General features: G+C 39.6%; 1 protein-coding gene across 4 annotated transcripts; it reads left to right on the top strand.

Annotated features, from left to right (window-relative positions):
• The first annotated feature begins 40,103 nt into the window (after positions 1-40,103).
• Positions 40,104-142,252, top strand: NOX4 (NADPH oxidase 4). 4 transcript variants are annotated; one of them, XM_009102739.4, is made up of 18 exons: positions 40,104-40,172; positions 41,386-41,481; positions 50,617-50,727; positions 51,628-51,712; positions 52,368-52,465; positions 54,370-54,397; positions 56,624-56,696; positions 61,232-61,312; positions 65,121-65,349; positions 67,378-67,542; positions 67,674-67,736; positions 83,011-83,071; positions 104,981-105,062; positions 129,021-129,140; positions 132,578-132,686; positions 133,241-133,309; positions 135,380-135,480; positions 140,215-142,252. In XM_009102739.4, exons 2-18 carry the CDS (start codon positions 41,473-41,475, stop codon positions 140,333-140,335), a joined length of 1,605 nt encoding a protein of 534 aa, XP_009100987.2. In that variant the 5' UTR covers positions 40,104-40,172; positions 41,386-41,472; the 3' UTR covers positions 140,336-142,252. The 4 variants fall into 4 exon arrangements, with proteins under 4 accessions (XP_009100987.2, XP_050835928.1, XP_050835934.1 ...); XM_050979971.1 differs by lacking the exon at positions 40,104-40,172 and adding an exon at positions 40,476-40,593; XM_050979977.1 differs by lacking the exon at positions 40,104-40,172 and adding an exon at positions 40,480-40,658.
• The last annotated feature ends 1,927 nt before the right edge of the window (positions 142,253-144,179 follow it).

Genomic DNA, 144,179 nt, shown 5'->3' with positions numbered 1-144,179 from the left:
GCTCCTGAAGCCCAGATTTTCTCTTTTGGAGTTATTTGAGATATTTAGACTCCTATTCTTCTTGGTTGGGTGATATTCTTGGAAAAATGATACAAGAAACCATCTGTGTGTGACAAAGGACAAGACATGGCAAAGTTCCCTGCTTCCTCCTCTAGCAGCCACACTTCCATTGCTAGATGTGCTTCTGTTGGCTGAGGTTTTGCATGAAGCACCTCCTCACCTTTAGAGCTGTCACTTCTTCAGAGGGTAACAGATGCCAGGGGTGACTGAGCTTAGGACAGAGCCTAAGTGGAAGTAAAGTTAGGTTAATGAGGAGCTAAAGGCAAGGATGAACTTTCTTTTCCTTTTAAGACAGCTAAACTGGAGACTCTGAGGGATTACTGGTTTGCAATGAATGCTCGTTAAAAGAAATGGAGTCATAGCTTTCCTCCAACTTTCTGGTTTCTGAAGATACCTATGGATTACTCTTATAAAATATTGGAATGTGAAGTCGACGAACTAGGGGAAAACAAACTAACAACTTTGTACTTGAAAGCAGCTGAGATGGTGGAGCTTAGACACTTGGAAGGCATTCACTGAATCTCCCTCCCTTGCATTAAGGGAGCCCAGCAATAAGAATAACATCTTATTGAACAACATGTCTTGGTATTTGCCTTCATTGTAGTTATTTCAGCTCCATGTTATGGACACGCAAACAGTTCCAAAGTGAATTATTATAATAAAAAGTAATATTTACCAAATTATAATTTTAAGAAAGCTAAGCACAATAGAGATAGCTGAGTGATTATTCAATTTAAAGACAATAGATGCAACTACATGAACTTGGCAATGCTGACTGTAGGTGATGTCCCTTGATCTTACATCTGGGTCTTGTAATACAAGACATCTGCTTTCTATTATGTTGAGTGTATTTTAGCTACCTAACTCATTCTACTGTTTTCAGTGGTAAAAGTGTTGCTTTTACAAACAAACCAGTTTCGATAGGCATGTCTCTACTGAGCAATGAATATTGATCTCCAGGGAACTGGAAACGAGCTGTACCAACACTGTAACAGTGCTTTGTCTGTCTGCTGAGTGCTGAAGATAATTGCCTCCTTTCTCTGGACAAAGGACAGCTTTCTTTAGACAGCTTTTTTGTTGTCTTCTGCACCTGCTGTGTTTTCCTCCGACTTACCCCTCACACTGTGCCCTTGATTTAGGGCAGTGTAACACAGTGATCCTTCTGCAAAGGCCAGGGGAGTTCAGTCATTATTATACTTCATAATGAGAAGTTATTTGTCAGGAAGTCAAATCAGGACCACATCATGTTTATGGATAAATTTATAGAGTTATTGCACATTCAGCCCAATTACTACACTGGGTATTGATGGTATCTTTTCATGCTATCCTGTCTCGTGTCCTCAGGTGAGTTCTTGATCCAGCAGTGACAGTTTTCTTATTTTTATGATTTTTCGACACAATGTTTTTATGAAGAGATGGAGCCTTTTAAAATGCCTAACACATCCCATGTGTGATATTAATTTTTGTACCATGTGTACAAAGCAAACAGGCAAGCTTCCCAGTAATTCTAGTGGTTTCTAAACTGCCTATGTATGGGTAAACATTGTAGAAATTATCTGTCTGTATAAATGTATTTGTATATAGGGAGAGAAGAATAAGGTTCTTGAGAAAACTTAGATAAGGTAATAGAAATCCATTTAAATAAGAAGGTACCTTCTGTTGCCAGTAGTCTGCTGAACAGTCTGGTGTCATTCCTCAATCATTAAGACATATTTAAGCAAGGTGCTGAGCAACTTTGATGTCACTACTTTTTTTTTGGCAGCTTAACTAACTGAGAAAACCAAATAAGTTAATTGTAAGTTCCTCCACAGTAGAGATGGAATAAAATTAAACATCACAAACCTCATAACTCTTTCCAGTGTCCCTTGTGCCTTCACACTGTAATTGCTGAGCTAAGGTTCTGTGTCCCAAAGAAATATCAGAAAGAGATTTTATGAGATCAGTCTAACACATTCCTACTTATTTTTAAATGAAAAGCCTTAAAGTATGTTTGTTTAGAATCTCTATTTGTCCACTGTGAAGAGGCCTGAACTCTGCACATCCCACACAGTACTCAACATAAATTCTATCCATTTAAAACTCATAATAAAGAAAAAAAGCTTACAACTGCTGACCAAAATACTTATAGTTGCCTTGAAAATTCCTGTTTTTACCCCACTCTACCATCTTGGGGTTACAGAGGAGGGAAGGCAGATGTGAACAGTTTATCTGCCACAGATTGCTTTAACACTGTGGGTTCTTTCCAGCAGAGAGCTGTTTGCCATGCGAATGGCACATACTACAATGGAAAACCTGCTCTGTTTGAGGGCTCTCAGAACCTTCACAATTCACTTAAATTCTAACATCCCCTCCAGGGCCTTCTAGACTGAAGGGCTGGCCTCCTCTGTTTGATTCAAGCTGGGCATCACCCTTTTTCCCATGGCATGCAGAGTGAGTTTCTCACTTGCAAGAGTGCAAGGGATTCAAGGATGAGAGAGAGACCACTTCTGCTGGGTTTGACCCTTGTCTGTTCTGAGTGCTGAGCATCTTTTATTTTAAAGCAGCAGAGAAGAGTGCCAGAGCAGAAACAAGAGAAACTGGCTGAAAGGAGGTGAGGAGGTGATGCAGCTAAGTATGTGTGTCTTAATCTGTGTTTTATTTTGCTATAGAATTCACATCTGTGACGGAACATAGTGGAATGCAACTATTGGACTGGCTTGTTTTCTTTATGTCTCATAACACACGGCCTGAGGCAGTATTGCTGTTACTTGCTATGCAAGAATCACAGCCATAAATCACTGTCAAAACAAAAATGAATAAGCAGACCTGCTTTGAGAGGTTAGCTGTTTACACATGGGTCCTTCTTAACTTGTTTTCTCTGAGTTAATTAAACAGCTACTACAGGAATATTCTCTTTGGCCCTAACTTCATTTTCCATGACACTGATTGCCATGATACGCATTGACATTCCCAGGGACTGAACCAGGAATATTCTATTCAAAAACATTAAATGATTGCAGCTAGAACTAAGGAACCAGTGTTTCCAAGTTTCTGCTAGAAATAATGTCTGTTTGGTGATTCTGGTCCCACACAGAATGATCTGCAGTATGCTCAAGAGGTGAAATTAGAATTCTCTACAGATTTAAGGGAAAGCATGGATATTTGCAGGCTAAATACTTCCATGAATTAAGCTGTACTACTTAGTTCCTATTTGGTTTTAGATCTTAGATATTTGGTTTGGATCTATCTTATTTTAACTGGAACTGTATCAGCAACTATCCTTTTTTTTTCATATTTGAGTAGTTAAAAAAGATTGTTTCACTAGGTCTTGCCCAGCAGAGTTTATGAAAACCTCATGAATCAAAATTTTTGTTGTGAACCTGTCAAAACTCCGTGGTGCTCTGAGTTCCAACAAAGAATGACTTTGATCAATTAAAAATAAAAACACAAATAGATAATTGATCATTATTTTTGTATACAGTCTTTTTCATTAATTCATGGTTCAGTGCCAATACCAAGTCTCCAAGGAAGCTGAAATTACTTATATGATTATATGTTGGATTTATTCCTTCTGATATGCTTAGAAGGAATAAATCCAACATATATCATATGTTGATTTATGTTCTATTTCAGAACATTTATTTTGTTCTGAAATTAAAGACATTTTCAGAACAAAAAGTTTAAAAGGCTAAGTGACTGCCTGGCCACTAAATATTATCACACCCTCTTATTATACTTATAGTACTTTTGTATGGACATACTTTTTATATGGACTATATTTTTAGTCCATATAAAAACATTTTTTACTTATATATATAAATACATATTTATATTTTATATCCCAAGTTTTATATATATATATATTTGACATATATAAATTTTATGTAATATATTAAATATACTATGATATATAATATAATATAATATATATTATATTATATTATATTATATATTTATATATTTGACATTTATATATTAAATTTCTAACATTTTATTTATCCAAAGCTGATACCCTAACAAAAGCAGCAAGGTAGTCTGTGTGTCTTAAATTCTACTTCTTTGTAATAATTCTATCTTTTTTATGAAACAGCCCAGAAAAGACTGGAGAAATCTGAAGAGCTCGTGTCATCGGTCACACAGATGGGCTAAGAATATTATGCAGAAAAATTACATGCTGTCTGCTTAGGTCAGGCACCAGATTGCACATTAAGGATAGACAATCTGATAATGATTTAGGATGCATTTATGGGCAGATAGGAGCAGAAGTTCTTGCCAAAGTTGTTCACACTGAGTTGAAATAGTACCAGTGGATGGTAATTTATCACCTAAAACCCACAGAACTGAGCTGCAGCTGGACAGGCTACCCAGCCTACCATGCCAGAACTGGGCAGCTGTATAAAAGCCATATAAAAATGCTGAAATATACTCTGAGGATGCTTTGTGTTGGCTCTTCTCCGTAGTGAGAAGAGGCATGCATTTGTGAAGGGCATGCAGTAAGTGTGCCACATCACCCTAAAGTTTATATTTGTACTTCTTGTCACTTTTCACTTTTAGCTCTTTTTCTTTTTCTGTAAAATAAACACTAGCATTGATGCTGATGAATGCATTCTGAGCCAGGGGGACAATTTTTTTGTTATTTATTTTATATCCAAAGAAAATACTGCCTCTTAAACACAGATGGCAAAAAATGGGAGAGCATACCACTATCAAGCCTTAAAATACAGCTCTAATTCTTACTCCAACTCTAGAGCACTCAATATATAGCATTTGAGAAGGCTTGCAGTGCAGGTTGCAATGAAATAAATAATTAAGTTGAGCAAGAACTGTTCTTCAGCTCACTTACTTTATATTAGTAAATACCCTTATTTCTGTTTTTTCTAGTTATTTCATTTTTATACCAACTAAGAAACAAAGATATGGTATTTTATGTTGAGTATTTCTAAAGCTTATAAGACCTTCACACTATGTGTCCTGATTTATGCATCACTATTAAATATGAATAGTTATTAAAGTCCTTTTCTCTGTTGAAACCAAAGTATTTAATTAAGTCATTATCTCAGAATGCTTCACACTGCTAATTTTGCTACCATCATGGTATTAGCTTTTGCTGGCAGCATGCATTTAAAAAGACTGCTCAAAATGACATCTGAAGGTGTTTCCCAAGCATGCACTCTCTACTGGGGACAGAAGACAGCTTTGGAAGTGCATTTCCTTTTAAAAATTCTCTTCAAAAAGAAACATGAAACTGCTAGAAATATTTTGATTTATGTACTCTGACAGAAATGGGAGGCCTTTGAACAGTTGTGACCTGCAGTAGGAATGCTGAGGCACTGAACTGTGCGAGGGTCGGTAATGGATCCATGGTTGTGTTCTATTTACTAATGACACCAAAATAAATGAGTTTTGTTCGTTTGGTCTTCTAAGACTTTTACTATACAAAATAAGTAATAGTCAGCAAGTCCAGAATTTCAAAGAGATTCAGACATTATTTATAAAGCAGTAATGCACACACAAACATCTGAGTAATTCAGGATCCCAATGGTAATATCCTTCCTTCTTCCCTGTTCAGCTCACAACCTAAATAAGCATAAACATAATTTTTCCCCCTTTTCTACTGTTCCATTGATATAATTGGAAATATTTTAAAACACTTTATATGCAAGGACATTTAAAAATCGCTACACATTAAACAGGCATTGATATCATAGTCAGGCTGAGAGAATTAAAACAATGAAATAATGAAGGTTAAAAAAAAAACCAAAAACTTGTTGACATCCTGGGGAATTGTAACTATCCTATGTAAAGATTCACTTTTCTAGAGCTATTCTGTCTGTCTGAATTCTCAAAACATCTTATGTTGTTTAGATAAGAATTTTGAACTAACACTGCTTCTGTTGTTTCTAAGGCTGTAATCAGATTCTCCACTGGAGAAGTCACCCCATGTCAAGCTCTGAGTTACTGTGGTGAGGCTGCCTCTTTCAGGCAAGCTGAGTTGTTTTCTATACAACCAGTGGAAGAGTGCAATGTAGGTATGATGCTGATACCACAGGAATTCTTGCCTCTAGATTCTTGAATGTTTGGTCATATGATTAAAAATGATTTGTTCTGTTGTGGTTTCTACCTGCCTGCTGAAGAGTGGTGATAACCAGTGTTAGATGTCTTCAACTGAGAAGTAAATTGCCTCAGTTTCATGACTATCAAGCAATAAGCTGTTACACTGTCAAAAAAAATCACATTTGTTTCTATAGCCTTACCCAAGCTCTTCTTTTTCCACTTTGTATTTTTTTCATTAGGCACAATATGTTTAAGCAGAGCACAATGCAACTGCTTCTTTTTCAAAATAGCACATCCTTCTCAGGTTTTTTTAAAGAAGTATTGATGGATTTATTTTTAAATATTACAGGTAACAATTGATGAGTTCCTTCTAATGCATAATATGAACCAGAAAACCTGTAAGAAAGCCAGGAGACACTCTTGGTAATTTTGGGACTAGGAATTTAGAACACAAAGTGTCATATGAATTGCTTCTCTAAACAAATCCTGTCTTTATGGATAAGGCAAACAGGAGGCGACATTTAGGCTGAGCTTCCAAGAAAAGAAATTTTGGTTTTATTAGTTTAACAAGAGCTATAGATGTTTATCAGAGCATCTGCTAAATTTACCCTACTTTTGAAGTTTGATACAACAAATTAATGCTCTGTCCATGAACGTAAATTATTAATAGGTTTTTAAAAATAAAAAAGGAAATTTTTACCTGTCATGGGTGGGTAAAGGCTGTAAAGCTCTGACCTATGCTTCATCATACTCTGTATCCAAGAAAGTATTGTTGTAAGTCTAACAGCATTAACTCAGTTTAGAGTTAGTGATCTGGTTACTTTCTTTCATACTGGTGTAAAATTTGCAAATTATGACAGCTCTCAAAGCTTCATAAAAATTAATCAGTGCTCTGGAGATTCACACAGTTACTTGTACACTTCTGAGTCATAGTAACTAAGCCTGTTAATAAATGAATGGCAAGCATTTTTTTCCAAAATGTGTCTGTTTAGAAAGGAAGAAGCCCTTCTAATGGCAATAATAACATCCTAGTCACCTTATAAACAAAAACACAGTCTATAACACTGTAAAGCTTCCCATATTTTATATAGAGCCACGTGTGACCTAAATGCACTTAGTTCTGCAACCCTGTGAATTGTTTTATTTACAGCAAGTGTATTCATGAGATTCAAGTGTCTGAAACATTTCTCTGTGTGCATTCTCTTGGTTGTCTGTGGACCTACTGAAAATCACATGAATCCTAAAGAGAGTGAGTGAGTATAGTAAAATAGTTTTGGCTGGAAGGGACTGTAAAGATCATCTTGTTCTAACCTCTAACCCCCTGCCATGGGCAGGGACACCTTCCACCAGACCAGGTTGCTCAGAGGCCCCTCCAGCCTGGCCTTCAACACTTCCAGGGATGGGGTATCCACAGCTTCTCTGACCTATATGTGCCAGTGCCTCACCACCCTCACAGCTAAGAGTTTCTTTCTAATATCAAATATAAACCTACCCTCTTTCAGATCAAAGCCATTCCCCTCTGTCCTGTTATTACACACCCTCTCCAGCTTTCTTGTAGGACACTTTAAATACTGGAAGGATCCTAGAATGTCTCCTTGGAACATTCCCTTCTCCAGGCTGAACAACTCCAGCTCTCTCAGCCTTTCTTCACAGGAGAGATACTCCAGACCTCTCAGCATCTTTGTGGCCTCCTCTGGACTTGCTCAAACAGGTCCATGTCCTTCTTATGATGGAGACCCCAGAGCTGAATGCAGCATGGGAAAGCTTGAGACAGCTAAATAAGTTACTGACTGGAGTTTTCCTGTCCCTTCTGCACTGAGGATGGAGCTGTTCATAAATTATTTGACACTCCAAGTACATTAGAGGTAAATTACCTTCTTAATGCATGAGGCTAATGAGTCAATGGGCCACCTCACTGATGGAAGGGGCAATGCAGCTGGAAGCACTGATCTGGTCATGCAGTTCTGTTCTTCCTGCTTTCACTTATTAAGTTAGAACAAAAAGAGTAATTTACCAGGGTAGTATAGGGTTTATCATTTTACAAGCACACAGCCTCAGTCTTTGTCCTGTTTCATCCTTGGGACTGCAGCCTTACTGATTTCACAATCATCATAGCTCAGTGATTCTGATAACCTGAGTGAATAAAATCTGAAAAATAATTCTCACATCTTTTAGAAAATTTACTCATCCTGTGTTGAAAACTGCATCCTAATAGGGTCAATGTTGATTTTATGTTTGTTTGTTGGGTTTTTTTAAACTTTTTACCACTGTAGGTTTAGACATTCTATAAGGAAAAAAAAATAAAAAAAGAAAAAGGGGGCAGGAAGGGAAGGGGGAAGAAAAAAATACACATATTTCTAAAAATTCTGTAGTTTACACAGAAATGAACTGGAGTTCAAGGCTGCAATCATTATTGCTGCATGATTTATTCATTAAGGGTAACAGCCTTTTCCTTCATTGTGTCCTGAGTGAATTCTACCTTGAAACATCTCAGGATTCCAGAAGCATCTGCAATTAGCAGAAAAGACCATGACAAGAATGGGGAAAATAATGAGGACAGTTGATTAGTTGATTTATTTCTGCTGAGACTCTGCTGCAGAAAATGATCAACACCTACTCCCTTTTCCTCTGAGAAAGGCCTCTGCTGATTCCTATGTGAACAGTAGCTCTTACAGTACTTTTCCTGGGTAAGGACTGCTTAGCTTTGCTCCTGGTTTTCCTCAGTTCAGAGCAAGGACTTTACAGCAGCTGAAAAATGGTAGAGAACCATCTTGGTTGGGGTGGATGCACAGCATGGAGAGAAAGCACACCTGCTGCACCAGAAACATATCCTTATGCTCCCTGGAGGGCAGCTGGTCAGCTTCCAGCAGACCCAAGCCACTGCACCCCTCATGGGATAACACACTGCCTTTGTTACTGAAGCAACACAGTTATTCATATGGGTCAGAAAGCGTCTGCCCTGACTCTCTCTGCTAAAATTCCAAAGCACCTAGTCTGGGATATTTTTGTTAGCTTCTCCTTTGCAAGAGGTTCATGATGGATTTAGTGGAGTGCTAAATGTTTCCATTTATCCTTTGGGATGAACTGAAATTTATCTCAAACATAAAAAGTCTGAAGATAACAGGCCAGATCTCTGAAGGACACATGCCTTCTGTTACCCCAATTAATATGAATGCATGCTAATCAATGTTTTGGTAGTATGCCCTAGTTCTCCTTTTTTAAGGTGAAGCACAGAATTATCTTTGCAATGCTGCTTGACAGACTCTTTCAGCTGATCAACTCAATGTGTCTATTCTGGAGTGAGAGCATTGTGGTGTTGGTTTTTCTGTTTTTTGGTTTGGTTTTTTTTTTTTTTTAATGGCCCTTAGTGGCTGAATCTTAAAAATAAGGACTACGGGTGGTAAAAATGGAAGATTGTGCAATTATTATATAACAAATATGACAAGTTCCAACTTCAGAGGACTTCAAAAGAGGGCAGGAGCAAGCAGAACAAAAATAAAGAATTTCTAGGAAATGCAGTTTGGTTCTCATCAGTCTTCTAAAAGCAAGGAAGATTCTAAGAGCAATTTCTGATTTTTAACTACCACAGGATAACTAATAATAACTCTTAATTTAGAGCCAAAACAAAGGGAATCATGTGTTAGTATGCCTGTGCACTGTAGGTATATTATTCTGATTCATCTGTAGTTGTAGGAGCTAGTTTGAATTTCATGGAACAAGTAAGCATGAGGAAGATTTTTTTTCTCCTTTACTGGTAAATTTTTACTTTAAAAACACTAAAACAGAGTATGAATATGCCTTGGACTAAAACCACTGCTGACGCAACTTTTCTTTCTAGGCCCTTCTACCAGAGGCAATAGTACTGATTTTGCAATATCAGTACTACATCCAGCTTTCACTGAAATACTTAACTTCAAAAAAATAAATCCAGCTTTTGAAATCATGTTCTTCCACTAGGCCAAACAAAAGCTTAATGACCAGGAGATGGATGATTGTTTTAGAGTGAACTGGAAATTTTTTCTTCCCTTTACTTTGTCCTCTCTTGTTTGTTGCAAAAAGATTGAACAGTATTGAAAAAAATGGGAAAATGATCAGTCAAGAAAACTTGCCAGATAAAATTCTATCCTGAAAGAGAAAGCAATTTTTTGCTCCACTTTATATTTTCTTTAACAGTCATCACTGGGAAGAAACGCAAAGAGTTGAAAATGTGAACATTTTTCCCTCTGAAACTTTTCACTGCATTCCTCCCTTCTCTTTTGCCCTTCATCTGCTGCAATTAACACGCAAGCTTTCTTGATGCTGTAGTATGATTATAACTAAATAGTCTAAATATTTATTGGAGACTTTAAATTTATTCTTATAGTTTCCTGAGCTACAACTCCAGGTTCACTTATCAGCTGTCTATCTCTCTGGAAAGAAGTAAACAAAGGAAAGGAGGAGAATTGACTTCCAGGACCACGGGGTGCCAAGCAGGCATAAGTAGGCCTGTTTTTAAAACTGTATTTTATTTTTAAGGCCTCTTACCATCTAAAGGTTCCCCCTGGCTTGTTGAGGAGAGTCATATTTACTTGGGCTCCTTATCCAAAAAATTAATAGTTTGTGGGGGTGTCTGCTTGGACAGAGGGGAAGTTTCATGGGTAAGACTTAGATAGGACATGGGGAGCTCACAGCTACCAGGATGGAGCTGCCATTCCCTGTTCACCTCACAGAAGCTCCTTGGGACGGTGTTCCTGCTGTACCCTGTCTCAAGACCTCAGCTAACCTGACTGAAACAAATCTGCTCTCTGAATCCATGTTTTATTGTGGGGAGATGCATTTTTTCCCTGCCTTTAGTGAGTGCTATCAGCTCATTAAGCGCTCAGGAAAGCAAAAGCACAAGGCAGCACTGGCACAGAGGAGGTGGGAGTCCTCACTGCTTCTTTCAGTAAGCTCCTAGACTTGACTTGATTCCCTGCAGCATAACTCTTACCTTATAAATTAGCATATTAAAACACCAGCTTTTTTTTCTTTAAATCTGAGGCAGTTTTGGAACCTGATCAATAGGAGCAAGAGATGTGTCAACCAGTCCAAATGGGAACGTAATAATGACAAAATTCTGCTTTTCCTACAGTCCCCTTCATGTTTCTCCCATGTTAATTAAGACTTCAACACTCTTGCCAGCTAACTGTGGCATGAGAATATGACGAATCTTGCCCAAGGTCACATAGGAAGTAACTAGCAGCTCCCAGGAGTCTCTGCCTTGCAACAATGAACTTCCCTGCTGGAGTCAGAGGAAACAGTGCTGCTTAATTGAATTGGCATTCTGTGCCCCATTCCGTTCACTGGAAACTGCAGAAGTCTTGTATCAGTAAAGAAAAAATATTCCTGCTCTCCGATCCACTATTTGATTTGAACCAGATGCCCTTTTTGTTCCCTAATAAAGGCTCATTCCCTTTGGGAATAACTCTTTGGCTTATAAAAAAAATCTTCTGGAGGAAATGCTACTGGGCTTGGCAGATCTCAAGGGAAAGCTAAATAAAGATTGAGTGAGTGAGAGGTGACATTTCAGAGCAGGGCAAGATTGTCTTGGAAACCTTTTCTACCCTGCAGCTGAAGCCTCTGCCATCTGGAATTTGGAATCTTTGGGTGCTGCTGGTGGTGCTTATTTATTTTTGAGTCAGATTTTATGCTTTAAGTTTCAGAAATGGGCATAAATTTGCACATCACCTGTGAGAAATTGTCTCTTTTCCCAGGCACTGCCCAAAAACCAGGGTTGTTGTTTTGTTTTCTTTTTTCAATGTGACTGTTGGTTGTCACTGTTTATCTTTCAGTGGCAACCCTTCAGTCCCAGTACTCCCTCCAATCTGCAGTTAGTTAGCTGTGAATATATTTAATTAACACTGCCTCTTACAGCAGGGGAAGTATGAGCAGTCTCTATATCACTGGGGTGTTTTTTGTTTTTATTAGTCTTACAGTGTTTTAGGACCCTCACTATGAAAATATCATGACATCCCCATCTGCTTTCTCTTGACAGAGGCTGTAGCCAGCTACAAAATGTAGACTGTGCCATCTGCAAGATGAGAGAAAACAGCTCCCTCATCAACCTTGTCTTAATTGTAAAGCACTATGACTGCAGTTGTGCTTTAGGTTTGTGTTACCAGATTTTGTACTTCCTCATGTAAAATACTTCAGTGATAAAAGTTAACAGCAACACACCTGTCATTGACTTGTGTCAATGCAGTCAACAGAAAATGGGAAAGAGGGAATACGAAACAGAAAAAAAACCCCACGTATAGATTTGGAGGCTCCATCCAAAATCATCCATCCACCAGTCCACCATCCATCAATCTTACTGTATAAGGAAATAAGGGGAGAAATTTTTTTTTTTTGGAGATGTAATTTTGTGCTGGTTCCAGCCAGGCTAGTGTTAACTTTTGTAGTGGCCAGGAGGAGTTATGTCCAGGATCTGGAGATTATTCTGTACCACCTCATGTCATTGCTGACGGCAGAGAGAAGGGCAGGGAGAAGGGCAGGGAGAAGGGCAGGGAGAAGGAGTCCCTTCCAAGGAGGAGGGGTTCCTTCCAGTCCAGAGAGAGTGTTTGTGTGGCCCTGCTTCTGAGCTGGAGGGACCAGTCAGGGTGGTGTGGCTGTAGGGGGTTGGGTAGGGCAAGCTTCACAGTGAGCATTTTTGCACATGAATCACTGTCTCTATTGCACACTTTTGTTATTAATATTATCACTGTTACTGTTTGTTTTATCTCATTGCTGTTTCTGATAAATTGTTCTTATTCCAACCCCGTTCCTTTGGTGCCTCCAATTCTCCTCTCCAGCCCATCTCAGGGGACCGAGCTCAGTGTGGATTGGAGAGTCTCAGCAGGAGCACCAAACTGGGGACTACCATTCCTAAACCATGACAAATTACCTGAAAGAAGTTTATTTATTTCCTGTTTCTCTGCCCCACTCTCAAACAAGCTGAAGCAGTTGCCATTTGTGTTCCCTAGCTAGGGGTTGAACTCCTTTTTGCTGCTTCAGGCCATGCTATTCCACCTGTAAATCCCAGAATCTTTCAAAATCCAAATATGCATTGCCTGTCATTACAGCCTCAGTCTATCTTCTTCAGCATTGTAGCAATATTTTCCCCTTTTACTACCTTTGGTGAGATTCTTTTGACAGTAAAAACCAAATCCAGCCTTTACAATTACTGGGGATCTATAAATTACATAAAATGTGCCTTCAGCTTTAAAAAGAGAAAGGGGCAGAAGACTGAGGTGAATGCTAGAAATTGTTATTGATTTTGATGGTTTAAGACTTTCATTTTTTTTCTAGATAAATTGTTAAGCAGAAGGTCTCTACTAGGAGATCACTATTAATATAATGAGACAAGTAGGCTTCTTCACAGGTTTTATCTAGGCATAATGAAAAGTCAAAGTGCTGCAAAGATGAAATAAATCTTTCACAAATCACTGCTTTGCTTTGTTTAGTGGGAGGGGAGTCATATCCAAACGAATATAATAAACTCTGGTCCATGACTGTCGGTTTGGCATCATAATTTTATAAATTATTGTCATAATATTTCCACAGTGAGAGTCCTAAAATGCTCTAAAATTAAAAAAATAGTGAAGGGGTTCTATTGCCTGCTGGATGCCTGAAGAAGTGGGTGGCTATGAAGGGGTCAAGCAAGAGGACTTATTCACTTGAATATGCGATTTCTAGGTTCTTGCTCAGGTTTATATAGTTCATTCTTTCCCTTTCTAGGTCTGCTTTTTGTCAAATCTATGCAGTAATTGGGAATAGGGTAGTACACAGCAGGCCCTAATGTGCTGGCTGACCTTCCACTGGGACCTCCACTCCCTGTCCTCTGTCCTTTTCTCCTGGAGCTCTGCTGGAGTTGTTTTTGTGCCTTGCCTGGATAAGCTGGGGCGGTTTTGTGCCTTGCCTAGGCTATACTGTACGCTATTTTAGTCCTGTCTCTTATCTTGTTGGTCTTGCCTCCAGCCCATCTTTTGCCTCTCTGGACCCCTTAGATACAGGTTGGACTGGATTCATCACCTTCCTTTGTCTGCGATTGCCAACAAAACAGCTGTTATCAATATCCTGGTGTGCTCAGATATCTGGGTCTTGCAGCAAGCCTCTGCTGCGATCATCTGCAACTCCCAGCTCATCTTCCCCTGTGCAACAGCCTAGCTCTTGCTTCTCCCTAACACAAGAAACATTTGTTTTCCTTTTTGCAGAAATTCCAAGTAGCAGCTTAGGTATTATCTTGCAAACGGCAAGATCTGAATTTCCGTTCAATTAATATCTTGATTAAAAATGACCAAAACTGAAGTGGAAGCTGATCTCAAGATTCTTATCATCCAAGGGAGAAAGTGTGTATATGGTGATAGTAAGATATAGTTCATTCCAGAATTCTGATATTCTGATAGCTTTAAACATGAGTGCATTAGTGAGATTTATAGCCAAATGGTGGGGGAAGAAGGGCAGTTAAATGCAACTTGTAGAGAGGATAAAACAGAATTTGATTATGTTAGACTGAGTTGATTGTATGAAAGACTTTACAATGTAATTTGAAGAAGAAAATCCTTTATCCATGAACTGTGTTTGAGAAATGGAGAAAAGGCAACATGCACTTCCCAAGAACAAACAACCAGTAACCCAAACATTTTCTCTGATAAGAGTTCTGGGTTTTGCTAAAAAAAGAGACACAGTAAATTTCCCTTATCTTGGTTTCAGTAAAGAATTTCAAAACAACAAACAAAATGCTGTGATATATTGAACAACATGTTTCTATCAGAGAGAAGGAACTATCAATGTTATTGACCAAGGCTCTGGAAACTTGTCTGTGATTGCAGTCTCTTTCCAGGAAAGAGTCATAACTCAGCCTTGGTAAGCATGTGGAATGCAATGTTTCAGACCACCCCAGAAAATATCCTTGTTCTATATTTGGCTTATCAAAGCAGAGTTCGAGTGGACAGGTCATAGAGTTGAAAAAGAAGAACGAGAAAAACAGAAATTAAACTGAAACAGAATATTGGGAAAATTCAGGATAGATTTCTGGGAGTGTAAACACATTTCAGCTGGGTAGCAGAAGAAAGTATCTAGGTTCTGAAGAATTAGGCTGTATGGTGATCACTCAATAGTAACAAGAAGTGCAGAACTGAAATTAGAATGAATTTTTATAAATAATCAATTTATGAGAGGTTCCTCAAAGGTCTGAATACACTGATTGAAGAGGTTCCTTCCAATCAGGTTGTTTTTTTCAGTGGACTGAGAATGGATTGATTTTGACAGAGCACAAGACTATTTGGCAACTCTGACAATTGTCATTTCCCCTTTATACTGGTACATGGTCTATTCTTAATTACTGCATTGTTCAATTTCTCACACATTTCAGACTGTTTTATCTTCACATGAATAATGAGAAATATTTATGTTCTGCTGAACGAGCTGGGCCTGTGTTGTTGGTTAATGGATGACTTATGGAGATAATTTTCCATTATTGGGCAGTGGCAAGACTGTGTCCACTATAATATAAAGTGCAAAATTAGGTTTTCTGCTCTGAATAGTTGATTGTGACTTTTTTCACAGATATCTATCTTAAAAATTTTGTCTCCCAGCCTTCTAGAAAGTTACAATTTTCCTCCCATAGTTGAGAAAGTTCAGCTTCAGCTCCCCTTTTCAGAACAACTTAGAGTTAATGATATGTTTCAGGAAGAAGAGTTCTATTCGGGTCAGTGTAAAAAGCTCCTTTGGTTTGTGTGTGGGAGTATCAGAGATTTAAAACAAGAGCTTTACTGGACACAGGATCTGCCTGGTGGCAGAGGAGCAGTGAGGGGAAAGCAAATTAACATCCTGCCCTGAGCACTGAAATACCTCAATACAGCACTGCAGCCACTACACTGAGACATGATTCCTGCTCCTGTGAGACGAAGAGAGGTGGAAATGATTCCATACCCACTCTTAACACCTTTGCAAGATTAAGGGGAGAGGAAAGCATCTCTGTGAAGAACTGAACTGCCTATAGTACAGAAATACCTGTGATTGTGTATCAAGGTGCCTGGTACTCTACTGCTCAGGAGTGTTTAGGAAGCAACAATCTCCCTCCCATTATATAATTAATTATGCTTCTCAATAAAATAATTATCTATAAAACTCTTTCATTCATATTCATAATTTTTGTGTCATTACATGGTAGCTCTGATTTTCCTCTGTTACAGTTTGAATTAAAGCAGCCTAAATCTGCTCATTTTTTAACTTCTGAACACTTCTCGTCCATCCCTTCATGTCTTTGGCACTGATGCTATTTCTGAAGCAAAAACAAAAAGAAAATAAAACATTTCCCTTCCTACTAAGAGTTCTCAGACCTGTTCTATTGCCCTACTGGGAAAAAACATTTTAACAAGGCTGCACATTTTGTATAAGTTTTTCTCTGCTTTCTTTGGAGGAAACCATTGTGCTTTCTACAGCCTAGTAGGTGATTCATGTGTTATGAACTGTCAGGAAAAAATAATTTATAGGCCATGCAATGTTGTCTTGATTGAAAAAAAATCCCACAACCCCAGATAAATGCCTCCATGAATAGAAGTAATTTTAATTTGTTCCTTTAAATGAAAATATGAATTGCAAAAAGCTATGTAGTTTGGGAAAATAAGTTTCATTGCTGTGTTCTTTCAAAACATTGGAGAGAGGTTATCTCTGTGTCTATGTGCACACACACGTCTCTGCAATGAGGAGGAAGACAGAGACTTGTTGCAGTTTGGAGCCCCAGTGTTTCCAATTTCCTTCAGAAAAGGAGAAAATTGATGTCCAAGCTTGATGGGGAAATAAATTTGTGTTCTGGAGTCAATGTGTGTAAGTGGATGACATAATTCTGGATGTGCCTAACCACAACTAAGAAGTTTGCTTCCTCTAGTGCCACATATCATCTTCGCCCAGTTTGCTAGAAATGTAGTTCTGGTTATTCTGAGAAGGTTTTTGTTGGTAAGCATGTCAGGAACACAGATTGTTTCCTGGAGCTTAAGAAACAGCTAAGAAAAAAACAGACCGAGATGTTCAGATTTTGACTAATGTGACAAGCTTTATTTTACAGAGAGAGAAAAAATAACTGAATAATGTGTTCAGCTTTGTGGGTTTGGAAAACTCATTGAAGCATGCTGGAGGACAGAAAACAGGAATATGATCTGCATAAGACAAACTTGCCGAGATAGTCTCACTAGAAAATAGCTTTTAGATTAGATAAGTTTCATTTCAGTTTCAGTTTTTATGTGAAAGCAGCTTTTTCCTTAGCTTTTCTTAGAATAGAGATTAAAAGCCACAGTCTTGTTAAATGGTGTCATAACAAGAGTACAAGCATCCAGGAGTGAATTTATTTGCTCTAATTTGTTCAGGATTTTCCCTACTGCAAAACAATATCATGAATAATTTCTCTTACTGCTTACAGTGCATGTTGTAATATATTATTTTATGATGTTAATCATAATTCCTCCTTAGTATTTCTTTGGGAGAGCTAACCTTTTAGTTTCCTTTAATTTTCTTTTATTTTTGCATTTCAAACTTTCAAAATATCCACTGTATTACTGTGGCTGAAGAGGAATGGGATTATGCCTCTTAATGTTGAACTTCAGTTCCCCAAAGAATTGCTGGAACCCATTAATGGCGAGCTCACTTCTTACAGCCAGTCAACTCAGGCAAAATAGGATGAGGTCATTCCCATCCAGTGTCTGAACATTTTATGCTCTGCTACTGTTTTGAGTACATCTCCTTTTCCCTTAGGTTCATGTGCAGTACTCTCCAGACAGGCAAATATGAAAAAAAAATTAAAAAATCAACAAGTTGGTCAAGCAAATTAAAAACAGAATAGCTTGCCAGGAAAAAAAAAAGTGAACTTCACAGAAGTGAAGTTATTCAGTCTCTGTTTATCTCAGTTGGAATGACTGATGGCTGTTTTTCTTCTGCTCTTTGGCTGTTTCCTCTTCTCCAATTTGAGTTTAAAATCTTCATAACAACATTTAGACTTCAAGTAATTGTAATGTCTAAACACCCTAAATCTTGAGGCATGAATACTCAAGATACTTAGTCCTCAAAATTACTCTGTGGGCAAGTTTATTAGCTAAAACTGTCTCCAGGAAAGCAATGATACCAGTATATATTTATAAATTTTAATTTCTTGAAACTACACTCATGCTTCTAAGGGCAGCATATATGTGATTTGTATTTTCCTTAAACAAATCAGCAAGAATCTTACTTTTCTTTGTGTTAGTGTTGGCCATTGTTTCTGAGCCGGCTAATATGCCTCAAAAGAAAACAAAAATCAACATATGTAGTTTTCAAATAACATGAAAGTCAATTGTGTCAATGGATTTCTACTGCTTCATTTGGAATGCACCTATGAATAATTTTTTTCTTGATGAAGTTATATGGAAACTCAAAGAAAAAGGCCGTATACATATGGCTGTCTCTTGGAAATGATTCTGAGATAGGAGCTGGGACATGATCTACAGCAAACCAAGTGCAAACTTATGTGTAGTGTGGTGCTGTAGATGAAGATAAACAGAGTACTTGGTCTACCATCACAGGAACTTTAGCTAGAAAAAAGAAGTGATGTAACAGTCATGTGCAGAACAGAGAGGATTTCACTACTGGAATATTTTTACTAGATCTGTTTAATTTCTTCAAAAAGAAGTATCAAGTAATTCCTAAGCATTCTGAAAAGAAGTGAGAGATTTGAAGTTTGGTTTCAGATGTGATAACTAAGTCTAATTTGTTTGCAAATAGAAATATTACAATGCTGTGCCTTTTGAATATACTGACAGAAGACAATAAATCTGTCAGTCCCTGCCCTTTGACCTAAGAGTACAAGGTGTGTGTGCTAATCCCTAGAAACTGATGACAAATCAATTCAGATTGAAAAATTTGAACAGTTAATAAACTACTAAGAACTATGGCAGTGGAAGATTTTGACATATAATTGGAGTGTTTAAATGAGAGCAGATATATATAAGAAACACCATCAAGCATAAAGTACTTCTTCTACAATGTAGGAATTGCTGGATAAAGTCCTTTGACATGTGATACTCCAAAAGTTAGGCAGGATGACCTTAATTGTACATTGCTTCTAAAGGACTGACTGCTTTTTTGAGAAGTAGTTGCTGTTGAAATCCCCAACCTGTTGTTCTCAGGTTTGACAGGACTTCTAAATTGGATCTCTGTAAATTACGATTAATCATCTTTGGAAGGTGTGATTTAAGCACTCTTTCCTTCCAATCAAAAGCAAATAATTCCAGTACTTCATGGTAAGTCAAAAAATAATGGAGCTAGCTGTGGAAACAGCGTGGGAAAAGATCACTGAGACCCATCTTTTTGAAAAATGTGAAGATATAAATAATGATAGAAAAGGTGTTTCCTGAGAAGCCTGTCTTGGGAAAAAAATATGCATAATGATTTGTAGGAATCTCTGTTGACACTAAGGGTACTGATAGGTAGCCACTATTAATACCTGCCAAGTTTTCTGAATGTAAACTGCTTTACAACACCTTAAGGGTAGCATCAGAGGCACAGTAAATTATGATTCCTTCATGGGGAGTGAAGAAGGGAACAACTTGCTTTCTTCTCCCTGCTCAGTCTCCCTTGATACATTCTGTTTTTAAAAGAGCTGTCACTTGCCTTCTGCCACATCATGGCATGCTCCTGCCACTTGCACCATGATAATTTCCTCTGACACTGCAATAAAGATTTGGCATGCAGTGGGGATTACATGAAGCAGAAGGACACACCTACAGCAATATTTTACTGCAATTGAATGCCCCCCAAAAAGTAAAATGTCTTTTACACGTGAGCTTCACCTAAGTTCGCTTTAAATAGAGATCAAAATGCAAACAGTAAGTTTGATTTGTAGAAAAGCAAGAAATCCAGTTCTTGGCTATGAGATTAGAAATATCTTTTTGAAAAAAAAAAAAAAAAAACAACCCAGAAGTAAGAAAACACAGGTCACAGAAAGATTTTGCTGATGTCTTGTCCCAGATGACGCTTGGTGCAGACTCAGACTTGCAGGTTTCCATCTCCAAGCCTCTGAGGGCTGCTCTCACTCCTTTTTCCACCTGCGCATACGGATTAGGAGATGATACTGAATGCAAATGAGATTCAGAGCAGTTCCAAGGAACCCTCAGTTCTTCCTTCATAACAATAGAGATTTTTTATACAATGACTTCTATTAATTTTATTCTTTCTGAGGACAAACCCACTCTTTATTTTGGATCTGAACTGCATTTTGAAATTCAATGAGACTTCGTTGAGTTGCTTTTTTCCCCTAAGGTGACCTCCCTGTTCTGAAGTTAATTGCATTACAGTCTGATCTAAATTTTTTCCCAGTGTGATTTGCCCTGTGAAACTTTTTATGGCTGCACAGCAAATGATAGTAGCATAAATATTATTTGTGGACTTTCAAAGTCTTAAAATCCTTGACAAATTTCTGGCTTTGCACGAGGAACTCCCATGCCAGGGGACTGATAGAGAAGTCCAAGGAAGTCCTTAAGCCAGCTTCACTGAAGCTTTTTAAAGTTTTCTTCTCCTGCCTGCAGCTTTTGGTCAGTTTTAGGGGTCAGGCCTGATGAATGACTCCACAAACTTCTGCAGCAGCCTGATCCTTGTTTTTATGCTTTTGGTGGATTGTTTGTTATGTTTGAATGTTTTACAGAATTAAACTCAACAAAATTCTGTTTAATAAGGATAAGGACTGGGAGTTCTTCCTCTCCTTATTCCCATTTCTCATTATTTGAAAAGTTGCTTTCCATTTCCCTTTGTTTCTTAGCAGCTTCACATTCTTTCAGATGACCTTTCTGATTTGTGTTCAAATGTGCCTAAAACCAGCTCTGTTGAGGCAATTACAGCTTATCCATTTTCCTCTCTTTGCCAGTCTGTGTAGTTATTTTTCTTCTATGCAGCTGTGATTGGAGGCTATCACACTGCAGCTTCTTCCCAGCTGATAGTTTCTCGTCTCACTATCTTCTCACAAATTCATTCCTCAACTTCTTACAGGAGATCCCCAAGACCACCCTTATTTAATAATGACTCTTCGCACAGTTTGTTTCTACTTTGAAATGCCTTAGGACGTTGATCATTATTTCTAGGCTTTCCTTTTCTTTCTACTTTTTTTGTTTTCTTCTCCTGTTAGGCCACACTGTACCATCACTTAGTAAGCAGGATTCTTGAAGGGATTTAGCTAAGTGGCTTATTACCATCCAAAATGTCAACTTAGGTCACTGCGCCTTTTAACAATTCCAAATCAACTTTGTTTTGTCACTTGCAGATTTAATATTACTTAAATATTGATGCATATCTTCTTAGTCTACTCAACACTAGAAAACAAACAAAAAACCCCTAGCAAAACACAAATCCCTAAGCTATTATTTTATTTTTATTCATATTGTTAATTTTGTTTCATAATTTTTATCTATAGTGTGGCAATTTTTCTCTGCCTCTTCAGTGCTGCCTTTACACACATTACAGTATTTTTTTGGGGATTATTCATCAAGCTGTTTATTTTTCTGGTTAAGTCTGACTAAAACTGACAATTGTCAGATGATTATAAAAATATGGTTCACTTAGTTCTAAAATTCTCAGTTTCTTTTATGTAAAACTTTGTTCCATACATATATTTGAGTTACGGAGTCTAGAAGCAATGTCAGGGCTCTTTTGAACCAGTGCTAACCAGCATCCATCCTGTGACAAAAGGTTGTAGTATACCTGGAAGAGGAACAGAGAAGACAACCAGTATGAGTCAGAGCTTATGGCAGAACTGGGGGGTATCACTCAGGAAGAAACATACCTGTAGTGAGAAGGGTACATACAGGTCTTCAAAATTCCAAGTGCTTTGGTGAAAATTAGTACATAACAATTGTACATTTAAAACAATAAGTAAGAGATTCCAGATGAAACTGGTGAGTGATCTTATGTGGGTGAAGACAATATTTGTTAATCTCTAGTTCAGCTGTACAGTTTCTTACCTGTGGAGAGAGTAGACACTGAAAGCCTACGTGGTTGTTACAGTGATGGACAATCCATGGAAGGAAAAACCCCTTAAGTATTAAAAAAATCCTGACCAATTCTCAAGGACTCTCTGAACCACAAACAGTGAGATGCTGGAAGATGATTAAGCAGAGGCATCCCTAAGACTCTGGCTGTTTTCTCATGTTTTTTTGCTGTCTGCCCTAAGACACAGGACAATGTACGAGGCCATTTGTCCAACACTGGAATGGATATTGCACACTAAAGCATTTTTTCAGCCTTTTATAATATGAACTTGCATGCTTGGAATTCAATAAATAATAACATAAATTGCATGTTGTCTTCTGGCATTTTGGGTCACTTAACATTGCACAGAGGCTGGAGCCTCTGGGACAGTCAACTTTGGAAACTGCAAAGGCTCTGCAAGCGCTAGGGAGACATATCTGGTATGTTTAGTCTAGAGGAGTACATGCACTTCTGGGCTGGAGAGAACACATATTCCCTAAAGCAATTCCCTTGTAAATGGAATCTGCCTGTATGTTGCATAAGCTAGAGAACTAATTTGAAAAAGTGGAGGTAAAGAAAATGTACTTGGAGCCCAAATTTTTTCTCTTCCACAAACAGTTGTTTAACTAACCAATACTTGACATGTGCCTGGCAAGATGGCCAAAACCTCAAATTCTTTCTCTATCTGTGTGGGAAAAAGATATCTTCTATCATCCCACATTGTTTATTCAGCACTGACAAGGCAAAAAGATGAGCAGGGCTATTGATCTTGTAAAGCTTGTAATGTAACAAGTGGAAAGCCAGCACAATTGGAGAGCAGAAAAAGGAGAAATTGAAGGATTTAGAACTGAAGAACTTCATCCATTCTGAATCAGGAATCATTTCAGGGACAAATTGCTCTACTGTAGTTTCTTATCTGTAAAATAAGGATATCTCACTAGGTTGCATGCAAATTTGTGAAAGTTACAGGTGTTTATTTTTTGCAGTAATGCACACAATATAAAAAAGCTCCTAAGGAAACCGAGTGTTCTGTGTGCAATGCAATACACAAAAGTGTGAGGCCACACACTGGATAAATAGGAAAAGAGAAAAAGAAACAAAGAAATACTAGATAAATAAAAAATAGAAACAAAGACAATTCTAAACAGCAAGATGGTTCACTTGCTGAGAACTCTCCATCAGAGGATCTAATAAAAAAAAAGAAAAAAAATCAAGTCACAAGATTTGTTAAGAGTACAAAGACAGTCTTCTGAGGAAAAAAGAAAAAGTCTGAGCAACACTTTTTGTCCCTCAGCAGGTCTGGGTTAATATATGAAAGGATGGCATGTCATGTTTTATATTTTATTTTTCCTCTGAGAGGTGAGGATTTTTCTCCTCATTATTCCCTTTTGAAACTTTCCTAACTAGTCAATCTCCTACGTGTGCTACCAAAGTTTTACTGAATATCTATCTTCTCACAGCCTTGTGAGGTTTCTGAAGTTTTTCTGGACCTTGTCCTACAAGCATCTGTTCCTTGGAGCTGTCCCCAGACCAGTCATTTTGTTTGTACCATGTCAGTTTGCTCAGTCTTTGTGATTATGGTTCTGGATGCCAAAGTTATGCTCATGATCTTAATAACCATAGTTCTAACTCTCCTTCCCTGCACAGCGAGATGATATCTCCATTTTATCCAGACCCAGGCATTACTTTATTCTCTTTGAGATGCATCATTTAACTCTGGCAGTTCTCAAGCATCTTAGAGGTAGTGTTTCCTCTCAGGCCCTAAGCATCTCTTCCCAGAAGGTAACAGGCTGCCCATGACTTGCTTTCATGCAAGTCATGTTCTCATCTGAAAATTTTAATGAAACCTGAGCTACATCAAACAGGTCTTCTCAAAACCCTTATCAAACTGGAACTTTGCTAAGTAAAACTGGATTATTTTTCTTCCAACTAGAGAATAAGATAACTGGTCTGATTCGGTATCCTGACAGTGAGAGCATACAGGCAAGATGCTGGAAGATTCATGATAAGATATTTTTCAAGCTCAGGGACTAAAACTCACCCTAGGTGCTTTGTGGGAGGGTGTCTTTACCACCAGACTGTCAGACAGGCTGGGCTGGAAGCAGTGTCTTCCCTCTGGTAATGGTACGACACTGCTCTTTTTCACAGTGACTGTAGCATTCTGTAGGGCAGAAGACAGTTCTCTGAGCAGAGGAGGAAAACCCAGAAACCTCATTTTCAGTCTCTGATCTAATGTCTTTCATGTCTAAAACATCTGACTCTAAACACTGTGTTAAAGATTGGGGGAAAAAAAAAAAGAAAGACAAAAAATGTCTTACCGTCAAAATAGTTTTGAACTTTATTTCACTGCCACATTAGTAAGAAAAAGTACTGGAGTATTAATCTTCCAGAAACAAACAAACAATCACAAAACCCCCTTGCTTATTTATCAAGTTTTCTATGGATTTGATTACATTAGAGTTACTAAAACCAGCAATACTTCTCTGCATTGCCTGAATATTGAAAGATTAGAGCCCTATTACTGTTCTTTTACAAATGGGATGTGAAGATACTGAAGCTTCTCCCTGCCACCAATTTGACACTAATTTGTGATTTATGAATTGCCCTTCTCCATGTGGAAAATTCCTTAGTGTTTTTATCAATCTCTACGGTGAATTGCTCCTTTTAACTGACATATCAAACATAAAATACTTTGATTATGAAGTACCTTGATGGGTATTACCTCTCATTTACTATCACAATAACAATCACCAACCTCTGTCAGCCAGGACTGCTGACATTCTTGGTCCACTTACCAAATCCATCAGTTAACACAAACTGGGCTTTTTCCCATCTTGGCACTCTGGCTAAAAGGAACCTGCTGTGAAAATATTGAAAGCCACTTAAATGGCCTGCTTCAAATCTTTCATGCTTACAAAAACTTTGGCCATGCTGGTGGGCTTGCACTACTTATTCTAATTATTAATATCCTTGATATCCATTGCTTTGACTTTAGTTCATCTTCTTGTGCCCCTTATCTTTGGAAAATATGGAAAATCACAGTGAAGGGTGTTAGCCAGTGGTGAAGGGTGTTAGCCAGTTCCTAACATGAGTTGATACTTTGATGTATAAAATGGACTTCTGCTATTCTATGAGAATGCTTCCTATAAGTGTGTCTTTTAAACATCAGCACAAGACCCTTGGTCTTGTCACTAGTGTAAACCAGTGATGCATTTTAGATAGGATATTGCCATACTGTTTCTGAATTAGGTTGGCTTTATTTCTTCTGGAATGAAACCAGTGCAAAAGCAAACTTTCCAGCCCGTAGGCTAGGCTACCCCAAGGAACTGACATTTCTAGGAAGACTGTTGTATTGTTCATTATCACTTCAATTTAGTTCATTGAAATAACAAGTAGACAATGTTCAATGTAATAACCAACTCTTAAAGTTATATTACAAAATGATTTTTGTTTTTTTTTTTTAATATAGCATGATAAAGGTCCTTGTTATACATCAGTTTATGACCCTCTTTTGTTTCTTTAATGTATATAGTTTGATAATCAAAGCATGAGAAAAGTCCAGCTAAATTAGAATTGCACTGATCACACTTCAGTACATGTCTGAAACTCATTTGAAATATCATTGTTTGGGCCAGCTTAAAATAATGAAAATGACAGAGGGTAACAGCTGTGATTGGAAAAATAACACCAATATTTTGTCAATCATTCTTGCTTTCAGAAAGTAATTTGCCTTATAAGTTGTCTAAGCTAATAAGGAACAGTGTTGAAAATCTCCAAATGTTCTTTTTATTGTTTTGGTTTTATTTAATTAGTGCAACTCTGCCCAGGTAAGTCATTCTTGCTGCCTTTGTTCCTGCTGCAGGAAGGTCATGAGAGCAACCCTTTCCTTAAAATACATGGCTATTTACTTTTTTTGAACAATAGGGATTTTAAATACCAATTCTTAACTTCTACAGAAGTTAAGACAATGACAAAGAATAAGGGTCAATGAGCAACCTTAAGTCAAATGTTATCTTGGCATTCAGTAGAAAAATGTGAATTCTAGAATTAGAAATTACATGCAACAACAGGTAAACCATCAAAACATTCTTCAGCAAGAACATCTGTTTCTCTGTGGTAGGTTCAGATTCTTTGTTGAATTAGAACAATTTTATGCCAAACAACAGGGAGTTCTTTATTTAAAAAGATAAAGTTTATAAATAAACTGTAAAAATGCTACAGCAATCATAGCAAAGGAAATGGATGCAAAAAGTTTTCCTATTGGCATTTACATTTGCAAATAATTATACTTAGAAATATTGTGGGACATAAACAAATGAATAAAACTATAAAATGCTATCAGGATCTTGAAGATGCATTTTCATATTTTGAATCACAGTGGTTTCTCTTGTTGTGCCTACAACAAAAAGATGTCACTCTGAGTAAATATATGTCTTTATAGATACATAAGCACATGTATTGTGGATTTTTGCTAAAAGAGATTAAGTTTAGTGTTGTGTCTACAGACAAACAGCACTCATGTGATGCACAGATTTGCCTGGAAGATGTGATAAACTGTTGCAGCACTTCTCAGGGAATGATGTTTATTTTTATGACCTGAGGAATGTGGTGACCATCCAGGTGCTCAGGCATGACTGTTGCCCTTGTAGTGTATCATCTTCCCTCACACCTGTCTGATTGGTGAATAGAAGATGATGACTGCAAAATGGTACAGGAATTACTTTCTGCTGAAAGGGTAAATATTTATATTAGTGCAACAGATCATACTGCTCAGATTCCTATGAAATACCCACATATTTATATTTTTACTAATCCTACTAAACCTCTTAGTTACAGTTCAGTAGGTTCTAAAGTGATTCCAGCTGCGGGCATCATTCCCCTTCTCCCTCCTTTCTTCCTTCCCTGCCCAATCTTGCTGAGACACCAAAGCCTTTCTTGAGAACTTTATCTCAAAGCAAGGGCTGCAAAACCTGTTTCTCAGGTTACACTCTCTTATGCAAGAGTATCAAGAGGTGCAAGCCCCTACCTTCTCCACTCACCTGAGACAGCTAACCTCAAATGCTCAAAAGCACTGTCCTAAGAAATGTTATCCCCCAGGGAGAGGAGAAGGCATGCGTGTTTTGCTCTTAGTGCCATCTCTTTCCAGCATCAGGGTAAGGAAGCACATGCAGATGCCAGAGAGGATGGGGAGGAGACACAGATGTAGCAAGAGCAGTTGGTACAGTAGTAGAACAAGCTGGAAGTCGTGGATTCGGCAGTAGACTTGAAACAGAGCTATGTTGGTAACACATCTACTACGGTAGCAGGATGCTCTGCCTAAGTGGAGGTAGAACAGCTTGAGCAATACCCTGTTTAAAAAAGTTATCACTGGTGGAAGGAGAACGGGAGTCACTGTAATTTTGGTGCTGGAGGATGCTGAGTCTCATCAGCCAAAGTTAAACACAGAGGAAGTGCAGTATTTCCTGACAGATACTGGCACAGGTGATGATGTGACAGACAAAGTTCCTGATAAAGCAATCAACAAGTGATAGTACTGATAACTTATCTAAGGCTGCTGAGCTGACACTGGTGGTGACAGTGAGGTGACACTGCTGGCCTGTAGAAACATGACTGACTGCCCAGTCCCACTTTTTAATGGCAGGATCTTCTAACATACCCCTTCTCAGAGAGTGTGGAATTTCCTTCCTTGAAGGGGACACTCCTAAAGGTTTCCCCTTGAGCCTGAACAAAATTTGCCCACAACTAGGTATGGGTGAATAAAATCAACCCCTACTCAATAATTATCTTGCTACCTTTAACACCATTGCTGCAACATTGCTTCCATTAAGAGGGTACTACACTAGTAGTTGTACCTATCTGTACAGTAAATAATTTTTATTAAGGTTCTTTAGTCTAGTCATCACCACCATCCATTTAGACAGATAATTTATTTAGTCATATATTATTTAGTCATATAAATACATTTGGTTTGCTATTCTTAATCCTGTGGGCAAAATCTTATAAAGGATCAATCACACGTATTGCAATCCTTTAGACATAAGCCTTTGACCAAATCTGGGGCTAAGAGCGGATCCAGCTGCACCAAGGCTTCTTTCTGAGAACGAGTTTAGAAAGCAGGGGGGATCTTTTCTGCACCTTGTGACACAAGAGGAGGATCTCCCAGATAAACCTTGTCTGAAGCTTTTCTGCCCATGGCAACTTCCACTACTCCAGTATTCTTTTACTGCCCATCACTGAGTTTCTTGAGAAGCTGGTAAAGGAAAGGAAAGGTCTTTTTCACAGAAGACACTGGTATTTTGAATCACAATGCAAACCATCTACCAAAGCCTTGTTTGAGAAAAACATAAAAGTGCCTTTAATTTTCATTGTTGCATTTTTTAATGCCTTGAAAATGTTTATCACATCATCTTGAAATGTATCACATTATGCCAGAAGATACACTGTGGAATTCTGTATCTCAAATTAAAACATTCATCAAATACTAATAAAAATACATGATTTTCTGAATCTGCTGGCTTCTACTGGAATAGTGGGACACAAAGGAAGAAGGTTAAGCATCTGGTGAACTAATTTAAGAAGCATCTGGTTTTGACAAGTTGTGTTAGCTTGTTAATGTTCTATTCAGCAGCAATGTGAGGAGCTGGGACTGCAGGTGCAAAATTCATACTTTTTATTTATGCTTTTCCATTGTAACAGAGTAAAAACCTTACTTGTGATTGTCTTCCTTTTTGCTGCCTGAATTTTGCATCATTTAGTGCACTGGATGAGAGTTCCAGTGGCATGTCTGCAATCCAGCCTATCCTGGAAACTGGTGGCAGGGAATAAAATACAGGACTAAATCTTCTCCGCCTAAGGACTACAAACATTGGTTCAATATTGGATGCCACTCAATGATCAGCCTTAGATCCAATGGCCATCCTCAGTGAGCTGGGATTCATTCTGTGGTTTTCTTATTTGCTCCACTACCACCACTGACTATGTTTTGGTTTCTTGTAGTGAAATGAACATGTTCCAAAAAACCCTAAAAAACACCAATAACCCCACAAAAAATAGCACCAAAACCCCAACAAAACACCCAAAAAATAAACAATTCCCCCCCAAAAAAAACCCCTCCGTGCTGGGACTAGCTCCAAAAAAGAGTTTAAAACTCACCATTATAAATTGATCAATTTTCTGTATGTCTGGAAATTTTAGATAGGTAGCTAAGGTCCTCAGGTTACTCAAGAAAGCATGTCTTGGTGGAAGGACAGTCTAGGTGACATGTAGCTCTACCTTCAGAGAAATATGATGAGAATGTGTCTGTGAATTCCTTCACCAATGGGTAGCAAGGCAAGGAAAGGAGAAACAAAGTGAACAGCAACCAGCTCATACAAACAAGTTTATGCTGAAGTAGCTTTTTCCTAATAAAGCATTAATTTCAGTCAAATAAAACTTATAGATTTACATACTTAAAAAAGGCTGGTATCTTAGTGTTTCAGAACTCTCCTTGTAGATGCTGGGGTATGTTAGCTGATGAAAGACTGTGGCACTGAACTGAAAAATTTATTTCCTCTGGGAAGCAATTTAATTACAGAAAAATGTTTTTCATTTTCACAGAAAATTGACTATATCTTGTTTGTTTATTTCTTTTTGCTTCTGATGTCAGTCCATTACCATAACTGGAAGGAAAATGTAAATGCATTTCATTCCTGGCAAGTGCATTTCACTTTCCCCTTGTGTTTCTTAATCAAACAGCAAAATTAGCTTGGTATTAAAATATTGAAAAATTGTGCTGTTTATTGACCTTTCGATTTTAAATATCTTTGTAAATATTTCCACTCTAACTTCTTGAAAAATAATTAATATTAACTGTTTATTTGATACCATAATTCACATTTTAGCCTTCCAAAGCAGGCAATAACAGATAAAATTCCACTGAGGGTACAGGGCAATAAAAGAACATCCAAAAAATCTGCTCAAGAATACTCAAGCATATAATTCATTATTTAAATGATTTAATGTACTTCAAATTGAATTCGTAAGAGAAAAAAACTTTTGCTTTTTAATAACACTTAAATAGTGAAACTGCTTTCAGGCAATAAATGACCAAGTAAGGAGGAATTGCTGATGTAATTCCAAAAGCCCAGCATAACTGGAAAGAAAATGTTATTCATCTATTCTAGTTTATAAAGTGTTCATAATAATTCACACAAAAATAAATGAAGAATGATAAGAAAAATTCTTATTTGGCAGAATGAGAGCATTTCTTTCAAGTTAGATATTTTCCTTAAGATGGAAATTGGCATTACTAAACTATTAATTTTGTATATAAATGAATTGAAGAAAACATTTAATTTATATCTATACTATTCTTTTATTTTTTTAATCAGTGGAGCTAGACTTGCAGAAAGCAAAAATGTTCAAAGAAAAAATGCATGAAGAAACCAAGCACTTCCTCCTAGAGTATTTGCAAAAAGTGTTTGTTCATAAAGAATATATATTTATTTTTTCCTAGCAAGGCATCCAGGAACAAAAAATATTATCTTCATATGCATTCAATGCTTTTTTTCATCAACTACAAATCTTGACACTCTTATTGAAGGTCTCACACATTTTCTATTTCTTCCATTTGGTTTTTTTTTTTTTTTTCATCCTGCAACACATTCACATGCAAATCTAAATTTTCCTCTTCTTAATATGTATCAAACTCTGTCCTGTAACAAATTCAGCTTCGTCATCCTTGCCTTTTAGAGCATTAATTTGCCTCATATCTGGGGATATTTATTTTCAACAAGTTTTTCACTGCTGGATCCTGGTGACTTCCTATGCTTCTCTCAGTGGAGGAAATGGAAGCTGGGTACAGCCCTTAGTTTCAGGGAGGCTTAACATAATCCCTAGTGCCATAGTGGCACTCTTCCCAGGGGAAGCCTTTGGCCAACATATTTTGGACCTTCAATACAGCAAGGTGACTGCAGCAAAGATTTCAGAGGCACCACATAAACAAGGGAAAAGACAACAGTGCTGTCATATAATGTGGTCAGGGGATACTAAATGGTCATGGAAATAGGCTATTCTCTGCATAGCTGAGGGGTGCAACTACCACACAAGAATTTTAATTTCTCAGTTGTGGAATTGGTCTCAGACAAACTCCAGACCCACCTTCCATTAGCTTGTTGGTAGGTTCAGTTCAAGTAGCCTTACCAGAAACAATATGTTTCATTAATTTGCAAGGGGTTGCATAGTGCTTGTGACTCCAGAGGAACAAGGAACATTAACCCTAATATTATACATAGAAGAGACTTTCAGCTTCTCCCAGAAGACTACTACAAAAGCACAAAAAAGGTAAGTAAGACTTGTCCCAGTTTTCTACCTAGATACTTATCAAAGGAAAGACATATTCTGACAAAAAAAAAAATTGTATCAATAGCAAACCATAAGCCTCTAGATATTCAATATCTCTTAAATGTATTATTAAACTTGAGATGCATTTAAAATTAAACATCTTGGTTTGAGGCAAATTTGGGAGTCACCCCAGGACACTCATAAAGGTTCTCAAGCCAGCAGCATTTTGTGTCAAAGTTTTTCATAACGGCTTTCTCTAATAAAACTGGCCCTGTTATTCAGAATACTGAGAACCAGGAGAAATACAAGCCACATTATGTTCCCAGCCTAACTGACATAATTCCATGCACCTCAGCAATGGTGCTTCCCATTAATTCCTGTGCAAGACTTTGGTTCAACAAAGAGGTTACATATGTGCTGAAAACCCTCACTGAGCAAAGAAATCCCCTTACTTAACTGTAGGCAAAATTAGACTGGATCTAACTGTACTTGTTTTGGGATTTTTTTTTTTTTTGCCTTTTTTTTTTTTTAAGTTAAATGTGTGCCTAAGACCTTTACTGGATGAGAGCCTAATTGAATAAAACAGCATATTTGAGTGTATCCCCTATAATCTTCTCCATAATATCCACAATCTTTCTTCTCTAAACTATCTTTCCTGATACTGTTTACCTTGTCTTAGCACTAAATGCAACATGATCCCCTGAAATTTCCACATGGCACTGGGCTCCATAAAACTGAGCAAGGCGTGGGGATCCTCTAACATTATGAGATTGCCTTTGCTGGTCATACTAAGCAAGAAATATGAGTTAAATTTGCAGTGCAATTAATTACCAAGCAGGAAAATTGAGTGTTGCTTTTACAAAGATAGTTGAACTCTGATGTAAGGCCACTAATTCAGAAAATAAGAAGCCCATTCTCAAAAAAAATCATGAGAATTTTAATTTAAAGAAAGAGAAATGTTGGTTTCAATATTAAATAAAAAATAAAACATCAGAGTGAAATTAGCAATTCTGACCCAGAAACCTGCTACTGAAACTGGAAGGAGTAGTGAAGTCAGCAGTTTGCCTGGCTGGTGAGAGTCCTGGGTGGCAGTTCCTGATCATTGATCACAACTTCTGGAAGATGTGTTTGGAGTGGGAGGCCTTTTCTGAAACTGGATCATTTAACAGTCTTTCTTTTCCTCTGAAAGGTATTACACAATCATTTTCATAAAACAACAGAGCACTAACACCTAACAAGTTCTTTTTTCTTTCCTCACTACTCTCACTGGAAAGCTGTTCCAGCACACTGCTGCACTTTGTCTAATTTCCGGACTAAATTTAACCCTGACCAGGGTATAAATATTTATTCACATACTGGTGTTCCCCTGTATTTAAAGGCTGGTAGAGAGCTTTGTCTCGTTGGTGTTTACACTTTTACCTCCAAGCACAGCTGCTTTGCCTGACTGAATCCCATATTGCTCTCCAAGCCAAGCAGATCTTGCTCTTCCACTGCATCTGCATTAGCTCTCAGCTGCCCAGCAAGTGCAGATATATGGCATAGTCAACTTTTCTGCCTGAAGTCTGCACTGTTGTCATGAAAGGTTCCAGTCTTTGCTTATGTGCTTTTGGGTTGGTCTTTTGGTTGGATGGTTTGCTTTTGGTTTTGTTTTCTTTTTTTTTCCTCTTTTGTTTGCTTGTTTTTGTGTTGTTTTGGTTTTGGTTTTTTTCTGGTGCTGTTTCAGGCCTTCACCTTCTTGTGGGCATTTAGAGATTTTTGTATCTCTGGCCATGGCATGAACTGTCCTTCAGATTGCCTATCTGTACTGGCAGCAAGACACATCTTGAAGGAAACCAAGAAGCATCTGTCAAAAAGCAAATTTTAAAGGCAGAGTAATTAGGAGAGATATAGCTGAGCAACTATTCCATGTGAACTTCTTTCTCAAATATTCAGACAGCAGTGAACTTCCACAGAATTAATCTACAGGACTCATTCAAGCAGCTTTTATGAAGACAAATGCAATCCCAAAGTAAATAAGAGTAATAAAGTCGAGCATGGAAACTAATTATAGAGGATTGTGATGTGTGACAATGTGAAGAGACAAACAATGAACTCTCCCTCAGGTAGGAATTTGTAATATCGGGAATATCTGACTAAAATTTGGTTACTCTCCATCTTGCTATGTCAAAACTGCTTTTCTGATTTTACTTTTTATTGTCATCATAGATAGAAATCAACTTTATTTCTCAAACATCCTTTGTTAGCTTCATGCCCTATTTTGCCTTACTGTTCTGATTTCTTTTTTTCCTGCTGCACTAACTCTGCAGTAAAAGTGCAAACACCAGTTTGGCAGAGCTAATGCAGAGTAACGTGCTAGCCTCTCAGATCTGCAGTCCTGACACTTTTAACTTTAGACTCTTCCAAAGAAAAATGTTTTTTCTAAGACTTGGGGAAGTATGAGTGTTTACACTCAGTGCTGATGTTTGCATAAGCAAGTTTCTGGATGTTGTGCTGTAGACTTTAAGAGTTTCTGTAAACTATGGTCTATAAACTATGAGAGTTGCAGTTTGTACTATAATTGTTTAAATTTTTTTCAGTTAACTGAGACTGAGGTTTTCTTGATGAGTGCCCTGGGAAACTTGGATACTGCAGATTATTTGGCATTGACTTAATCCTGGCATTGAATGATCCCCCTTGACATAATGTTAGCATGCACTGCGTCACCTTGGGATGGAGCTAGGAGAAATGTTTTATTTCTTGTTTGAAGTTACTGCTGCACTCTCTTAACCAGTTCTCCCTTTCCACCTGAGCCATGACTATGCTGATATGAAGCCTTTCTTGACCAGTTTTTTTCTTAGTTCATGGATTGTTCAAAGACTATTAATGATTCCACTAAAGCTGTGGTCTCTCTTTGAGGGATTATCACCTGTTTATTAAATACTGAAAAGGGATTAATATTCAGTGGTAGTGTGTTAATGCAATTGCTCAGTGACCTTTTTTTCCCCACACCAGCTCTGTTCAATAACTTTTATTCATGGTCTGGAAGCATTAATAATATTCAGTTCAGTGCTGTAGTTAAAATGGCTAACACAATACCTTTGCCTCAGTCTTCACCAAGAAGTGCTTCAGACACACCATCTAAGTCAAGGAAGACAAAGGCAGGGACTGGGAGAATGCAGGACCACCTGACTGTAGGGGAAGATCAAGTTCAAGATCACCTGAGGAACATAAATGTGCACAAGCCCATGGGACAGGGTGAGATGCATCCACAGATCCTGAGATAACTGGTGAATGAAGCGACTAAGCCTCTTTCCATCCTATCTGAGAAGTTGTGCAGGCCAGTGAGGGTCCCACTGACTGGAAGAGGGGACACATAATCCCCATTTTTAAAAAGGGAAATAAGGAAGACACAGGGAATTACAGGCCAGTCAGTGGCATCTCTGTTCCCACCAAAAAGATCATGGAGCAGATCCCCCTGCAAACTATGCTAAGGGACATGGAAAACAAGGAGGTGATTGTTGACAGCCCTTGACTAAGGGCAAATTTTGCCTGACAAATCTGTTTGCCTTCTATGACAGGGTTACAGTGCTGGTGCATAAGGGAAGAGCAACTCATGTCATCTGCCTGGACTTGCACAAAGCATTTGACACTGCCTCACATAACATCCTTGTTTCTAAACTGGGGAGGCATGGATTTGATGGATGGACCACTTGGTGGATAAGGAATGGGATGGATGGTCCCACTCCAAGAGTTGCAGTTAACAGCTTGGTGACTTTTTTTCAGAGAAATTCCAAACAGAGTAGATTGGCCAAATACAGGAATAATTGGCTGAAAACCTCTGGAATGCCATCTTGAAGGACTTTAATGGCCTCTAAAATAAGTGCAATAGACATTTTAATCCCTGTAGTATTCTCAGACCTGGTTTCCACCAAAAAAAAATAAGGAAAAGACCCATAAATTCAGTAGAAGGTAGGCACGACCTAAAGGCTTTTACAAGGAACAAGATGCAGTGTGTTAATGATCCGTAGATCTGTGGTTCAATTTTAAAACAAGTGTTCAAGAAAATTTTGCAAATAGTTGGAAAAATAAACATAACTGACATTTCTCTCAAATTGTCATGGAATGCACTCCAGCTGTGTTATACACATTTTCCCCATGTGCCATGTGCTTGCATTCTTTTGTGATGAATGATGTTGCCGTGTGTTGGAGTCTTCGTGCTATCTTTCTTTGAATCAGGAATGTGGAGGAGGTTATTTGAGAACAAAATACTGGAGGACCTCCCCTCATATTTTTGAATTTGTAGAATGGAGCTGAGCAGTGGCTGAATGGCTTGGTTTAGGAGAGTTTACTGGAAGCAGAACACAGCCTGCTAACGCTACCAGAGGACTCACGCCTTGCTGCCCATTTTGCCATGTCTACAAGAAGTGAGGATCAGAAATCCATCTGCTGTTGTTGTTTGGTTTTTCATTGGAAGTCTTGGGACATAAATGTTACCTTTCTGATAAGGTAAATTGTGGGCCTGGGCCATGCCTATTACTCCTAGACATCACGGCAGCAGTAAATAATGCATTACCATGAATCACTTCAGCTTCATGGAAATTAATAAACTTGGCTGCCACCCAAACCTGGAGAAGTATTTCACCCTCGGGAGGCCTCCAGCTCCATCACGGAGCATACTAGAAAGCAAGCTGATCTAGTGGTATGCAGCAAATGTAAAGATCCAGTTTCAAAAAGGGAAAGAAATGATACAACATGTAATGCCATAAAAGCCATATGCCATTGCACAGGACATTACTCACATGGCACAGATCCTCACAGTGACATACACTTTGATTGCTATTTTACCCTTAGGTTGTGACTGAATGCTAGAGTTAAAGGAAAAATGATAAAGGTAAACAGCATGTAGCTTAAGTTTAAAGAGAAAGCTTCCAAGAAACACAAGTTCATTTGTGGGAAAAGCTTTCTATTTCTGGTTTCTCTTCTGATTGCAGTTTTCTCATAAACATGTTGAATTTTGATATTGGTTCTGCATGTTTTCTTCCAATTGAAACAATAAATGAACTGGCATCTCAAGTCTCCTCCCTCCTAGATGATCTTCTCTCTTCCTTAGTGTGCTGTTACCACTTGGCCAGCATCGCTTTCTGATTTTCTCTCTGACATCTTTCTCTTGCCTTCCTGGCAGCACAGTGGCTCACTTGGGGATTGTTTCCTTCTCTGACCCCAGTGAAAAGCAGTGGTTGGAAAACTTTCCTAGGATGGGAATGCAATGGCTTCAGCTCTTTGAGAAAGATCCAGCTCTCCCACTACTGGGCAAACACTGCAATCACTCAGCTGTTATGCAGAAACTGCACTTTTCCTGTTCTCTGTAATGAAGTCAGTGCCAACATTTTCTTCTCCTCCCATGTTCTCAGTGCTAAGAATAAATATTCTGAGAAGGTGTAGGGGACAAATCCCCTTAGGGATGCATGTAGAATTTAAGGGCCCATCTGCCTAAATCCAGACTGCAACAGAGCAGAAGATGAGGTGCCTGGATTGCTCCCCAGACTGGAAGGACAGAGTGTTGTGCTCATAACAACACATGCCATCACTGCAGGAACTTGCAGGACGGTCATGACATGCTGACAGACGGAGACACCTAGGAGTTTAGGTGATTTGACTCTGGATCACTCTCAGTTACACAAGCAGAATTCCAGCACAAGAAAACTTATCAGCTATGTCTGTAACATTGACTACAAAATACAGCAAAGTGTTTGTTGTAAAGTACCCAAATACACTTCAGGAGAGTAGATTTGAGTGTAGAGGATGTTGATGGGAAGTAGGCCTGGAAGTTGACTTTGCTGATGCAGTAGAAGAAACATTATCAGAGACACTGTATGTTCAGTGTCTGAGATGGTGTAGTGGGTCATCCTTGGCTGGATCCCAGGCACCCACCAAACCTCTCTATCACTCCTCTCTGCAGCTGGACAGGGGAGAGAAAATAAAACAAAGGGTTCATGGGTAGAGATAAGGACTGGGAGAGATCACTCACCAAACCCAGCTCCATCTCCAGTGGTGCAGGGAGATGGGGAAAGGGAGTTATTATGGTCATTATGTCTCTGCTCAGGGAGAGGAGTCCTTCACCTGCTCCAGCACGGGGTCCCTCCCATGGCAGACAGTTCTCCATGAAATTTTCCAATGAGAAGCAGCCATCCCATGAGCAGTTCTCCACAAACTGCTACAATGTGTGTCACTCTCTCATGTTGTGCACTCCTTCAAGGACAGGCTGCTCCAGCATGGGTCCCCCTTGAAGTCGCCAGCCCTGCCAGGAAACCTTCTCCAGAATGGGCTCCTCTCTCCATGGGTACACCTCTCTCCCTGCCAGGAGCCTGCTCCATCACAGGTCTTCCATGAATTCACAGCCTCCTCTCCAGCATCCACCTTCTCCAGCAGGGGTCTCCTCCCTGGGCTGCAGGTGGATCTCTCCATCCCTTTGGGCCTCCATGGGCTCCAGGGGCACAGCTGCCTCACCATGGTCTGCACCAGGGGCTGCAGGGGGATCCTAGCTCCAGTGCCTGGAACACCTCCTCCCCTCCTTCAGCACTGACCTCGGGGTCTACAGGGCTGCTCCTCTCACTTATTCTCACCTTGCTCTTTCTCTGGCCCCAATTACAGCTGCACAATAACTTTTTGTTTTCTTCTTCTTCAATATGTTATCACAGAGTCTGATTGATTATCACAATTTCTGATTGGCCCAGCCTTGGCCAGTGGCACATCTGCCTTGTAGCCTCTTGGGATGTGAAGGAAGCTTCCAGCAGCTTCTCACAGAACACACCCCTGTAGGCCCCCTCCCTACCAACACCTGGCCACACAAACCCACTACAGAGGGCTGCCTACCTTGGCACTGCTCTGTCCAGCTGGTAGGACAAAGCCCTAACAGAGACCATCATAATCAGAGGTTGAATGCCCACAAAGCAGAGATGAGCTCAAATGGTTTGAAAGTCATAGTGTAACTTTTCTAATGATTTGGATTGTAACTAGTGTCTATGGTCATTTCTGAGTGCTCTTAAGTTTAAAATACACACTCATCTACATCTGGGAAGGCTTAAAACTGAAAATGGACTCAGCCTTTTCTGTGGAGGAAGAACATACATGTATTAGTGAGGCACGGGTCTTTGCCAGACTCTTTTTGGGCTAATGATTCAAAGCCCTTGGCTGTTTCCAGGGAGAAGGAGAATTGGGGTGTTTTCTACAAAAACACATTCCTTGCTCTGTACCTAGATATGATGTAGGATCCAATGTGGACGAGCATGAGTCATGTGCTCCACATGCCTTATGGCACTTTGTAAGTAGGCAGTGAAGTGCTGCCTCATGAGTCATCAGCTTCAAGTGAGTGGGCAGTCAGATCCTGCATAAGCTGATTTTTCAGAGCCATTTCTAATGTGCAAATATAGCATGGGCAAATTATTTTGGTTTTGTTTTTGTCTCCTCGGCTTCTGTTTCGGCCAAGACCCCATGTTATTAGGCCTGACATATCCTTCAAGTTTTATTTTGTGCCATCCCATCTTTGACATGCTTGTCCAGAGAAGATTCATCATCTGCTTCTCTGTAAGCAGTTTCCATTTTCCTTAGCATTACAACAGAAGCAAAGAAGTGAATGGAAACAACAAACAAGATAAATAAACTATGCTATTTCTTCTGCTGTTAGGGCTGCTTTGGCATCAAAGTATGGTTCTGTTGAGTCTTAAATTCAAAATATGTATTTTTCCTTTCATTAGTTCTCCTTTTAGCGTTGTTAGATGTTATAAAATTGATGTAATCCTGCTACTTCAGAACTTCACCTAAAACTTCATACAGTCACAGAAATCGTGCCACTTGTTGAGACAGAGCTCCTGCTGCAGCAAAACCACCCTCAACTGAGTTTCAAAGGTGCCATGCCCTGCTTGTACTCTTTATTCCCAGCACCACACATGGGTCAGACATGCCCCTCCACCTTGATATAAGATGCACAAAGATGGCACTTTGTCCCCTTCCATTCTTCTCTGGACCCTTGGCGTGTGGCTCATAAGGAACTCAACAAATGGCAACTTGCCACATAATAAGAGAAAGACAGCTCAAACTGGACTGGATGAGACGACTCAGCACTGCTCCTCGGACTTGGCATGTCCCAGAACATCCTTACTCTGCTGCCAGCTGCCATTGCTGCTGCTATCTCGAGGAGTAATATGTGCACCACAATGCCTGGTGGAACTTTTCTGCTGTCTCACACGGCTGTCCTGTTTGAAAGCTGCTAGCAACAAGCATTTTTTTCCAAAGGTTTTTCTTAATATAAAAATCAGTATCAGATGCAACTTTCCCTCAAACCCCACCCTCCCCAAACTCAAACTAAAGACGAAGGCCACCAGTAAAAGCAGACTGCCGGCAAAGCACAGCAACCCAGACTCCGGACACTGGATGTGGAATTGCCCATAGGCCCTTTTTCTTGGTTCTGTTCGCCTGCACACTCGCTGTGCCGGCACACAGGAGACGGCCTCTTCCAGTGTCTTCCAGGGACACCTGATGGAGCAGGATCAGATTTCAAATCAGTAACAGAGCCTCTCCCTTCCCGGCTTTCGAGGGCCTCGCGTGCTGCCCGAACAGTAGTTTCTCGGGCAGCCTCTTTGTTTCACCCGAACTGCAGAGCAGTTGCATGCACGGCTGCTCCCCCGCTCCCTCCTGCTTTCTGTATCACATTTCAGCTCGGCCGGGGATGGGGGAGTGGGTCGGGCAAGCGGGATCCCCATGGACGGGGTTCTCTGCGGGGAAACGCTCTTCCCAAGGTGGGGAACGCGAGGCAGCGGCCGCACGGCACCGCAGCGCGGCGGAGCAGGACAGGACAGGGCAGGGCAGGGCAGGGCAGGGCAGGGCAGGGCAGGGCAGGTTGCCCTCCGGAGTTGCCCTCTGTGCCGGGCGGCTGCGCTGCGGGTCCCGGGGCGCTGGGCCGCGGACAAAGGGGCAGCGCCGGCGGGAGGGAGCCGGGGGCCGGCCGGCGGCGCGGCGGGGCCGGAGCGATACGCCCCGGCGGCCGGAAGACAGGGCGGGGGGTGAGGGGTGGGGAGAGGGGAGGGCGGCTCGGCCCGGCTGAAAAGGAGGGCTCGCCCAGCGCCCCCCACCCTCCGTCCTGCCCCGCGGGCGTCCCGCACCATGGCGCTGTCCTGGAGGAGCTGGCTGGCCAACGAGGGAAGCAAGCACCTCTTCCTGGTAGGGGCGGCCCCGGGGGGGTCCCCTCGGCGGGGCTGACCCGCGGAGGAGCTCAGGAGGGGCCGGTGGGTGCTGGCAGGCGGCGGGGGCCGCCCGGGGAGTGCCCCGCGGGTCGGGGAGCCGGGGCACCTGGTGCCGCCGTGCGGGGCAGGGGTCCCAGCGTGCGGGGCAGGGGTCCCAGCGTGCGGGGCAGGGGTCCCAGCGTGCCCGCCCTGCGGGGCAGGAGCCGTGCGGGTGCCGCGGCTCGGACGGATGGGCGGGATGTGCTCCGTGCGCGTCCCGGTGCGCGGCTGGCAGGGATGGATGCAGGTGGGTGCCATGGTCCGGGACAGTGCCCGCCTCCGTGCCCTGCCCGGCTGGCACACGCTGTGCGTGTGTTTGCTCTTTGTTAGGCTCTGTTTGGGAAAGTTTGGGGGAGAAGGTGCAGTTTCTTGGAGGTCAAGTTCTTTACTTTCCTTTGTCTCTTTGTTGTTGTTTTTGATTCTTTGATCCTCTTAAATACAAGGTACAGCTAAAGATCTGGGATAGTGTCCTGTATGGGAGTGCTTTGCCCGCTCTCGGTTGTCGTAAGACACAAACGTTTTGTGAAGTTCAATGAAAGCGAAAATTTCCCACACAGGGGCACTTCCTTTTAATACTTCATAGCATACTATGTGCATGAAGTTTGCTTTTCCATTCCATTTATGTATGTTTATGAAACTACAGACCTATGAGTTTTATGAATGAAATGAACGCTGAAAAGTTTGCACATGTAACTTTCACTTACAGTCTCTTATTTCTGTTTCATTTCAGTTTTTCTGGCTCTCCCTCAATGTATGGCTCTTCGGGAAAACCTTCCTGCTTTATAATCAAGGGCTACAGTATTATTATTTGCATCAGATGTTAGGGGTGAGTGACCTGGACATTACTTTTTGCCCTGGAAATTGGGATGCTCGAGGATGGGGTAAGGGGCAGAATGCATTTGTTAATCAAAGATGATACAAACTACCTGTTAACTTTTCAAAGTGGGGAATGATCGGGTAAGAATTTACTGGGATACTTCTGACATAGAGTCGTTTAGGAGTAGAAAGTGAACACTGTTGAGAAGAAAAAGAGCCAGTCAAGTGTGGGACAGCTATTCTTTTCCCTCTTCTCGACCCTCCCGGTGTTCCCAGCAGCAGACAAGCTCAGAGGAACACAGACATGCTCAACAAATGACTGGAGCTCCACTTTTCGTCATCAGCACATTTAGCAAGCTATGGACTCTTGTTGGCAAATTCTTTCCAATCCAGTTATTGTAATATACGTGGTTGCTGAGGGACTTCTTTTAATAAGTCTTTGTTCTTTATAGTTTTTGTCATTCTCATGGATCCTCTGTTCTGTGTAAATTTGCTGTAATGCATGTAACTTCAGTTTTGTTTTCTAATAGTAAGTTCTTTGATTCTGGGTGGTTTAATGAAGTTTCAGATGTTTTGGTTTAGCAAGGGCAGCACCACCAGCAGATGAACAAAAAAGCACCACCAGCAGATGAACAGCAAAAGATACTTTGGAGACGTGAGATACCAGGCTGCCTTAGGAAATTACCCATTGTAGTAATTTCAGAAAAACCTTTCCTCTAAAAATGCATAAAATAAGGGTTAACATCTTTGTGGGAAATGCCCACGAGTTACTCAGAATTTGACAATCCAGGAAAAAGTGTCTGAATAACATGATTCTTTGTAACACTATGTCATACTCAGGAATGGATTTCAGCTGAAGGTTGACATGGGATTAAACACAGATGATGTACAGGCTAATCTGCTGTAGAGCCTTTGGCGTTTATTTTTGGTAAATTCAGGGTATATAGTCATATATGGCTAATGTTGTCATAACTAACCAGTACCATAAAGTTTTGTGATCTTGCTTGGAAATAAGTTGACTTGATACAATTTTCTCCTTTTTTTTTCCTTATGGTTGATTCAGATGTGTTCAAGAATGAATCTTAGCAAAGATAGTGCAAAAAAGAAGGAAATGACAATAATTAAATCCTTCATGGTGGTGACCTTCTTGACAGAAAAAGCATGAAAACATGTTTAATTTTACCTTGGTTTCTAGTGGCTTTGCAGCCCAGTGTATCCATTTGAAAACTGCATTTGCTCCTGGCGGAGCAAATGGGTTGTTTGTAAAGCAAATGTTCTTGGGTAATATGTTGGACCAGATTTTCAGCTGGTATCAATCAGCAAGTTTCTCTCAATTCAGATTACTTGTATGCCTCATACCAGCTCATCATCTGGTTGGTTTTTTTTTTTTGTTTTTTTTTTGGTTTTTTTTGTTGTTGTTTTCTTATGGCTTAAAGTCGAAGACACTTGCAAATTAACTTAATGTGTGTTCAGAACATGTGAGATGACTCAGACAACAGATTGGTCAGGAGATGAGGACTAGGAGGTCATGCTTTTAAGTTTGTATAATTGTGTCTGCCACTGTGGGAAAAAGTACTACAGAATTTAGGGACTTGTAAAATGAAATTAAAAATTAAGAGCTAAGCCTAAAAGATACTTTTGGTCAAAGTTATCAAACTAATTTCAACATTTTGAAAATGCTAAAGACTAAAATATACTTGCAATTCACTTTTTACAGCTCATCTAAATATATTCAGTAGATACCAAAGTTAGGGTTTGGACTCTAAAATTTGTGTTGGACTCAATGATCTTTAAGGTCTCTTCCAACCTAGTAATTCTGTGAATTAAGCTTTCTCTCTTCTCTCCATTATATCTGTGTATGCATATTAATCTTAGAGATTGTTTTGCAAGGGCTGGGAAAACTGAACCCAATTTGGTTTCTTCAGGAGATGGCATTAGCAATACTACAGCTGCACAGGGATTTTTGCCCCTCTTCTTTTTCTCTATTGGTTTGTATAGCCACTGACCCATGGCCCATCTGTATAACCAGTCTCCTCTCTGTTCTGTGCTTGTGTGAGTTGTTTGCAGAGCCTCTGTGCAATTTCTTGTATCTGACGATTTTGAGATTTAGATTCAATTCTTCGTTTATAATTCAACAGTTGATATTTTTTGTATTTACAGATTGAACTCTTTAATGGATACTTCCATGAGAACTGGTTCCTTTTTCCAGACAGCTAACAAAGTTGCCCAAAAGGAGTGGCACCTTTTGAGTTAAAAAAAGTTTCTGTTTTTTTCAGTGAGGTTTCCTAAGGAGTTGGCTTTTTTTCTTTCTTATGCTACAATAGGCTGTAATTGCCTTAAGAACTTGTGCACTTGCAGCATGGAAAGATTTACCACAGGTAATTTTGTTCTTTGCCAAGTAACAAATTGGAGAACAAGAAGAGTTGCTGGAGGAAATCAGTGTGACACGATGAGACCTTGGACTGAATATTCTGAGTATATTCAACTGTGCCATGTTTTTATGCCATCTCTGATGTGAAGGAAGAGAAAGAATGGGGTTGGTCTTTTGTTCAGTGGTCACTGAAGTGATTTACTTCCCTTTGTCTGTCTACAGAAGAGCGAGGCTCAGAATTATTCTTTTCCAGTTGCACTCTCTGTGATGTTCAACACGATACTTCAGGACAGGATTTAAAATTAGTTTAGGTACCTAACTCTCACTCAGTCTTTCAATAACAATCTTCCTGATCTTTAATTCTACACCTGTGAAAAGGCACTAAGATCGTGGTGGTGTCCTGGAAATGCCAAGAGAACAGACATGTAGAAGGCAGTAATGTGGTAGGAGGAGGCTGATCAATCTTTTATGTACCAGGAAACTTAGTGTTATTTTGTGTCAGACATCTCGGCTTGGCTCAGTTTGACTTCTGTTGATGAGACTATGAACTCTTCGCGGTGCAGTCTCTATCCCTGGGAGTTTTCAAAACCTATTTGGGCGAAAAACTCTGAGCAAACTTAACCTGAGTTTGGTGTTGAGCATGCTTAGAACAGGGGGTTTGAGCAGAGACATCCTGAGGTCCCTTCCAACCAGAATAATTCTGTGGTTGCATAACACTTGCAGTGAAAGTTCAGCAGAACCTAGTGGATGTAAATCCCTTTCCAGTTCTTTGCTTTGATGAACCATCCCTTTGGATACTGAATTGCTTGTAACACTGCAGGTCATAGTCTTACTGTATGAATGCATTCATTCACACTGGTTGGAAAACACCAGTATTCAGATAAATTTCAGATAAAGCACCTCATTTTTTTAATGATTTCATAGGTGTTAACTTGTGGTCTTACATTGCTTCAGGAAGAGAAGCCCGGGAACAAATCCCCAACAGACATGAATTTCTTATCAAAGAGTTTGGCAAAGGGGAAGGGAATATTCTCATTTTTATGTTCTTGATAGGTGCTATAATGTGTAGTAGGCATGAGTTACAGAAGGGGAGAGTCTTAAATTACTTGACTCCAAAATCTTTGTTGTTGGGGATTTTGGTCTGCTCAGTCAGTGAAATTGACCAGACTGATTTCTTCACAGACTTCAGGATTTCTCTCTTCAGTCTAGCTTGGCTGTATTTTTGTCCAACAAGTTTGATTGTGCCTGGTCAAAAGACAATCAGCCATAAATTTGGTACTGGCCTTAGAGAACTCAAGTCTTGCTTTAACAGCATTGAATGAAATGCTTGTTTCCTGTTGCTTGAGTTCCCTGTGAGCAGAAAGAGCTTTGAGCTCATTTTGTCATGGCATGAAGGGTCTCTCTTTCCCTACTCCCTCTCTTGTCCCTGCTCAAATAGCTGTAATGTAGTCAAATGTTAATGCAAGAGATAAGCTTCTGGGTTTCAGACCAAAGTGAAGAAAATGCATTGTCAGAAGGATCTCTTTGGGAAAAGGCTGAATAACTGAAAATGGGGCTGAAAAGTGCTACCTCGCTTCTTTAGCTTCTTTATCTGTACAGCTGCTGACTTGTATTGTGCATAGCATTTGTCACCTTTATTCACTGCTTGGAATACGTTCCATTCCAGTAACTTTTATGTCTCTCCCTGCTAGTTCATCCTAACAACAGAGATTTCACTAATTGAGACAAAATTCCACTTTCATTGGTCGTTATGCAACCGCACTGGAATCTGCTTACCCCCCACATCTTAGCATTGGGGGGAGCTGTGTATCTTGATCCTTTGCTTGGAGATTATCAGAGAAGTTGGAAGCTCTTACTGCACTCAAGATTAAGTTAGTTGTTTTCTTCAGTTTGAATGACTGATTTAAGCAGAAGAAGGAGTACATCCTACACAAAGGCACTGTGTATAAAATGAGAACATGACCTAAACTTGTAGACAAGAAGAGATGGAAAACCTTCAGAGAATGCCTGTGTGATGAGTTACAAGTGAACAGGGAGAATACTGATTCACAGCAGTGCAGGGAAGATACCCCGTACATATTAAAAAATATTGCACCACCTAAAATGATTTTTAAAGGGTTGCAGTACATAAGATTAGGATTTAGAGAGTCCTTCTTTGAAACCTTCTTCAGGGGCAAAACCAAGTCAAACTTTCGCAGACATTTTCACATGTTCTGGATGTTCTGGTAGGTTTCCCCTACCTTCACATTTTCCTTCTTTTCAACTGCTTCGTGTTTTTATTGAAAGATCTCCAGACAGATTTGACAGGCCTAAGGGGAATAATTGCTGTGCATAGAGTTCAGTTCTGTCCTTCATCTGAGGTTATCAGTGCTCTGTTGCTCAAGAGAATGAGTACTCTATGAAGAAAAGGAAGCTGGGTCAAAAAGAGTCACATTGTGTAGCACTGTTTGTTCCCCCTAGGGAAATAACAACTTTAGGTGCTCTAGTACTGATCTGGGGAGGTGGTCTGTCACCCGTGTCTGCAGAGCAGCATGTGGCTTGTGAGTTGTGCCCTTACCTTTCAAGGTGCCCTCAACCAAAGAAGATTGAAAAATTTTAAAGAAAGGCTCTAAGAGACAGCATCAAGTGTGGTTTCTCTATTGCACCATGAGCTGTTTAGGGTTGTTGCTTGTAGGTGGTGAAGTCTTGAGAAACAATCACATCACTCTCAGGTGTGGAAGAGTTTGCATTATTCTAATATTTCTTTTGATACAAGATTGATTTAAAATATGAGATAGGACAGTGTTTGTTGAAATCTTCATTTTGCAACCCTGTATAAAATATCAGATTTCTGTGCCACAGCAGTTGCATGTAACATTCATCTCTGTTTTTATAAATGATGAACTTTGGGGAATTCTGGGGTAGCAGTAGGGTCTTTCAGCCCTCAATCTAATACTGAAATCATTGGCCTAACAGAGAAAGCTCATTTTCTCACTTTCAGTCTTGCTGGCAGCAGGATGCAACAAGAACTGACTCTTCACTTTTCTGTCCTACTTTGTATGTTGTATGAGCACAGCCAGGAGTCCATCTGGATTTCTGTGGACTGTACATCATACAGGGATAACTGGAGAATTTACATTCTGGAGCTCTTTTATGCTGTTTTGGAGAAGGTGGCAATTCCTTAATACTTGTCTGGAGGAAAAATCTAACCTAGTTTTAAGGATTTGAGTTTTGTGGATGGTCCAGTTCCCTACTATTTTTGCCACAGATTTAGTCTGTAAATTGGAGTAATCATTAGTTTTTTTTATGATTTGTTGCCCCTCCATGAAATCAGATACCAGTATATGTTGTATCAGAGACTTTGTGTGTGCGGGTTTTTTTTTTTCTTTTTGATCCTGCAGAAATTTCACGTGCCAGTCACATGCGATAACATTTTTTTTAAGACAGTAAAAACTTCAGAAATAAAATAGGGTTATATTTTTCTCATTTCTTAACTACTTAATAAGGGTATATATTCCCTTCTAGACCCAGTGATTTGCCTTGGAGCAAAAATCATTCTTTATTCTACTATTGTTTAAAAATCCAACAATGTACTGTGTTAATTTGTTACTATGCCTCCCAGGCAATGCAAAGGAAGTTAAGAAAGAGATCTCTTGGAAACCATTTGGAAAGAATTAGTTTCATGGTAATATTTTTAGCTTTTGGCTATATATCAAGAGCAAACTTAAACTCTTTTTCTTCTTGCCTGAATTTTGATTTTAAGAATTTCTGAATGCATTTCCCATTGTTTGCAAATCAGTCATGGGCTTGTTGTAGGAAATATTGCTGAACTTTATTTCTTCAGAATAAAACCTTACATGAACCATTGGTGACAATATTTTAATATTTGAATCATACTTTCTTGAAAATGCAGTGAGTAGTTGTTTGCTGGTCCCTCCTTTTGTTTCTTTTCTTTTTTTTTTTTTTTTTCATGTATGTACAGTTGCTGATAGCATTGGATTATAATGAATGTAAGGACATTCTTCCATAGCAATTGCATTATGAGTGAATATTTGCTCTTTATTTAAATGGTGGAGAAAAACAAAGGATGGTTAGCAGAACAGCCTTTTCTGCCCGTCATTTGTGATTCATACTTTTTTAATTGTTTGGCATTTTACTTATAATCACAGACTATGCTGAGCTGGAAGGGACCCATCAGTCCAACTCCTGGCCCTGAGCAGGACATCCCAGGAATCACACCATGTGCCTGAGAGTGTTGTCCAAATGCTTCTCGAGCTCCGACAGGAGTTATTCATTTATTTAACACTATTCAGTGTAGAATTGATTCTCTTTTAGACCAAACTATTGTTTTCTTGAAGTTTTGTAAGAAAAAATTGTAAATTCAACAAGTTACTTGGTAAAGGAAGTTTTGGATAACTGATGTCGTGCCTAGTTTATATTTAAACTCAAAGGCAACATAAATTTCTTGAGAAAATAGTGATGTATCATATAGGTCATACAACAGAAGTTATTAAAATATTCAAACTGCTCATTAATGGTATTGAAACTTTTGCAGATTTTGGGTTTTAATCAACAGCTACAAAAAAGATTCAGTCTGCTTCTGGAGTTTGCATTACATTATTTCTAACATAATTCTTAAGGTTTTCAAGTCATTCCCATTTAATCACTGCAATACTGTAGCATGTCAGTAAGCCCCAATAAAAAATCTTTATATGTTTTAATGACCATGTTTCTAAAGTGAATGCTTCAGTGAGGTGTATAGCTCATTTTTAGCTTCTCTTTAGAGGATTTAATGAAAATAGAGGCAGTGATGTATATACAAACAGTGCATTATAGAGATATTTTCCTTTTTATTAAGTCCAGTCTGTTCAAGGGTCATTTCTAGCTGGGAGAGTCCAGAGTAGGGAGGAGAGGATGGCCTAAGGTCTGAGAACATGGCTTATGAGGTAGGAGTAGCAAGAAAAAATTCTCATTGTGCAGGTGATCAGAGAGTGAAGCAACAGATGAAATAGAAGCAAGGGAGGTTTTATGTAAGGAAAAAGAGGACTAACAGTACATTGGAAGAAATAGTGGAGGACATCTGGAGAGTGGGAAAGAACTAAGTGACATGGCTCATTTTAGTCTTATTTTCTATCATTCAGTAGGTTGGAGATGATGTGTTCCTGGGATTTTTTTTCTGGAGATCCCACATTTAGGTGGTAGAGAACAAGGTAGAGCACATTTTGTGGGGTAATTTCTCCTGCTTCTCATGGGCAGCTTTTGAGAGAGGGTGCCCTGGTGACTGCTCTGTTCCGTGGAAGCTGGTAGGGTCTGATGAGGAGGTCCCTAGCACTCAGGTCTAACTAAACAATGTAAAGTAGCTGGAAGAGAAAAAGGATTTAGGTGCAGAGCTTGGTTCTTCAGGTAGATTGAACATCTTTACCTTCTGTTTGCCTCCTGGTGCTGTGCCCAGGTGTGCTGCAGAGCAGGTGAGGTACATGGATGTTGCTCACAGGAAGTTGCAATGCTTTATGGTACCTGGTATTTAAAAGCACTTTCATGCTGCTGTACTTGAGATCTTGTGAAGTATTCTGAAATGTTCTGTTTGTTTTTACTAGCTTATATAATCGTCCATTTTCTTTGACACAAACATAAGTCTGTAAGTTTTGTTTCTTCTTGATAACAAAGATAAGAATATAATAGATGTTGCACAGATTAATTTTTGTTGGAGAAAGTAAAACATGCTCATTTTTTTATGTAGAGTTTAATTTTGAAAAGGTAATAGACCTTAAGTAATTTTTATCAGATAATTTGTACCTGTTCAACTCATTCACATGCTCCTGCAGCATTTGAGTTATCTTTAATATTATAATATTTTTTTACTAATTTATTCAGGAGTTGAAATACTTGGAGTTTTGAGAACAGTATAAGAAATATCCTTCCAGAAATCTGTTGACAGTCTAAAAGCATCTTTTATATAAGCTAGTAAAATTGTAATTTAACCTAATAACTAGAGAACAATGGCATTTTGCTAACTTTTTAAAATCATAAATGAATGAGATAATATAATAAGATTAAAAATACAGGTTTATGACATGAATGTGTGCTTTGTTCATTTATTTGACAAGTGTTTTTGTTCTAATTATGTAAGTTCCAAATATATCAGTGAAAGCATTAGTGAAATTAGATTTCATTACAGTTCCCAGCTATTGAGCAGCTAAACTGAAGAAAGCCTACTTTCTTTATGTCCAAATACGGCATTGCATAATGTGAATGGATGAGGAGTTTTATGGCAATTCTGTAACAGTCCTTGAAGCACTATGACCATTTCAGTTTGACTGAATCAATATTTTTTCACAACTTTTGGTGGCTTAATAGAAAATCATTACACTCTAGTGGCTCTCTAGTGTCATCATAGTATTTATCACTCTTTTTTGTTTAGTTATGTCTGTTGAAGCTTTCATGTCATTTCTCAGTGGACACTTACTGTCATCTCACATGCTTTGTTGCATGTGCCTTTGAGCACTGATGAGGATATTGAAACTTCCAGTAGAAAGTTGTCATTTATTGTTGACAAAATTAATTTTTAATAACTTTTTGATGCAAAGATGAGAGCTGTTTCCTTCCCTGTGAGGACAGGATAGCATGCTGCCTGTGCTGTGGTTTCTCCAGCACATCATGAAACTCCCCTCTTCTGATGGATGAGTCAGAGAGCATGGGAACCATTTGGTTTCACAGCAGAGTAAAAGAGAGACAGGGCTGACGCACATACCGTTCCTTTCTCCCCATAATCTAACTCTTGCAATGTTTGTTCAGCTAGGATTGTGTGTTAGCAGAGCTTCGGCGTCTGTCCTCAACCTCAACTGCTGCCTGGTCCTGCTCCCGATGTGCCGTGTTCTCTTGGCCTTCCTGCGGGGATCCCAGAAGGTGAGTGCTGTCCTTGGAATGAAGCGCCTGAGAGAAGGGCCCTGGTCTCTGTCTGGTATAAAAAACAATAGAATCTCTTAAATCCTGTTTGTTCTACACTATGTGCTTGCATGGTGCGAGGATCAGACATTTAGCCGAGATTCATGAGTCCTTTGAAGACAGGCTTTTCTGGTTGGATTTGACCTCTTTGGAGGGTGGTTTCTTCAGTGCATTTTTGAAGGATGGGGAGTTGCTGTGGAGCTGTAACCAGATGAATTCCCCTCTGTCTTTCCAAACTCTTTTGTTAGAGATATATGTGTCCTCTCAAGTGCTTCCTGATAGAATTCAACAGAGTAAACCCAACTTTGTCTCTGCATGACCACAAGTGTCCTACTGGAGGTGATGGAATGTTCTATAAAAATACCCAACCTGATACATTTGTTATCATGGGAGAAACAATGTTTAGCTTCTTTGTGATTTGCCAGTTGCTTCTACAGAACTATAAATAGTGCTTTTGAGGAACATTTGTGTTTGCTAGATGGTTGCAGATTGAACCTGTGATTTCTGTTAATCACGTGAGAATACCTGTACGATTTGATGGCTGTAGATGCACGTGTGTGTGTGTGCAAATACACCATTCCTTTTGATCTTGGTTATATAAGAATCAGTGATGCCTTCACAAGTAATGCTGGAGTTCCTAAATATTAAGGCCAGGAGGTACATTATGTACTCTTGATATCTGTGTAGTTTCTTCATTAAGTCCTCAAAATTGGCATAATCCAGTAGTTTTTAAATTTAGGTACTAAGCTTGCAGAGGTGGTAAACCTAACCTGAAGTTGCTATTATATCACCACAGTTGCTGCTGGTATTTTTTTCTTTGCTTTGTTTTGGAAGAGGTTACTTGAATTCTTCTCTTACTAGGTTGCCAGCAAGAAAACCAGAAGGCTGCTAGATAAAAGCAAAACTTTCCATGTGACATGTGGTGTTACGATATGCATCTTTTCAGGTGAGTTCTTACCGTGCTGAGCAGCAGCATGTTTTGGAAGCAGGTTGATGCAGCACTTCGTGGTTTTTCTGCTGCAGTACATTTGGGGGTAGTCTTGCTCTGTGCTTGCTTGTCTTAAATTGTAAATGCTTTCTCGAATGTGTGCGGGGGTTTGGTTCACTTTTTGCTTTAAACACGTGGGCATGCATTCTAATGTCAAGCCTTTCCCTAAAATGCCAGTTTCCTAGAAGACAGGTATGTGAGACCAGGTCAAAATCTGCCCTTCCAAATGAACCCTCATTGTGCCTAAGGAATTTGAGTGAAAAAACAGGGTACTACAGGCTTACCTGCAGAGGAGGGAGCAGTGGAGATAGCTACCCAGTTTGGTGAAGAGGAAATATTCTTGGCTGGACACCTTTGAATGTTGTGTCTCAGCTGAAGCATTGCAGTACAGAAATCATTGCTGTAGTGTTAAAAAAAATCCTAAAATACATACAGCCTTCTGTCATTAATATTTATAAGCTGATTTACTCTTGAAGAATAATTAAGAATTCCTTGGTCCCTGGTGTGTCTCATGCAGGTGATGTGATTATATCTTGGCATCTGGGTGGCCACAGGGAACATCCAGCACTTGTTTACAGGTTTACTCTGTTTTTTGTTTTTTTTTTTTTTTTAGTCTTACATGTTGCTGCTCATCTGGTGAATGCTCTTAACTTTTCTGAGAACTACAATGAAGAATTTGTGACCCTAAATGCAGCAAACTATCGTGGTGAGGTGAGCCAGCTTTCCTTTCATATTTTGGTTTTAAGCATATCATTTAAATAAATGAATATTTGCATATTCAGTGCCACTGTGTGATCTGTATAGTGCTCCTGTTTCATGCACTGGAAACTCACCATTGTGTGGACTCCTGTGGATTTTATTTCTTTGTCTGGACCTAGGATGTGTTAAAGCCAGCAAGGTTCAGTCCTGTTTGATTATTAGATGGAGAATGCAATCATCTAAACTTTTCTTGTTCTCTTGCTTCTCTTCTGCTTCTCTCTGTTCCTTGGGTGGGCCTGGTTACAACATTTCTGCTGCTTTTTGGGCAAATTTTTTCTGCAGATTTTTTCCACTCTTTAGAATACAGTCAGATTTGAAACTGATTTTGCATTTTTTAGCTGCAGTGAATGCATGTATGCATATATATGCTAAGCATGGAGTTAGTTGTTTACATAAACTGATTTCTGCTTGTGAAATACTTGATTTGTGTTGCCTTGTCTGACTGTGGTGCAGATGTCTTGCAGGAATATCAGATTTGTAGTCCCTTGGTCAGGTGCTTACTTGTGTGTTTGGCAATGGAGAGGCATTTGCAGATTTTTGAAGCAAGACCAGAGTCCAGCACCCTTTCTTCTTACGCTGCAGTCAAGTTCTCTCTTGTTTGTGTTCATTCTAGTCTCTGGTCTGCATTTCTTTTTATCCAGTTTCATTAGGAAGCACTTAGAATGACCCTATCCCAGCTGCATCATTTCCTGGAAAAAGAGAGCTTGACTCAGTCCAGGCTCCTAAGGACCAGCAACCAAGGTCTTCCACTCCCTGGGTGAATGATCTAATCACCCAGCTATTCAATGGCAGACAGACATGCCAACACCAACTCTTGTGCTGAGCTTCTGGATAGACTGTGTGTCTGCTTGTGTTAGAAGTGGTCTGATAGGCTTCCCTTCATCAGGAACATCAACAGAAGTTTACCTCAGGCAAGAACATGCCAGGATTCTAAGCCTCTACTAAGCAGCCTTGTGAATTCTGCAATAGAAAAAGGAGAAAATAGCAAGTTTTTTAGGAACTCAAGGATCAAAACTCCTGAATTTTAGGTACTTAAGTAGCTCTTTCACCTTTGTATTTGAATCCCACTTCTATCCCTTTTTAAATTCTGGTGGACAGTCTGGATGGTACTCTCATCTTCTCTACCTGGGTACACACGTCTGGATGCAGACAAGGTCAGAAAGATGGTCACTTCATTTCTCCTGTCCTGTATGACAACATCTTACCTCCCCTCACTACATTTAACTGCAAGTTTAAATAAAAAAGTTTTCCAAGCAGTGAAGACAAAACCTCTTGAAGTAGAGGTTTTGTCTTCACTGCTTGGATCAGGGGAAGTGAGGCAGTTTCCCTGATGCTGAAATATTCCCTCTTCCTTTCACATGTGGTGAAGGACACAGGAACATCTGTCAGATCCTTTGTGTTCAGTCTTGCTTCACTAGGGTCTCTGCAAATGTCTGGGTGATATAGCTGGCAGTAAAATGCTTGCCTCTTGTCTTACATTTAAATTCAAAACATCTCCCTCTTCTGTTTCACTCTGTCCTCCCAAAGGGATGAGGTAACTGAGTAAAGTTAAGCTTTCAAAAAACTTACAGTTTTTTGAAATTTTACAGTTATCCGTAAAATTTCCTAAATCCAGATTATAGATCAGAATTATCATTGCTGGGGGAAGGCAAAGGCTGAAGGTTTAGTTTTTGTTGAATTGCAGTCAATGTAAACTGTCACCAAATACCAAATCCATTCCTGCTTCCAGATTAGGGACTGCATATGTCTTAATATGTGTGAGCTTCATGGGCTGCTTATTATTTTAAAATTATTCGTATTATAAATATAAAATACCATATGTTGATTTTATTTGGTTTTGCTTGTCTGTTTTTCAGGACCCGAGGAAACTACTTTTTGCAACTGGTAAGACCTCCAAAACTGAGTGAGAAAACTTTGTTGCTCTGCAGACCAAATTTCTTTTCGTCCTGTATTGGCATGCTCCATTTGTTGTATCTCAGCTATCTGGGGTTGTGTGATTTGTGTTAATATAACCTGAGTTTGCTTATGCAGTAGTCAGGAGGCAGGAGTTACATAAGTACAGTAGTAGGATGAGCAGCATTTTCAAATCTGTTGTTGTACAGATGAGTCAGAAGAAATCCATTGGTTTCAAACAGAGATTCTCCCTAATACTGAAACCAAATTCCTAAATGATCCAATTTCTAGAAAAAGAAGCATAGTGGAAAACCAGTCTTTTTACTTCAGCTGCTTTACTTAAGGGCTGGTTGGGTTTCTGAGCAATCTAAACTGTTACATGGGAATCAGGCTCATACAAAATAAATAGATGAAGACATTTTTGGTGCAGGAATTTAGAAGTGAGCAATGTTTGGGTATGGAGGGGCAGGCACCAGTCTGAGCTGTAGCGCTTCATAAGCAGATCAAGTTCCTTCCTGATGCCGTCGCACTTTCTCCCTTATTTGGATCAAACACAAAATCCTGACTTGGTAGCATTTAGGGCACAGTCAAATCAAATCTGTGAGCAGACAGCAGTGGTTTAGGTTTGTCAATCCCAATAGGTGTGCTGGAGTTAGTGGCTGACGTGCCAGTGTTTCCCAAAAACCCTAGGAAAGGTTTAGATCAGTTAAAAGAAGAGGAAAGGAGAACCTGGACTGACAGAAACTGAGGTCAGAGTTATCCTAAATTTAAAATTACGCTGTTCACTCCCTGTCCTAACGACTGATAATTAACCTGTACTGTTTGTGCTGAAGGAGTGCTCAGGAAGGGACCAAGACTTTGCTGCACTGGGAGCTGTGCAAACAAGCAAAAAAAACCCTGGTTTCTTCCCAGACAGTTCAGAACAGCAAACAGAAGGAATAAGGAATCAAAAGGATTTATAGGGAGATGATGGCTTTTCAGATTAGCCCAGGAAAGAAGCTCCTTTTATAATGGTGTGAGGCAGACTGTGGGAGGAACAAGTATTAAAGATTATACTTAATAGAGGAAAGGAGAGTCAGGGACAGGGCAGAAGGTAACACTAAAAATGAACTGATAAACTGGGGCAAGACTGAGTGATTTCAGTCTGATGGAGAAGATAATTGAAAAACTGGACATAAAGGGTGACCTCTGGCTTGTGTGACAGTGTAGGAAGCTAAATCAGGTGCTGTACTGCAATTGCATTGGAGGTATTAGTTCAGAGTTGAGATTCATTGCACGCTACACATCAAATCAGATTGAGAAAAAAGAAATTAGGAAGGAAGCAGGAATTAGGAGAGAATACATATTTTTTATTGCAGCTGCTTTTAACTGCAATCTTTCCACGAAGGAGGGAAATCCAGTTTTTTATGCAGTCCATGACAAAACTTCCATTGATTGTAGGTCTGTAAAAACTGGGGAGTTGTGGTATGTCAGATTTTGGATATCAGATTTTCAATGAATGGGTATTGAGTAGTTTATAGAAAGGTAAGATTTGAGATTATCTCTCCTTTGATTTAAGAAAGACCTGAGAATAAACTAATTCTGATACAAGTCTTCATTTGAGCAGATGAGTTAAATTGTTAATATTTTTAACCTTTCCTTCCCGACTGCTGGCTGCAGATCATTGTCACAGACCTTGCTCTATGGGCAACAATTTCAAGCATGATACAATGCCATGGAGAGTAATTTCAGGATCTTCCCCGTTCCAGAATGAAATAGGCTGGCAAAAAATTGTAGTGACAGCTTGCATAGAAATTGATTTGCTTGAAATTCTGTCCCTGAACAGGTTTTTAATTGTCATGATCAACAGAGTGCAGTGTTTGGAATAAAAAAGAGACAGAAGCTTGTGCAGTTAGTCTTGCACATAAACAGTGTTTGGTCTTAGTTATCTTCTTAGACACAGATGTCACAAGCAAAAGATGACAGGAGCAAAGACAAATAGGAAATTGTGATGCATGGTAAAATGCAAGGAAAAGGGTATTTTTCTTTGGGAAGGTGGGAAATTACGCAAGAACTCTTCTTTCCTGTCTGGTTTGTTACATGAGTTGTGCTCAAGAGATAAGAATATTCAAGAGTTTGATTGAATCATGATTTTTGTGTCTAATTCTACTTTCTTAAAAGGTCGTAGTAGACAAGTATAGCTCTTCACAGTTTAATTGTAAGTTCTGTCCATTTTAGTTCCAGGTCTGACTGGAGTCATTATGGTGTTAGTGTTATTCCTAATGTGTACAGCTTCCACATATGCCATCAGGTAAGATGCAATATGATTGTTATGCTAAAAAATGCAATTTCTGTAAGCATATTCTCCTACTGACTAGAGGGCTAAAAATACCAGTTTTCTTGTCTGTTTTTTTTTTTCCCTAGCTTGCAGTAAATTAGCACAGTGAATTTTGTATGAAAACAATTACAAGACCTGATTGAATTGCCTTCTGAAAAAGTACTGTTTAATGAGTGTGCTGAGTTAAAAGTGTGGACCTTTAAATTTTTAAATAGTTCTTTTATTCCTGGTTGTAGGGAAGGCAGTAAACTCAGCAAATGGGAAGTTCTGTGCAGTGCATAAATTAAGTTCAGTGGAAGAAAAATAAGATGTTATTGTTATCTTTTTTTTTTTTTGCCAATTATAACAACAAAAGTAACAAAAAACCCAACCCAAACCAAAAAAAACCCAAAAAGAACCCAAACCCCAAACTATCAGCAATGACACAAACTGACACAAAACTCTGCTACTGAAGTTGAACATTGCTTTTAAGGGCTCTTCTGGTTGTCAGATATATTCTTTTTAATGTGAATTGTAATATACCATGCAGCAATGCAGTATTGGCTCAGAGCAGCTGCTGGGTTTTCTAGGGGTTTGGTCCTCTGGTGGGTTGACATTCTGTACCAATATTGATGAGCACATATGATAATACCTGTGAGTGAGTGGCACCTGAGGGGACTAGCCCAATGCTGTAGTCTTTTTAAGGCTTGGATTCTGCAATTGAATGTGTAAAAATAACCCCTTCATCTTTACAGAGGTTGAATTCCCTATGTAAGTGCATCACCTCAGTTCAGCAAACATGGAAGGAAATATTAATTATGTATCTTCAAACACTAATGGTGCTCCACTGATGTGAGTTAGATACGTGGTTATGAACTTTGTTGAACTAATCTGTCTTTCCTGAGTAGCTGGAGTGTTACCTGGCAGTGTTATCCTGTGATTTGAAAAAGTAGTTCAGCAAATACTTGTGCATCTTCAGTAGACAAGGCTTCTTCCAGGGCTGAGACTTTTGTGAGGCACTGCAGGCTACAGACGTGCAGGATTAGGCTGCTGCACCGGATATAGCATGGCTGCACGTTACATGGTCCACACAGATGGCTCTGCTCGCAAAGGAAAGACAGTTTTGGGGAGATGGAAAAATAAAACTATTACTTTAATCCGCAACATTGAGCCAGAACAAAGTCCTGTCTTCTTCAAGGCCAAATTAAATTAGAAAAACATCATGTATTAGTGATTGGGAAACTTAGAAGAATATATGGAGTTGTAAGCACTCTTGGAAATAGTTTTGGGGTTCATGCAACATCTTTTGAGGTTACATGCCTTTTAGTTCCTTCCACAGTTACTGTAAGTGCAAATACTTTCCCAGCTTTCTGCTGTCTAGCCAGCAGAATCAAAGCCCCAAAAGAGATAATCTCTATCTCCTGTTACCTTAGCAATAATTCTTACTTGGAAATTTTATCCTGGCTTCTCCCTCCGGCATAGAGCTCAAGCTTGTCTTTATTATAGTGTTTTATCCTAAGGAAACAAGTTGCTGCATGTATTTTTATGTCCCTTTACAAGTTCTTTCCCTGTGGATTCTCATGTGCCTTAGGATGGCTGAGCATACAGTACAGGAAAGTTAATTGTAAATGTTCACTGTTTATCAGAAACTGAGCTTTTTAAAAAGTATTTCAGAGGCTGTTGTAGTCTTGGATTTCAGTCCTAATCTGCTCTTGCAAATTAGTGATTTCTTCCTTTGTATGTTCTTCCTGAAATTGTTCCATGCATGAGTATGCCTCTGTTTTCCTGCCTTTTCAGTAAACTGTGAAGATAAGTATTAGAAGGACTGAATTAGCTGCTAATGCTTTAAGAGGATAAAGTAATTATTAGTTGAAAAGTTTCCTAAATTTTTGCAATGTTATACCTGAGAATTAGACCAACATTTTTTGTTCAGTAGTTGTTTTCAGTAGGGTTATGAAGTTATCGGAAAACTTCGCAATTTATCGGCAATAAATCCTGTCAATAAATGTTGACATTTCTGACTACTTTAAAATTATTGATTTTTAAGATTTGCAAATTATGTATTTAAAATAACATTAAAAAATAAGGTGCTGCAGTGCCATCTATTTTTGTAACCAAATATTCTAGTCTTCAATTTCATCTTCTAAATTACCACATATATCTTTCTTTTCAAAACTGTCTGTAACAGGATTAAAAATATTTTTCTAGAACCGTGCTGCTTAATGTATCCCTTTAAAGCATGATAAATTCCTCTTACATTTCTCAGTAAACTAACTCTTTCAGGTCTTCATCTGCAAAATTCTAAAGTAGGTTAACCAAAATTAAATATTCAAGTTACCTCAAAGTAAGTTCAGGACTTTGCATTCCTGAGAAATGCATCCTTTCTGTGAATAATGTCTATTTTAAGCCTTAAGAAGGTAAAAAAAGTAAATACTCTTAGGAGCTGTAAAAATTCATGTGTCTCTATAGGAAGATTATTGACTAGATAGAATACTAATGTATGTATCTGCAGTTTAAGGACACAAGTAAGAAATACATAATTATTAAAGTGTTGGAAAATATGCTTTGTGATAAGAGGTTCAAGGACTTACATACCCATATAATTTAAGGAGGTGAAGTTCAGAGGGCCTGCTCACATTTAGGGCAACTTGATACATGTGAGGAAGCAGGATTTTATAGTAGAGATATCTGTAGGAGTGCTGAAAGAAGAATAAAATGCTCAACGAGTTGGAAGCTGACATTTAGACGTATTCAAGAAAGAAGTGTACAGTAGTTTTAATCAATAGAAATAATTAGCTGTTGAAAGCAACATGTCAGAAGCAGTCCACGGATTGACTTTTCATCACTGAAATTTTGAAAAATTGGTAAATTCTGAAAAAGATGCTCAAGAGCCAATAAAACATTCAGTGTGCAGCTTTTGGTATTATAGCATGGAACCAAATTAAACCAGAGCTCTAAGACGTGTCCTTATCCCTTCTTATGGTATGGGGTTTAACCTAGACCATCTTTAAGGTCCCATCCTTGGATTCTATGACCTGTTTTGAGACAGAGGGTCTGTTTTACCCTCTTTGTGCTTTCCAATTGTGCATCCACTCTGCACACCATTGTAATTTTTTTCCTCTTACTGATGATTACTCCCACAACTCCTCACAGATACTGATGAGTGACTGCATGAAAATGCCTCCCAGGGTGTGGGGAGTTAGAAAAGGCTTGAGCAGCTTCAAGGGGGAAAAAGTGTTAACATAGTGCTGACTGGGGGAAGAAGGGCAGGGTGGAGGGGGGATTTCAGAGCCCCTTGCTGTTGCTGTATTCCTTCCTTTGTTTCCTTTTTTTCCTCCTTTGCTTACTTCCTTGTTATTTTGCTGGCTTGGATTTTATTTTGGTAGCCCTGGGATTGTCAGAGTTATTTTTCCTCTTTTGAGAAAACAAATTAGTCCTGTAACAACAGAACCAAATGCAGTATGTGTTTCAGTTGTACTGAAGGAAGAACAGTTAGCTGGTTGTGTAGAAGACCATAGGAGGGGAAAAGCTCTGGAAAAAAAAAGAAGTTAGCTGTGTCAGAGGAATAACTTCTCAAATCATGTTCTCAGAGCTAAAGATGTTTTTTATTTAATAATTGTTTCAGTTTATGAATGGGGGTAGGTTCTTTGGGTTTAGAAGGGACTCTCCCACCATGCTGTGTAGTATGAGAGGTGTGTTTGTGTGCTGTGAAGTAGTGTATTTTCTTAGCCATTGGTTGTTGTTTGTTGGTAACTATTTTACTCAAAAAAACCCCTAAACAAAATTAACAGAAAACAGTTCCAGATGGGTATTTTCTTTGGTCTGGGTTCTTTTTATATTGCCTAACAAATTACTGCTAAAAGGAAGTCACCTTCACCTTTCCTGATCTCATAGTGGTAATGTTCTTCTTATTCTTCCCAAGACCATCAGTCCTGGACCAGTAATGTATGTGGCTTCCTGCCCTGAAAATTTTCCTACTGTGCTCTTGTTCTCTCCTTGCTGTGGGTCCTATTCTTCCTGTATCTCCTTCCACTCCATACCCTCACAAGGTTTTTACCCTTCCCACTGGCCCTTCTGCTGCTGTCCACGCTACCTGTTTGTGTGCTGCAGCCTTAGTGGCATGTTAACTATTGGGGCAGGGAGAATGTAAGGTGACACTCACTGTAAGGAGGTTGAGTTTTGAGACTGGAGGTGGAAGAGCTATTCCAGCTGTAAGGATCTTGTGGAGACTAACTAGGACCTGTGAAAGCAGTCAGGTCTCCCAGTTTCAGAAGAGTTCTCCATCTGGCTCTGTACTTCTACATCTTTACCTCTCCTTCTCAGCTTGTTACTCCTGTGCCAGTCACTTGTTCTTCTCAACACTTAATTGTGTGCAAGTACAGTGTGCCTGTGGGAAAACATTCTGGGCTTTGACCATTTTGCATAACTGTGCAGTGTATAATGATGTCCTGTGTGCACAGGTCTGCTTTTAATTGGCAGAGATTCCATCTGAGTTGAAACAGCATTGAACCATGGTTTATTCTTTTCAGGGTTTCAAACTATGACATCTTCTGGTATACACACAACCTTTTCTTTGTCTTCTATATGCTGCTGATGCTGCATGTTTCTGGGTAAGTAAATGGAAAATACTCTTCCTTTTCCTGAAGCACAACCAGAAAAAGGAGTTTCCTTGATTACTGCCTTTCCTGAGCTTGCTTGAGCACAGTGGGCCAACTTTGGGACAAGACACTGTCCGCTGGTGTGTGTTTAAATAAAGATCAGGCTGTAGCTTGGAGATTTGTGTGTGCTAGAGCCAACTAGCACAAACTTCTTCACTTTTAAGATTATTCCTTTTCCATTCAGTGTCTAGTGAGAAATCAAGGAAACATAGTTTCTTTTTGTGCCCTCTCTTACCTGTTTCCTGAGTCAAGAATATGAAGCAAAGTTGCTCATCCCTTACATTTTCCTTTCTGCCTTCTTTTTTGACTCCAAAGGAGAGGGAAGGAATGGTGTCTTCCTGATTACCTCGTTCTCTTTGCTTACAAAATTTCCTAGTTTTTCTTCTTTTCACAAACATCAGTTTATGTGCCATGAAGCTGAGGGTCAGATCTGTATCAGACAAACTGAGCTCTGTTGCAAGGTAAAGCATCTTCCAGAAGTTACGACATATGTCTGCGTGGGTTGGGAGTTGGACAAGGTGACTTTTAAAGGGTTGGAATCCTTCCAACCCAAACTATTCTATGGTTCTGTGAAAATCTGTTCCGTTAACATCTCTGGAGTTTGCTTTGTGGATGTAGATGGAGAGTGTAGAGAAGGGAAGGTGTATTTGAATGAGGTTTATTTCTTCATGGCATCAAACATCTACTGAAACACGGGGTGCTTGAGTGTGTGACAGTGAGCCCTTCTGCTTAAAGTAAACTTGGAAAGGCAGTTGGCCTAGCAAGATCATTGTAGGAATATGCTGTTGAATAAAATATGCTCTTAAAAAAAAAGAGTTCAAAACAATTGAAACTTATAGACACAATTCTAGTACTCAGTGAGTTTTTTGGGTTTTTTTGGGATTATTGTTTGTTTGGGGGGGGTCATTTGAGGTTTTTTTTGGCTTTGTTATTGTTTTTTTTTCTAATGGCATAGTACTTGTTTGTAGATGGGAAAATGAATCTAACCTGTTCTCCCTATCCTAGGCCAGGATGAATTTTTTCAAAATTATTCTTGACAGGTGTTTGTCAAATTCTTTAAAACATCTGGTGACTGAGATCCTCTAACCTCCCTAGGCAGTCTGTTCCAGTGATTGCCTTAGGGGTATTTTTCATGTCCAGTCTAATTAATCTCCTTCACAATGTTATCCTTTGCCCATTGTTTTCCAAACCATGTTCCATTTACCAAGTTTACAAACCAAGGCTGCAGTAATACAGCGAGCATTGAATAGGCATATTTCTGGTACACAGCCTCCTTAATATACTGAATTATAAAGGTATTCAGTGCAAATCTGAAATAACTGAGTGTCAGAAGTGGGAGAGGAATGAGTCATGGAGAGTGGGAGTCAGTTCAACTTTAAGATGCCTAAATGTAGGTCTCTACATGCTTTCTTAGTGTCTTTCCTATTATGGTCTAATGAGTTCTGATAAATACATCCAATGGAATCTGAAGGATGCTTCATGTAATTTGCTGTTTCAGAGATCTACCTTCAGGTGAGCTGGACTGATTCCTAGCTCCATTAGTGATATTGATAAGATCAATAGGACGTGGCCACAAGTTGCACGAGGGGTGATTTAGATTTGACATTAGGAAAAATTTCTTCACCAAAGGGTTGTCAGGCACTGGAACAAGCTGTCCAGGAAAGCAATAAAGTCACCATCCCTGGGGATATTTAGGAGATGTGTAGATGTGGTGCTTAGGGGACAGGGTTTAGTGGTGAACATGGTAGTGCTGGGTTAATGGTTGGGCTTTACAATCTTACAGGTCTTTTCCAACCTAAACAATTTTATAATCTCTTTTGAGAATAAAGAAAGCTTAGATATCCATGCTTAGGTGCCCAAATTACTCCCGTGTGGGATGTTTTAGAGATTTGCAAATGCATGGCCACTTACTGTACAGAGCAAGGCTTTTCCCATGGCTGAACTGCACAGGCAGGTTGACTGAGGTTTTGCCTCTTAGGATCAAAGTATTTCCACAGTATTTCTGGATTCTTGTTTTGTTTCAAACTGTTGTAGGTATGTTCTTACAGTATCCTTCAGGCAGCCAACCACTTCTCAGCAATATACAAAGTGATGTGATTCATCTGTCATGTGTTAGTGATTTGTTTGTTCAGTGTAGAACTCAACCTTTCTGGGCACTGATCTTGGGTGTGTAAGACTTACTTTTCCTTGGCAGCTTCAGGATTGGGAGTTATTGAGCTGCTGTTAACAGGCAGCTTTTTGATCCCTATCTGCCTCTCAGCTAACATGTTTATAATAGGTTGAATAAACATCTCTGGAGGGGATGCTCATGTTTGCAGCTACTCTCAAGGCAATCCTCTCTGGGGGTGTGCTGAGAAGACAGAAGCTGTGGGAGTTGCTGGCAGGCATGCATGCAAGATTCACTGGAAAAATACTGCATGGGCTTTGACTTCCAGCTAAATCCATGAAGCACCATAATATTTATGGAGCAGGGAACTAGCATAATGCTGGGTGTATCTGTCACTTTGCCAATATGTGGTGACCAGCCGTGATACCAGATGCAGCTGACAGGCATGATTGAGCAATAAATGCAGGCAGAAGCAAGTGTGTAGGTGCAAGGACACTTCCCAAATGATTCTCCCAGGGTTAGATGGAATTTAAGAGGGAGCAGGCTTAACTTCCAACTTGACATGATTCACTAGACCATGTAGGAAGCTTGTTACTAGCTGTCAGGACTGCATTTTTGTAGGGAAGATTGCCAGCAGCCTGTCAGAGCCCATTTAGGTTGGGAATATTGCAGATGTCCTAGTTCTCTTTCTTCTGAGTTAAACTCTGTTGCTGCTGCTGCTGTGTGTATATTGAGGAGAGGAGGGGGGAGCACCTATCCTTATGTTTGATTGTATGCTTGAGCTGAGCCTTCATAACAAAGCTTAGCACTCAGAGAGCATTGTCTCAGTATGCCTCATTTCCCACCCAGCACCATCCTCTGCAGGTGTCATTTAGCTTTTTTTTATATGTTCTTCCTTGTGGTTTTATTGCAATCAAATCTAGATTTGGACACAAGTAGTTCTTCTGAGGAGTTTTATTACAACTGTTATCTGTTCTTCCCTGTTTTCAGTGATTCATTCATGTGCTGAGATATTCTGGAGTGTCTGAGGTTCCCAATTCTTTCTTCTGCAGCTTCAAAGTTCTCACTTCATTTTACTGTAAATTTAACTTAGCTTGAGAAAAAATAAAATAAGGATGGACCTCATAAAACAATTTGCAAGGAAGGTTCCTTGGCTACCATGCAGGACTTTTTTTCCCTTCTATTTGTATGCAGACGTGATAAACACCAAGTAGTGGGAACATTCCTGCAGTTTAAGATTTGGCAACTTAGTCCACTTCTGCTACAAGACTGCCTTAAAAACAGGGCTTGCTGACTGTAGGGAGGATGAGTGAAAACAGCCTGTGTGTGATTGAATTGGAAATGCGATTATTTAATTTTATTTTTTTTTTCAAGGCCCCCACAATATTTTCTTCATTTCAAGCAATATTAAGCTTGAGGCTGTTCAGTGGGGGAGTGCCAAGTGAGCTGGAAAAGTTAAACCTTGACTCAAGTGACAGAAGGCTCTATTGTTGTAAAGTTTCAATCTCATTGAAAGTCCTAAAGGCAAACAGAATAAAATTTCTAACAGAAGATGAGGCTTGTGACTGCTTTCTGAAGTCCTCTCTGAATGAAGATAAGTTGTTTGTTATTTTCTGTTACTTCAGTGACTTTACTTTTTTTATTTTCCTGTAGGGGAGTGCTCAAGTACCAGACCAACTTAGAGGATCACCCTCCTGGTTGCTTTAATCCTAACAAAACTCTCCGACAGAATCTGACTGTGCCAAAGGCTTTTGAAGAGCTGTTTCCTGACTCTACTACTGAGCCTTTCCCAGAGGACCTACCAGTACCAGAACCCTTTGTACAAAACAGCTTTATGAGAGTTTGTTCCGAGGAACCCAAGTTCCAGTCGCACTTCCCAGAGGTCTGTATGAGCCGACATTTCAGGTATTAAAAGTCATGCCAAGCCTTTCAGTCAGCCATAACCACTAATTATTGCTTTTCCAGACCAGATGTTTTAATACTGGAAAATATTATTAAAACCTTTTTAGGCATTCAAAGATTTGGTGGGGAAAAAACAATCTGTATTTAACCCCGAAGTGCATTACAATGTGCTGCATGGAGCAGGGAGGGTGGAAAAATGTCAAGAGATTGGCTGTAATGTTCTTTTTTGAACAACACCGTAAGGGATGTATTGATCCTGCTAAAAATGTGATTTTACAGCATAGCATTTCAGAGCAAACATTTATATGACATTTCGTAAGGTCCTTTTGTAAGCATTGTGTGGCAGTGGTTAATTGAAATAATCAAGCTCCATTTGTTCTCTTTTGTACCATGCGGATGCTAGTCCTAATACTCATTGCTGGGTTGCACTTGGTTGTGGTTTGGCTTTTAAAGTCTGTTATTTGCAGACAGGCTTGTTTTATGTGTGGCATGGATAAATAAGTATGATGAGAGTGGGGACAGAAAAGCCTTTTCTTTTTCAGTTTTCCATTTTCCTTTTGTTTCTTTGTGTTTTGTGGCAGCAGCTTTTTCTTTATAGAATTTTTTTTCTTTTCTTTTGAGAAAAGATGAGCTGGGTTGTATTGGCAAGTAGCCTGAGGAAGCTTGCAAATATGGAGTTCATGAGTCCAAGGCACACCATTCAAAATGGTCCCATAACAAGCCCCACAGGAGTTTCTCTTTGTTATTATCACTGTTGTTTTCTGTTGAACATGTGTCCCCCTTACTAGCTGTGCTGGGAGCCAATTTTTCTATAGAGTATGTAATCCTAATGAGAAGCAGTTATTTCTACATTGAATTCATCCAACAAAGCTCTTTGGATTGGTATCTTGTTGTGGTAATACTCCTGAATTATAACCATCAGTGTGTATCTGGCTCCACATGACCCACAGGGCAGCAAGGAGTTTTCTTAGGGGCTTAGGATGCCAGCTTTAGAGCCACTAATGGGAAAGGAGTCATGGAAAGAAATGGCCACTCAGTGTTCTCCTGACAGCTTTGAAACACTATTTAGGACTTTTTTGGGCTTGGAAATATTGTAATAGCAAGTTGACAAAACCCCCAAAACTGTGAGCTGCTAAAACTTGTGAGGCTTTTTTTTTTTTTTTTTTTTTTTTTTTTTTGTTGTTGAAAATAAATGATCTGCTAGTTGCAAGAGATGTTGATGTGTAATTTCAGAAATTGGGAAGGGAGGGAAGATGGATGAGGGTTGAGGGACACTTCAATGCCACAGCTTGAATGACTGAGCAGATGTGGAATTAGTAGATAAGTCTGCCATAAGCTATTGATAATTGACTCTTAGGATGGGGTGTAGCTGAGCAGCTGCAAATGTCTCCATCTGGAGCAGTCACCCAGGACTCCCCATTTAATCAGTGCAGAGAAATGGGTATTTCCAGAGCATTTTCTGTCTAGCATACACGTCTTCCATGGGAGCAAATGGATTGCTGTTCAGAAGTGCCCATTTCTCTCTGTCTATGATTTTACACCAGCTTAATATCAACATAATTTCTATAGCACAAGAAGGCAGCTCTCTTTGTTTTTACTTGAACCTGAGATAACTGTAAGAAGGTAATAGTTAAATAATACTAGAAGTCAGACAGCATTTTTCCAGAAATGTTAACCAATTGTAAAGTATTCTGGTCTGTGTAGGTACTGCTTCTTTCGTTGCTGAAACCAGCTGCAATCTAACTACATCCAACCAGAATAACATGGTAGCAAATTAGGTCATTAGATTTTTTTTCCTGATGAGTTTTATCATTGAAATTGCTGGTGCTTGTGGGTGATGCTGCTGGTTAGACTGATTAAGGCTTTGGAACATTCCTGGGCTTCTCCATGTAGAGAGAGGTGTGGATGTTAGATGTGAAGTGAGATCCTGAAAGTGCTCATATAGCTGTGGAAATAGAAGACAGCAAGTTAAAAGTCTGTGAGATAAGATATTTTTGTCCTCCCTTAGACCTGGTTCTGGATTTCCGGGCCGCTGTGCCTGTACTGTGTGGAGCGGCTGTACCGCTACATCCGCAGCAACAAACCAGTCACCATCACCTCAGTCATAAGCCACCCCTCCAACGTCCTTGAAGTCAGGATGGTGAAGGATGACTTTGAAGCAAGGCCTGGTCAGGTGAGTTAATGTGGCCCTAAAAAAACCACTTTGCTTTCATGAACCATTACCTGTAGGGATGACTATCACTTTATAAGTGCTAGCCCATCATCGAGTGTTTTGAATGCATCCTTTCTACCATTTTATTTCAGTATGTTATTCTCCACTGTCCAAGAGTGTCTGCCCTGGAAAGCCATCCGTTCACTCTTACAATGGTAAGAAATAGTGTTCTTTTCTGTACTTTCTCTTTTATTTATGTTTGGTAAGCAAATGGTCTTTGTTTCTCTCAAGGTGACAATTCTCTCCAGCAGAGCTCATGTTTCATTTATGAGGGTACCAGTGAATATGAAATGGCATGATTATTATGTGTGACAGTTTTTATACATATTTGATTTTCTCCACTGTTGAGAAAAAGATAATGGAATTTTTTCCAAAGTCTTCAGTAAGTGAAAACCAATAATAAATAAATCCATTAAAAAATCCATAAATAAATCAATAAATCCATGTGATTTTGGAAAATCTTTTATAAAAGAGGTTGCAGCCATATTTCTAGACCTTAATACAGAAAGGGCACAAATTGTAAAGAACTTTTGTCACCTCCCCTTTTCAATGAGAACACATTTCTGTGACTGCCATTTTAAAAGTTTGAAAAAAAATCAAGTTTAAAAAAAAAAAGCTTCTAAAATTGTCTTCTACTTTATTTTTATATTAAGAGCTATATTGATGACATGATATACCAATGAGGTGATACAATGTTAGGATTGCTATTTAAGTTGGTCTAGAATGGGAGCTGAAACCTGTGGAGACAGACTGGAATAACATGCAGTTGTGTTCTGTGGGAATACATGGTGCAGAGACCTGGTAGATTCTGCTAAAAAATCACTGTACTGGCTGGCTATATTGTTACAAAAGCAGAGTACGAGGTTGAATATTAGTGGCAGCCTTTTTCTTCCAATGGGAGTAAATGCTTTTGGATTGCCTGAATTGGGCATTCTTCTTCAAGAAGACTCAGGAGATAAGTGTTCACGTTTGATTGCTTTCTTTGGACTGATAACTGATACTTTATTCCTACTGAGCAATGGCTAGTGCTGTGGAGCAATTGAGGTGTTTTTATGCTGGCCAATATTCTGAGGGCACAGTCAGGTCCTGTTCTTTGGGTTTGTGGGGTGTTTTATTTTGATTTTTAATTTACTTATATGTATGCTGAGCTAGGAGTCACAGGGGAACTTGTGGGGTGTTTTATTTTGATTTTTAATTTACTTATATGTATGCTGAGCTAGGAGTCACAGGGGAACTGACACTAAATTCCATCCAAAATCAATTTTGTGCTGTAAATCTAGGAATGAATCTCACTCAAGGGAAGCTGCCTCTGTGTAGCTTGATGAAGCATTCATTGCACTTTTGCAAGGTTTTCATGGGTATTCACTTTACCTGTACAAACCAGAGAAATGTGTTATGTGTTATTTATAACACATTATTTATATTTAATGTGTTAATGGAAGTAGTACTTTTAAGACTGTCCTCTCTATAGTGCACAAAGATAACTTGATATGGAATGCTGAAAAATTGCATGCATATATGAATTTATGCAGAATGATTTAGTCAGAATTTATTTACATTTTTTTATTACGTTAGTAGTCGGACCATAAATTTCAAGAACTCTTTTAAGTCTTGGGTAGCTCTCTCCAGTCCTTTTGCCCTAGTATAGCTATAGAGCTGGTCTGTACCAGTGGGCACATCTTATTTAAACATTAATCTTAAAACATCATGTTCCTAATTTCTCACTGTCCATCTCAGTCAAAATTAATATAATGGTAATAATTTGATCCTTATTAGTAAATACACAGTTTGGAAACTGGAACTCTTATAATAAAGAGTTAGTCTTCTTGTATTAGGGTGCTGCTAAAACACTGGATTTTGTGGTTTTAATTTTTAGAAATAATGTCATCAAAAAATATTTGGCCTGGTTCAGATGAGAGTTTTTGTCAGAGAAGAGACTGCTGACACAGACCTACTGGGTGAGGTCATAAGATGAATTTGAATTGGATGTCACATTTCTTGCATGAATTGAGAGTTTCATCCAGTATTTAAAATTGCATAGTATGACAATACATGTTATGTAAAATTATTTTTGCAGATGAACTTTTAGAGCCAGGAGCTATGGAAAATCTCTTGTTGTGAATTTGAGTTTTCTTAATGAACGTAATTAAGTGATAATATTTTATGCAGTATATTTTCAATATGTAATTGTAGTTGATAAATTACAGTTTGTGTAAGTTTTACAACCATGTATTAAATATCTAACATTAAAATTAGCAATTTCCACTCATTCACAATGCATTGTATTTTAGGTAAGTAATACTAGACCAGGCAATTTCTGTTCATGCTCAGTGTTTTACACTTTTAAGTGCAGTGATATCTTTCAGCATAACAGCATATCCTTTAAGATCACATATTCTATTACAAGATATGAAGTTATCACTGAGTTGCCACAAGTGTATTTTGCTACAGCATTAACTCTCCTGGAGAAAGGCTGTCATTGGGTAAATGACTTTTACAGCATAATGGGGATTTTAAGTGTCTAGATTGATGACAATCTTTTTACCCAGCCTAAACAAGGGACACATTTCCAAGTGTCCTTTTAGGTCAGAGAAATATGGTGTGGGCTGATGTCCTGCTTAGAAAGCTTTTTTGTTGTTTAATATGATGCTAGCCATAGGACAGGGCTTGTAGAATGTGTAGGGAAAAGCTTAACTCAGTCGTTTTTCCACTCCCATCTGACCTACTTGTAGTTCCCAAGCAAGCTGGAACACTACTGCTGCTTCTTTTGTGGAATGATCATAATCTCTGGGTTATTTTTCTAGGTTGGTGGTGGGCTGAGTGGCTTAGATCCACAGTAAGAAATTCATGAGAGGTCTGTGTGGCTGTCAGGTACTGGGAATGCACTGCAGCAGACTTCAGCAATGACTGCAGCAGAGCTGTGGGGGATGACTGCAGTCTTCTTCCTGGCACTGTTGTCCTGCTTAGAGTCATGGAACACTTTGCTTGGAAGGGACCTCTAATAGCCACCTAGTCCAACCCCCCTGCAGTTAGCACGGAGATCTTCAACTAGATCAGGTTGCTCAGAACCCCATCCAGCTCAGGGATATTGAATGTTTTCAGGAACAGGGCATCTGCCAGCTCTCTTGGCAACCTGTTCAGTGTGTCACCATCCTCATTATAAAAACATTTCTTCCTTATCTCTAGTCTAAATCTGCGCTCTTTCAGTTTAAAACCATTACCCTATGTCCTATTTCAACAGGTCATACTAAAAAGTCTGTCTCCAGGCCCTATGTGATATTCTGTTCACACTGGTGAAATTTCTCACTGTGCCTAGAGCATGCTTAAAAGACAAGAAATGACCATTGCAGGCATTGTACTCCTAAACGTGGGTAATAACCTTAAGGGGAAAGGAAGGGGTGAGTCAGCATGAAGGAGTCATGGACATATTTTACTAGTCCCTTCCCTTTTTGAGGTTATGTAATATCTACAGTTTAGCTCAGTTTCTTACATAACACCAGGGTGGAGGAACACACAGGGAGGCTGTGTGTAAGGGCACTGAACTCACTCCCATTCCACTCTGGCAAATCTCCCATGTGTTTTGCTCAGAGCCAGAGGGAGCTCTGAGTTGTAACCAAGTGAGCATAAAGAGGCTCTATTTTTCTTGCACACTGCCTTTGGGTGCTTTGCATTGATAAGGTCCCCTTGAGCCTTCTCTTCTCCAGAAGTGAGAGCTGAACAGTCACAGCTCTCTCAAACTTTCTTTGTGGGAGATGTGTTCTAGTCCCATCACTATCTTAATGGCCTTTGTCTGGACTCTCTGCAGTATATTCTTGTCTTTCTTGTAGTGAAGAACCCAGCACTAGACACAGGTCTCAAAGTGTGGCTAAATAAAGGAGGATCACCTACCTCAACCCTCTGGTAGTGTCCCTTGTACATTCTGAAATTCAGACACTTAGAAATACCAGTTTTCTCTCATGAGCAGTGTGATTTCCATTTCTGAAGTGTATTTCTACTGCTCTTTGTTTACTGTACTCTCTGGTGTGACTCCTTGTCTTTGGGAAGTCTGGGAAAGGTAATGAAGAGCTGGCCCAACATTTGGGATTCCTGCAAGTGACCTGCTGGACAATTCCAGGTAGTGCATAGTGGGCCATTCATTTCATAGCATCTTCATTGCTCCATTGTTCTGATTTCATTTCCACAAAAAAAAGCTTTCTTTTTATCATGTTTTGTGTTGCTTTTTTCACTGATTTTTTTTTTACACAACTGTACGTATCTGTTACTGTGCTTTGTAAGTCAGTGTCAGTCACATTCTCAGTCCTGTATGCCCTCATGTTCAATTTAATTATTTTAGGTAGGGTATTATTGCTTCTTAGAAGTGAATTTGAGTAGAACGCAGTCCGTTTCAAGATATATTCATCTGTAGTGATAAGAATTATGTTCTGTATATAATTAATTTAGTTGAATGTTTGTAAATGGAAAAATTATTATGTTTTCCCCTTGATGAACTCTTTTAAAGAGATTTGTCTTTCAGATCAAGTGCAAGATATGGTCTGGAGATCAGACCATCCAGAGAAACATGCTCTGCTTTCTGAGGCTGACGTTTCTTTACCCTTTTTGGAGGAAAGTGTGGAACTTGTCTGCTATGGAATGCAATTTAAATATAATTTTCTAAATCAGTCTTTAGAGACCTTGAAGTCCTCTTTGTTTTAACCTGTAGGAAGAAGAAGAGACTAAGGCTTGCAGTTTACATTGTTTTTTTTTTTATCTCCATCACAAATTTTCCCCTTGCTGTTGAGTTCCCTCAATTTGCAGCACCATGAATCCATGACTGCATGCTTTCTTTTTTAATTTTTTTTTTTTTTTGCTAATGAATGGCATTGGAAGCAGAGACCTGTTTAGACTATATGTTAGTGTCCTAAGTCGCTTTTTCTACTGTGTTTCTAGAATTTCTTGCATTAGCAAGCAGTGGTTAGGAGTAAGCTTCATGCATGGAAAGAGCCTTGTGTTTTGCAGATTTTAAGTGCTTCAGAAGATGTCTTGAGTTCTCTGATGAGGTCTCTGCTGAATCCACTACAGCCTACAGAATCAAAGCACAAACTCTCATAAGCTGCAGTTTAGACCACTTGGCTCTCAAAAGACCTGTGTCTACTCGCAGCAGCTCATAAAGCTTGGTAACCTTGTTATTTCAGTAGTGTTGATTTTCTTGTGCCAAAGGAAGGTAGGAAACAACTACATCACTTCATTTAGAATTTAGACTGTAACAGACCTTGAAATAAGGACAAGAATAAGACATGAATCCATCTAAATTTGGAGATGGCTCAGATCTGAAGTTTGGTTTGGGAAAATTCTGTTTTGTAACAAACATCTATAATTGCAGCATCAAATAATCTGTTATTCCAAAGGTTTGATAGTTTTGGCTGTCACTGGCAGCTGTCATGCCCCTGCTTCTGCCTTGGAGCTAAAGGCTGAATATCCTGAAGCTTCTTTTGTTGCCTTTTTTATTCTTCACTTGACACATACATGTATCTAAAGATATTCCTGTTGATATTTAAGCACAGGTAGCTTGCATAAACACTTGCTGAGCTTTTCCTGTGTCTGTATAAGAAGTTCTCTGAATAGCCACTGATTAGTAGCTTCATGAGATAGATAGATAGATAGATTTAAAAGAGACCAGTGGTTCAGAAGTGGCACATAAAAAGCAAAAAAATCAAAACAAGCCAAACCAAAGTTCCCAGCCTTGAGACTCCAGGGCTTTAAAAAATATGTGCCTTATTAGTAAGGTAGGAGATTGCTTCTTCAGACCCTCTAAAGAGTTATGGCTCTTTGTTCAGTGTCCAGATCCCAGTTCTGGTAACAGCTAAGCAGTGATCAACTACTGGCAAGAAGAGGTTTGAAACATTATTTGAAACTAGAAAGTTTGTCTCATGTCAGAGTGAGCTATGACCTCCCCTACTTTAGTGCTGCATTTAATCTGCTTTTAAATCCCATTGAAGTAACTGGAAACTGGAAGAGTCTGGTAATAAAAAGCTTCAAGAAGTTCTGCCCTTTTTCTGGTTCTCCATATATTTGAGCAGATGGTTAGTTTGAAGTAGATCACATCAGGAGGATTTGTAGTGCAACATCTTCCTTCCTTTCCTTCCACATACAGTTCTGTATGAGTAAGAAAACTCCAGAGGGAGGAAGGTATGTGTGCATTTTTTAACAAGTCAAAACTGATTTTTTAGGAGAGGATAAGTTTGCATATGCAGATACTCAGATCCAAATGTATATTATTAAAGAAGAATACTCACTTCTTGATTAATTTCTAGGTAGTAGAGTAATATCATCACAGGCAGAGAAACTCTTAAATCCATTAACCATGTCAGAGTAAATAGAAGAATTACCTGGGAGGTTTCTGAATATACATGACAAGTTATATACTGTACCTAAAATCTCAGAGCTATTACTTAATCATAGATTTTCTGCCTTTAAGGGTTTTGTTTAGTTTTGATTGGTTTTTTTGGGGTTTTTTTGGTAGATTGAGCTTTCCTTGTCACCTCTGCATCTCTGTTAAAGTCCATTTGGTATCTGGATTTAGACATGATGGAATTACAAGGTGGTGGCCCTGATCTGTACATTTTATGTTTTTGGGCCTGATTCCTTGTCAGAACAATCTTAGCAAATTTTACACTCAGTATAAACAACATCAGAAGTAGCACATTGGCTTTTGCAAAATAAAATCAGTGTTTTGTAGACCAAGAGTTGCCTTTATCCCTGCATAGTCTAGGGTTCATTTAAAACCGGTGAAGGTCTTAACAGTCTAGCAGTGAAACTTTAGCTCTAAGCTTCTTTAAGCCAGAAATTTTGTACTGCATAAGGAGATGATGGCAAAACATGTGCCCTGCACTGTAAACTTGAGAAATAAACTGTCCACAACAGGAAAAGCCTAGGGGCCAAATTCTGAAATACTTCATTTAAAAAAATGGAAAAATTGTTGGAAGGTTGCCTGAGTAAAAAGTACGTAAGGACATCAAGAGCTAAGTTCATACTGTCAGATAAATACAATAAAAACAAAATCTAACATGATGACATTCTAATAAGATTTGTTAAATATCTTGTGCAAATAGTTATGAAACTTGTCTTTATGAGATGATTTGCAGAGTGTTTAGGGAAATTGTGAAGTATCTTGCTGGCAAGCTAAAGAAATCCCTAGAGCTTGTCTGCTCTTCATGGAAGTAGAATATCTAGCAGCTGTTTGATGAAGAATTTAAGTTAAACAAAAATAGAAAAGATTAACATTGCAGATGTCTTTAGTACTTCCTTAGACTTGTTTGTTTGGTTTGGGGATTAATAATTGTGGGGTCTGTATAAAAACCCTACGTAAACCCTGACTTTTATTTAAACTTTCAAATCTGACTCTTTCGGTGAGAAGGGAACACAGAAATTGTTACACTCAAGTTTCAAGTTCACTAAACCCCAAGTTCTCCTTCAGCAGATACTTTAAACAGAAGGTGGCAAATCCTTCTAATCAGCAGAGTTTGGGTTTCTTTGATACAATGAAAGTAAACTTACAATACATAATAAGCATGTACTGACTTCAGCAGAGAAATATGTTTTCTCCCATCAGAGATAGTGCTTTTAGTTTGGCTGCTAAGTCAGGTTAGAGCAAGGTCTAGGAACTGCAGGAGAACATCAGAATAAAACAAACAAAAAAGACCAATGACCTTCCCCCCCCCCCCACCCCAGACAAACACACAAACAACAAAAACAAAACCTGAGCACAAGCTTTAAGCATGAACTTAAGCATGTGGACAAAATATTAGAGGAAATTAAGTTCCTTGCCTCTTGCTGTTGTAAAATTAAGACCATCTGGCTGGTGGGGCTCTCTGCTTTAGCCTGGCAAAATAGAGTGTGTGCTGGTAGGGGAGTTCAGAGGGACACAGCAGTTCCTCAAGGTGGTGATGATCTGACTGGAAGACCTGTTGATCCAGAGTGTCTCACACCCCTGAAAGCCAGTCATCATGAGCCTTGAGGTGGCCCATTGTTTTGCTTGGGGATGATTGGACCTTTTTGTGCTGTTGAGTTTCCTTGTTCTAGGTTTGTCAGTTCTGTGCATTGTTGCTTGGCAATGTGTCCGTGTACCCTTGGAGGACTTGGGAGAGGCAGCCTGGGGCAGAAGCATTTTTCTTCTGCTTTTTATTCCTTCAGGGACAAAGGCTTTCATCCTGACCATCCTGAAATGTTGTGAATTGGTTTTTTTCCCCCCGAGCCAGCAACTTGAGATGCATAAATTATATAGGCTGAATATTGCTAGGATTGAAACACTTTTATTTTCTCTCTTAGAGAGAATCAGAGTTGATGATTTCTATGGGTTCCTTCCAGCTTGAGCATTCTATGACTCTGATGTGTAGCGTGTCTGCTGGGGTAAAAGGGTGGTCAGCAAGTTTTTTGCCTTGGTTGAGCTGCAGAGGAAAGTAAATGCTGATTAGTGTTGAAATGTGTACCCTTGTAGTGAGTGCATCCATAGCAGCCATAGAGTAGCAGTTGCACTGTTACAAACCTACTAGAAAACAAATGAAGAAATTTCATATTATATATTCAACAATTTATTTTATGCCATACTGTGTGTATTTTACAAGACTTGGTCTATTTACACTCCTAAGACAACACTACATTAAAAGTTTGCATTTTCTTTTAGTGCAAGAGTAAAATCAAGGAACAAGTAGATTTTATAGAGAGGGATCTCATAGATTGAGAACTAAAGAAAACAAAGATAATTTTTAACACTGAGAGTAATTTAACAACTGAGATTGCAGGGAGTGCATTAGCAAATGTGAACTATAGACTCATGGGAATTGATGGGTGTGGGTTTGTGGTTTGTGTTACTGAGGAAGTTAGACCCCAGATGACCAGAATGATCCTTCTTGGAGCTGCAGCTGCCCAGTGATGCATCCTGCAGTTTGTTATGATGTGTTTTTTCCACTAGCTTGACTGCAGGTGTCTGAGGTTGTACAGCAAAGAGTATATGGCAATGGAAGGTGAAAAATGTTTGGGATGTGTTGCTGCAGCTGCTTGCTGGGCTGCTAGCTGGGAGTTGGCTCTACTGTGGCAGGGCTCTGGCTGAAGCTGTGGGTGTTTGAGGCATGGTGGTCTTGCCTTGATCATCCTGGTACTGCTGATACTTAATTCATACCCCATGGTTAGGATTTCCCCACATTCAAGATGTTATGGTGTCTGCCAGTTCAGTTGGGATAGCTGTAAGGCCAGGTGCCTAACAGGAAAAGCTTTTAACTAAAATCCAATCTGTAAAATAACATGATGCAGAAAAAAATAGAGACATTTTAAAAAATCTCCAAGTGTTTGAGGAAGAGATGTGTTTAAAAGAATACCTCCACGTAGTAACTTTTTTTTCCCTCTGAAATTAGCTTCTTACAGGATAAATTAGTTAAAGCAGGGATAGCCCAGTGTTACAGAGTTCAACTCTTATGAGTCAGACTGAAGTCTAGCTACTATTTCTTGGCTACCTTTATATAGCATGCCTGTGTTTGTCATCACTCCTCTCCATTTTCTAATGTCAGAATGAATCATTTTAGGAATGTTTGTATCAGTTCTGTATGAAACCAGACAAGCTGCAGCTTACTGAGCTTCCAAGGTTCATATTTTCTTGTCAGTTGGCAGAGTTGAACACTTTTTATTTCTTTTTTCTCTTTTTTTAATTTTTTTTCCCTTTTACAGAAGGAAAAATACTCTGGTTCTATTTAGTTCTTCTTTTTTTCTCCTCACTTCTGCCTCTTTTCAAAACCTGCCAAGTCTCTAATGTGTTTCTCTTGGTCTGGGTAAGGGTTCATTGAGTCTGCAGCAAGGATGGGCTGATGAACCAGGGTTTGCAGTGCAGCTGGTTCACCTTGGCAGGCAGGACCATGGAAACAGCGTCTCTGCACTGTTTGCAGTCCCTGCCAGGATATCTGCAAATCCATATTAGGATCATATCATGGCTTTTTACTCAAAGTGAAAGACTTCTTTGAAGGAGTTTCCTTTTATGTAAACAAATCCCACAACAAGCTTTTTAATTCCCCCAATCAGACACTTTGTTCTCCCAGCTGTAGCACAGATCTTCTTTGTAATTTTGGTCACTGTTCAGGCCACCTACTGCAGTGCCAAATGCAGAGGTGATGTTTACTGTGGTGCAGTTTACTCAAGAGCAGTATCTCTACTGGAACTTGTAAGGAGCTTTATTTGCAGAGCCACTGGGGGTTTGTAACTTGGGCATCCCTTTCATCTCCTTTCTTCTGATAGCAGCTATTCCTTGGTGTTATCCTGGTGCATGCATTAGCATTTCTGTGATAGTCAGTAATTAGAACTTAACACCTCTCTAAAGAGGCTTCACAGTTCTTATGGTAGAGGTGCACAGAAGAACTGGAAACATTTAGGGATTAACTTTTTATTTTCTTGCTAGTTTGCTGTTGTCTCACCCCATTCCCTGCACCCTAACGCCTTAAAAGACTGTTTTAAAATACTGAACAGCATTTAATAACATGTAAATAGCTTCAGAAAGATTTGTCTCATTTCTTGTTCTGGACAGTAGATGAGCATGGTGTTAAATATTGAGGGTACCCTAAGCTAGAAGCACAGATGTTCATAAGTTTTCAGTTGCTTTGTGCTGGTCTCTCATGCACAGATTTCTCCACTGCTCATTGCCATGAGCAGGTTTTGGTACCAGTGTAGAATCACAGAGTCACACAGGTTGGAAAAGATCCTTAACCCAGCACTACCATGTCCACCACCAACCCATGTCCCTAAGCACCACATCTGCATGTCCTTTGAACATTTCCTGGGATGGTGACTCCACCACTTCCTCAGACTGCCTGTTCCCCATGCTTGACCACTGTTTTGGGGAAGAAATTTTTCCTAATAACCCATCTAAATCTCTCCTGGGGCAACCTGGGGTTGTTATACAGTGGGTGTAAAGTAGAACTGCTATGATCTAACAGTAATTAGTCTGCTCACTTTGCATTCATATAAAAGCAAGGTAGAGGACAACAGAAAACTGTGATCACAATATAAAATTGTTAAATAAAATATATTTCAAATAGGTGTTAATCTAGTAGTGTATTACAAATTAGTTAAATTATTCAGTTGATCTTGGCATAGAGGTAGAAAGTAGAGCTTAGGTTACTAGTGAATGTAATTAATTTAGTGGTTTATAAGAATAAACTTCTCCAGGAATTATTGCACAATCCCTGTGTGATAACTTGCATTTGTGTTCCAAGTTAGCTTGAAGTAAAAAAGGAAAAAAAAAAAAAGGAAAGTTTTTTTTTTATCAAGATGTAGAACAATCTGTATTCTCTAAATTTTGTCTGCATATAAAATCCTGTAATTTTGTTGAATGTGAAAATACATACAAAAATAGGCATTGTAAACTGAGGAAAGTATTCCATCCTAATGCTAAGAATATAGTTTGGTTTCTCTGAGGGTGTAAATCTGCACAGCTGTATTAAATGTAACAAAATTTCTTTGGCTTTCAGTTGATTTTTGAGAAGGGCCAAATGCTGGAAGATAACCTGATGAATGTAGACATTCATACCTGTAAACTTTCACTTTTTAAAGGTACAGATCACCTGAGGTTTGAATAAGATGAATGTTACTTCATGTTATTACAGTATCTGCAACAGTTAATTTGTATATCATAGCATTTTAATCAAATGAGTGAAGCAAATAAGTTGAAAATGTGGAAAGAATTACTGAAAAGCATTTCTGACCTTTAGTTTAATATTGTTTAATATCTACTCTCTCTGTTTAATATCTATTCTCCCTTCTCGTTACAGGCTATTCAAGTTAGTAATTACCCTTTTTGGAAAACAGGGTTGATTTAAGGAAAAGAACACAAGATAAAGTTTCTTTTATTATTATTTTAAGATTGAATAAGCTTTGTAATTTTCCACTTGCCAGTGTATTGAGCAATAAAGGAAGAGTAGAGAGCTTCAGCATAGTACACTGTATTGTCTCTTAGGGTTCCCGGGTTAAAAGCAGCAGGGGGAAATTGAAATGTTATTTACCAAAACACAGTTTCAAAATAATTTTAATTGGTGTTGTTCACAGCTTCAGAGAGGGCATGATGCATTTCTGAGGCCCCTTTGGCACACCTTCATTTAGCCAAGGCAATAACCCCAGGTACTAGTACGTGATGGGAATTGTCTGGCTGGAAAGGAGTCAGCACAGTGTGGCCACGGGCTCGTGGTGAACACCAAGTTGACCATGAACCCACAATGTGCCCTTGCAGCAGAGAAAGCCAACAGCTTCCTGAGCTGTATTAGGCAGATGGAGAGAGGTGACCCTTCTCCCATCAGTGACATGTCTGGAGCTCTGTGCCCAGTTCTGGACTTCCCAGCACAAGAGAGACATGGATGTATTGAAGCCCAAAGAGTCATTAGGATGAGTAAGGGACTAGAGAATCTCTGGGTATGAGGAGAGGCTGAGACAGCTGAACTGAGTGACAAGAGAAGAAAATAGGATTAGTCTCCTCAGAGGCACACAGTGACAGGACAACACAAACTGGTATAGGAGGTTTCATCTGGACCTAAGAGAAGCCCCTCTTTATATCTAAGGGTGGCACAGGTTGCCTGGACAGGCTGTGGAGTCTCCATCCTTGGAGACCTTCGAAGCATAACAGGATGCTCTCCTGGGCCACCTGCTCTTGCAGAACCTGCTTTCACAAGGGGATCAAAGTAGCCAATCTTCAGAGGTGCATTCTAGTCTCAGCTATCATATGATTCTGTGATTTCAGGAAGGTTAAATATTTAAGAGAATATTTCCTTGCACTTCATTACTCATTCCCAGTGGTCTGTTAATAAATAACACGGGAAAATCTACCCACTTTCATGGTTAAACTTCTGAAAAACTGTCTTTGAATATTTTTAAGCTGCTGGAATGTATTCTCCAACAGTCTGGAAAAAGCCGCTGTTTAGAGTCTTAATTGTGTTTACGGAGATGAAAGAGGTAAAATCAGTGTTCTGTGCAGTAAAAATATGTAAATACAATTTCAGAGTTAAAATTATAGGCATGTAGGAAAGTGTGAAAGTCAGAAGAGGCCTGTGGAGGTCATCTGGTTTGACCTTCTGGTGCAAGGGCTGTGGATGAGGTTATTCAGTGTTGTGTGAAGCTGAATTAGCAGGAGAAATTGTACCATTTCCCTGGCTGCCTGTTCCATGATGCAAAACACTTTTCTTATATCCAAATGAAATTTCCCCTGAAGCAATTTGTACTCCTGGTTTGGTGTTTTGTTGCCATGCATAGTGCTGAAGAGAAGAGAGCTCCTTAATCTTCTTTTTAGCTGTTTCCTTGAGTTATTCGTAGACAGACATCTCCCCAAGACTTTTCTTCTATGGCTTACCCAAGCACATTCCCTTACTGACCTCTCTCTGAATGTCAGGTTATCCAGTCCTCTCACTGCTCTGGTGCTCCTTTGCTGGATTACCTACATTCTTTCTCTCTTTTAAACTGGAGAAAATTCACTCCATGTAGCCCAGATAGGCATGTTTCTTCTGGTAAGATCTAGCAGCACAAGGAGATTTTTCCAGAACTCTATGAGGATGTCTCATAGCTAGTTATAAGTATCAAAATAGGTTTCCTAAACTCTAAAGAGAAATAAATCGCACTTTTATTGGACAATTTTTCAGGGTAGTGCAGAGAAGAGTTAGTCATAAGGGTAATGGAAAGTATAACAGATTTGAACCTATTCTGGCAGGAGACAAGGGGTATTCTGCCATTAACTTTGTGGGAGCAGGGAATAACAATTTTGTAGAAGATGTGCTGAACTGGGACCGTGGATAGTTGGACTAAGAAAATCAGTCTACCTCCTGTGAAACACAGAGAGCCCTGGGGCAGCCCAGAGTGAAAAACCCTACAGAAGGCTCGGAACAGACCTTTTTGCTGCCAGTATACACCTTCCCATCTAAGAGACTGCTTATTCACTTTTATATGGAGAACTAGTCTTGATATTTTTGTTGAAAGATGCTGCAGTGAGGCATAGCAAACACTAGCCTCATTGTCTGCATCCCTCCCTTGATGCTGTTTTTCTTTGGAGACTAAGGCTTGCTGAAATAATTGAGACTCTGGGTTTCTGTACCTCATTTTTGTAGGAAAACTTGGAATATAATAAGGAGTTACATAAAAGTCTGTCTAGTAATCAGTGGTTTTAAAAGGAGTGCTCTTCCCCCTCAGGAAAACGGAGTGATGAGCTGGGACTTTGTATTCCCTGTTTAGTTTTTCCAAGATGTAGATAATACTAACCTTTTACCTGTGTCTGCTGCTAAATGCAGAACTGACAGGAGCTGATTTTCAGCCCTGGGGTCAGTGGCTTCATACTAGCTAGAAAATATTATCTTGGGAGCACTTATGGCAAAGGTCCAGGACAGAGCCAGGAAATATCTACATAAGCATGGTGCATGAGTATTTGGTGCATGGATTTTCTACCTGGGCCCCTCTTATTTATAATATGGATGTGTTCTTTGAATTTAAGCCCTCCCCTCAAAACTGCCATTTGTTCTTAATAGCAGGGAAAAAAGAAAAGGGACAGAACATCATCTGTTGGGTATTGGTTTCATTATAGAGCTTGGATTGATCATTAACATGGTCTAAGAAAGGCATCAACACTCAGGAATAGTATCTCTTATCAAAAAGAAACCAATGGTGTTGGTTTATAGAAGAAAAAAGCGAAGAATCTTTTCTGTTTATGCATGCATCATTTGGTGTACCTGCAAAAGCTGTCTAAGCAGTGCATTTAAAATGTCCCTCTAGCAATGAGTGAAAGTAAGGGGGGTCCTTAGTCCTTGACTGGAGGTTTTTTAAATACTGTGGTGTGGATAAGATGTAAGTGATAACATTGCTGTGTTGATAGTCACATTCAGTAGCCTTGAAGAGAGGGCACGTGTGTGGAGTGAGAGAATGGTGGCTGCAATGTGATTTTTATGGCACACTATGGAATTACGGTCTTGTGAATTGCTCACAGTTTCCATTTAAAAGGAAACATCAGTTGTATGAGAATAGTCAGCTTGAAAATGTGGGCCTTGACATTCAGGAATCAAAAGTCTCTTGAATACCTTAAGAATGATGGGGCAGTTCCTGATTTTGAATGATGCATCAATAGTAGAGGAATACTTCCATTCTATTGTTGGTATCCTTGCTGAGTACTGCTTAGTGAAGTGTCTGTTCCAAATCACATCCCCAAGCAAGCATCCAGTTTCCTCTGTGACCAGAAGAAAGGGTTAAGTCTGAAGCGTTATTACTAGGCATTCTTGGCTTCCCCAGCTGTGTTGATGATAGTCTTGCTTCTTTAAGGGTACAGCTGCTGGTGTGGCTGTTTAGGAATGACCTATCAACACCAGGTTCTGTCTTAACAACTGTACTTTGAATGCTTTTTTTTTTTTTCTGTTACTCAGAAGTGGTGCTTAATACATTTAATATTTTTAGTGCCCTACAGATACCAAAGCAACGTTTGGGGTCCACCTAAAAGTAGTAGGAGACTGGACAGGTATGTAGAAAACCAATTGCTTTTCAGAGACAAATGCCTTTACTTGAACTGTTCTCACTTTCTGGCTTCAGCACAATTGTTCCTTCACTGTGGTGCATTCTCACTAGAGATTGTTCATGCTTGTTTTCCCAAAGTTGTTTTTATTACATTCTTGATGCAATCCCTGCTTTATTCAGATGTACATATAACATGTTTTTTCCACTACTAACTGATCTTCTGATTGCACTGTAATAATTTTCAGCATTCCTCCATTTCTGCCTCTTTTTCTTGTTTTTGGGTGCCTGCTACCACTGTGCAGTGCAGTGCCTCTGTATGTGCATAGTAGTGTCTGCAGAAATGCTGAAATGTGCAGCTCCCAGATAAGCGGATTTTGGTTCCAGCAGTTTGGATGGCAGCCAGGTTAATTAACGCCTGTGGAACACTGAGATTACAGGTTTGCTTTCATGTTCTTCCATGCTCTTCCACTGCTCTTTGAATGTCCTCCAGACCAGGGTGTAAGCCAGGATTCCCTGCAGAGGAGAAGGGCAATTTGGTGCTCTGTGTGACAGTTGTATACTCAAGTGATAGTTGTCCTTATTCCGTAGTGTCTGACTTTGTTCTTGCTCAGCATAGCATTTCCTTGTAAGGAAGACAGATACACAGCAGGGTCTGGTTCATTTCTTAGGAAGAAGTGTTCTCCATGTTAATTTGTATCAGCTTGTGTGTTTGAGTCAAATGAGTTTGTCACCCTAAAAGGGATTAGACCAATGCAGAGATAATAAGTCTGTGCATATTTGTTGAACTTTCTAGTCTGGCTGCAAACTTGCCTCTGCAAGACTTCAATAGGCAAAGGCTGCGAGGGCAATGCCATGTGCACATGTGTTCCATAATCCCCCTGATTTTCACTCCTTGCTTGAAGTGTTGGCCAGACAGGGGCAGATTAGCCTCTAGTCTGCCTCAGAATGATGGCTCTTTTGTTGGTAAGCATCATTCCTACATGGGAGGTGACAGTGGGCTATTTGGAAAAGTGGGACGGAGAAGCACTAGCTAAATGATTTTTTCCAAAATAAGTGGCATCTTTACAGTTTTCTGGTTACCTCTGTGGTTTGAATTGCTCTCTTTTAGCATTTATGTATTGTTCTCCCAAGTCAGGATCTTCAGTCTCCACTGAAAGGAAGGTCTGCCCAGGTTGGACGGTGTGATATTCAGGACACTGTCACATTACAGAGACCATTTCTTGTGGTAGTTTTACTAAAGAGAGATATCTCTCCCCTGTCAGATGTGCTGTCAAGAGGCAGACAGTTTACCCAGCCCTTGGTGCTGCATCAGTACTGTGGAGCCCTGTTCTCACTCCTTCCCTTAAGCCCTGTGACAATTAATAGTCTCTAATCTGCTGACTGTTTGAGGAAGGATTATTATATTTGCCACGTTCCTTATTATCTTTCTTAAGCATGCTTTAAAAGCTGCTTCTGCAGACAGGATATTAGACTGGAGGAGTGTTTATGAGACATACTGTCATTTGAGCTCTTTTCATGACCTATTCTCCCAGCCTTTATCCTATTTATTAAAATTCTCTTTTGTATCACCATCTCCCATTCCTGACAGTTTATACCTGACACCAAAGAGACTTGATGATTTATTTCAGAGAACTCAATTACAAGCCTAAATTAAAAGAATGCAAGAGAGGTGCAGATATGCCATGAAATGCAGAGAAGAACTGATTAGTTGAGGTATTTCTCCTCTGGATAACTTCAGCTTTTTTAGCTGCCTGCACCTGGGAGACGTGGTGAAAGAACATTTCCTGCCACTAGCTGTAAGGACAGGAGAGGGAGTGCAGATTGCTGGCAAACCAATTCTGCAGGTTGTTTCAGGTCAAGTCTCTTAACAATGTCTCTGACTGATATTTGGAAAATGTAATAGAATCCTTTGTTTTGTAGGTTGGGAAAGCAACTCCATGTCAAGAGAAAAGGGGCAATAGTATTTTCAGCTCCTGATGAGAAGTTGCTGTTGATGGGAAGTCATTTATTGCCCATATCCCAGTGTGTATAATTTTAGATTTCAAATAAAATAAGCTGAAAGAAGCAGTTTTAGGGAAAGCCAGTCATTCTAGAAACAATGCTTTGCATAAGACCTGATACTTAGAAGATTTTCAGGCAGTATTGTTATTTGCTTTTTAAAATCAATTATTTAAATAATAGAAAGTGTAGGACAGAAAAAGTAGGTAAGAGAGGAAGAAGCTAGAGAACCAGTAGCTCTGAGACCTTTGCAAACCAACTGGTAATCTAGACCCTCTGTTTCATGCTCCATTCAGTGGTGCTGTCTGAGCTTAGAACAGCTGAGAATCTGTGTCCCTCAGAAGCAGATCTGGATAAAAACACAAATGTCCTTTCCATTATATAAGCACCCCTATCCTTTTCCAGTACAAATCTGAGATCTCCTATTTCTCACCCATGTTGTGGTGCTGTTAATAACTGTATAGTGCTTAACTTACATGTTCATCACAGAAAACAGTCACACAGGCACTGGTATTGCTGTAATGTGCCTTCAGATGCCTTTGGAGCACATGTTTTCTCCTGAAATTATTCCCCTAGCTCCCTTTGTAGACCTATAACCTGTTTATATGTCTAGTTTAGGATAAGACAAGCCAGGCTCCAAGCATGCCTTTTTCTCTTCATTGATTGTAAAGAGAATCTCTATATGTCTATATATCTATATCTATCCCACTGCCTCAGAGATAGGTAGTTTAGTTCATTGGCAACTGGTTGTGATCTTTCCCACGTAAACATTTCTAATTTGATTTTTCATTCCATATTTTTCCATGAGTATTGTGAACAGGGGAATAGCTATCATAGACCTTCCTAAAAATGGGTTTGTCATTTTGCAATTGCTTTCCTTGTGCTGATGTGTGAGCTGCCTAAGTCAGCAGCTCTTGTATTAGCAGAACGTTCCGTGGCACTGTGAAACCTGCGGCTGCGGAACACGGCTTAGTTGGACAGTCAGGACTTGGGTGCCCACGTTAGGATGCGTTTGCAGTGGTTGATCTGTGGTGATGGCACACATGCAGGTTGGTTTAGCCCCGTGGTGCAGAGCTGAGTCAGCTTCTCTTCCTCTGTGGCTTTCTCAAGCTGAGCTGGTTGGGTGTTTATACCCTGCAGTAACGTTGAGGGTCCTGCAGTGTCTCACTCGTGGGTCAGAGCTGTGAGATGCATGAGGAACCAAAAAGCTGATCTTGTTCCTATCTATCCCCTCTAAATACCTATTTTATTCTGCTTCTCTTGGTACCTGTGGCCACCTGTTTTTCCTTTAGCTTTGAAGTAATTGTTGGCTTAGTTTTTACAACACAATTTTTTCAAGGTTTTTTCTTGTCCCACTTACTGTGTAGTTTGTCCTCAGCATTGTCATCTATCAGCCTTGTGTCTCTTCTGTCCTTGCTGCTGCCTCAAGTACTACTGCTTGTTTAACTTTAGAGTTGACATTTCATCTGGCACCTCTGAAGGGAAAAAGAGAGGCCATGGGCCATGCCTCACATCCAACAACTTGACAGCAGTGAAAAAAGACATGGCTGTGTATCAGGACAATGTGTCTCATTCACTATACAAACTTGAGGGTGTGAGACAGAAAGTGATATTGATGGTGCAGGAATAACAGGCTTCAGAAGCCGTGCAGCCTGTTTTTGTGGAGAACAAATACACAGCACTCAGAGGTGTTGAGGTGAACTGCATGCCTTAAGGCAGTGAAACATTGCTGTTATGTTGCAGTGTGTTGCTGGAACAAATTGATGTGGCACCCTGTTTAGAACACTGAAGCTGTTCTGTGGTCCACAGTAATTTGTATAATTTTTACCTAGTAGAGACACCATCCTTCTGTGTTGTTGTGTATGTTCCTAGAGACATTTTCAAGGCTTGTTCTGAGCACCGTGATATTTATTGTGGCTATGCCATGAGAGCACTTGAGTACCATCCATTAAATCTGAGAGCTCCCATTGGTTACTAAATATTGTGGCAGCAGGAGGTGGTGATGTGTGCAGGAACTGTCCAGATAGAGCCAGAACAGACAGATTATGAAGTACTGATGTGCTTCACTCTAACAAATTCTAGATTTCGTCTGCAAATATATGTCTTTGCTTCATTTTTTTTGTGACAGATGAGGTTATGCCTGGTAACTGGGTCATTCAGGTACAAGCAACCTTATTTTACAGGGGACATGGCATGATGGGAATTTTGTCACATATTGTCACAGTCCTTTTTCTGGAAGGTGCAGCTTTGGAGCAGGAAGTTTCATGAGGGAGGAACAAACAAACCATTTTTCAGTTAAAAACAACAAGTTTTTAGAGCATGGCAAATGTATTAAAGGATCTTGTTTAATTCCCTGTGAATTAAAAAAAGAATCTTGTTTAATTCCCTGTGGAGTAAGACCTGAGACAGCAAATAGTACACACCCCAAATTACTTGTTTTTAAGAAGAAAAACAAACAAAAAGTAGGGTAGTTCTTTGGGATTTTGGAGCCTGATTGAGGGTTTTTCTCACATTGACCAGAAGAAGAAAATGACATACCTTTTAAGCGCCTCTGAAGGAAGAATGATCGGAATATTCTGGTCTGAGAGAGTTTGTCAGGAGTATCTGCATGACCCTGCTCTTGCAGCTCCTGATTTATGGGATGTCTGAAGCATCCCAAGCTTATGCATTCCTGTGCTTACCTGGAACTTCTCATCAAGTGCAAGATCTAGCAAAGAGGCAATATTTTAGTTAGGTTCAGTAATGCTGAGGACAGTTTTAGATGTGTTGGAGTAGTGGCTCACTCAGTCAGTATCTCCTGTATTGTCAGTGGACCTTGATTCTGACTGAAGTCATGTGTGGAACAGAAGATGACAAGAAGGAATAATCAGACTATAAAGTCTGTCCACAGGAAGTGACAGGGTTGTCCCAGGTTCACTGTAACTGCTACTGAGTTTCTTTAAAAATACCTACTCACTGGTGATGAACATTTGGTCAACTCTTTTGCTATTACCTCAAGCTCTGTTTGATTTGGGCCTTTTCCACTCCACAGTAACATTTTTTTGTGTTTAGTTATTCCATCAGATTCCTGGCAGGGTGTAAAGGTGTTAATGACGTGGTGCTGTCAGCTGTTCCAGCAAAATCTGTGTGTGGTTTTGGAAGAGCAGGACAGAGATGAGATAGGTGTTATTTTCCACTGATAGATTTTTATGACTAACAATTTGTGTATTGTCAGGGCATCTTACACTTCTGAGGAGGATAGCAGAACTGAGTGATAAAAACATTTAATTGTTGCTTCCTTTTAATATAATTTGACATTAGTAATAAAATGATCTGGTTACATTATTGGGAAGTTAATATGCCTTAACAGTATGATTAGCCATAGTACTGTAAGGAATACTAATTTTATTGTTCATTGCCAATAATGTTCATTATTTATTTTATTTATTCCTTTAAAAATCTCAATAAAAGGCAGGATTAAGAGACTGAAGAAAAAGGAGAACAGATGTAGTTTACTGACTAAAAGGGGTTGAAAGCCCTTTTCCTCTGATTAAACAACTATTGCTGAAGGTGAACACATCTGAATTTTTGGCTCCAGACCTGGATTGTTTTGCATTAGTTGAACTCCAGCTGACTTAGTACCAAAACCAGTGTAACTTGAGTCAAACCCAATTTGAACAGGTAAAGAGTTTTATGTCTAGAGGGGAAAAAAGATATTTGGGTGAGAAGGCTACATTGAAGGAAGTTTTCCCCTACACAGAAGTCCTTTCTTGGTGCATCCTGGTATTTGTAAACTTCCACCCTTTTGTGTATCCCAGGCACTTTTTAATCCTGAAATGATTATAGAAAATGACATGACTCAATGTAAATTTCTGTTTATCCTTTGATACATTATGCACTGGATGTGTGGATGTTGCTGTAGTTAAGAACTGATCCAGTAACACAACGTTGCAGGATTTCTTGTCATGCCTCAGACATTTTCAGCCCTGTGAGGAGCTACAAGAGTGAAGCCTGTGGAGCACATTAGCATGTGCCAGCTGATAGAATCAGAATGAATGTAGGGGAAAAAAGGCAAAAAGCTCTCTACTTTGAAAATAGAGTTATTAGAGTGAAAAGCTCTAGGACATGTATTTGAGTGGACTGCACAGCACACAGTGATTACTGGTTCTGTAATCACTGTGTGCTGTGCTTGCCTACTTAAAGAGGGAAAGTTGCCTTTCTGGAGTTGCCTGTGTTTCACCATTTTTCTGTTAATGTCTGCTTAGGAAAGACTCATTCTTACATAGTTTCTGTGCAGAGGTGCTCAGCTGCTTCAAGCACTGAATATACAAAGTTTGGCTGGATTTTCCTTTGTGTGAGCATGGTTTCTAGAGAAATACAAGAGTTCACATCAAAATACCAGCTCTTCATGCATATCTGCTCTTCCCTAGGGCAATAGATTCTCTTAGATGCCATCCAAATTCTGCTGAAGAATCCCTGCCAAATGTCTAGTTTGGTTCCCAGTTTATTGTTACTTCTCCCTTGGGGACAGAAGGAAAAAACCAGACACATTTCAGGTTTGGAATTTTGAGTTACCACATTTTAACTAAAAATAGTTGGTTAAAATATCGTAAAAGTAGATTTGAAATGGTTCTTTTTGGGATCCTTTTCTAACAGATCATAAAAATTGACATAGTTAATCAGGAAAAATCTATTCCAGCTTTAGAACATTAAAAAAAAATGGAAAAACTTGTGTAGGAACTGTAGATATTTATAAATTTTATGATCATAAGGAACATTTATCTTTACATGCTCCCAACTCCTGCATGATTCTCAGAATAATTTCTATACAGAAATTATATTACAACCTTGGGGTTGTAATATTCTGTAGAGTTTTCAGCTTCAACCTTTCATGGGCTCTTTTTGTACTCTTTTTGAAAATGAAGCTCAACTTTGTGATGATTACATAAGTTAGTTTTGTCCCATGTTTTTTGTTTTTTCCTTTCTCTTTTTTGCCTTTTCCCTCATTTCAGCACAAGAGCGACTACTAGGAAAGATGTGTACATTTTAATTGTTGCCCATTTTTGTGCAAATATGTACAGAAAATGAACATGGCACCTTTCAGCCTTCTGTTTGGTTACCTGTTGTATTAAATCCAAGTTTTGGGACCTGGCATTTATCTGGTTCTTTGCTTCCTGCACCCTCTCCACTTCCAACATTCCACTGAGATACAGAAGTGGGGCTGCTTTTCAATGGCAGTCTTGTTGGTTTGGGCTCTGGTGTGATTTAAAGTGTAGCTCTCTTTTGCACCAGGAATGGTGGTAGTTGAACTGTCACTGAATTGCACTTTATTCCTTGGTCTCTCCTACCTGTCTGCTTATTCCTACTGGTGCTTGGATTGGAGGGCAGAGAGGGGCCAGCGCTCACTCAGAATTTGTGCTGTGTTCAGCACTTAGTTCTGTGGGGGTTGATTAAAGCTCCCACAACATTGCAAATGTCATTGTGATCAAATAGCATGGTCAAATGAGGTTTCCTGTTTTCACAACAAACATTATATAACTGCTTGTTGGCATAATATTAGCTTTGAAGTTCTAGTTAGGGTATCCCATCTCCTTTATTGCAGTCTTTTTTCTCTAAGTATATTTACTTCACTTTTTGTCAGCTGCATGTCCTTACCCTGAACTTCAGTCATCCTTGAAACAGCAGTTACCTGTTCCAAAGTGCCTTTCCATTCCAAAATGCATTAAAATCAGTGCTGGTCTTGTATGTGGGAGGCAAATCCTACACCCCAAATTTCATCATCAGTTCCCTACAGTCCCTTGCAACTCAGCTTTGCATTCATGTGCCACTCCATTCTATTGCTCAGTCCTGTCCTTTAGTATATGCATAATATCTCAGATGCATCAAATGCATGCTGAAAAATTTTAGTTTCCCCTTAAGTTATTAATAATATTATTAAATAATAATATATTAAATATTAATAATAAAAATCTGCCACCAACCACTTGTACAGTTATCAAATGCAAAAATAGGATTCAGGTGTATGTGGTAGCCTCAAAAAAGTTGACTTTCTTTAAAGAAAGAAATCAAACCAAACCTCAGAACTTGCACTGAAAGCATCATCTCATGAGAACTGTCCAAGTAGTAAGTTTCCACAGCTTCTCCAAATGGATATTTTGGTATGTGCTGTGAACAGAAGAGCTTGTTTTAAAATACTTATGGCTTCTCATTTTATATAAACCACACACAAATATACATGCCAATTCCAGCTCTGTACTCAACTTTGAACCTCGTGGTCTTATGCCTCAAAGTTTGGATACCCCAGTGCAGAGTGCAGAGCTGGAGGCAAGTTCCTAGTGGGAATGGAGTCAGACTGCCAGTGCAGTCCATGTTTTAATATAAAGGCATCCTTTTATGAGTGGCAGTCCACTAAATTAATTTGTAATTAAAACCCTTTTTTTTCCTTTCATCAGGTCCTTAAATTGCAAAAAGTAGTGAGGCAGAAATGCTTTAACTATAATATACTATAAAGTTTAAGACAGAGCAAAGTAAATTAATTACTAGTGCATCCCAGTTTTGAGGGAGACTTGAAATGGTGGCTGCTACATGCTGAATGTGGCATTTCTTTGAGAAAAAGGACTGAATTATCTCAGTATTAACTAAAGTGCTGTGAGGAGAAACTGTAAGGGGGAATTCATAGCCTGGAAATCACTTTCCAAAATGCAAAGGAGATTGCATTGTGGTCCAGGGAGTAGACTGTGCTGTGACAGCAATAAATAGCCCTTTGGCATTTGTAGTGCAGCAGCTGATGGGCAGGGTGCAGTGTGTATTTTGTTTCACTGATATTATAACCCCCATTTCTGCAGCTCTGGCATGTTCCTGTTCTTCCTCTTTCCCTTTCTTTAAGGCTTTTTTTTCCTCAAAGTGGGGACAAAGTGTCAGAGCTTGTTTCAAAAAGTATACCACGACTCTCGTTAATATAGTTTGTAACATTTGTAGCGGATAAAACCAAAGTACGTTATAATGACATCATATTTCATGAGAGGAAGGTATTCTAGGAAGAAGTAATATCTCATTAGATCAGCTGAAACAGCTGGGAAAAAAAACAGGTTGTCTTCCAGGCTTGCAGTGCCTTCAGCAGGTGTGACAAAGAAGCAGGGAAGTCAAAGCAAAGAGAAGAAATAATATTCCTGGCTACTTTTTAAAGGAAGTTTTCCCTTGAGAAATATGAACAATAAAATTGCCTAGGAAATTAATAAAGTATAAAATGTAACACTTGGTTTTTTTTTTTTAAATTAGTTTAACTTTTTAAAGAAAAATACTAGAAAAATACTAATTGATTCTTAAAGAATTCATGTGGTCAAGAATACTGTCCAAAAGCCAAAAATATCACTTGTAAATCCTCTCCCAACTTCTTCTTAGGATTTGTATGTCTCCAGCCTTCTTTATCTACTCTTGGCTGGATTCCCAGCTTAGGGTATATTTGCTGTAATATGCCATGGTCTCACTCTGTCCTGTGGAGACACACACTCACATCTTGGCAGAGTGCAGTTTCTGGCAGGGAAATTGGGAAAAGAGATGGGCATGTGGGAATACTTAACTATGACTTGCCTGAAGTATGGCATTTTATTTATATATACATGCCCACACATCTCCCTAAACTTTCAGCATTTGGGTGTGTTTTTTAAATTTTAAATTTTATTTTTTTTTTGTCTCTTATAATCCCAATAGCCTTGATAAACCACAGTTTGATTGGAAATGTTTGACCATCTACAGAGAGTGAAATTTGGACAATGCTTTACAGAAAGCATCACTGTGTTCTTAGTAATTTGAAAGTAAATTCTTCTATTCTGCATATAGAAGCTGATAATGAGTGGATGACTGCTTAGCTTTGTGACTTTCCTGGAATCAGAAGATTTTTAAGAAAAAATGTTAATAAAACCCAAAATTCTGATCATGATCAGAATGATCATGGTAGTGAACACCATGATCGTGAATAAGAGAGAATGCTTCTCTGCTGGGGAGAGAGCCTGGAAAGTCTGTGGATCCAAATAAACTTATTAGTGTTTTTATATGTATTGGAGAAAAAGGCACTCAGTGGAGGTGACAACAGTTTCTTTCAGTGTGGAAGGGGGATTTGGAGGAGAAGAGGAGTTTCAGAGCTTATTGGATATTTTGGGTATTGCTCAAGTGTCTGCTGTGAGGATTTTACTGTACTGTCAGTGATAACATGTACACCTACAGCCTCGAAAAAGCCTCCTCATGTTCTATGAAATTAAAATAAATCAGTGGGCAGTTTGTGCTCTTCACTGCAACAAGCAGCTTTAAGGACTATCTCCTGTCATAAATTTAACATATTCCCTTATCCATTAAACACACTGTAAGTGCCATTTCCTCAAGGAAAACGCCACAGACACCCACGCACATTTCAGAGTCAAAGCTGTGGTGCTTTGCTGGGCTTTGCCAAGTGACTGGTGCCAGCCTGACGGCACAGGGCTTTCCCTTAAGGATTTCACTTACACTGTGTCAGCTGAGTGTCTCCTCAGCTTAGCTGTGACTGGTTTGAAAAAAGCAAAATTTTTAATTAAAGACATTTTTATAATTTCTGTTATTTGATGTTTTCCTTTTTTAATGGGTTGAGGGGATTATGCTAATTGTGCCCTGTTACTAACAAGCGTGGCAAATGAGTCTTTCTCAGTGCAATTTCCAAAAAAAAAACGGCAATTCCTTAATCCAAAAATTTGTTAAGAAGTATTTCTTTAGAAGTGTCCCATACTTCCCAGCCCATATGCACCAGAATGTGCCATGTCTGCTTGAACAGGATTTTATCATTTCTGTGCTGTTATGTATTGCTGAGATTGTGATGGTGCATTGATGTGCTGTTATGTGCCAGGTCATGACTGGTAACTGATATCTAATGATAGTTTATACTTACAGGAATTGGCAAAATCACTTTCTCAAATAAAGATGTGCCAAGTCATTTCCTTACAGTGTTGTGATGAGCTGTTTGATCCAAATCATGTTAAACCACTTGTTCTGTGTTCTAGAGAATAGTTATCAGTTTTAGAATTGCATAGTAAAATTTTTCAGCTTTCCTTTCCTGTCCAAAGCTGGGAATACATTTTCTTGAGTAATAGCAGACTTTCTGTCTTTTAAAAACGTGTCTATTTAATATTCATTATGTTCATAACATTATTAGTTGAAAGATGGAGGTGACAACCTCGTAGAAAACCCCACAGCACATTTTGACAAAAGTCAACAGAAGAGCTAGTGCTAAGTCAACAAATATAGGTATTTTTAAGAAATTGTGAATCAAGAATAAATGAAAACTACCCAGACTAGATTGTGTGTTGTAGTTTATATTCAGGCAGTTGTCTGGCTTAACTTCTCAAGAATGACTTGTCTAATTCAAATGTTAGAAGAAATAACAGAATTGCTCACATCAGGGTGAAATGAAACCATGTTTTGGATACATTTTCTGATACACTTGTGTGCATTAGGTTTTATCACCTTTCAAAAAGAAAAAGGAGGAAAACAGTATCTACTGGCTCATTTCATTTGTCAGTCATTCATATGATCTCCTGCTAAGGTATTGATATTGCCCTTTGAGAGTGGTTATAAGAAATGGAGCCTCAGATGTGATTAGATCTTCGGAAAAAATGTACATTTCTTCCCAGTGGATCATCCCCAGCTGACTGGCAAAATTTATATAGGAAATAGGATCCAGCTGAGCTCTGCTCACATTATCCTATGTAACGCTTCAGTGTAACTGGTGCTTTCAGAGAAGAATTTGTGTGTGTTCTCTGAAAGAGACAGGCAGCTGAAAACACAGGGGAAATGATTTTTAGATATCAATGGAGTCCCTTAGCACCCTGTTTCTGCTTTTGTTTCTTACTTGCAGCCCCACTGTTATTTCTAGCTGTTCAGTTCAGGCAAGAGTTTGGCTGGACAGGCATTTCCCACCCGGGGTGCCTGTCAGCGCTGCTCACTCCGAGTGCTGTACCCAGCACAGTGCAGCTTTCCCTCTGGGAACAACTTAGCCCCTTCCATGCAGGCATTCCCACAGCCTGGCTGTGAGCAAGGCCAGGTTATGCCTGATGATCCCTCTGAGGTCAGCTAAGCCTTGGTGATTAGCAGCATCACAGGGCTCAAGGCTGCTGTTGGAGGGATGGGGGTTGAGCCATCTCTACTTTATATTTCAAGGCTGAGAGTGAGGGTGAATTAGCAAGGAAACTCCCATTCTCTTTCACAAACTGCTTTTTTCTTTAGCATTCCCCTTCTCCTCCCGTCCCTGCCCCAGCTAAGAGAAGCCAGTATTTAACCTGCCCAGCCTGTCTGAAGCTGATTGCAGGGCAGTGTCTTGCCCCACATGTCTACCAGCTGTGCAGGCAGTTGTCTCCTAACCAGCTGTGTCCCTCTTATCAAACTGACATGGGTTTGCAGTTTTGTCCAAAGGTGGCAGTTAATGGGAACAGCACAAAATATTGCTATTTATATCTCTTTCACAAGCAGACCTGCTGATTATATCCTAGAGTCATGGAATGGTTTGGGCTGGAAGGGACCTTAAAGATTTAACTTAAACATTACAGTTCCAGCCTTGGAGATGCATAAAACCCAACAGAACATGGCTATAAGCAGCCTGAACTTTTTAACCATGCTTAGAACAGGACTAGATTATCTCCTGAGATTTCTTCTGCCCTCTGTGATTCTCTACAGTTATTATAGAGTAATTTATTGGCATATTTAAGAGTAATGGTGAAGTTATGTCTGTATTAATTAGAGGGTGAAATGATCCCATGCTTAAGTTTAAGTTGTCACCAAATAGGAATAGGCAAAAGCCCAAGAATGTGTTCAAAGTGACTGGTAGTGGTTTTGGTATGGTAAAAATTTCAGTCTTGGATAGAAATTAATTCCATTATTTTTTGACTGCCATATTAATCTGTCTGTTGAAAAGTTCTTGTCGCTTGTTCAAATGTGTAAAATATATGGCACTTGAAAACGTATTTTTAGACCTGTCTAAAAATACCAGTGGATATATGCATGTGGGTGCATGCTGGTGTTTAATATATTTGGTGACAAGCTAATACACATGGCTGGCAATGATGATACCATGGCAGCCCAAGAATAACACTTTGGAGTCATGATAACTATTTCCATGAAGACATCAGCTTAGTGCTCAGCAGCAATAAAGAGAAAAATTATTAGGAGGAGAGTAGAGAATAAAGCCAAGGAGATGACTGTGCAGCTGGTGGGTGTTACTGTGGTGCTACCAGGACTTCAGTCCTGTGTGCAGGTCTGGTCTTCATCACTCAGACATGACACGGCCAGGGTTCAGGAAGGAATGGCAAAGATGATCAAAAGCATGGAAAGGCTTCCAAACATGGGATAACTGACTATGCAGGGACTCTTCAGTCTGAAAAAGATATAACTCAGGGGAATATAGCCACAGTCTGCAAAATCATGCATAATGCTGAAAGAGTAGGTGGGTGGAGCCTGACTGTTCACAGTTTCTGCCAGTATCAGAGTTTTTGGCCATCAAACACAGTCAGTAAGATTTCAGAGCAAACATAAGGTGATGAATCTTCATGTAGTAGGTGAGAAACACATGGAACTCCTTGTCAAAGAGTGTGGAATGGATTAGGTTTATGTGGGGACTGGGCAAGTACATTAAAAAGAAGTCTAAGAATTTCTTATTAGACAAACCACCTTAGACTCAGGAGATGCACTGACATAGAAAAGCTCGAAAGCAGAAGGGTCTTACCCTGTGATCATTCTTCCATGTGTCCACAAATAAATCCAGATATTAGAGTAGGGGGGCCTTAGTGTGAATCAGTACAGCCTGATGAATTGTGCCTTTGCTGAGCCTTTTAGAGTCAAACACTCTGGAGATGTGCAGAGCTGGATAGTATAGCAGTAATTGCACATCTGGATAGTAGCTCCATTTCAGTGTTAGAAAGTTCCATGTAGCTTTTGGAAGGTTGGGCTTTCTCCAGTTTCTGTATCAGATTACAAGTTACAAAGAGGGAACCAGTTAAATCCCCCTGCTTTGCATAGTTTGAGTATATTTTTTTCCTTTTTCTATGAAATAAGGACTTTTTAGAACAAGTGTCACTACATTATCTTAAAGCCCAAAAGGCTATACTGGTGCCTAATCATTTCTTCTGGCTTGTGAAAGAGGAAAGTACAGCACTAGTGAAGGAAATGATAGTTGAGCCTCCCTGCATTTGCTCTTGGGGAATTCAAAAAGCAAAGTATAGCCCTTCATGGCTAAAGGCAGCAATGACAGAATGCAGTGCTATAAAAAAATTGCATAAATAAGTTTTCCTTCAGAGCATGTATTTATAAAAGTATTTTTTAAAGTTGAGGTTCTGTGTTTTTTAGAAACTGTGTTTTACTATTGCACTTTGCAAGAGCTGAGCTGTGGAATGAGCTTTACTGTCATGAGAGAAAGAGTCTTCAAGTATAGTAAGTATCTATCTCTAAAAAATGTTCCTTGACTAAAGTTCCTTGATTATTTAGAACTTCAGCAGTTGGCTAATTCCCAGCTCCACTAGGGAGTTGCTGTGTAGCCTTCAGAAGGATTTCTAATTCAGTATTCAGCATCAAGACTGCTTGACTTTGGTGTTGTGTTTGCTTCCCTTCCCTGGCTGTCTGGGAAACCCAGGTCTGGCAGTGGAGCTAACAGGCACTCTGGGTCACTCAGTGATGTTTTGTCAGGTCAGTCGTACAAGATGCAGTCTAAATATGGTCCTCCAAATCTCTCCTCCCTCTTTTGAAACAATACAAGTGATGCTTTTTCCTTCCCATCATTCATCTTCTAACCTTTTAAGGTTCCTGGGACAAGAACTGCCTTTTGCTCTGTTTCCTCATTGGCTGATACATGGCCATATATACCTAAATCATGCAAGATGTGTGATTATAGTGTAAGTGAGGGAGATCTAGTTAGAAATAAATCTGTCCAAGCTAATTTTGATGTGGCAGTTGGGACAAATTTAAGGACACAAGAAAGCACCTAGAATTCCATCTGGGAGAGGATTTGCTGATGATGGAATTGGGGAGGGAGAATGATTTTGAACTGGTAGGTACACAGCTAAAGAAAAGAGAAGGAGCTTTTTAGGGTGCAAAGGCAGGTTAGGAGGGAAAGCAGGGCGTACACAGACTTTCTTTAAAGAAAGCAGAACTATTTTGCAGGTCCAGAGTGACTAGGAGTTCACTGCAGATCTATGATTAGTTGAATTCCTATTTCCCCCCCTCTGCTTGTAAACTAAAGTCCTGTAAAACGAAATGTTGAAAGGAAGGATGATCAATTTATTCATCTACCTTAGAAAATGAAGAGTCCACTTGCCTTTCTGTAAAGGCTTCTCTATTTCCCTTAAATAAATATAAAGAGAAAAGGGTTTATATATAGTTTTCAACCTCCTGGGTTTTCACTGGTTTTCAGGGTTTTTCAGTAACTCGGTAAATAATGACACTAATTAGTCTTTCAGACAACTGATCAGGAGGGAAGGAAAGGGTGATGAAAAATAGGAGAATTAAACTCTGTGAGGTTTAATGGACTGAGAATCATAGACGTTCAATCTGGTCAAAAAGCCTGTCTCTATCAGCAAAATATGTATGTTTCAGGGAAATTTCAAGGCTGATGATGTAATCATTTTGGAACCTTTTGATCATAAGCATTAACTCATCATCTTTTTTTTCCTCCTCTTTTAATCTGATGGAGGATATTTGTAGCACTGACTCTTCAAGAGGAGAGGAGTGATAACTCCTTAATTTCAGGAACTTGGGCATTAATAAGCCACAGGTCAAACTAAAATATCAGACATTTCATTTTTATGCCATCTTGTTGCTCATCATCGTTTTATAGCCCTTAACTGGCAAAGACTTCTTCCTAATTGCCTTTTTATTTTTACAAGGCACTGCAGAACTACTTATGACAGCATTTCCAAATTTACGGAGCTTGAAAACAAGTCGTATTAGTGGATCTCAAATCCTATTAAATATCATCAGCACTTTTAAGAAAGCTGACTTCTTTTAAAATTTATTTTGTTTTAATTACTGCAATATATTATTTGTTACATGGAAGGTGTTCAGAGCACTGTGCATTTTGTATAAAACTAGGCAGATTTTTTAGTTTGAAATTGCAGGACTTACGAGTGTCCTTGTGGTGAAGGGTGGAACTGATATTTGTTTCTCAGTGAATGCAGAAGAGGTAATTACAGAAATGTGACTACAAAATATTCAAATGTAGAACAGTGCCACTATGGATAGACCATTTGGTGGTCTGATGAAGCTGTTCTGTTCTCCCACTCGTTGATTTCTCATCAATCCACGTTGATTTCTCATCATGTTTCTTATTGACCTAATTAAAAAAAAAAAAATCCAAAAACCTGGTATTAATGAAATCCTTATCCTGTTAAGCCAATTTGCATCAGTGTTACAGTGTTCTTAGTTGAGTTGATTGTATGCAACTCAGCCTTTTTTTATTAATGGTTCAGAAAATCGTCTGAAGGTGCTGGGTGAAAGGTGGTTGGGATAAACAACCCAGTAATGTCTCTGACTTCAGGTATACAGTGCAGTGACCTCATAGCTTTATACCCATCAAACTCTGAAGGAGCAGGGATTTGATTTTTCAAGACCCTTGGAATTCAGCAGAGTGAAATCACAATGAAAGTGATTTTGCTGTTGTCTTCTGTAAGATATTTTGTAACAAGAAGAAGTGAGAAAAGACAACCACAAGACCTGACTTTTAAAGTCAAACCTTACACAACTGCAGTGTGTGACTTTTGGCATAATTTTTGAAGTGCTAAAGCAATAAGAGCTTCAGGGACGCGACAGCTTTGAAAAACAAGGCCAGTGCTCATTGTGCCACAGCATGTTTCTGTCTACAGAATGTGAAGAATAATGTGTTTTAACTCACAGGGACCTTCTATAGAAATTATTTTTCTCCACTATGAGAAGCCCCAGATATTAAAATACTGCAAAAATTTCCTTTTTCTCTCTTTCCACTTCTGTAGTAGTGTATCCTGGAAGAAGGAAACTTGACTGTGTAACCAGTTTGAGTGACCTTCAGACCATATGCCCATTCCTGCTCTAATTTTCCTGACATTACTGTCAACTCACCATACTGAGCACAACCCCATTCTGTTTGAGAACAAATATGGCATTAATCTAAATATTTTAAAGGGAAATTTTCTCTTGAAATGCATCCATCTGTCCTTGTAGATTAACTGGCTTGGTGTAACATGTATTACCATAAAGATGGTAAGGGTATTTAAAACTGAGGTTCCAGTAGCTGACTTGTGAATATGTTATGCTTGGGAGGGAGAGCAAAAGGTAGAATGGAGAGAAGAAAACTTAGATAAAAGACAGGGAAGAAAGGTGTATAAATATATAGGATAGGTTAAATCCATAAAGACTTCAATGGCAAACTCTCTTCTTTGTAGTCTGCAGCCTTCCTGATTTAGGAGGACAGGGCATAAGACTATGTTATTACAACCAGTGTCCAGTCATCACAGGTAACTCATTATGCTACATGTTTAGCTAAACATGTATAATGTCTCAATGAGACTGTCTAAATTTAACTGAGGACTTCTCACTGATAAAGGATTTGGAAGGAACTCTCAAGATTTGGAACTGTGCACTCAAAATGAAAGCCAGGAGACAGTTGAGGCACTCACCATATTGAAAACATAATTTTGAGCGTAAGATGTGACTGTGCAACCCTTCTTGATGTCTCTGAGAACTTTGTCCTGTAGGCAGACTTATGGGACCAGTGAGTCAGGCTGCAGTGACACACACAGCAGAGCTACAAAACAATCAGTGGTATAGCTGATCTCAGAACAATGTGAACAGTCCTGTCGCTAGTACAGACTTTAAGTCATGCAAATTGTATTAATAGAATGAGGAGCAGAGAAGGTAATTGCCAGTTTTCAGAAGTAAGCAACCTCACTAAGTAAAAGTTTTTTTTTTTTTATTTTAATGAATCAGACCAACACCTAGACAAAAGCATCACTGGAAAAAGGACTCAATTTTGGAAGAAAGCTCTCTAAAATTATCTGAGTAATGAAAAGATTGTGACTTGTTTTAGTTCTATTGGTCAACTACTGATTGCAAATCAAAATAATGTAAAAATATTCTAATTATTGGTTTCATTAATTCTCAAGTCTTTCATTTGTTGTTGCAGCATGAATTAGAGCAAGGTCTTAGGTATCTGAAAAAATTCCTCCCCCTTTGGGAAGCTATCGTTGTGTTTTTCTTGTGAATTGAAAAGCCTTCCCTTGTAAAGCATTAGTCTTCTCATATTTACTTTTGTAGGAGCACCAAAAGTACCTGTGCTGTCAGTAGCTGCCAAGGCTCTTGTCACCTCCCTCATCACCTTGATGGATGGTCCTTAAAGGCAGTAATGTCATTTGTGCTAGAGTGACTTTGGTGCTAGGCACATATTAGTGTAATAGGAGAATGTCGTAGAGCTGGAAAGTGACATGTGTACACAATGGTCCCATGGGACAGTTCGGTCCTAAAGATTCCTGCATGCACAGGACATGGAGGTTAATGTGCTGGGAGAAGTTGTAGAATAGATTTGAGATGAGGTGCAACACTACCATGTAGTGCAAGTGTTACTGTGGTGTCCTGGTTTCAGCTGGAGTAGAGTCACTTTTCATAGTAACAGTTGGTACAGGGCTGTGTTTTGGATTTAGGATGAGAATAATGTTGATCACACCCTGATGTTTTAGTTGTTGCCAAGTAGTCTTTATGCTAAGACCAGTAGTTTTCATCTTTCCATGCCCTGCCTGATCTGGCTGTGTCCCTCCCAACTCCTTATGCCTTTCAGAGAAGGCTGGAAAGCATAAGGAGTTGGGAGGGACACAGCCAGATCAGCTGACCCCAGCTAATCATAGGGAAGAGAATATCATAGGGATATTCTATAGAATATGGCACTGTGTTCAGTGCATAAACTATGAGGAAAGCTGGCCAGGAGCCACTGCTCAGGAACTGGCTGGGCACTGGCTGGCAAGTGTGAGCCAATTGCATTGTGCATCACTTGTTTTGTATATTCTAATTATTTTTATTATTATCGCCATGATTATAATTTCTTCTCTTGTCTGTCCTAATAAACTGTCTTTGTCTCAACCTATGAGTTTTCTTGCTTTTACTCCTCTCATTCTCTCCCCCATCCCACCATGGGGGGAGTGAGCAAGCAGCTGTGTGGGCCTTGGTTGCTGTCTGAGGTTAAACCACGCCACATGGAAAAATGAGTAAAGTCATATGGTGAAAAGAAAATACATCTGCCTGGGAAATTTGCCATAGCGTGGGGGGAGTAAAAAAGTTGACTTTAGCTAAAACAAGATCTAGTAGGAAAACTGTTCAGGCCAATTTCAGATGCCATAACTTGGCTGGTTTTGCTCCAGTACTGGCCAGCCCTGTTACATTACTATTCAAAATATTTTCAAGATCACTGCTTGCTGAATTGAGTCCTGGAGTGCAGCCAGGTGGCCTTGATCAATGTGAAAGGGCAGCAGCACAAGAGTAAGTCACAGCGTAGGAGATAGAGGTGGAATATGGCACTCTGCTTGCGTGATATCCATCTCAGACAGAACAATGGGTTCGATATACCTGCACACTCACCGAGATGTGTTTTGTCTCTCCCAGAGAGTCACAGATCCTTACCAAGATCTGAGAAACCTGCTTCACTCACCTGCCTGAAATGTGGTGTTGTGCAGCATTGAACTGAGTAAGAACATGTCTCACATCCATGTTTGACACCGCTGTCACACCTGGTTACAGGCCCTCAGAAACAAATCAGCCTTGCCATGCAAAGACAGAGCCTTAATCGTGGTGTCTCGCCCCATGTTCTAGAGATCAAAATCCTCAAGCCATGGAAAGAAGTGCTGTCACTCAGTGTTTGTCACTGTAAACTTCTCCCATTCCTCCACCAGGCACACACAGAGGCTGTTGTTTGAATGGAGGCTTTTGTAAAGGATGCCTGGAAATGCATTGGAAGCTTGGGTTATGTGGGGAGATTACTGGAGCAGGGGTGGAAGTTAAGGTGCTGGCTCTGAAACATGAGGGGATATTTTGCATTGGTGAAAACTTTCTGTAGCCTTTCAGTTCTTGTCCATTGGCTTTTGGAGATGGTAATGTATCATCTCTAAGGATGTAATGATAGGATGTAATAGGGCATGTGTGTGTACAGCCTATTGCCATGTACCAGAAGACTGAAAGAAAAGCAAATTTCTCCATCATCCTAAAATTTCAAGGTCAAGAAGTAGCATAGTGGCAAGCTTTTCCTCAATACAGTGAGCAGGCTGTTTTCTGAAAGGTACTCATTGGATTTAACTTCCATCTTTACAGTATTGCATTTATTGAATTAATTTTGTTGGCCACATCTGCTCTTTGTCCTAGTTAGCTACAGGAAGACTAATTTACGTTTTGAAGATGTGAGAAGAATTTTGGAGGTAGGAGTGTTTATTTCTTTGAGAATTGAATATGAAGAGGTGTACAAATAAAGGAACAAAGATAAGCCCTTCTTTCTTCATTGGAAGATCCTGGTATCTTATCCAACATGTTTGCAATACATCTTAGCCAGCTGAGAAAAGAGTCAGGTGTGAGACAGCTGACCTTTAAAACTGAGGCCTTAACAAGAGAGTTTTCCTTCTGAACTAACTGTGCTTTTTTCAAGGTATTACAACTTTATGAAGTATGGTCTGGATGGGCTTCTTTCACTTTAGAGGCTACATAGCAGAATTGTATCCAAATTAATGGGGTTTAGTTTTGATGACAGAATATTGCATAAAACTAAATGGTTTTTTGTCTTGCAATTTTCTTATTCATAAACTTGGTGTTAGAGGATATTTTAAGACACATAGGAATCTGAGAGGAGGAGGACTATACTTAGCCTCAGGTTCAGTTTCCAGAATGAAAACTTTCATGGAAGAGAGTTAGTTTGGAGAAATCTATGGTACAGCTGCCACACAGGCCAAAGGCTGCAAACTGTGGTTTAGCAAAGGAAGGATAATACCTGTAGCTGAGGACTTCCAGCCACAGTTATAAAGTATTGAAGGAAGGGTAGGAGGTGGAAAGGGCATTGATTCTGTGTCACTGTAGGACAGATTAAAGTTGTGGGTGATGGAAGGAAAGAAGGAAACAGGGCACGTCCAATGCTATGGAGAGCTACTAAAGGAATTTGATCTGGGTGGGAAATCCCATTCTATCCCTGAATCTGAGTATCATGTGAATTTTGAGGAGGTTTCCGTCTTTCACAACTGAGAAATCTGGACTGATAGAAGGCCCTACAGATCCCACTTGACTTACTGTGTCTAACCACCTCTAGAGAAAAGCATGAGAGAAAGGCAGCTACACTAACTACAACCACCCCTTCATTTGGTGGTCAGTGAAATTAAATTACGAAAGCTTTACCTTCTGCAGAAAATCCTATCATGCAGTTTTTGAAATAGCTAATAATGACAAAAAAGCAATCCAGTCTTCCAACCATCCTTGAAAACATCAAGTCAGTTACTGAAGTATTTGTACTGCAGTTTAATTTATATGAAATAATTAAACTGTGTTAGTTTTGACTACTGTGTTCCTTGAGTGACTGGTGGATTCTTGGGGGCTCCCCCTTTCTGTTTAGACTAGGCTCTTCAAGGCAGGGACGGTTTATGGCTGGCTGTGCAGGATACCCAGAAGACCTCTGTGCAGACCTTAGAAACTTATAGGCACTACTAGAATTGAGTATTGGATGAAGAAAAAAGCATTTTAAAATATTAGAAGGTTTTACAGGAAACAGTGATTTTTAGTCCCTTTATGCTTAGTTTTGTCCTCTGCTAAATATTTCTGGAGAAGAGAATTCACTGATATTACTGCTTGCTTACTCGTGGCCTGAACATATAATGCAGAGTCACAGTCTGGGTTTGTTTTTTTTTCTTTTCTTCCTTTTTGTTTTTCTTTGTCCTGACAGAAAGATTTCGGGATTTACTGCTTCTGCATTCAAATCAAGATACAGAGATTCTACCCATCTTTCAGCAGAGACGCTATCCCAAGTAAGTAAGATTGCCTTCTTGGGAGAAATAAAATCTTTATCTATTTGCAGCGAGGGAGATTAAAGCATTTATAGCACTGTACATGCTTTTGGTGCAGAATCCTTAGACGGAGCTGTCGGGGAGCCACGCTAGCACTGATCTCTGCAGTCTTTTGACTGGTGTCGAGGAGAAGCAGACACGCATTGCAAGCACGCTCAGCTGTCGGTGGGGGAGGTGGTGGTGGTGGTGGAGCACAGATGTTGAGTTGCCTGGATCAGTCTGATGGAGTTTGTTTCTCTGTTGACACAGGTAGAGGTTTTATCAGGCTAATTCCCATTCTTGTCTTCTGGGATTCCATCACTGATGGTGACAGATTCCCTTGAATTTTAACAGGCTTTCCCCTGAAAGCTTGCAAACACTGAGAAACATTTTTTTTCTGCCTTTTTTAGGGGTATATGTTTGCCTGTATCCCTAAAGGGATTGAAAGAGCAGTGTTGAGTGTTAAGGAGGTCTTGAATGTATTGTGTATCCGGGACAATACCTCTTCTTTTTCCAAGTGACATACCTGAGTGAAGCAATATTTGCTATTTTATCAACTAGAAGTAACAGTCAGTTTCAGCTTGAACAGACGCAGTGATGGGGAAAGAAGAAGAAATAGTCCTCACATTAACCCTGACCAGAATGCGCAATGAAAGAATGCTAGTGCAGGGTGGATAGAAGGTGGAGATGGAAAAAAGAATGTATGTAGACAGTCCTTCAATGATGGTGGAAGCAAGCACAGTTATTTATTTTAGTTATTATTGTTAGGAGGTTTCTGAAATAGATAAGAAGTCAGTGAAGCTAAGTGTCAAATCTCTTTAAATCTGATGATACAAATTTTTTTTAAGAACAGGCAGTTAGAGAGGCTTAGTGCTGAAAGCCAGTCACCTCCTCTCTGTGAGTACCTGAAAATAAAACCACTCAAGGATGAAATCCTGATTCTGAAAATGACAAAGTTTTTCTTTGACTTCAGGGGAGACACAGTTTTGTCACCCTAAATTTCTGGTTTGCATTGTCCACTATATTACTGGAATACTGTGGAGGTACAATATATTAAATAGTGGAAGGCACCTTATGTGTATGGATTGAGCCGCTTGTTTCGTTAGGACTTCCATGAATTATTACTTTTCTCCTCATCCTTTGGAACCCTGGCAGTACTATGCTTTGTTTGGCTTAGATTATTTCATTTTTGATATGGACACTGTCAGACTGGTCTGAGAAACCAGTTTGTTGTCCTTCCTCAAAGAACAGACTTATCTTTATATAAATCATTCCTAAGATGTTTGACTTTCCATTTCATTACATTCAATTTATTGCTAGCATTCTTGGCAAAAAGTCTACTAACAATATTACATAATGTCAGATTCATGAGCAAATAAGTTGGCTGTTGTCTCCTGACAGAGGATGTGTTCAACTCTTCAAAGATCACTGAGCAAATAGCTTGTATGGAGCTCTGCTGTTTGAAGTTATAGTGGCCTTGCATCTCAAAAAGGATACATGTTTTCAGCCATGTTACTTGGGAAGATTGGCTGATTCCTCTAACATAAAAAAGTCAGCCAAATTTTGGCACCTAACTAAAAATAAGTTTGCATATGTTCTTGAAAGCAATAGATTCTTTTTTATAGCATTATAATTGGTGCAAATTTGCTCACTTGTTACAGAAATTTATCATATATATGATATATACAGCCCATTTAGAAACTGGTTGAACACTTTTGACTTATCCAAATTTCCCCAGGGGCTGTCTTTTGAGCAAGGTACTTGTGTTCAGCAAAGTAGAAAACCTTTGTCTTCATAATATGTTTTGTCTTATTCCCATATCATTTTTTCACCTTTCCTATTCTCATTTTCACTGAAGGGTCAGTTAACAGAAATTAAGGGAGTGAAGAGACAAATCTCCTAAATCAGTGTCCCTTCATGACTTCAGTTGAGCAGTGGCTGGCTGTAGTACATTAGGATCTGAGTAAAAAGACCATTTTAATGAGATGTTGTCACAGGGCACAAACTGGAGCTTGTAATGATTAAAGAAATCTGAAGAATATTGAAGGTTAAAAATAGAAGAGAATTTTTAGTAGTGACTTAGCTGAATAGCTTGACTAAGCAGGGCTTAATTGGTAGAAAGGATAAAAGTTTTCACATATTTAAGAGACAAATGTCCAAAGGAAGGAGATTGGATAGGAGGATGTTCAGAACCATTAAGGATATTCAGAATAATTGCAATAAATATTAAAGGCTAAATGGGCAAATTATAATCCATCAGCTTTGGAAGAAATAGAAACCTTGGTGTTCTTCCCTGAATTATGATCTTGTTAATTTATTACATGAGGACCTGAACCCTTTCCCAGGTAACAGCCAGATAATTTTGGGTGCATGTTGTTCTCAGAGATGTCCATGCACTGGAATGTCTGGAAGAAGTTTTCTAGAATGTGCATAGACATTGAGTGTTCTAGAATATGCTGGATTTTCTGGGGTAGATGTGTCAAAGAAACTTGCTTTGCCCTCCTAGTTGATGGAGAAATGTGTAATATTTTTATTGTCCTTGTGTTTGCCTGAGTTTATTTGGACAGCCTTGGCTTAGCCAAGGAGCCAATACCTGCTCTGGCAAGCAGAGGATCTTACAAAGGTCAAGTCTTATAAAGCTACACAGCACATCACCTTGACTTCTTGATGGACCACTGTGTGCCCACATGGCATCATGAGCACTGGTTCTCCCCGTGGCCTGTGGGCTGGGACACAGAGCTCTGCCAGCTCGTGGGGCAGCACACCCCAGCCAGCCCAGCCTGCAGTGTTTGTCCTCTCACTTTTCTTCAGGGAGTTGCAGAGCAGAAGGAGCTTGGCTCTATCTTATGCTTGTCTCATGGCTAGAGTAAAGTTTTTAATGAAAACATACTGCACTGCAGGTAGTTACATGTTTTGATACCTCAAGTGACTGATGTGGTCCAGGAATCAGATGTGACCAAATCCCCCTTATCTACCCAATCTGGAAACTGACCTGTCCACAAAGAGAAATATTTTGAGGGGAGAACCTGTCTCCTTGCTGACATGAAGCCATTACCATGTCCACAAGGATTTGCATTCCTGAAACTAAGAATAAACCTGCAGCTGTGGGCAGCCAAATGGATTGGGGTGCATAGCTGCATGGGAAAGCCCTCTGCACGCAAAACAAATGACAGACGTATCTGCAGCTCCCTCCTGCTCTCCCTCACTCCACAAGCTTGCTGAAGTCACTGAGGGGAGTTATGCCAACACAGCCAGGTCTGTCAGCAAACCAGACTTTTTCCAACAAATCTTATCCTGACTCCTTACTTTTCTAATGATCTTTATGGCCCCTGTATCTCATAAAAAAAAAACATTAAGGGTTTCACATGTAGCACATTTCTGCAGGAGCTTTTCTTTGTCCACTTTGCTGATGTCATTCCTACATCTTTGTTCCTCAGTTTCACTGATAAAATGCAAGACCTGCTAGAATGCAGCAAAGACTGCACAGGATTGCTCCTGAAGAAGGCACTATGCTCATTAACTTGGCTGCAGGGTCCAGCATGTGATAGGGTGCCTGGTGGTAGCAGGGGCTGAGGTTGCTCTGTGCCTCCCTGCTGACTGCACTCTGCTCCTGACTGCCTGTGCTGTGTGCACAGGGGAAGGATATGCAATTGCCTTGAAGTGCCAGGGAGAAGTGCCTCTTGTAGCTGGGCCTGATAGTGTCAAAAGGAAAAAGCAAACCCAAAAGAACAGAACGATAAGGGAAGTGATAAAAGAAGTTCAAGAGTCAGGAATTAGGTTGATGAGTGAATAAGGCAGGAGAGAGGCTGACATGGCACAAAGCAGTGCTTATAGAGGGATGTGCCAGAAATGCTACTGGCTCTACAGGTTTTTAGCAGCTTTTTATCTGTCTAGAAGTAACTTGATAGTTCAGCCATACTTTATATTTTCAAGTTAGTGCTGGAATCTTCATATAAATAAGTGGGTTTTTTTAGAGGGATTATTTGCTTCTTTTTTTTCCCCTTCAGAAATATTTGCAGTCTTCACTCTTATCTTCTGTGGGTTTGATAAAAAAGTTTTTGGGTGATTCACAGATTTTAAGAACAGAAGGAGGGGTTATGTTCCAGCTAATTTGAGTCCCTTCTTAACATAAGCCATAGAGCATTACTGGTAATCCCTGCAGCAAGTTTTTCATTCAGCCAGAGCAAGAATTTAGAATCAAATTGAGATGTTAAAAACTGGAAAACTCACAAGCCTTTAGATCAGTTTGTTTCAGTTGTCAGTTTCTTCACCTGTGATAAATTTTTTAACTTTGGTTTCCAGTTTCTGCCATCTCACTGTACCATTTTCTGCTGAAGAAGAAAGTCCTGTACCATGGGAAATGGCACCTCTATATGAAAGGGTGCAGATCAGTTTAAAACATAACAGCACTTCTTTATAGTCAAATAGGGAGACAAGCTAAACTCATAAATTTGACTGTATAAGAAATAAATCTTATTGTTTAAATGGAACGACAAAGTCTTGACTTTTGGAGGAAAAAAGTGAACTTAAAACCTATCAGGTATGATGAAATAATATTCCAAATGCATTTACTCTTCATCAGTCAAAAAGTTACAAACCATTCTTTTGCATATGTTATCAGTAAATTAAGGTAGTCTTCTTCTCTATGCACAAAAATGCTGGTAATTTTCACATCATGAAAAATTACAGAAAATACAGTTATTTATATGTATGTATCTTCAAATAATATTTCTGAATGTCATCTTTGAAAAGCTGCTGAGAAGTTTCAGCTCAAACAAAGCTAAATGGTGTTATTCAATTCTCATCAGGGAGAAGTCTAGACAAATAGACGGCAGAAAGTTAGTGCCCTCCCTAAACCATTTTGTCTTCTGGTTCCGAGTTATTTATTTTAATGATAATGGATCTGTGGCAATTTCCTACAGTTTGAGATCTGAGCCAAGAAACAGATAAAATTTCATAAATAATACCTCAGAAATAAAGCTTAGTCTTATATGCAGCTGTCTTGAGAACATTTTTCTTTTTAGAGGAAAATAATTTGTGTCTAACTCAAGAAAGTAGTGAGATGTGGCTGCTGGAAGTGAGGCTTCTCAGTCAGTGCATCCACTGAAATTCCCTTGAATCACAGACTGAAACGAGCATGAGAGCAGCTAGCAGAGCATGGCCTAGAAACCCAGTTCAGTTTGCATTAGAAACAAAGGCAACATGTTCAAGGGGAAAAATAATACCCTATGATTTGGACCCCATGACCATCACTGAGTCTTCATTGCAAAGGCAAAGAGATTTCTAATTTTAAAAAGAGCTGGAGAACTTTTAAGGAGTGGTTTTCTCTTAAGGCTTCCTGTGAAGTGCTTTACAAAAGATATCCTCTTGTTATAGAGGAAAAAACTAAGGCATGGAACTCTGATGTGGGTTGCCAGCATCATCCAGGAACAATTCTCCTTGGGATGAGACCAGAAATAGAAATCAGGTCTTCCACAGTCCTTTCAGTAGTGTGCAGTTGGCTCTCTCATCTGAAATAACATCTATCCTGTTTGCCACTGCAAACACACGTGGCCTGCACATATTGCTGAAATCAGATGGGAAGGTGCCAAATGAAGGAGCCTTTCAGAAGTGCCCACACAAGCACTTTAAATGCTTTGTGTAGCATTGTACATGAAGCATAAAAATTACTGGTTTTGAAATGCTCCAAGATTTATTTCAAAATGCAGGCTAGAAGCAAACTATCTCATCGTCAGTCTGTGTCCTCAGAAACCTGAGTTTCAGAGAATTTTGATGACTTCATTAAAAAAGAGACTTTGATGACTTGATTAAAAAAGAGACCTACTTAAGGAATCTGGAATGACCTTTAAAGGAAATTCAAGCTGTTTGAGAAGAATATTTTAGGAGGTTGGGATTTTGTCTATTTTTTTCTTTTTTCTTTTTAATTTTTTTTTTTTAATCTGGCTTTTTGCAGCAATAACACCTTATTCTGTAAAGTATACAAACCAGTGCAAGGCTGAGCTCTATGGTAATAAAACCTTCATTCTAATTAAAGTCCATTTTCCTGTCATTAGAGGTTTTTACAAAATGGAAGAACAGTATCAATGGGGTAGCTGGTAGATGTTCATTAAAAAGAGCAATCATGTTACAGGAGTAAAAATGCAAGTATTGGATCTAAATTTTTTTTAAACTGAAATGAAAACAGAAAGAAAGAGGACAGTAATTCATACTGTGTATTACATATTTGAGCTCAGATTCTACCAAAAAAAAAAAAATCGTGTGGACCCAATCCAGATAATATCAAATGGGTTCAAATCAGTATCTTGAAATATTAGGACTACAGATTAAACTAAGATATGGGTCATAAATTCCTGAAGACATAGGCTATATTTGTTCAGAGTACCAGTACAGTACTGCAGTAACTTGCAAAATAAAGACACTTTTGTTCTGTTTCCAGTAGCCTTGAGTTCATGTAACAAGAGCACAGAGTGAACCAAACTTACCTGTTCGTTGGTTGTGGCTCATTAGCAGGCATGAACTCTTCCATGAAAAACACTTTGGTAATCCTAGTTGAAAATGGGAAATGGCTGACTGAGAATAAAAGATGATTAAACCTTTCACAACTTTTGGGAGATAAAATCATTGCTTTGTTCAAAGTGAATGGGATAAGACAAATCATTAGAGCTGGTTTTCATTTGGCTATCTGGGAGTATGATCATGGTTCTTGATAAAGCTTGCTGATTAATTGATACATGCATGTCTAGTACTCAACAGCATCATGAGGCTGTGGGGAGTTATCTGCCACCAGATCTCTTGAGGGATGTTTTTTTTAAAACAACTCAAACACAAGTTATAGTAGTTTGATGCTGAATGTATTAGTGAGGTTCTTTGATTCATTATGTAAGAGAGTTAAAATGATCCCTTCCGCCCTTATATCCAATTTTATCATAGTTTTAAAAATAATGGATTATGTTAGTTTAAAAAAAGTAGTTTCACAATTACCATAGTTACAGCAATCCAAGCACCAGGCTCTGGAAAAGAAGAGAAACAAGTGCTAAGGAGTTTTGCTTGTTGACAGTAGTAATTTCCTCCTGGATACAGCAGTCCTGTGCAACCTGCTCCATGAAGTGGTTGAACTTGGTCACCTCCAGAGGTCCCATCCAACTCCAGCCACTCTGTGGTTCCATGTGACTCTGAGTAAAAGGGGACAGCATCATTCATTCACTCCTATACACCTACCTGCACATTAGCATTTTTATTTTTGGCCCCATTCTTTCAGTGAGGGCCCCCAAGGCTGTTTCCTTTCATATAAACTGTTAAAGGAGGCAACATCTTTGATTGGTGTTTTGTTAGTAAGCTTGGTGGAAAAGGGAGAAAAGAAAGATTCCAGCTATAATAAGGGTCAAAATGGACTATATTATGCCCCTAAACATTTGGAGGAAAAAGAAAAAGCTGCCTGCCATGTTATCCTTTGTGTTTCATGTTAGACATAAGCCATAAATGTACTTCCTGGTCTTTAACAATGGTAGCAATTTATCGTCACTCTTTGCAGTTCTGGCCATTTGCCAAATAGGTTTGAAGGTGCAGGTAAAGTGTCAGATAAGCATTTCATGCATATCACAAGTGTCTCTTCATGCTTTAACACTGCAGGGGAGAGGAAAAGCACAAACGTTCAAGACAAAGGAGACTGTTAGTGTTCTAGTTTTGCATAAAATGGGCAAAGATGGCTTGTTCTTTTCAGAACATGAGCCTGGGTTTAAGTTTTAGTATCCTTTTTGTGCATGTCGCTGATGGAGTGGTTTAATTCTGAGTGCCAGGCTCTTTAATGTATATGTGATGGAAACACTTCATATTTCTTTTCCATGAAACATGTTGGCTTTTAAATTCTTGGTGATAATCAGAGGTAGCAAAAGGCCCATGTTGATCTAACAGCCATTCCCTGTCTCTTCAGAGAAATATATGGGAAACCTGGGCTGTAGGATGCCAAGAGGACCACCTGAATTGAGCATCCCGAAATATACATGTCAGCCCCACTTCATGGAGGAAGCTGTCTCAACATCGGGGCTAGAGCTTAGCTCAGAACTATGAAGTTGTAGAAATTGGCAGTGGTGGAAAAGCTGTCTCATCCTATAGTATATTATTGTAGATGTTAAGTATCCTCAGTCATGAGGATAGGAGTTGGATGCTGGTTGATAGTACTCCGTGGGCCAAGCCTAGCCCCAAGGAAACTTCTTCTGTGACCTTGTCAAGTGGTTTGAAAGAATCAGAAGTGCTTTGGAATGGCCAGACAGCTAGCAGCTGGAAAACATTGCTAGCAGCTGCAGGACTGCAACAGTCCGTGATATTAGCTGCCAAATCCTTTCTGATTGTTGCCTAATCAGCTGGCTGAGGCTGCTGACAAACAGAGTTGGAGACTAAAGTAGATAAGTCCAAACACAAAAGCTGTTTGAATAGAAGATATGTACTGATTTGTTGGATGTTGAAGATAAATTTGGGGATATTCAGAGTTCCTGGTTGTTGTTTTTTAATAGAAGAATCTTGTGGGCTACAAGTTTGCAGGAAATTATTAGTCCAAGCATCTGCACCTAACATGAGGCGTCACGTGTGTCAAGCGAGGTGATTAATGGTGCGTTTCTGTTGTATCAAGAATGTGGTGACATTTTTTCTTCTCTTAAAGCAGTGAGAGAAGGTGTATTATAGGCATCAACCAGAAAGAAAATATATGAAAATAATTTGCTTTAGAGCCTAATAACTTTGATATAATACTTTGTTTTATGTCTTAATTATCCATTGCTGTCAAGGGATCTTTATAAAACAAGGTTTAAATTAAATTTGTGTAGGGTTGAAAGTCATGTAGAATCAAACTCTCATTAAAATCAAACATTTAAAACTTTTTCATTCCCCTGGGAGCTTCTATAAAGCAAAATTGCTGCCTACTCCAAAACCCCCACAGCATTAGGGTCAGTACTCTTACCTCAGGTCTGCTTCACCAGTATGAAAATGACAGCCTATATTACAGGTGTTCTCTGTGTTCTCTCTGGTTTCAAAAAATACTCCAAAGTGTCTTATGAAAGCCAAATGCCTGAGAGTTTCCAAGGTCTTGTTTTCCCTTTGATGGTGCATCATGATGTTACATAAGGATATTATAGCTTTGTATTTCCACTCCCTGTGTACTGTCTTCAAGATTAAAATAGGTTTTCTAGGTACATTAGTGCTGGTGATTTCCAATATTCTTCAGGTTTAATTAGTTCCTCTTTTAGACAAATCACCTGAACAGATTGAATATTTTTATTATATTGAACCAGTTCTGAAACTCTTACAATAGATTAAATTTTTCTTTTACTTGTGTGGAGAGCTGAAGTTTCCTAAATAATATTTGAAATGCAGATGTGCATTTATAGTGATAGCTTCAAATGCATCCCTTCTCAAATGACTTTCAAAAGCTACTTCTACTTTTTTTTCCTGTGCCTTATTTCCTAATGTTGTTAGGGAAAATACAGCAATGGAAGTGGCTGTTAGCAATTTTCCATCACGCGCTACTCTTTTACCACAACAGCAAAGAAATGGTGGCAGAACTGAGCCATCCATTTTCCTGTGCTCCAACTAGGACAAGGTAAATCATGTAGATGTAATGTTATCTTGTAATGGAGTTACAAACCTGATGTTCTGGCTGTTTGGGCATCGTGAAGATGAAACTCTGTGATCCTAATAGTACACCAAGAGTATCTCCTGCCACTGCAGTTTTCAAGGGAACCATCTCTAGGATTTCAGCACGTCACTCCATGAGTAAGAGTTTGAAGTGCGTTGGAGAGATCCCACTCACTTTCCTCAAATCTAGGAAAGTGGCACTTTATTCAAGCTGGTATAAGGTAAACTCTGGAGTGGTGAACTGAACCCAGGCTTTCCATAAAGTTTTAGTATAAACTGGAAGAAAGACTAGAAAGTACCAAAATCTATTTATTAGGGTGATGCAGTGAGCAATTCATTGTCTGTGCCAGTGTTTCTGAGTGCTGCTGTCCTGAAGGATCACTGGTGGTCTGTAACCAGTGCAATAGTCATTGGTTACATATTTAAGTTATGCCAGAGTGAAATGCTGTGCTGCTTTCCATCCAGAAAGAGTAGACTTTCTGTGAAGGGCAGGTGTTACATGCCAGCCCCTCTGTCAGCCCTGTTTTGTTTCAAGGAGACAATGTGAAATTCTGCATCAACTCACATATTTCAGACATGGCTGCTGAACTGAAGCAAAAGGAAAAAAAAACTGTAATATAGTTTGTTTTCTGAATAGTGGGAAGGGAAGGGAAGGGAGGGGAAGGGAAGGGAAGGGAAGGGAAGGGAAGGGAAGGGAAGGGAAGGGAAGGGAAGGGAAGGGAAGGGAAGGGAAGGGAAGGGAAGGGAAGGGAAGGGAGGGAAGGGAAGGGAAGGGAAGGGAAGGGAAGGGAAGGGAAGGGAAGGGAAGGGAAGGGAAGGGAAGGGAAGGGAAGGGAAGGGAAGGGAAGGTGTAACTTTCTGTTTTGTGCACAGTCCGTACTTGACATGGAGAAAGATTCCTTATTTCAAAAGAGCAGGTTTACCCTGTGGGATCAGCAGAGCAAAATGTAATGAGCTTGTTCAGTGACACAGGCTGTAATGAGAGCCTCTGGGCACTGCTCTTCTGTGACAGGCAAGCCGTGTTGGTATTGATGGACAACCTCATCTCCCTCTGTTTTGTACTGGGAAGGAGGGTTGAGGGAATGTCTTGTTCATTTATTTCCAAATTGCTGTGTCCTGATGAGAAAACAGGCTGAGTTCAGCATCTGCAAGTCTTCTTTCACACATGGTTCCATTAGCATTTGAACATCTTAATTCCAAGATCTATGTGCAGCAGAATGGTTGTCCCTGGAGCTCAGCCCCTGCTTCTCTCTTTTCACAGTCAGCAGAAGCTGAGATGGGAACTTTCCTAGCTTTCACTGCTCCATCTGTAGCTGTGCCTCGCTGTCTGAGAGCATAGTTAGTGTGCATCTGTATATATTCTGCCTTTCTGTTGTTAGATGGCAGTAACTGGATATGTAATGGTTGATGGTTAACTTCTTTTATTGATGCATATTTGCACTACAGTTAAGGAATCCACTTTAAAGAAGCCATGAAAACAGGAGCTATCAAAATTTGATCTGTCTCTGTCAAGTAATTTGGTAGTAAAATAGAGCAGGTTGGCTGCAGGCAGCTCTAAAGAGCACCACTTGAATTTAAGAAATCCATTTATGTCTGCATTGGCTATTCCAACTGTTTGTGGTTGGAGGCACCCCCCTCACCAGTTTAACTTTATTTTTAGTTATTTGGCCCTGCACTCAGATTCTGGCACCAGTGAATAGCATGTGCACCATGTAGAAATGTTTTGGCAATTATGATCCAATTAGGTTTAGCTTGTTCCTTGTTCAATCCTTCTTACGATATCCAGCAAGAAGACTCGTGACTGAGATATTTAGCATCTATTATTAACTAAAAATATCTCAATTTTGCAGAGTCTGGGGTCTGTTTATCTCTGTACTGAAGGTTCCTCGAAGAATGAAATTTCAAGGGAAATTGTCATTAAAACTGCTTCACAGAAAAATATAAATGAAAAGTCATTCTAAGTCATGTATGGTTTTATTGTTATTGGGTCACTTGTGTTAAAACCCCCCCGGGTGCTCAGGTGTTTGAACACTGTCATCTAAGGTTAGCTAAACTGGTGAAATAGGATTAACAAGGAGATGACAAGGATGGTGGCTTTATCCACAGTCATCTTTACCCTTTCTTTAATTTGTTTGCCTTGGCAAAGCTTCTCCAGTGAGACATGAAGCTGTTGCTTACCCTTTTTTAAACTGTTAGGTCACATCTGAAGATAAAAGCCATCAGTTGGACAGATGGAAACCATAAAACAACAAACATCTAGAAACCCTCTTTTGTGTAATGTTGTATTCCTTTCCTTTTGCTTGCTCATTAAAGGTTGTGATCCATTTATTGATGAAATTTATGACCACCATTACAGGATATTTATGGGCCTCACAAACTTTTAATGAAGTCATTTTTGCAGTACTTGTTTCTGTCTGAGAAATGCAACTATTTCTGTCTAACAGGTAGATACTGTCACAGTGTCAAGCTGACTTGCCAAGGTTCTCCTAAGAAGGTATGACAGAGACTGGGTCGATCCCAGCACAGCACCTAAGCTGCTGCATTCCTCCTTCCTCTTTTTGCTCTTTGTGAAGTTCCTGCATCAAGGGGGAAGTACCTTTTGGTCAGGGATCTTTAGGCACTTTCACAGTAGTTGGACTGATGTTAGAAACATTCAGTGGTGTGTTAGCAAATGGTTGATATATGCAACCATTAGGAAAAACACTAATGCAGTTTTCAGAATCTCAGAGGAACAACCAGAAAGTATTCACCTGTCTGTCCAATTTTACCTTTACAATTTGTTTAAAATACAGCTGTTAAGGGAGTCCTTAAACAGAAGCAAATTAGGTGATATGTAGAACACCTAAATCACTGATCACAGCTGATGGATAAAGAGTGAGGTCTTACTAGAATGAGGTTTAGTAGATACACAGAACCCAGAGGGCTGGAATTTCATCCAGTTTGTACTACCCATGTCCTATTGTCTACCTGCAGTCACAGGCACCATAACGTGATAAACAGCAAAAAAAGCTGTTCCACTAAAGCTAATCTACTTTTATAGTGTATTTCTGCCTGATAATACACCTTTTACTGCTGCAGAACTAAATTCTGATATAATGTAGTTCAGTGGCATTTTTGCCATTTGTTTTGTACTGGAATCAGATTTTTTCAATAGAGAATTCAGCAAAGTATTATCTAGATAAGAATACAGCACAGTGTATTAAATGAAGAAAAAGTCAATGTTGACAAGTGGGAAGCAGCAAATAGTTCTTAAGCAGAGAGCTTTAAAATGAGTAAGGTATCAAATTGGGAGCAATTCATCTTGGGATGTGTTCTTTCAATAAATCAAATAATGATAAGAAGGGAGATGTAAACACCAAGTTAATTAAATCCTTGGATGATATTGGACCAGGGAGGATAGTGTATATCAGAGCTGATGGAATGAAATTTCTGAATCATCTGGCAAATTTTAGGAGATGGATGGAAGAAAAGGAAGATGAGTTGCAATAGGCAGAAATGTCAGACAGTTCATCAAAATAGAAATTGTTGAATTAGACTGACATGGGGTGGGGAAACTGTTAGGGTCATACTTTATAACAGCCTTTTGTCTGTGTGTAATAAAGTGTGGAATGTGTGAATCATAGACTCTTTAAGGTGTGAAGAAAACCTCCAAGATTATTGAGTCCAACCTGTGACCAAACGTCATTAAGTCAACTAAACCGTTTCACTGATGTAGTGCCTTGTACATTCATTTCTTGAACACTTTCAGAGATGGTGGCTGGATGTCACCAATGTTTAACCACCCTTTCAGTGAAAAGATTCTTCCTCATGTCCAACCTGAACCTCCCCTGGCACATGTCCTTGAGTCCATGTCCTTCTGTTCTGTCGCTGGTTGCCTGGGAGAATACTCTGCTACAGCCTCTTTTCAGGCAGTTGTAGAGGGTGATAAGGTCCCTCCTATGCTTCCTTTTTTCCAGGCTAAACAACCCCATCTCCCTCAGTCACTCCTCATAGGACTTACTCCAGACCCTTCATCAGCTTCATTTGCCCTTGTCAGTCTGGACCCATTCCAGCAGCTCAATGTCTTTCTTGCAATAAGGGACCCAAAACTGAACACAGGATTTGAGGTGCAGCCTCAAGTAAAATTAAGCACTAAGCTAATTAAACTTAAACTAAACCCTGCCTCATGGAGGAGAGTTCTGAGAATGTGTTGCTTTCTGGTTTCACCAAAACTAGGAGCATTAACTGTAGATGTAAGTGACATTCTGGAAATGATGGTGGATAAACATGAGAGAGATGGGATTGAAAGTGTGAACTTTTCCTCCTCTCTGGTCAACACTGTCATTTGAAATTAGACCTGAGACACAGTCCTGGGATCTGCGTCTCACAATGATGACAAAGATGATAGGGATCAGTGTGGAAGTGCAAGACACTGCTTTTCTGCAAGAAGTCTCATGTGTCATGAGTTTTTGTGTATCATGACAAAACCAATCACACCCAGTGGTGTTTCTGTGTGTATGTGCACAGCAGCTTCAGGGGTCCTGGTCGATAGGAGCTGATATGGAACCTGCAGGAGATGCTCCTTTGGCTTAGACCCTGACTCTGTGCCAGAGGTGTTCATTCTGCTGTGATGGCCAGCCTCTGTTCTGTTCAGTCACCTTGACCTGCATCAGTGTCTCACATCCAGTGGGTTGCAGACCTCAGGATATTTATGAAAAGTGAGGGTGGGAAGGGTTAGGAAAAGAATTATATATTTGCGGTAATTAAACACTAGTCCTGTATCTCTCTGTCTCTCACTGAATCACTCACCTGTTTTGTTTGGGATCACCTGTTCTCTGTAAGCTTCTTAAATGTAACTCATAGAGAAGTGCTAAAAAGTAAGGCTCTGTTAATATGAACACACAGAAAGGAAAGAGCTTGAAGGAATTTAAAAATTCAAGGGATAAAAATTTCTTTATTTTGAATAACCCAAGGCAGCTGGACAGAGGCATCTTTGTACAGCTAGAAAGGTAATAGCAATGACACTGCCACCTATGAATAGTAATGTCATTATTCAGGGCCTTGGCAGGACTGAAACTGGAACACTGCAGACAATAATAGGCCATTCACTCTGAAAAACAGAACTGGAAATAAGAAGTTGGAGCATAGTCAGAGAAAAACAAAGAGGAGGTCAAGATAGTCAGGACTGCATTGAGCTCATCTATGATGTAATGCAGTATATTTTCTGGTAGATGATAGGCTTCTGCCAATGAATCTATGTGCAGACTCATCTGTAGGCTTCTGTTGACTTCAGAAATTCCTGCTCCAAGTTGGGTGATCTCATCCTTAGTCTGCCATTTTATTCTGACTGTGTATGGTTCAGTCTACTGCTGGGCAGGTGTTCTTTCTTTACATTTTGGCCTTGCCAGTTGTCTGTATCCCCTTCCAGATAAGAGACTCTCTGCCTAAGGAAATGAGTTGTCTGACCATCACTGAACATCTGGAAGCCATCTGAAGTTGCATTATCACTGTCTTGCAGACCTCTCTCTTCAACTGTCAGAGGCATATTTAGAGAATTTCTTTCTAGGCTTTCTGGCAGCTAAATTCAAGCAAAGATATTTTACAGACCCCAAGCCAATAATGGCTTGTTTCATGAAGCTGCCCCAAAGGAAACCTAGTTCTATAGGCACAATCTGGCCTGTAGAGGATGTGAAGCTCACAGAGAACATCTTTCCTTAAAGGAAGTGTAGCCAAGAGAGACGTTGTTTTAAAAAGACAGTTTTCCAGATAAAAGATGATCTTGTGACTGGACAAAGTCACTTTGTTTACCCAATGTAAGCCCTAAGACAAGAAGGAGTTTGCAATGAGACATGGCAAATTTTTCTAGGAGTTGTATTACATTTTAGGTAGAATATTTGTGTTTAGGTTTACCAGGTGTTGAGGATTCCATTTTATTGCAGGCGTAACTGCTTCATTCCAACTGCAGAATTTGTTGTGAGATTTGCCTTTCTTTGTTTTTTCTTTATATTCTCTTAATTTTGAGTTCTTTGTCTCTACTTAATCCAGTCCAGAGAGCCTGAGTGGGCTGACTTTGGAGAGAACTGTGATATCCCTGTCCTTGTCTTCAGATTGATCTGCTGGCAGCTGTATCTGCCAGCACTTCAGTCAGCTGCTTCTCTCCTCCCCTTTTGTTTCTGCAGATACCTAGCTAGGATTTTAAATCCTGTGCTTTGTCATCCTTGTGATTTGTCAGCAGAAGCCAACTTTTCTTTTCCCATCCCTAAGGTGTACTGGAGCTTGGCTGGGAAAGCCTGTGGCAGTGTGGATGCTCAACCAGAGTGGTTTTCTTTTTCCCCAGTCTACTCTGTCCAAAGAAGTATTTTGCCCTTTGGTGTAATATAAAAAAATACTCTCCTGAGTATATTTGTAACTGGAAAGGAGCTGCCAGGGGTGTGAAACTCACGTAGGTACTGTTAGGTTTTCCTAAACTCCCATGTATTTCTCCCATTCTTACATCAATGGAAAATACCCAAACCCTGGCTTGAGGGAACTGCATTAGACTTACAGTGCTGGTTAATATGTAATAGTTAGAGATGCAAAAAACTTGAAACAGCATCTGAAATCTGCAATGTGGTTGCATCAATATGCATCAGTATGGAAAGGGGTCAGAGGTCTTTGGTGATCTTGATCCCGCCCCCCTCACCCCTACATTCCATTCCTGCTTTTTGACCTCATTCCTGCACTTGTGCTGTACTCTGTTGTGCTCTTCTCCAGGAGCCAGAACAAGGATGTTTGTCCCAGGAGAGTGCTGCCCTACATCTGTATGGCCCCTTCTCCAGTCACATCCTGTTCTTTTTCACAGTCTGTTAATGCAAACAATGCTTGGCTGTTGCTACCAACAATCCTTGTTTGGCTCCACAGCTGTCCATCCAGCTGTTGCTGTTTACAACGCGAACATTAGCCACCTTGCCTTCCAGACTTCTACAGAAACTGATGCTGCAGGTATTTCCACTGGTGTGGAGACATGGGATATCCTGTCTCAGTGAGTATCATTTACCAGGCGAGGGAGAGGACCAATATTGGCACTACTTCCATGCCATCTGTCTCCTCTCTGAGGTGACCACCAAAGGCAGCAGTCTAGGCAACAGAAAGCTTCCTATAAACATTGCAGTAGACCAAAGATAAGTATGGAAATGGATTGCTCTAAAGCAGAAATACAGTTTGCAGTGAGATAAGCAGATAACTACTGTGTCAGTGAATGGGTTGTGGAGAAATATGGCCAGCACATTCTACCTCATTGTGGTTGCTGGTCTGCAGTATTTTACCACTTAATGATGTAACAAATAAATTCGCAAAAAGCAGGTTGCAATAGGTGGTGCAGTCATTACAAATGCTCTTCTTTTAATTTTTCTTGATTACCTCAGGCAAAATTGGTAGGACGTGAGTTTACAGAGAGGAAAGGCACTTTACAATATAGAAATTGAAATTGGTAAGGAAAAAGGTGTACAGCGGGATTTCTTGTTATAATAAAATGAATTGTGTGTTCTTGAATCAAAGGAATACATTTTGAGAACATTTTGTAAAAATGACCTTTAAAAGGTTGCCATGGAGAAGAATTAATGCAACATTAATTAAGAATATTGACCCAAAAATTTGGTACAGAAAGTACATGTACTTTCAGAGAACAAAGTTGCCTCAGTTTATAATTATATTTGATTGTAGCTCTCATAGTGATTTTACAGACCTTTTTAATGGAGTAAGTGAATGGTGTAAACTGTTGCTTCTCTCCTGTAATAGTCAGCAATGAGCAGTCAGAAATATGGGTTCTCCATAAACACTTCAGGCAATATTTAGATAATTTTATTCAGTCTTGAGGGAAACTAACTTGGTCTGAGAGGTTGCTTTCAGATTGCTGTGGGAGTCATGAACAAGGAAGAGCTGTGTTTATAAGGATGTCCAACAGAGGTGCAAGTCTGTTCTCTCTTGCCACCAGTGGTAGTTCAATCTCCATGGTTTTTTTAACTTCTCGTTCATAGTTAGGAGGTTCTTTTCTTCTTCTCTCCTCCTCCTCGCTCCTCTGTTACAAGTCCAGCTCCCAAAAGGAAATTGCACAGCTTTTGCTGCTCTAGTGTTCCAGCCCACTCCAGTGGAATCTTCTTGAACCTTCACCGTGTGTCTTAAAAACCCACGGATCTCGGCTTGTGATTTACAGGAGGAGCACAATCCATAAAAATACAGGTGCCTGCTCAGCTGTTCCACTTTCTTACCCTCATCATCATGCCTTCAACATACTTCCTCTTTCTAAGGATGTTGTAGAGCTGGAAATGCTTCTTTAGTTTCCTCTGGGCCCTTGAGAGTATAAAAAGCTGGAAAAAGGTGATTTTGTTTTGTTTGCCCAGTCAGAGAGAATTAAATGGAACTGAGATGTACTAAAACTGATGGTTCTTATAGGATTCTAAAAATAATAATGATTTAGCAGGCTTCTATTTGAAGAAAATTTGGTGCTAATTGATTTCTGTAGTTTTTTGAGCCATCCTTGTTGTTGCAATCAGATATTTCACTAGCTGATCAAGGACTCAGCTTCTGTAGAAAAGAGAAGAAAACTTCTGCAAGCTCTAGTACATACTGTAAGAATATTTTTGAAGGAAAAAAGGAAATGGAAGGAAAAAAAATGTGAATAAACAACCAGAAATTAAACTCAAGCAGTTTAAAAAAATCTGGAAAGGATGGCTAATGAAACCTGAGTTAGAATCATAACCCTTTTCAATCTTGCACAAAACAGTATATAAATTTAATTGGACTCAGTAGGTTTTGCAAGCTTACTTGTCTAAGGGGCTGCTGATTGCTTTAATGGAAACATCATCCTTCACAGTGTCAGGAGAACACATGGGAATCTCTGATCACACATGTCAGATGTCACATTTTGTGACACTTTTAAACCTTGAAAAGTTGTTGTAGTTTTGGAAAGCCATAAAAGCTAAGGATGGCATGCTTTGTTCACTAGTGGTTCTATTGTAAAAGGCTTTTGGTACTGAAATGCTGTCAATAATCACAACCTCTCTGTTAAAATGGTGTCAAAGTGTACACATATAAATTAAGGCTTAAATGATGTTGTGAAGTATTGTATGTTGACTTTGTAAAATGAAGTGGCTGTCTTGATTTGTGCTGTAGAAAAATATTTTAAAATATTTGTTATTAGTAAATGGAGCTTCTTTGAAAAATCACATCATTTGTTGTAACTAGGCTTTTACTGAAAAAATGTGAATTGAGCCTTGGACTTCAAAATGTTCTAGAACAGTGTAGTAGTCCTTTTGCTTTCTGCAGACTATGAAAGATGGTCTCTGATACAAGTTTCAGATTTGGATGGCTTCCAGCAATCCTTCTCTGATCTCTGTTATGCTGGTGCCCTGAAGAAGGAGTCATGCATCAGGAAGCCTTTCTGATAGACAGAGCCACACAGCAGAGAGACAAACCAACTCAAACTGGAGAAACAGCAGACGACAGATGGATACAATCAGACAGCAAAATTCAGGGAAACAGTGAGAGAGTACTGATCCAGAATATGACTGAGCTACCATGAGCACATCAGGAGCCTGGATCAGAGGAAGGAGGAGTCTTAAGAAGGAATTTGAAAGGAGATAATGAGATAGCTCTGCAGATGTTTACTGTGATTCCCTCCTAGGCATGAAGGAAAGTGTGGGAGGAACGTGGAGGCTCTTGTTTGAATATTTGTCATGTGGGGGTGGAAGCTGATAGTGTGGGTTATCAGAGAGAGATTATTGCATCTCTCTGGTGCAGCAGAGTTAGAGCAGCAGAACATAAGGAAACTACTTCAGCCATCAGACAGTCAAGTCCTTGGAGTTCTCAGGCTGAATCTATCAGTACTGAGATGTGGCTTTAGTAGGACAAGTAAAAGAGAAGAACAAGCATGGGAGAAGAGTTGATTAGTTGATTTTATTATGATTTTGGAAAATGTCAGTCATGTTTTCCTAAGGAATCAGGAATTCAGGTCCATTAGCTTTATTGACTGTGTCTTGTGACTGTATCCAGAACTTAGTGTGCTCACACAAAGATACCTGCATGTGGATGTTAGTAAGAACTGAATGCCAAGGATATAAAATCTCATGCTGTTGGTTTAAATTGTTCTTCAGCTGACACTGATAAGAGCTTTGCCTGAAACCTCAGTCAGACTGGGATTTCACTTTTTGTGCTCTATGCAGTACTTTGTATCCAGGCATTTCGTTCAGCTTGCAGATGATGATTCTGCTTTAATTAAAATTTCCTACGAGCTCTTGATTTAACTCCCTTATCCATCTGTTATTGCACTAATATCCCACATAATGTCTTACAGTAGCTCCCAGAGAGCCTAGTAAAAAAAAGTGATAACATCATTTACTGTTGGGTTGTGAAATGCAATCCAGCATTGTACATTATCTTTTCTAAGGGCTCCTACAACCTGAAGTAAAACATGGCACTGAGAGCCAAGTCCAAGAGATGTGAGCAGCTATCTCCACACATCACTATGCAGTTCCTTATGGAAAATAATGACTTGGATCCCAAAAGCAATACAGCTGCCTGTGTCCCTGAGACAGTTTAAGGGCAGCCCCATGTTAGTGCAGTAGCATTGCCCAGCATTGGAACAAGCTGGTTTAGTGCTTGTTAGGCTGTTTTGGTAAAACTGCACTGTAGAATGGAAGTGTGCTTTAAATAGAAATATCTGTAAGATGCTTTTTAATAATGTGCTCTGCTATTTTTTGTGATGTATTCTGCTTTGAAGAGCTGCTTTTTCTCTATCTGAGCTAAAAAATTGTGCCACAATAATAAGCAAGAGCACTCCTAAGACTGCAAGTAAATATATGTGAAAAGAACAACTTGTGATTTGAATGTTTGCCTGAAGGGGCAATTTCTAAACTTCTAGGAAAATTCCATTCCCTTTCTTCATGTTAATGAATTAAGGGAATAAAATTAAATAAAAGCTGGGAGGATATGAGAGCATAGCATGGAAGTGTGATATATCTGGGCCACAGCTCAAGAAGTAAAAAGTCATCTTACCCCCCTTGTCTTTTTATTGAGCACTGTGATATTTAATTTTCAATAATGAGCTGCATTTATGCAAAAGTTTTCTGCCCTACCAAATGAAAGGAGGAACATGTTGACAGGAAACAAAAATTGCATAATCTCTGCAGAAGTCTATGACTGAATCACTGCTCTGTTCAACCCTGTACCATTTGATATGGCATCAGGTTTCTTGCTTCCAGTGGCCTGAATAAGAAAAGGATAAATGACCACTGCTATTCAGGCATCAGGGCCACATTTGTCTCAGTTGTAAATTATCCCCATAGTAAAATAGGATTAAATAATGCATGTTTATAACCTCCAATAAAATCTTCTGGGGGGATCATGTTATGCTTGGAATCAGTCTTTTCAGGCACTCTTGAGTGGTGGAATGGGTTAACACAGTAGCAATATTTCTCCAGGTTTTCCCCCATTTCTCTTTTTCACTCTTGGAAGCAGTGACTTCTGGCTGCTATGTGCTGGACCACATGCAGACACAGCAGGAGGCCCTTGGCTTCTCTGACTGCATCTGCTGTCCAAGCAACTGCTCCTCACTCCCTCAGAGGAAGACACAGTGGGCAAATAGAAATATTTTGCAGGCCAGATGGGGCTAATGGACCACAAACTGGAGCATTCTGACCAAAATGCATATTTAATTGCAGGTTGTTTCTTGAATTTCTGGCAGGCACTGTGCTTGACTGGTTTCTGGTGACCAGATCTAGTTTTGCATTTTTCCAGTCCTGATCATGTCAGTATTATTCAGAGGCACTCAGACTTTCCAGGAATTTCTTAATCCCTCTGAGATCAGCCATACATACATACATCCAGGTAGTCCTCAAGTAGTGCAGTTACCTTAAGGCACTCCTACAATAAATAACAATTGTCACATCTGCCGAGGTAATTTCTGGAAAATCATTCTTTGATTGTTTTGTTTCATGATGTTGTGTTTTTCACTCAAAATGTTGGCTTTAGGTTTGTGTATCCAAAGGAAAGTTAATGCTGCTTGTCCAGAATGTAAGGAATTTCCCTCAGGCCTGTGCTTTTGTCCTTCATATCTTTAGGAGCAATTCTCTAGACTTCACCAGCTAGGTGGGGCTGATTAGGGTAACGTGTAAATTAAGTAGGCCAGGAATGACAGGGTTGCTGGTCTTTGTTATCCAGTTATTTTGGGGTTTTTTGTTTGTTTGTTGGTTTTTGACATACTCTAACATCCCAAAATTAGATCTCTGTTACATCTGTTACATATACATCTGAGACCCATGACATTTGTGGACTTCTTTCAGAATATCCCTTGGACCAGATTCTTTCAGTGTTAATACCTGCTTCTAAACATTTCCCCTGTTGCTTATTTAAATAAGAGCTGCTCCTTTACCTCCTCCATCAAACAGTGCAACTTTTAGATCTCTTAAAGCAGCTGCTGCTGCCCTCTGCACCAGCAGTGGTATCATTTCATCAGTGGGAAATAAAGCCTGGTTAAGTAAATGTGGTATAAAGTGTTATGTAAGAGGAAACATTTAATGAGCAGATGATTAAAGTTCTGTTTACATTGTATGCACGTGACCAGTTAAGTTTTTCTTGGCTGTATTGTGTAAAACAGTATGTCTGTCCTAAGAGTGAATTTGTTTTTCTAATATTCCCATCATGCTGGAGCTAACATATCTGACATTGCAAAGCTTTGAGATTCTCCAAGAGAATGTAGATTACTACAGAGACTATAAGTGCAGAAATAAGAGTAAGCATATTTAGTTTGAAGAGGGCTTAGTTATAGAATTTGGTTGCTTAAAAACATTTCCAATGCCTTCTGATGGTGTCTGTGGCTGGGCCAGCATCTTCTCCTTTTCTCTCCAGGTAGGAAACCAAGTAAGGAGTTTGTAAGACAGGACATAGTGAAGGATCAGCCTTCAGATCCATCAGAAAGTTGGTAGTTATCTGTGTTCAATTAAGGCACCACAGAAGAAGGAGCCTAACATATGAGGCATATCAAGCACCAATAGCAGAGGTCTGGAAAAAATTTCCTAAAAAGGACCATGTTGGCCAAAGACATCCAGACAAGATGTTGTCTTGACTGGTAAGATGATGCCAAGGGTCAGACCACAAAACTAAAAGCAATGAGATCAGACTGAGAACTTAAGTTATGGCTAAAATCCATCCCTCCAAAGGAATTAATCAGATGAGGTTTGGAAGGCTTTGTCTGGGAAAGGAGACGCTTCTCTGCCTTCAGTTCTCTGGCTGTTGTTATAAAGGAGGTGCTTAGGCCCTTTCATTAGACATGGAGTATGTGCAGCTTGGTTGTGCAATAAGTACCAGTGTGTCTGCGTGAAACTGATGAGTGTTGGAGCTCCTTAGTGGACTCAGGCCAAAGCTTGTTCTTGGTCAGCAGTCCTGTGGGGCAAATACTGTTCCCTGAGCTGCTGCACACAGTGCTGGTCCCACCACACCTGGCTGTGTTCAGCAGTTCCCCAAATAAAACGTGCTGATCCAGTGAGTCACTTGTGCACAGAACAGGCCTTGAGTAAATGTCCCATTCAAGTTCTCTTGGTAGCAGTTTCTAAAGATGAATCTGTTGCTGAGGTAAGATATGCAGTTGGTTTTCCACAGGTAGAATAGGGTGTATGAAGTCTTCCAGCTTATAAATTTTCAGCTGTCTCTGGGTGACCTTGCTCAGATTGTCGGCATCTAGGAGAGATCTTGTAGGAGGTCAAACTTTTGAAAATACCTAAAGCTGTCTTTTGAATTATAGTCAATGTACTACCCAGTAGTATCTGAAATGTTCAAAATGTTTTGGAAATGGCACACAATCTTGTAAATAATCTGTAAGATCAAGTGTACGGAATAGTTATAATAATGATAGGCATGAGTCAAAGGGGAAAAACTCAGCAGTTTTTCTTCCTCTTCAGAAAATGTGTGTAAGATGAACATTCTAGGCAGGCCTAGCCAAACTACTTTATTTCCTACATATGACCCTCCAAGTCATTGTTTCTAGTGCCCTTTCTTTGCCCTCTAATACCAGACAAAATAGGAAGCCATAATTTAGTCATCTCCACTTGTTCAATTGCAAAATAGCTTGTCTAATCATGGAGCATGCCAAGACATTTTAGGTAACAGTTTTTCTTGCCACCTGTACATTCATTCCTGCCCACATAAAGTTTTCCAGGAAAAAGATTTTCACATTCTGCATCTAAAAACTAATAAAAATTTAAAAGAAATTCTTTCTAGGGTTTTAATTTCAGCTTGTTTTTCTTTACCTTTTTCTTATGTTAGTAGCTTCCTCTAAAAGTGTGCTTTTTGCTCTTTATGCAGACTGTATGTGGATGGACCTTTTGGAAGTCCCTTTGAGGAATCCCTGAACTACGAGGTCAGCCTCTGCGTGGCTGGAGGTATTGGGGTTACACCATTTGCATCTGTGCTCAACACACTGCTGTAAGTGAGCTCAAGCCTTTAAAGTCATTTTGCCACAGTTTACAGCAACAATGCATGTCAGAAAGGCTTTGAGGGTCTCAGAAAACTTCCACTGCCGTAAGTGAATGGTTCCTTGAAAAGAGGTAGAGGACTGAGATGTCCCTAAAAGGCATAAATCCTCTCATACCAGCTCTGTAACCCAAGGAGTTGTGGCAGAGATGCACCTGAACTGGGACAAAGTCACCAGCCTTTGTATCCTGCCACCAGTCAAGGTTGTGATTAATCTAGTCACAGCCCTTCAGCAGGACTTGTTCCCCCAGTCCCAGCTTAGGTGAGTACAGTACAGTTGTGTACTGTAACAGTTTTTGGGAGTCAGACAATTGTGACAATCCTTCTGCTGGAAATGCAGGACCAATTCTCCTGGTTTGACTTTTTAAATATCTAAGCTTGAGGTTTTAATAGAAGGGGATCAATCTGAATTCAGGTGGTATGCAGATGTTTAACTCCATTTGAAAAGTTTAAATTTCAGATATGCATTTTTCTATTTTTCCCCTCATGTTTTTCTCTCTATGTTTAAATTTCACCTTAATGTAAAGCCTTTGATATTCAATGCAGATTAAACATTTCACGTCTTGTTTTTCTGTCACAGTGACAGCATGGTTCCCATTAAATCTTATGCTATGTGAAATAGGCTTCCTTTTATGATTGCTATTGATTTTATTTATATTTGCTAGAGTTATTGGTTAAAGGCTCCAGTCACAGGTTAAGCACCCCTGTGTCAAACACCCAGTATAAACAGCCAGCCAAAGCAGCAAACCTTCCCTGAGAGGCTGAGAGGCCATCTGGCTTTGGGAGAGCTTTGCAGTGCACAGTTAAAGCATTTCTTGCAAGAAGAGCATGCCAGTGGTCAGCTCTAACTCCAAAGTGAAGCTGAAGTGTGGAATTTAGGTGCTGTAAACATTCTTCTGTCCTTAGCCTGGGCTGGACCTGACAGTGCCAAATGCTGAAGGTTATTTATTAGCCTTCTGTGTCTCACGGTGCTGCAGCCCCCAAAGAGCATCTTGGGCTCCCTCATTTTCTCTTCTTGAGAGCATACAGATCACCTTCTCAAAACCAGGGTGCATTTTTGCTGAAAGCCTGGGGCTCAGGTGGATAAAATGACTGATTTCCTTGTGATGGATTATCCCTGATAGCGTTCAGCAAAAATGTCACGGAACACAAAGATGGGCCAGCAGCAGGTAATTAGATGTTTGCCTCTAATGTGTGTTATCTGAGGCTGTAGGAGTTCTCACAGACACTGCAAGATAATGGTAGTGTCCAAAGGATTTTGCAATGTCCATTTATCTGCATAAAGCCATAAATTGACTTCCAAGAAGCTAATTCCATAACCTGCCTTTTTAGCTGCTCTTTCCCTTGTGCACTGCGTTATATATACAAGGGAATCATTCCGGGGGAAAGTAGAAGTCTTAGTCTGCTTCCCTCCTCAGTATTTAAACATCAACAAGACACTGGTTTAGTGGCTGATCTCTGTGTGTCTTTGCCCTGGCTTGGAAGCAGATATTGGCAGGTATGAGCAAGCAAACTGCCTGATGGTGCCAGCGCTGCAGAGCTGCCAGGCCAGTCCTGTTGTGTCAAGGACACTCAGGTCCAGGAGAGATCCAAAGTCTGTCCTTGAAATCTTGTTTCCTGCTCTGTTGTTTTCCTGTTGTATGTACATAATTTGATTCATGCCCCTGCCCTTCCCTCCACTTAGCTGTTGAACCCTGTGCCCTATTTTAAGAAATTATTATGTACTTTATGGAAAGCTAGAGGCTTTTATGCACGAGAGTCTGGAAATAATGGCTGTTATGGGCAGTGTGACACAGAAACACAAAGAGATGGGTTTTGAAATGGGGGATTGCACCTCTCCTGCACAATATATCCTGCTGGAGGTAGACCCAGGCAAATGTGTCTGGGGTGCTATTTTAAATCTATGCTGGACTTGTTTGATGAAGTCTTTCAGTCCAGCCTCTTTGTCCAGATGCAGTGTTTCATCACCCAGAGTGGTGTTTTGTTACTGAACTGGGGTGTTTCAATACAAAATGCCTTGCATTTTTCTCTTTTATCCCTGTTTATAGTGAAAAGCATTTGTTTCCCTTGCTACTGCTTATAGTTCTCTTGTCATATCTGACCAGATTGTGACCCTTCCTAAGTGCTTGTCTTAGTCTAGGCAGTCAGAAAGAGATGGAGGAAATCATGTTTGCAAAGTCAGCAGTTAACAAATAAAAAATTGGAAATCAGGACTTGAAAGACACTGTACTCCCCAGTCTGAAAGCACTTTTGTCACTCTCTCTTGGGAGTTTACATGAAGGGCAAGTTCTCAGTTCTCCATGCTGCTGAGGTGCTGCTGATGTCTCCATCCTTGCTCCTCAGGGCAGATGTATGGGGAGGCAAGACACTGGTTGGAGCCATCACTTATATAGATCTATTAACCCTATATCCTGGCTGGATATGCCAGCAACTCTGCAGTTTGGAATAAAGTACAGTGGGTATGGTGAGATATATCATGAAACTTTTCGACCAGGCCTGGCTCATAGCATTGGCATTTTAATTTTAAGTGAATGGGCTATGCCCTTCTCTATCTAAAAATCATTCTAGGAGGAAAAGGAGAAAACTGCACTGACCATTTCAGTGATTAGAACAACAAAAACCACTGTTGGCTGACTGAGAAAATGCTTCCTGAGTACTTGTGCTTTATTTGAACTCATTATTCATCAGGATAATTTTGTTTCTATTTTCTTTCCTAGTTAATTCAAATCCTTCCTTTGTACTTATTTGTGTTTTAATTGAATTAGAAATCTGACACGAGAGTCCTGTTTTTCTAAATGCAATGTCAGAATCTGCCCATGGCTGCACTTTATCCACCAGCATTTTCTGAGGTCTGTAATATATCACACAGCTCCCTAACACAATGGAGCTGTGATTTCATTTGGTCTTTGTGATTGTGCTACAGTATTAATTATAATCAACCAAAGCCTTTCACATAGAAAGGCAGAATTAAGTCCTGACATGATTACATTTGTCAATATTTTCCACTTACGGGCCTCTTTATAAACCTAATAAAGCATTGACATAACACACTTGAACTTAGAATGTCTCTTTTGCTTTGAAATAAAAGTTTGATGATGATATATGAATCCATATTTGCTGCCCGAATCATCTGTATAGCTGACAATTTCCTAGTGTGGAAGCAGTGTCTGTGATGGCTGCTAGCTCTGTGCTAGATATTTAATATTCTCAGGATAATCCAAATAGGCTGTGCTGGTCAATTCAGCGTCTGATGTGTCATAGCTTGAAGAGCAGCTTAGCAGTTAGCTTCTAAAGGAAATTCATGTTTCCATTAATAAATATAAAGCATCCTCATTAATGTTTCCTTTTTAAATTATAATTTTTAACTACCCACACATTTTATTTTCAAGTGACGGCTGGAAATGCTACAAGCTCAGAAGACTCTACTTCATTTGGGTGTGCAGGGACATTGAGTCTTTCCGCTGGTTTGCAGACCTGCTCTGTACGTTGCATAACAAGGTAATGGCTGTTGCTTGGAGGGATCCTGACAACCTAAATGCAAGGTATGCCCACACCACACACCAGGCATTCCGTAGAGGATGGCAGCCTTGCTCAAAACGAGTGAGCTCCAGCAGTAGCTTGGGGCTGCCTGATCCAGGCTTCACTTGTTCTTGGAGCAAAACCAGTTTGAGCATCCATCACCAATGTTTCATTGCAGTGTTGCCATGTTCCAGTAGCCTGGACACTTACCTGTGTCCAGACTACGTTATGAGATGGAAGAAGAAGCACATGCAGTCTGGAAGGCCTTGAGTGGCCTTTAGTGATTTGGCTAGTAGGCAGATTGAAAAGGGAGTGGGATTTACAATTTCAAGTATATTTTAGGAGCCATGGAGCTTCCTAAAATAATATTTTTTACACGGCATGATGTGCTATACAAGCACATCCTCTTCATTGAAAAGCTTACTTCATTGAAGCTGAAACCCATGTACCTCAGCATAGTAGGCACAAGTGACTTCACACTTACATGAAGAAAAAGAATATTATTTCACTAGGTGTTTTTTTCATCCTCCCAGCTTTGGCAAGAGAATCGGCCAGACTATATAAATATCCAGCTGTACCTCAGTCAAACAGATGGAATACAGGTATGTGGCCAAATGTTGTTTGTAAACTAAACTAGACCTTGGAGTAATAGGCAATGCAAACTGTCAGTCAAAGGCAGAAGGGGATTACTGCAGATGGTAAAAACAGGAGATGAGGCCATAAACTCGGGTGACTGATTCATTAATAGAGCAAGACAGCCAGTTCCTCCCCACAGCATAAAGACAGTCTAGTGCAGTACCCTTAACTCCATTAGGTGCAGGCAGAAATCCCTATCTTCCTTTTCTAGGAGAACAAGGTCCTTCCAGGCCAGGCCACAGACCAGACAGTTGGCCGTGTTCGATGGGAAATCTGCATCGTTTCTGGGCTATGAACCAAACCAGAATAGTTCTAGGAACTTGCAGGCTCAGATCTTCTTGTCCCATATATATTGTGAAAGAACCTAGCTATTTTTGAAAGGTTTTCATTTCATTGTCTCATATATATATGAAAGAGAAATTTCTTGATGTGTAAGACTGGAAATTAAACTGAACCTTCAATTGACATGTATTGCCCACGCTAACGCCAGGCTAATTCCCCAGCTCTTGGCATCTCCTGTAACTATTTATGCTTGCAACCTTCATTTTACATTATTTAGCACATAAGCCTAGGTACAAGTCTTTACTGTGCCATGTCAGGAAGCTTTCCATTGACTACAGGGAGCCCAGAGCCAAGCCTAACAATTACAGCAATACATAAAATGCAGTGAAAAACCATGCCCAAAGGATTTTGATCTGCCTGCTATCAGGTGGAGATAGCATAACATTCACAGCTCTGGTAGGAACACAGTCCTGCAGTTTAAATGATGTGATAGCTACAGTAGTTTGGACTATGACAAATGTAATGCCTGGACAACATATGTTGATGGAAATGGAGTGCTTGAAAATGCCCAATTAATGAACCTGGTATGTAATTGTTAGGTTAAAATTAAAACCTGAAGCAGGACTGCAATGCAATGTGATAGGGAAAGTAGGAAATGATAGTAAATTCAAAGGGAGTTATTCTGATACGATATAGTACACAAATACTGGATAGTGATGCTAATTAAGCAGCTGCTGAATTTATTTAAGTCAGCTTTTTGATTGAAGTCCTTCTTTAGAGTCACTTTTTTGTGGCTGTTGAACAAAACTGCCATGAAGCATAGTGCTGCTCATAATTGCTCAAGGAGTTAAGTCTCCATGGCCATACAGGTGGTGTGTTCACTGATGTTAGTCCAAAGTGCTGACTGCTGCCAAAATTTGGGCAGTTACACTACTTGCTCCCTTCGTGAGAAGCCCTTGTGCCTGTGTGGCAAGAGCTCACCCTGCAGCAAGTGCCTATTGTGTATGAAAACCCAAGGGAGGCTGAGTTGGCCAGGACTGTGTTTGCATTGGTGTGAGCAGTGTTTCGGGTTGTTCAGCAAGGGAGGGAATGTGGGAGCCTAGATAATGTGTGGCTCTCTGCCTCTTGCTGCTGCTCTAGGGCAGCAAACCCAGGGTTGTGCCCTGCAATGGGAGGGCATTCCACCTTATCAAAATGCTGGTGAGTTAGCATTCTGGAATGGAGTGGGTTCCATCTGGGGAGCAGTTTTGGCTGCTTTCTGCTGTTGCAGCAGCTCAAAACAGCTGGCAGACTACTCTCAGGGAGAAAAGTAAGATTTCCCTTGTTACTTTTTCAGACCTAGTCATCTTAATAGTTACTTGTACAAAGTTTAAAAAAAAAGACTTCAGACAAAAATATGATTTTTGCATCAGCAGCATTTCTTCCAGCTTAGCATTAAAAGCCAGTGTGGGAATGAGTAACAGGAGCATGGTTATTGTTTTATGGATTAAATAAATTGGTGTAAAAGTAATGTAGAAATTAATGAGCAGCTGCATGAGGGACAATGTATATAACTAACACCAAGGAGAGCCATTGAAAAGATACTGAGCAGAGGTATTGGTGCATAAAATGGCTGCAGCTCCCATCACAACTGTTTGGTACTTGTGTGCTCAGGTTTTGCACTCCAGCAAGTCAGCCAATAGCAGAAATGGGAGCCCTGGGTGATATGAGGCAATTTGCAAATCAGGCAGAATGGAATCTTTTGTTTCTTTCAGAAAATAATTGGTGAAAAATATCAAGCTTTAAACTCCAGGCTTTTGATTGGACGACCCCGGTGGAAGCTCCTGTTTGATGACATAGCAAAGTGCAATAGGAGGTAAGTGCTCCTCCACTTGAAGGGTGCCACAGCTGGATGGCTGGGCATATCTGTTCCTAGCTATGCTTGCATGAAAATATTTCTGGGATTTATCTTGCTGAGAGATAGCCTATACAAACTGAAATTATTTTTTTTTTTACGTTCAGAGCAGTTCAGCTTCTCATGCAGTTGAGGTGTTCAGTGGCTCAGAAAATAAAAGTAGCAGATTTCCATCTCACTGCACAGAGATTGCATATGTTCTTGTCCATGACAATGTCTTGCTATCAGCATATGCTGGTTCTTTATATAAAGTTACATATCTTAAAATTGTTGATTCATGATGGGTAATGCTGGCTTGCAAACAGAATTCACAAAGAAGAATTTGAATTACCTGTATTGTTTTTATTCAGAAGATTTATTGTCTTTGGGTATTCCTAGCTATTTTATATTCTCTGTTAAAACCTGGCAATGCCTTTTTATTGTGCTGGGAAAGCATATTATGGTCTGAAATAAGACAAGTGTAAACCAGAGAAGGCGTACATATAGAATGTCCAGATCCAACTTTGTTGGTTGAATATTTTACCTGCCACTGGCAGTTCATTGCCTCAAAAGCTGATCTGAAGAAGGGACTGTGTGATTCTTCCCTAATCCACTTCTGGAAAAGTCAGTGGTGTTGGAGCAAACCCCCCTGAGTAGCTGTTGATAGTAATCTGGCTGCATCAGGGTGAGAGATGCTCTGCAGAATTTTCCCTCAAGAACTTTTTGTTCTCTCTTGCACTTGCAAAGTGAAATCTGCTTGTTGACTCTTCTGAGGCTAGATATGACTAGAGGACACTGAGCCCTAGCTCTTGAGAAATACTGAGTGCCAAATGTCTCACTGTGGGCAGTGTGAGCTGCTGACAATACTTGTCTTGGATTCAGGTCATAGAGGGTGTTGTGAGCAGGACACCCCATAGGCTGCTGCATCTCTGGTAGAATTTTCACACTGAAAGAAGGGGCTTAGAGCAAAGAACCATGGGAAAGAAAGGGAAATAGACAGTTCAGAGGACCAAGCTGACTCTCTGGGCTCACAGATCTCTGCATAGTGGGCTGTTGACCTTTTATACTCCATTCTAATGTCTTTGTTTAACTATGTGAGTGCAGTTTTAAAAGATGAAAATGATGAGGTTCCTGCCACTTCCCTTCGAGGATGTAAGAGCACATAATATAGATGAAGCCATTAGTAGTAGTAGTAGTAGTAGTAGTCATACTTGATTTTCCTTTTTTTGCTTTCCATTGCATTACTCCTAACTAGACTTCAAGTATCATTTCCTCTGCATTTTCACATCAGGTCTTTAAATTGGGCCTCCATTTTCAAGCAAGGTGTCTTTAATACCAAAATAATGTTCTCTTTTGATTACCTTGCTAAAATGTAGGCTTTTTCCCTCTTTGTCATCTCTTTATCAAGGTTTATATAGGTCTGTGCCTATAGATGTAGTTACATGTAATGGTGCACAGTAGCGAAGTCTGAACCTCACCTGTCCTGCAGAAATTTACCTTTTGTAGCTAATTATTCCCTGTATTTCCTTGAATGAGATGGGAACTTTACTTTTTCCCTCTAGTCCAGTTTTCAGGTCTGCTACTAGCTCTATTTCAGTTCTTATTTCTCTGTAACTTTCCACCTAAATGCCCCTGCTGCTATACAGAGACCAAAAAAACCAAACTAAAGCAAAACAGGTCAATCAAGTTGTTTCCAACATCTGGTGCCAGTGTTCAGACTTTCACATTTGCAATCATCCCCTTGGGCTTGTTTATGGGCAGCCAAGATATTTTCCAGTTTTTATCCTGTGCTTTTGGGAAAAGCTGCATATAAATAAACAGGCAGCTGGCAAAGCTTTCTGTCTCTCTGTGCAGCCATCTGATTGCTGTGTGCTTTGTGAATTGTTGCTGTTGTTGCTGTATGGGTCCCCAATAAGCAAAGTGCATTTGTAAGTGTCTGAGCTTTGCCAGACCTTCAGAGCGTGACATGGGACAGCCCAGCATCAGGTTCCTGCTCCTTTTTGATTTTCGGGAGGAGAGGAGCAGATGTGTGCCATCTACTGTTCGTATTTCATATGACACCTGCAGACCTTGCAATCTGAACTGGAACAGTTACATAAGAAATTACTGGTCTTGCTTTTTCATGCTTTTTGGGGGGGAATGGAGCAACAGCCTTGTTCCTGTTCATTTCTTTCCTGGATGAAAAGCTTGCACCATGCTCAGTTTGCTTAGGTCAAAAGGGCATGTGCATTTTTCCAGGTAGAGAATGACCTAGAAAAAGACATGAATACCTGTAGGAGAAAAAAGCATGGAACAAGCACTATGATATGTTTCTCATGTATTCTAAAGGAGAAACCTCTCTCTAGGAACGAATTTAAAAGAGGAACATCTCAAGTCCTCACTCTGTCTTCTCAATGTAGCAAAATATTTAATCTCTCTCTCAATTCCTGCTGCTCATAAAATGGATGTAAGAATATGTGCTGACCTACTCATTCCGTAGGAATACTGAGGAATTATTTGCTTAGTGCTCTGAAGGAGTAAATTCTAAATTGAAGTTTATAATTATTACAGAGAATGGCCTATAATATAGTTTCCTTAACTCTAAACATGGTAATGGTATTAATGAAGATTTTCAGACATAGGACTACACAGCTGCCTGTTTTCATCCAAGACACAAAGTGAGCCTTTGTCCCAAACAAATGATAGATAAACAGTCAGGGTAGTAATGTGCTGCTCCATGTAGCAGCTTTCCTCAGCCACCTTTCTGTTTGTGTTCCAGAAGCCAGGCAGGACCTGAGCCATGGGTCTCTTGTGTGACTTCAGGCAAATCATTTAACCTTCCTTTGATTCTGATCACTAGACAAAAATTCTGTATACCTCGGAAGGATGTTGCTGGGGTGGGAATACATTGGCAGTATGTATTTTCCTTGTTGGCTGTTTATATGTAACGAAAGGGAGAGGGGCAGCTGAACTCTTTGGGGTTTATTTCATCAGTTCACTGTACTAATTCAACTAAAGAAAAAGAAAGACAAACAAGCAAACAAAAAAACCCCAAACCCGACAACGACATTCGTTCTTTCAATTAAATAAACAGTAGAAGACAGAGTCTTGTTGGCAGCTCATGAATCCTTTTTCTCCAGTGTGCACAGATTAGAGGGATTTCAGAGTCTGCAAGTGCTGAGGATTCTTATTTGAGAGCAGCATCTCTCTCATTATTGCAGCAAATTCAGCCACCAGCACAGCACCCATTGCCATTAAAAGCAATACAGCCAGAACAGGAAAGCTTAATATGTAAACATAAGGTGAGAAAAGTATGAATTATGACTTTGCTATGGATTGATATGAGAGATGATGTCATTGAAGGCAATTAAGATCTGCAGTGTAAGGTGCCTGCACAAGGACGCCACTGCAGTTACCTGCATAACTTTTTGGTGATTTTTGATGTTTGAGTGCTCAGATGTACCATGCCAGTGTTGCTGTGCACTGGTGCAGCATGCCCTGCCATGCTACTCCAGCAGCTGCCTGACACCTGACATGTGCACGTGGCAGTGTGCACCAAAGATTTCTTCTTAAATCAGTTTCCTCCTCTCATCAAACACACACGTAGGGAGCTTTAAACTGAATTTCATTATCTCGCATATGCTAAAATATTATATATTAAGTAGTTACTGCATATAATATCGAAACAGTCCTGGAGGCAGAACCCAGAACCCAAATCTCCATCCTCTTGGTGAGTGCTGTAGATCACAATAGTTAGAGACATGTTCCCTCTTGTATGCTTTTTCTTCATCCTAGTAAATCTTTTAGAGCTTTTTCTGTAGTGGCACAATTTCAGCAGGAAGAAGATGATTTTCTTTTTTAATGATACAGAAAAGGCAGCACTACATTGTATTTCCCTGCTTTCTTTCCCTCTCCTCATCTTTAAAAAAAAAGGGAGATAGTGAATATTGTGAATGGCTCAGTCCTGCTGTGGTGGATGTGCTTTGTTCTGATGTTGGCTAAAGTTCTGAGCCCTGAAATGTTGTGTGACTGTAAGTCTGACTTACAGCCTATTTTTAAGGTGACCAGAGAGCAAAGAGCTCTTGTCAGTAGAATGGTGTGAAAAAATCAGGTTGACTAAGGAGCCTGGGCTGAAATCTATGGGTGATGAACAAGGATCATACTCAGTGTTTGACTTTTTTGTAAGATTTCCCCATATAGATGTTGAAGGAAAAACTCCATGGTAATGTGAAAGTAAAGCAGTAAAATTATTCTGTTGCTGCCAGAAATAATCATGGGTTAGTAGTGCTCTGTTTTCATTAGTGTAACAAATCACTGTTAGTGATTAGATATGCTTGTGTAATTCATGAGTTACACTAAAGAAGTCTTTACAGTGAGACATCTTTTTAACAAAAAAAGTGATTAATCATGGGGAAAAAAAATAGAGTGAAAAATAGTAATATTTTATCCTTTGGTATCTTGAGACTAAGATGAAGCACTTCTTCCTTAGGGTTGTCTTAGTCAGATAAATAATAGGGTTTGTTGTAGGGGTACTTGGGAGAGATGTGGTGCCTTCAGTAAAACTAACTGCATCATCTAGTAAACTGTTCTCACCTTAAAATCTGTATGTGGGTGGCTTATGCATAATACCATGAGGCCAGGATCCATTTCTGTCTCTTTTTTGAAATTACTGTTTATTCACAATGTCATAACTTCCCCTCCCCTCTTTTTTTTTTTTTTTTTTTTTTTTTTTAACAGGAAGACCATTGGAGTTTTCTGCTGTGGACCAAACAAAATCTCTAAGATACTTCATAAACTGAGCAACAGCAGCAACTCTTACGGGACAAGGTTTGAGTACAATAAAGAATCCTTCAGCTGAAAGTCTGTCGGAGGAAGACCCTCTAGAAGATAAAAGTGCAATTTTTTGTTTATACAATGTAAAAAAGTTCAGCTGTGGTTTAAACAGACAGAAATGTACCAAAGAATAGCACAAATGTTTTTATTTATGATTATTTAAAACTGATGGATGCAGCAGTATACCAACAAATAATCAGTGCTTTTACTCAAATACGCTCACACAATATTTGTGGTGAGAGGGATTCTTTGGATTTGTTTCTGTTAATTAAAAAGTACAGAAGCTGGGGAAAGACACAATTGCTTTATAAACTGATGGAAGAAGAATCTGTGGAATGTTTGAACTTCTTCCACTTCAGTCCTCTGAAGCTGGATCTGTAAATGAAACCCCAGGTTAATCCAAGTGGTGAAACATAACGTATTTCAAAGATTCTTTCTTTTGTTGGTATACAAATCTTAAGGCTTTGGGGTGAAAATACTCCATGTTAAAGATTTTATTATACATTGCAGAACTGGGATTCTGTATTTAAAACATAGAGTGTTACTCTTGCTAGTCTACTTCTGTAATGAAGTTAACCTAAGAAAAAGTGAGCACAATTGTGTAGCACCAGTGGGCAGCCTCTGCTATGATGTTAGTCACAGCCTTTTGGCAAGCACGCATCTGTACATGGAGAACTCTGTATCTTGCATCACTTCAGTATTCAGTGAGTTTGCAAAATTATTATGATTTATGCAGCCATAAAGATGGAGCAAGAAAAGCAATGAACAGGAGCAGACAGGACCTGAAGTTTTATTATACCACACACTCAGCATGGAAGTTGCACTCACTCTGCACTCACATGCCCTGAATGTTAAATACTTCAAGCTTTCAATTGCTCTGACTGATTCCTTTACAACACAGCATGTTGAAACCCAGTTTTAGGGGTCCCAGAATATATTTGGTTGGCTGTGATCCTTTGAGTGTCTTCCCTGGAGCCCCTTTTGTTTGCCCTGGTGCCACTGGAAGCATGATGAGACCAGATCCACAGCAGAGTGAGAACCCTTCAGCTCTGTGGCTCCTTAGCTGATGTGTGCAGATAGAAACCTTGCAGGAGCTGCAGTATGCTTTCAGTTTGTGCCATAGGGGAAGATCTCAAAACATCCCAATTATAAGCTTTCCTTCCCTTCTCCTCCCCTCAGCTTTTTTCTGCCGTAAATGCCATGGGAGAGCTAAAGGTTGAAACTGGTACTTCATAACTTTTTGGTTCTGAGGAGCACCTTTTTTTTGTCCATCCAAATAGCCAGTCCAACTTCCTTTATTTCTTATTTTCTCCCTTTTCCTTACTTGGCTGAGATGAGGGCATTTAAACAAAGATTAGACACTTAGCTGGCATAAACAGGCACCACTCTAGTGTCTCTTAATAGATCAGCATCACTTTAACATGGTGAAAACCTTCCCCTGATCTCCAGCAGAAGCTCGGGAGCAGTACAGTGTAGTGTTTGCAGCATGCACAGGCTGAGGCTGGCTTGAGAACTCTTGTGCCTGTGGCTCACCTGTATTTAGGGCAGTGCATTTGCTTTCATTTACATCTGTCCAAGGAGTACCTTTTTTGTTGTAGTGGGAAAGGCACTAAATTTCTGATTGGGACACAGACTCTGTACCAGAGTCTGCAAGGATCAATGTGAGTGTTCAGAGGGAAGCATTTTTCTGGTAGGTGTTGCATAAGCATCCTGCATGTATAACTAGTGAGAAGGAGTTTGGTCTTTGCCTTGGCAGCTTCTGCTCAGGAGTTGCACTCAGTGAGCAACAGGGAGGACGTGCATCAGTGAAGCCTCGTGGAAATGTGTTCCTCAGTGTCCAGACTTGGCACTGAAGTCTTTACCTCTGGCTCTCCCCAGTTTGAAATCCAGGCAGGAAGGAAAGAACCAGAGATAGACAAATTCCTACTGACAAAAATTCTCTAAGTAGCCCAGATGAGAGAAGCCAAAATAGAAAATGCAGTGTGAGATGGGAGCCTACATTACAGCTACTGACTTTAATGTTTTTCTCTTTGAGGCAGAAAGGACCATTATTTTCCTACCAGATCTCATTCATCCATCACTGTAAAACTGGAGGTGTGCAGCAAAAGATTTGATTCATTTTAATCAGTAAGATTTATTTCTAATACTGCCTGCATAGATTTTATAATAAACATGAAACTGTTGGCAAGATGCATAGATATTGGATATTGTAGGTCCTGCATACTTTTTTGTTTTCTGGCTGTTAGTTTAAAGCATGATTGAAATCATGCCTGCATCTGTTACCCACAACTAGAAAGTGATCTTTTCCTCTAGTTTTGTGATCTAGTATCTCATGCTTTTAAAATACAGTTTAGAGTCATCTAATCACTATGTTGTTTGTGGTTTTACATCTCCTCTGACAGATATCAGCTCTATTACCATATAATGAGCAGCTAGTTTTGCAGTTAGCTCTGTGCTAAAGCAGATTATATTTTCTGGCTCAGCTTCTGCATGCATAACACTTTAAAATAGTAATACTAGTACTGTGCTGTTATTATGCATTGTTGCAGGAGTTGATGCTGTTTGCAGGCATGTTAAACACATGTTGTGACATTAAGCAGTGCTGTCACAGCAAGATCAAAGCAGATCCAGGCTGTCCTCTTTTCTGTCTTTGTGCTGTATCTGACTCAGCTGACCCACTTGTAAAACAAGCTCTGGACTGTCTGCCTTTCTGGAGGGTTTTGAGGCTTAATTAATGTTTTGGGATCACTTTGGTGCACAAGCAGTAGAAAGAGCTATCTAGTTGCTATGCAAATGTGCTTATGTTTTATTTTGGGAAAACCTTTCTGGTACTGATTTGAGTAATCACTAGGTGAGGAAGAGTTTGGGGAAAGTCTAAAAGCTGCAGTTGTTTTTTCCTTTTCCTTGAGCTTTTCTTCTGTAAGAGAGGCAAAAAGCTCAAGGGTTGTTGAGTGACTGTGACTTGGCTTCAGCAGTGGCAAATATTATGATAAATACAATCTTTCTACAGGCTATGTTGTCATTGCTCTGAGTGTGTCTCCAGCTTGCAAAACAGAGTCAAGCCCTCTTTTAAACTCCATTGCTTTTATATCTGTAAGCCAAATATATGTAAAAATATAACTCAGTGCCAGAGAAGTAAGGGAAGGCTGACAACACTCAATTCCACATTTGCAGATCAACTGGATTTATGCATTTGAGCATCACTTTGCACTTTAAACTGTGTCCTGTTAGTCTGTCGTAAGTGTCTTGCTGGCAGGGGAAGGACCTGCCCTGTATTCTCCCAGTTTCACTCAGTCTTTCACAAAGCTGCAGACCTCTCAGTGCTTGTTCAGCAGGGTCTTTGCGTTTTATTAATGAGAATTGTTTCAGGACTCTATTTTTTAGACCAGGAATGTTTCCATACCACGATGAAAATCAAGCCCTTTCCCTGCAACAAGAATCCAGCCCTTGTGCAGCTGCATGGGATTCAGGGCTTTACACAGCTAGCAGCGGGATCAATCAGATGTACCCAAGACCTACTCCCATATCACTGAGATTACTTGTGTGAGTAAATGTCCACTGCCACAACAAAGAACAGCAGAGGTGAGCCCTGATGTTGCGTGGGAAGGCCTAGTGGGGACTGACCTTCACCACCAAAGTCTGCAGAACAGTCTGTCCCTCCACAATGATTATTCCAGCCCATTGTTTGGAGCAACACTTCCCTGTTTCAGTATGTGGTACTACTGCTAGCATGTGAGTTCTTCCTTGTCTTTTTCTCCTCTTCTATCCTCTAGCACATGGGTGGCAAAGAAATTTGAAGCTGGCTGAGAGAGGGCAGATGATGCATTAAGTGTCAGAACAGCTGTGTTGGGAACAGTAATTCAGCTGTA

The sequence above is a fragment of the Serinus canaria genome, chromosome 1 (genome assembly GCF_022539315.1).
Source record: "Serinus canaria isolate serCan28SL12 chromosome 1, serCan2020, whole genome shotgun sequence".
NCBI classification, from domain to species: Eukaryota; Metazoa; Chordata; class Aves; order Passeriformes; family Fringillidae; genus Serinus; species Serinus canaria.
The sequence above is the reverse complement of the archived record's forward strand: the minus strand, read 5'-3'. Positions and strand labels throughout refer to the sequence as shown.

Bases quoted from the DNA above. Each gene is read 5' to 3' on its own strand.
- NOX4 (XM_050979971.1), top strand. From the start codon at position 40,537: ATGGCGCTGTCCTGGAGGAGCTGGCTGGCCAACGAGGGAAGCAAGCAC. The intron at 65,350-67,377 runs GTCTGTATGAGC...GTCCTCCCTTAG, and splicing joins TCCAGTCGCACTTCCCAGAG to ACCTGGTTCTGGATTTCCGG. The intron at 67,737-83,010 runs GTAAGAAATAGT...TAATATTTTTAG, and splicing joins ATCCGTTCACTCTTACAATG to TGCCCTACAGATACCAAAGC.